Here is a 115586-nt window from a genome sequence, read left to right on the forward strand (position 1 = left end):
CGCGCGGAAACGCCGTTTACTTTCCCGCTGGAGCGGTACCTGTTTATCTACTTGCACTTTGACGTGCTTTTGAACTGCTAGGTTGGCAGGAGCAAGGACCAAGCAATGGGAGCTCACCCCGTCGCGGGGATTCGAACTGCCGACCTTCTGATCAGCAAGTCCTGGGCTCTGTGGTTTAACCCACAGCGCCACCCGTGTCCCTGGAGTGTATGGTAAGTCATCCCTATTTTCATTGGAGAAGGGTTGGAGAGTATGTGTTTAGAGTTCGATGCCTTCTAATAAAACCAACAGAAGATGATGCCATGGGGCCTGCATGATGTTCAGAATTCAGAGCTGGAAAAGAGGAGACTGAGGAGATATGGTAGCCATCTTCAAATATCTCAAGGGCTGTCACATGGAAGATGGAGCAAGCTTGTTTTCTCCTGTTCTGGAGGGCAGGACTTGAACCAATGCCTTCAGGAGACAAGAAAGGAGATTCAGGCTAAACACCAGGAAGAACTTCCTGACAATTAGAGCTGTTCGACACTGAAACCGTCGCCCTCGGGAGGTTGTGGGCTCTCCTTCCTTGGAGGTTTTTAAACAGAGGTTGGATGACCATCTGTAATGGATACTTTAGCTGAGATTACTGCATTGCAGGGGGTTGGACTAGATGACCCCTGGGATGCCTCCCAACTCTACAATTCTATGAATCTGTTATTATATATGTGAATATAAACCATAGATCATAAAGACACCAGAGTCTCTGTTGTTTCTCATTCCAAAAGGAAACACAAATCCTGAATAAGTGCCTGGAACCCCTGGAATCTTGCACCGCTTGGAGACTGGGGTAGTATGCAACAGTATTGGGGAGGGTCAGAGACAGTGATCAGTTGAAAGGAAGCTTGCTTAAATAAAGTTCCTTGTTTTAGAATACTCCTCCTTGATCCTTAATGATAATGAACACCACTTGAAACATCTACAGTGGCTAATATCCTCCCCTGCCATACCTGACCCCCTGTTTCAATTCTTCGCTCTCCTCACACACAGTGTGGAAATAAGATATAAATGATTCCTTGCAGTTAAGTGGCTGTATGTAGGTTAGGCTGCAGAGAAAAATTTGACTGGGCAATGGTGGCACAGGTGGCATGTTATGCATGTTAAGTAAGCCCTTCTCCCCCACCCAGTGCCAGATTTACATATAAGCTAAACAAGCTATAGCTTAGGGCCCCACTCTCTTGGGGGCCCCAAAAAAATTAAAGGAAAAAAACCCTGGATATACATTTCCAAAATATAAGATAAAAAACAAATAAAATGAAACCTACATACAGAAACAGTGTTTTGTGTTGTCTAGGCTCCTGTGATGTAAGTAATGGACCCCGTCTGCTCCCTAAAATATCACTGGTTTCAGTTCAACAATTACTTTGATAAAATACCTATTATGTTATGTGCAAATGGCTTTAGATACCTATTAGGTCCAGAAATTACCATATCACATATATTCAACACAAAAAACAGCAACAATTTGTTGATGACAAAGGACAGCTGGACATATAAAGGGCCCCATTACCTTCAGTAGCTTAGGGCCTCATCAAACCTAAATCCGGCCCTGCCCTCCCCCATTGTGTACTTGAGCAAAGTTTGCAAACTTGAAACCTGATGCAGGGCAAATGATAGAGAGGCCGTTGGATGAGGCCTGGAAGTGATGCTTTCTCATCTCTTTGCCTCCAGCTAGTGAAGGCTTTGTGAAGAGTTGTTGTTTGTTCTGACATTTAGAATAGATTAAAAACCGTTACAGGCTCTTCTGGAAAATTTTAGAAGGTGAAGTTATTGATTTGGAAAAACCCGACATCAGTTTTGTATATGAGCAGGATGAAATTCTGTCATGAGCACCAAAACTCAGGTCTGGGTCGCTCCAGCACTAGACACCAAGCAGCTCATGAAGAAGGCCTTGAAAATACAATTGGCACCATGCACAGAACAAAATGTTTTGCATGTCACTCTAAATGCTTGAAAATGAAATTTGCAGGGGCAAGCAAAAATATTAAACTTACATATAGCTGGTATGGCACGTATGTGGCAGAGAACTGGCATGAACAGAACTTTCAAGTGACTATCACAAACCTGGTAGCCCTTTAAATCATCTCTTGGCATCTCCTTGTAGGGGAATGTTATTTGGTGCTTCAATTATTTTCCATAACAAGTTCTAGTAACGCTAGCAAAGTGACAATAACACCACAGGAAGCCTGGCATGTGGGCTTGTTTCTCTGTAATGCAAGAACAAGGAAAGCATATTATATGCACTCATAAGCTATTCCATAAATTTTGGAATGCTTCTTCATATCTTTACACCTTTTCACATATTATTTTTTCAACGCCAAAGACATTTTAAGTGTGCTCCTGAAATGGAACAAATTTGTTTGCAAAACCTGACATGCAAATATACTCGTGATGACTTCATCATCTAGGTTTGTCTTGTGTAATATGTGAAGCACTCTATGTAATGCTGCAATTTCACCAACTCTAGCTTGGATGTCCAGTTTGTGCACTCTCGGGGGTTGACCAAACCAGTTGAGTCCCTGGATTCCTTTAACGGAATACCCTTCACATAGGGATGGCGAGAGCATTCCTCCACCACTGTCACATGAACCAGTGGCTATCTGCAACATTACAAGTTGTGACGATTTGCTACGCGGCAGGTGAAAACCCAAATGGCAACAGCCAATCAGCCAAGTGGGGAAATTTCCTGCTGTGCCCCAGTCCTAACGACAGATGACACACGACGGCATAGCAAGGTTAGTCGCAAAATGCCCCAAATTTAGGGAGAGGTGGGCGGGTGTTCCGATGCACACACCAAAAGAGGAAGCTCTGGGTCATGAGCATGGGTCTATATAGGTCCCTTGATCTGTTTGGACTGCGCCCCATTGGCCAGATTGAACCCAACATCGAGGGACCTACCAATCAGGTGTTGTGGCTGACCAATCTTACCCACCCACAACACAGAGGATCGGTCTCCAGGTCTCATCGCAACACGTGCCCTCTTTTAGGGAGGACACAATTTGTTGTGCCCTTCTCCATGTTTTCACACATCAACACAAATCTTGTGGGGGGTTTTTTTTGGTTGTTTTTTTTTCAAACCTACCAGTCTTAATTTTGTGTGCTACTGGTTCCAAATGGAGGCAAAAGTATTCTCAAGCACATTCTCCAGCTCAGATGTTGACTATTTTGCAATCTATAATAATTTGAGTGTGTTTTTTTACTGTGCTAACCCTATGGCTAATTATAGAAACTGCTGATTTGGGTTTTTTTAAGCAGGGGTTAAAAGAACTGCATTTCACAACTTGAAATGTACTGCCTCAAAACTTATCAGTAATACTTAAAAATATGCAGGCATTATTTGTGTTATACTCAGAACCTTTCCTTGGGTTAGTTAAAATGATTGATGCTGGAGACTGGACTGCTTTTTTTTGCATTTCCAAAGTGAGAGCCCCCTTACCTGAGAGTAAGCCCTGTTCAAATGAATTTTGGAGTAGACATGCATATGATCGTGCTCTAAATTTACTTCTCCGGCACAGCATGCTCCAATGTAGCAATAATTTGTGATCCCTTATGAACATTGGTCTTCACATTTATTATACCATTCATTGGAAGAGAACAATAAATCTTTATTGTAAGGAGAACCTGCACTGACAAAAAGCTGCTCAGAAATGGTTTAAATAAATAAATACTTCACAGTTCTTCTTCAGGGAACTTTTTTAATGTTTGATGTTTTATTGTTTTTAATATTCTGTTGGGAGCTGCCCAGAGTGGCTGGGGCAACCCAGTCAGATGGATGGCATATTATTATTATTGTTTATTATTATTACTGAAGTATCACACATCCACCCCATGGACTCTGGAATTTACCAGCAACTTTTGTCGAAAGTAGACTGTGAGCATAAAGCCACTTTCCTACTGTGTGCCCATTTGGCCTACACACAAGTAATGTCTGCACATTCCTAATAACAACAACAGAGCTAGGAGTGTCAGAGTAACAAGGGAAGGCTGTGTGGTTGTATCAAAGTTAAATCTCCCCCAGAGAGGTTCCTGCTGAGGCAAAGAGAGATGCCTGCCGTAGGGGCGTCTGTTGTTTTGGACAATGTCAACTTATGGGGAAGGATATTAAAGCAACAGGGTTGCTGTGTGCAGTCCACCAACTTTCTCCACATATCAGCAGAAGTGAAATGAAATTGCTTCAGCTGCTGGCTATGGAGAGCATGGTATCTCACGGCCTCTAATCAGGGGAGATATGAAATTTCTTATCTGTTAAGTAAAATGGTGCCGCGCTTCAATCCATCCAATTATTTTTTCCAATAAGGGTAAGTGAAAGTGCGGTCTGGGAGGGGTAGCTGACAGAGCAGGGCCGGGCAAACTTATTAGAGTCGGGAACAAGCTGGCAATGGAAGGAGGCGCGGCACCTGCCTTCGCGCCAAACGCATAACCTATTAGCTAGATAACTCGCCTTGAGCACTTAATTCTTTGGAACGAGCCAGAGAGCCCATTTCAAATCAAAGCTCGCCCGGCTAACTAGTCACAAAAGAGGCTGGGCTTTAGCACCACCAGGGACTTGAATAAACGCGGATGAGAGAAAAGGGCTGTTAAGGTCACGAGAGACCTCTTCAGGATGGCTCGAGCCTTGCCCGAACCAGAGGACCTCATCAAAATAATACAGAGATGATAAACGAAGGTGCTGCCAGAAAGATTTTTAAGGACATCACATATGATGGAGATGTCTTAAGATTTGCTGAGGATATATTCCCAAGTTTTCAACCTTGGTTCTCATCAGCCTGTCTGCTTACAGGGCAAAAGCAGAGAATGGAAATCACTCGTAAGTTATGAATTCCAGGCCTATATTTCTAGATGTTTGTGAACTCCTGTGCTGTGAACCTCTGCTGCAAGAGGAGGGCAAGAGCAAAGAGAAAGGAAGGCATGTGGTTAAAACAAATGGGTTAAATGGAGGCCAGAGGAATGCCCCAATTCTACAGTTCTATTATTTTAACGCCTTTTTCGAGAACTTCTATGAAATCCACTAGAGTTCCCGATTTATATATCTCCAAATCCACAACATTTTCAATACTTACCGGTAATTCTCATTGCTTGTAAATTGGTTCCCATGTATTTATTTATTTAGCAGGATGTATATACCGCTGTCAGGGGCTCAGGAGCAGAAGCACAGGGAAGAGGGGAGATGGAGAGCGAAGGGGAAGAATCTGAGGGCAGCGTAGGAGAAGATGACAGTGGCCCGAGAGATTCCATGAGCCTCTCCAGCGAATCGGAAGATTCACAGAAGGGGGCGCCGGTGGCCAGGGCAAGGGGGGTCCCAAGGGGGACACTCCAGAAGCAAGGGACCAGCGGGGACTCCCAGAGCAGCAGTTGGAGATCAGGACCAGCTTCCCCACCTGAGCATAGTGGGGGGGAAGAGTCCCAGGTATCGGGGGTAGCGTCTCCCCCAGCAGGGAGAGAAGAGGAGTCAGGGCTGACCACGCCTCCATCGGAGAGTCAGGCAACAGAGGGGAGGTCAGGTCCGGCTAGCATCCCAGAAGAGGGAAGCAGTGACAGAAGCAGTGCAACGGTCAGGAGGAAGGTCACTGGGTTGGCGCGAGAGCCAAGTTCAAAAGTACAGGCGCGCGGGGCAGCAGAGAACGAGGATTGGGAGCCGGGTCCTAAAGCCCGCCGGAGACAGGGGGAGGAGTCAGGGGACTCAGCGTCAGAAGAGTCCAGAAAGGGGAATGCCCCAGCGGACAGGAGGACCCAGAGGAGAAGAGAGCAGAGGAAGAGGTGGAGCAGGGCGAGAATCTTAAACTGGTGTCAGGGGGGAGGAGATTCAGACGGAACTTCGGCGGTCTAAGGTTTAAGACGTAGAGCTGCGCGCTACGGCTTTGGAATGGAAACTGAACTTCAATAAAGACTTTTGTATATAACGACGACCTGGCGTTGGTCCTCTGTGAGCTGGGACCTTGGGCAGCTCTGACAACCGCTTAAACAAAATACTGTATCTCTAAGCGGATTACAGAAAATAGTATAGAATATTGGTTCTCTTTCATGATGAACAAGTCTTTCTCTTTTGCTTCCCTTATTCACTTAAGATTTTGAGTAAAGTATGCCTGGCTTTTGCAATCAGCTTTTCGAAAGGAGGATATCTCTGGAATGGCTCTCCCTGCAATTCACTGGCTTACCATAAATAAGCGTTCCAAGAAATGATACCCAATGATGAATCCAAAACAGGAGTTGCATGTCTTTCAGTCGTCTTATTTGGGGTTTCTCCAGCTTTGACTTTCAGTGGCATCAACCATCTCTCCTCTTTTCAGCCCCACTTCAAGCAAGGCTAAAGATAGAATTGGGGACAGGGCTATTAGCCACTGGAGACTTAAGAACTCATTAGTGTTTCAAGCAGGCAAATCAGCCTCACTTCCTTTTTGCCTTATATTACATTTCTAATCCTCTTAACGCAGCACCCTTGCTCTGTGTCAGAAGGATGCTAACCTCTAGTGAGATGTAACCCTCCTGGCTGAGAAGATAGCAAGAGTCCTCCTCACCTTCCCTGCCCTTTCATGTGCTTGGCTATTTGTGTCACTCTGGCAACCCAGTGAGTGATGTGGGAAAGGATGTCATCATAAGCTTCTCTGTGCTGCTGAAATTGCTTTGCTTGCTGTAGGATTCTTCTGTGCTACACCCACAGGCCTCGTACCTGACTTCCCCAACATACTTCCACTTAATAAATCACCCCCTCCCCATCTTTCAGTAAGGACTTGGAACAACTGAAAGAGGCAAGTTATATTGCCAGCACTTCACAACGATGGTTTTATTTTTATTGCAAAGTGAACCTGGCCTGTTTTTAGCTATCTGACGCCAAAGGACTAGAGGCAGGGCTTGGGCAGATCTCTGAAGATTCATCAAATCTCTGGTGGAGAATGTCAGAACAAGGTATCATATACCTTTTGCTCTATCCTCCAGCGCTTTTCACCAAGCCCTCAAGCCAAGGATCTCCTCCAACCATACCAGTTCCAGAAATAATTCCTTGATTTCTAATAATGCAATTAAATTTGTGAAGCAACGACAAACCTTTCAGTCCAGTCCTGGATCTGCATTGGCAGTGGCTGCTGCTGTGTAAACAGCAACTCGTGCAACTGCAGTGCCAAGGCACACAGAGCAAATGCATTATGTGGAGTCTATTCTTCACGCTACTAGGGAACAACAGCGTATGGATGCTGCTACTATATCCTGCTTCTGGGCAATGAACAGCCCGTAGCATATGATGTAAGATGGAGAGTTGGCCTTATCCCACTTTGCTGTGCTGGAGCTGTGTGGTGGCTCATGGAAAGGTTGCTGATGCTGATGTTGCTGCCCCAACATATCATCATCAGAAGAGGATGAGTTGTCCATTTCCATTTGTGCTCGGACCCATACACCTAGTGATTCGCTGGATCAAGTGATCCCTACAAATTTCATTAATCTAATATGCTATATGAGGGATTTTAGGGTGATGCTGGTGAGCCAAATGGCAGTGACTGGCTGAGTTATCTTAACTGGGGACATAGAAGGTTTCCGACTGCCAATGGCTTGAGATACTTAGACCCTGGAGAACAGTGTGGCCATCAAAAGGATGGAAAGCAAAAGGTCATGAGACAGCATGCAAAGGAGACAGCCTCGTGCGGTTGCTCAAATTGTGGTGGGTTGCCAAATTAATAATAAGGACTTAGCAGGAATCTCCAAGTGAATTTGTCCCTCTAGTTGCAATAACGAGAGTCAACAATCCACTAGCACTCTCTATTGGATAGTGGAGGAAGTGAGAGGCTAAGAAATCTCATTTGACTATAAGCCAATGAGCAGTGGGTCCCTCTCCGACCTCAGGTGCTCATTCTGATGTTGCAAACAAGTAATGGACAAACTTAACAGATTCACACACCCCCGCGCAAAAGTAAATCCAGATTAAATGGGGTGGGGGTAGGGATATGGGCTGGCATTTTGATGCCAATGTGAAAAATCTGCATGCATGAGGAACACCCATCTAACAAAACACCCCTTTCTGGAAGCAGCCCTCAAGATGGAGAGTTGAGGCATTCCACAAAACAGAAACATTTTACTGTGGAACATTATCACCCAGGTTGATTTTCGGTAAAATAGACTTGTAACAGTCAACAGGGCCTTCCCTTCTCCCTCACCCCCCCCCCCCCGCCCATATTCCCAGGGTCACAAGAATAGGAGAATAATAAAGTTCCCTTAAGAAATATTTTCTTCAGTTTTTTAGGCTAAAAAAAAAGCATCTTTTTAGGACTTGCTCCCTCTGTCTTACATAAGAACTCAGGGTTGCACCCCCCAAAACATGAATGGGAAACCTTTTTCTGGTTGCATTCACAGAGTGGGGGGTTGTGTGTTGACAATGAAAGATCCCTGGGAAGGTGGATTGATGGTTAAACCACTCCAAGAATCATAGCTCTGTGAGGGGAATAGGAGCCTCCTGACAGCTGTTGGCACCCTCAAACCACGATTCCCAGAATTATCTAGGTGAAGTGGTGACTGTTTAAAATGGTGCCATAGTGCGTTAAATATATGGTGTGAATGTGATCCTAGTTTGCTGATTTAAAGCTATACAATCAATTGGCACCCCAGGCAAATGAAAATTTTCACATTTAGTTGGAACCTTAATTCTATATATCTGAAGGAGCGGCTCCCCACCCATTGTTCAGCCTGCACACTGAGGTCCAGCTCTGAGGGCCTTCTGGTGGTTCCCTCACTGTGAGAAGAGAAATTACAGGGAACAAGGCAGAGGGCCTTCTCGGTAGTGGCGCCCGCTCTGCGGAACGCCCTCCCATCAGATGTCAAGGAGATGAATAGCTGTATGACATTCCAAAGGTAACTGAAAGCAGCCCTGTACAGTGGTACCTCGGGTTACATACGCTTCAGGTTACATACGCTACAGGTTACAGACTCTGCTAACCCAGAAATAGTACCTCGGGTTAAGAACTTTGCTTCAGGATGAGAACAGAAATCGTGCGGCGGCGGTGTGGCAGCAGCAGGAGGCCCCATTAGTTAAAGTGGTGCTTCAGGTTAAGAACAGTTTCAGGTTAAGAACGGACCTCCGGAACAAATTAAGTACATAACCAGAGGTACCACTGTATAGGGAAGTTTTTAATGTTTGATATTTTACTGTGTTTTTATATTCTGTTGGAAGTGGACCAGAGTGGCTGGGGCAACCCAGTCAGATGAGCAGCAAACTTTCCTCCTCCTCCTCCTCCTCCTCCTCTTCTTCGAACCACAGTATATAAATTCAATAAATAAATAAATAATATTCCAAACACCCCCCCCCCTTTCATGCTTATGTTGTCATCTAGCACATAATTGAAATTACCCATTTTCCTCTGGACTAATATTATTACTGAATATACCACCTGTGTCTCCCCTCTGTAAATACATGGCTCCCATTCACTCCCATGGGGAAAAACAGGAAAACCACAGCACCCTGGCAGTGTTTGCAAAACCTTACACACACACACACACACACACACACACACACACACACACTGCCCCACACTCATGATACTTGATGCCATGCACAGGGGATGCCATAGGTCTGTGTCGGCTGCCATTTACCCTAAAATCACTAGTTTTGGTCAATGTTAAACAAAGAGAGAATGGGCTGGTTATTGATGCCTCTCCACAAACTTCCAGGGTATCATTTAAACATGAATTCAGAGCTGTGCAGTGATTCTGCAGCAATTGCCCAACCAATATATTACTCACAGCTGCTAATGGAGTTTGGATTTGACTTTAGGTAACTTCGTTAGAAAGATTGTTTTATTTTTCTCCTAAGGGAGCTGGTGTTTGTTTCAGTCACAGAAGGTTATCCTCCAAGACTACTGACAGAATGATATGGGCTTCAACCATCAAATCACTTAATCCAAAGTAGTTCCAATGAAACCACTGGCTCCGTTTCAGAGGATTTGGTTCAAGGACTGCAGTCTCATGGAGTCGGAGCATTTTTCCTTTCTGACAAGCACTGCTGACAATTGCTCAGAGGGAACGTTCGATTGAGCAAAAATCTAATTTTGGGTTGCTGAAGCCCAGTTCCTGTGATGAGACTTTGACTATCTCGTAGAAAGGGTCATATGTCATTTCCTGCCCCTTTCATATTTTGGCAGGGAGGGGCAACTTCTACTAAATATGAGAGCTAAGGACTAAAAATGTTAGTGAAATGTCTCTTTGGTCTATTTACCAGCATTTGTAGAGTTAATTAGCCTCCCTTTTAAATACCTTTTTTAAAAATAATTTTTAAAATGGCTTTGTTTATCTCATGCCTGCACAGGTGGCTGTGTAATGATTCAGAATTGGAGGGGGGGGGATGAACCTATTTGTATCTGTTCACAAAACATATTTAGAGGGTTCTGACTATGCAGACGGACATGGATAACATGACAGCATGTGACTTTTAAAAAATGGCAAAGGAATGAACTGCGAAAAGACTGTGCAGATGTATTTTTGATATAGGGACGAGCAACCGTGTTGGCTTCCTGTTCGCACAGTGGTCACCAAAATGCTTGTGGCGAAACCTACCTACAAGGAGGACCAGTGCACAACAGCACTCTCCCTTCCTCTGGTTTTCCAGCAACTGGTATTCAGAGACATTACTGCCTCAAGCTATGGAGGCAGAACATAACCATCATGACTAGTAGCCATAGATAACCTTACCCTCCCCACCTCCTTTGTTGTGTATATCCCTCATGATATTTCTTTATATGGTCGCCCATCTGTTGCAGGGTTTTTGCATTTTCCTAGCATGAAACTGCAGCAATGTGTTCTGTACCCGAGAAAAATGTGTGGTTCGTAGAAATCTATCCATTTCTTCTTTACCAACAAGAGCCAGAGAAAGGAAAAGCATAGTTAAAAGCAGGAAGGGGGAAACTGTGGCCTTATACATTTTGTGGGACTTCAATTCCTATCACCCTTGACCATTGTCAAGGCTAGCTAGGGATGATGGGAGTCCAACAATATCTGGAGAACCACATATTGTCCATACCTGCTTTAAAATAAGAAAAGACAATCCAAAGAAGTCTATTTAAATCAGTTGCTGTGCTGGCTACAAAATAAAGACCTGGCAAAGGTACACACTGCGCGTTCTTAATGAGTATCAAGAGGGAAAGCAGTGAGAAAATCCATATTACATTCACCCTCTTGTGAAACCTTAAACATCTCTGGCAACTGGTCCTGCTGGCTGGGGCAGATGGAACTATTTGTCCAAAACATCTGGAAGGTACCAGGCTAGGGAAGCTCTGCCGTTCCTCTATGCATGGACTTTCCTAAAAAAGTATATCTTACAGACCATTGGCAAAGGGACAAGACTCAGTTGAAAAACAAACAGGTTAAAATGACAATGGAAAATGGCAGGTTCCTGTTTTCTCCACAGCATTCCTTGACAAACAAAGAGTTTCTGTTCTTCAGATCTTTGCTATGCTTGACTCTCTGAAGTGCAACGCTTCTCGTCTTGCTGCTGCTGCAGTTTCCAGGCAAGCAAGAGTTGGGAGGCATGTTTACGGCGGCTTTGTCAGTTTGACAGTAGTGTTTTTGTGATGGCCTGTCAGCTCCAGATAACGGTAGCATCCTCACGCTTTGGAGCACAAGCCCCAGCATAACAAATCCCAAGCTGTTGTCTAAGGTTGACTGGTGAAGGGAGATGAAATCAGACCCTTGCTGCGGTGGTTTTACAGGTGAACCACGACAGGCAGCCTGGAGAAAGTTGGTGGCTTGTCAGAAGCCACTTTATATGGGACTCTCCTGCCCCCCATAAAGCATGCCACACAAGGTGGGTTGCCTCAAGTTGCCTCACTGATGCGCCAGCTCTGCCAGGGCAGAAAGCTAGCTTAGGGGCTGCAGGGCAGACCACATGGCACACCTTTCTAGCCACTTTTCACCCCTCAAAATTTGTCACCTGAGGCAGCTGCCTCACTTTGCCTCATGATAGGGCTTGCTCTGTCCGACACATTTCACTTCGTTTCCCAATCACTTTCCTAACAGCAAAAAGTCCACAACAGCTCTGTTCTGCTAGGGCAACAGACCACTTTAATAATAATATTATGTGTTGTTGTTGTTGTTGTTGTTGTTGTTGTTGTTGTTGTTGTTGTTTTACCTGCCCAAGGTCCAAGGGCATGTTACAACAATTTTAAATACCTTTAAGAACATTTTTAAAACTTACAATAAAAAAAAACCAAGCTCAAAAAATAGGATGGGTTCTGAAAATATACTTCTCTGTATCCACTTTAATTTAATTGTACCAACCTGACTAGCTGGTATGTGCTTGAATTCCTCCTGCAAAACACTGAGAGTCTGCAGGTGACCTGTCATTCTAGTCATGGTCCTAGGAAAGACTGATAACTTATAAAGGTAGAAAACTTCATGGGAAGAAACAGACCTGCCTTCTTTAGCAGCCAAGTTGGAAAAGAAAGAGCCTTATCTATTTTCACTGTGTTGGGGACTTTTCAGGGATTCTGAGTGTCTGCCGTGGGAAGAACAATGACTCTAAATAGAAATAAATGGGCATACATACAGTGCACAATCTTATTTGAATTAAAACTGGAACTTGGCAAGCAGGAACATTCTCCCCTGCTAGCCATTAGAATAATTTGCAGAGGAACACTGCAACTATGATTAGTGTTGCCAGTCCTCTCAGGGAAAGCCTCCAGTTATTGCCCATTTACATATATTAATTAATTTAAAAGATTTAATTTAATTTGTATGCAAATTTTAAATTGTCCAATGCCTAATGCTGGGGTTATGAAAAAAGTGGCCGGAAGGCAAACAAAACACACACAGGCACCTCAAATCAATCATGTTGGTTTTAAATTGTCAATGTGGCAATTCCAAGATAGGAAGAAATCATTACGTGGCCGTGTGTGTGTGTGTGTGTGTGTTTAGTGAGGGCATGCGGGTATTCAGTCCACAACTGGAGCCTGCAGATGAAGCACCTACCCAGGAGCAGGCTGGGAAGCACCTGCAGTTCTAATCAGGGATTGGCTGCAAGCTTAGGTCTCTGCAGGCAGGTAGACCAGTCAGGAGTGGAACAGAATAGAGGTCCAGTGCTACTATCTCAGACAGGGCACTGCAGAAGCCTGAGATAAAGGCTGCTTCTGTACAGGGCATTTGTTCACTTGCTTTTTACAAGGCATCTCCATGACATTGTGAACATACTCCCCACTCCTGTGTTTTCTTGCTTGGCTTTCGGAATGTTGCTTTTTTTTCTTTTTTCTTTTTTGGTAATGAAATATGTGTTTTTTTAAAAATCAATGGGCAGCAGTGCAGATGACCCACCCTACAGCTCAGCATCCCCAAAACATTCTGGACTATAACTTCCATCCATTTCAGCTTGTTGGCTGAGGCTGATGGAGCTTCTAGTCAAAACAGCTGGAGGGCACCAGGTTGGGGATGGCAGGCCTAGCTGTTCACTAGATTGCTCTAGTCTAGCCTTTTCCTTCAATAAGTTCCACCTCTCCTCTCTAGCAATCAGCTCTATCACTTTAAGTCTTTAACCCAGGGGTGAGCAAACTTTTTCAGCAGGGGGCCGGTCCACTGTCCCTCAGTGGGGGGCCGGACTATATTTGGGGGGGGGAGGAATGAATGAAGTCCTAGGCCCCACAAATAACCCAGAGATGAATTTTAAATAAAAGGACACATTCTACTCATGTAAAAACATGTGGACTGTCCGTGAGCCTGATTTAGAAGGTGATTGGGCCAGATCCGGCCCCCGGGCCTTAGTTTGCCTACCCATGCTAACCCTTCCCTTTGCATTTGTTTCTTGTCATCCTTCCTGAAGTGAGGTGACGAAGAGTGGAGATCATGATCAGGAGTGCAGCAGGGTGGGGAGGGCAGGAGAGTATTTAACCTCTCCCCCCCCCCCCCGTGACTATTCTCTAAATAAAAAACACCCCTTTCCACCACATGTTGGAAAAAGGGAGAATGCCCACCTGACTTCAGGATATTATTCGGATTTCAGAAGTCTGGAAGCAGTTGTTTTTGTTAAGTACAATTGTTTAATTGACTCTGAAATGGATAGTGCCTGGATGCATATTGCTAACATTGGGGATTTTCCATGGCAGCATACTGAGAGGACTACTCTTCCCTGGGGGATGGAGTTGCAGGCGGGCATCCAGGGCCTCCCTGTGACCTGGCAGGGGGCGGAGTGATGCCGCCCGCATCATCAGAACTCCCAGCCACATCACACACCCTGGCTGACCAATCAGGTTAGCCAGGGGTGTGGCTGCTGCCGTTTAAATCGTGGGGCGGCTGGGGCGGCGGCCTCCTTTTTGCTTCCTTCGTCAGATCACCCAACCCACCCACCCTCTTTTTATGTGTTGCTTGACTTTGAGCTTGCTATGGACTAATATCGGCCGCCTTATTGCTGGGGCCAGGTAGGAATTTTTTCCACTTGGCAAATTGGCACCACCCATTTGGTTTTCGCCTACCTTGTAGCAATCGTCTTTGTAAGGTTAGGCACTGGGTAAGCCTTGTTATAAGGGACGCGGGTGGTGCTGTGGGTTAAACCACAGAGCCTAGGGCTTGACTATCAGAAGGTCGGTGGTTCGAATCCCTGCGACGGGGTGAGCTCCCGTTGCTCAGTTCCAGCTCCTGCCAACCTAGCAGTTCGAAAGCACGTCAGAGGTTATTGGGATGCAGGTGGCGCTGTGGGTTAAACCACAGAGCCTAGGGCTTGCCGATCAGAAGGTTGGCGGTTTGAATCCCCGCGACGGGGTGAGCTTCTGTTGCTCAGTTCCAGCCACTATGGCCTCTTGCTTGTGCTTCCTCATCCTCCTTACCTGAATTAACCAAAGCCATTTCTCCAAATATCTGCCATAAACTTCCTGCAGCTTGAGAGACAGAACAGGGAAATACCGCAATGTTTATTGCAGATGCAAGCTGATGTATGGCAGCAGTTCTTTCCCCCACTCCCCACTTTATTTATTAATTATAATTTTTAAAAATGCGAGCCCACCCATCACCGATACAGGTGTGTGGATGGTTACAAGGCTGGCATATAGCAGATGCTGGCTGATGTACGGCAGCTGTTGTTTCACTTTATTTATTTATTTATTTATTCAAATATTTATGGCTCATCCTTCATCTGTATGGATACCTGGACAAGTAGAAAATAAATCATAAAATACACAACGGTAAGGCAATAAAATACATCATTCAGAACAAATCAAGGCAGCTAAAAGCAGCAGAGCAGCCCAGCAGGGAAAGATGCCTCCTGTCTCCCCAGGTTGTAGTTTTCGTACAGCTGAGCAGATGCATCTTGTGTCCACTGCTGCCCAGAGTCATTGTTCTTCCTGCCGTAGTCATTTGGGCATTCAGACTGTACAGTGAACGTGAATGGGTAGAAATGGATGCATCTTCAGTTGAAAGTCTAGCATGGAGGTGAGTAGGGCTCTGCGTCAAACAAATGAGAAAGAATCCTTAAAAACATTCCGCTCAAAAAGCCTACTTAGAGGAGCAAAGTAAAGGTAAAGGTACCCCTGCCCGTACGGGCCAGTCTTGACAGACTCTGGGGTTGTGCGCCCATCTCACTTAAGAGGCCAGGGGCCAGCGCTGTCCGGAGACACTTCCGGGTCACGTGGCCAGCGTGACATCGCTGCTCTGGCCAGAGCCAGAGCCAGAGCCAGAGCCACACACGGAAACGCCGTTTACCTTCTCGCTGGTAAGCGGTCCCTATTTATCTACTTGCACCCGGAGGTGCTTTCGAACTGCTAGGTTGGCAGGCGCTGGGACTGAGCAGCGGGAGCGCACCCCGCCGCAGGGATTCGAACCGCCGACCTTTCGATCGGCAAGTCCTAGGCGCTGAGGCTTTAACCCACAGCGCCACCTGCGTCCCCACTTAGAGGAGTACTGGTACTGTAATTCCTACCATGACCACCACGTGCATCCACTTGAACATTCAAGGCACACTGAAATTCTTGCACATGGCTGCGTGGGAATCTGATAAAGCCATTCCGTGGTGAGGGAGGTGGTGAGGAGGGCTCACGATACCTGCCCTCCTTAGCTAGCGCTTAGACTTGAAAGGGCAGGGATTGGAAGAATCTGTTGCCCTCATCTTTCCTCAAGCTTTCAACAATTTGTGCATCCAGAGAGTTCTGCGCTGATATTCACCGGCTGGTGCTTGGCTGGCTTAACAAGCTGCCCGTTACAGGCTTGACAGAAACTACACCCCCCTGTCGGAGCTACGCATTATGGGTTCCTGAAAGTGTCTCCATCCTCATGACAATGGAGCTGTGCTTTCTGTCACCTTGCTCTCCCTCTCAGCTAGCTCTGACTTTGGCTCTATTTCTGAGGTGGCATTGTGCCACCAGCAGGCATCAGTCTGTGTCCAGTATCCTGGTGGGTTGTGAGGGCAGCCTTCTCCCTGACCATTGTATCAGATTGGTATGCAGACATAGGACTCTCAACAAGGGGTTTTTTCACTCTGGAAAAATGAGCCCGCCTATCATCCTTTGGTCTCTATTTTGTGACCCACATAAGGTAAAGATGTCCACGCCAATTTCTCTTTTTCAGACAGGATGCAAACTTTGCCTCTTTTACATGTCCCATGGCTACTGAGTAGACCCTGCAGCCTTGCCCCCTCCCCCCGGCTATTAATTGTATTGCATTTGATTATTGATTTAAAATTGTTTTTATAGTTTCATTGAATTTAGAGATTAGGAGGTTAGGAGAAGCTGAGTCCATTTTTTTACACAATTAAGAAATAAATATAGTGGGGGGGGTCTATCTGGGGAAACGTCATAGAAAAAGATAGCAGTCCTTGATTTATTCGAGTGTTGTATGTTGGTAATAGTAGCATCCTATCAAAAATCCCCAAACTAGGAATTGTTTTATGGGAAATGTGCATCTCAAAGTTAATACTTTCCATTGGGCATTGTCCAAAATGAGCAATCTCCGAGAAGCCTCATCAGTGTGAGAAGACACTGTGAAAATAAATCTAATTGCTGGGCCATCTCCTGTATATTTTGTAGTATGAGAGATTTTCTGGAGGGATGTGAAGAAGGAAAAGGCAGTCACCTTATGAACCAAGTAAATGAGTTTTTTGCTACTCCCACGAATACGCTGGCTGGAAGAGGTGGTACATGATGTTCATCTGTCATGTTTCACCAGAGCCGCTAGTAAGTGACAACAAGCCTCAGTTTGTCTCTCTTGGGCTTAAAACTTTTATGAAGATGAATGGTGTGCGTCACATCAAATCAGCACCATCACAGCTAGCAACAGCTTAGGTGAAAGATTTGTTCAAACAACAAAACAAGCCCTGCTTTTCTCAGAGGAAAGAGCATCTGTTCATAAACACTTGGCTAATTTCTCATTATCTTATTGAAACAGCTCACACCATTGCAAGAGGGGTCCCCAGCACGGCTAAAGCTCCCACTGACAGTTGGGGACCTGCTTTGATTTGCAGGGATCACTGAGTGTGAGCTACATTTGTCCAGGTATATCAACAGGGGAAACAAATGAAAAATAGCAAATTCCAATAGCTGCAGGCAGTATTGCTTGCAATTGGACTATGGAGGCAAAGTGGGCTCCTGCCCAAAAAATGCATAATTTTGCTTCTCCCTCTGGAAACATCAAAAAGCATTGCATACTGGAGATATGTTGATGAACCTTCATCAAGTATACAGGCCCCTCATTAAATGAATGATCTGTTAGCTCTCAGCTTGTTTGGACAGGAGCTTTGCACACTCTGTAAGATGTAAGAGACACAGGTTACACATATAACAGTGTGAGATGGGACTTCATGTGTGGAATATCACTCAGAATGAATAAAAAGCTCCTGCAAGGAGAGATTTAGCATATCAAAGACAAATGTAGTTGCCAGCCAGCCAGCCAGCAAAAAAACCACCCTATGAAGGGCATAGCTGCAATCTTTTTCTAATGTAACTTGGGGACATTGGAGAGATGAGAGGGTGAGGCAAGCAAAGATTGCTGATTCTTTCCATTCCTGTACTGTGGCAGTGGAGAACTTGTTAGACTCCAACTCCCATCAGCCTCAGCCAGCATGACCATTGGCCGGGAATGATGGGAGTTGGAGTTCAACAACCTCTGGAGAGCCACAGGTTGCCCATCTCTGCTCTACATCCTGGCTTGGGTGAGCTTGCCCACAGAGCAAGTAACTCAGCTGAGTTGATGTTCAGGGAAACAAGGGATAAGTCAGAGTACCATAGCACAAAATGTGCCTATGTCAGAATAAATGCTGCCCAAACAAAATATGCATTTCAGGCCAAAGGCAATGGGTGAAAAACACAACATGAGAACCATTATTATCATCCTTACTAACCTTCATGATCAATTATAAAAGGAGATCAGAGCCTGATGGTCATTGAACAAAATAACCAATCTTCCCCATCAGCATTTTCATTTCTGTAGTAATGCAAATCCTCTCAGTGCATACATGGCTCATTTGAAGTTGGTTGCTTTTAAAATAGAGAATGGACAAAATGTGAAATAAATTTGGTTTGCGGAGGAGAAGGAGAGGCTTTTTGCTATTTCTTCATGAATATCTTTTTATGGTAATTGTCAATGAAATGAACAGTTCATAAAGAAAAGAAAAAAGAGCAAACTGAACAAGAGAGATAGGAGTAAATAAAAAATATAGATGTAGATTAGTGGAGAGAGAATAAATAAGAGGGCAAGAGGGAATAGTGACCTACTTAGGGAAAAAAATTAAAGGGGGGGAAACAGGGTGGAAGATGGAGATGTGTGGCATGCTGAGAAGGAAAGGAGATAATGGGGAGGAGAGAGGCATTCTAAATGAGGTGAACAGGCAGATGCTCACTGAGACGGCTCAGGATTATTGATGGATTATTGATCCAGGGCATGTAGCAAAACTGAACCTACCAAAACATTACTTTTCTCAAGAATAGCTGCCATTTCAGTGCAATGGTATGATCAGAGAGTAGAGGAGAGCTGGGCACATCTCTGAATACCATGGAATTATGAATAATTGCAGGTCAAAGGATGACATTGTGCGCATAGCTCACATCCAACATTAGCCTGGCATTCAGTTTTAACATATATGGTGATGCTCCATGGATGAAAATCTTAGTAGAAGATCTTTTGATAAAATGCTTAGTAGAAGATCTTTTGATAAAATGCTAGAACAAAGACTTTAATCAGCAAACTGAAACAAAAACAGCTGAAGCCTAAATAGTATATATTCAGTGCAAAATTGTTTATCATTTACTAGATCTCTATATTAAAGGGCACAGGTGTTTAGACAGAATTCCATGCAGGGGAGAAGACCAAAATGACAGTCCTTGAATTAAAGTGCAGTAAAAATTGCAGTGCAGGAATCTTTTCGATTCACATTTATAGGACGGAGCAGTGCTGTATGGGCTTTATCATGTGGGGTTGTATAGTGTTTATTCTGGTCCTTTTAATTTTACCACTTTATCCTAGCATGGTTACATTTCCTTGTTGCTCAGGCAGCCTCACTGGGAGGCTTTGAACCTCCCATTGTTTCTAAAAATGACACTTTGCAAGATTCACCTGAAGATCTTTCCATTTCCTTTTCACTTTTTTATCCTCTGAGTCATTTTCTGTTTCCAGCAAATCTGTTGCATTTTTATCCCAATTGATAGCGTCAGTGATGCACACAGTCGGTTTCATAGGCAGCTGGCTGGTGGTTGCTGAGAGATCAAGCTGAGCCTGGAAGCAGGTAACAGCAAATCTTTGGGGGGTATTTCAGAGTTGTGGTATCTTACTGGGATAGGAGATGCTGGACAACAGGTGTCAGCCTCTTCAATTGAGCACTAGCATTCAAGGGGAGCTGTCCATGGTACTGATTGAGTTGATGTTAGGTCTTTGCTCACAGGGCTGATGGAGGGAGACAAACAGAAACACCACCAAACAATGCAGCTCCATTGTTCAGGCATCTACAGGGCTCGAGAGGCAAATGACACTGGTGGACAAAGATAATAAAGGGGGCCAGAAATGGGAGGGATGTGGGTGGTCTCATGCTCCAGAACTGAGACAGGACTGATAGGCCAGCATCCTTACTGTTTACCCCAGACTTAAGAGATGAATCAGGAAGCCAGAGAAAGTCAAGACTTGCCCTGACCTCACTCTTTTTGTTCCCATCTTACCTTGAGATGAGCAGGTTCCTTGCCTGGCCATCTCCACAGCAGATGTTGACAAGGAGCTACTGTTGAGTTTGTTGCCACAGGGCTAGACTGCTGTTGGTATGTGGCAGAGAAGGGGCAGGCTGGGCAAATCAGAACCGGGGTTAGGAGTCTCAGGCTCAGCTGAGCTGTTCTTTGTCTTCCCCAGCTGCAAGCATGGTGAAGATGAGGGTGAGAGTTGTGTTTTGTGTCCTATCTGTGTTTATGAGAGTGTACAAGAGGATGTCTGAATGCATAAGGAATCTACTGCTATCTGCTGTAAAAGGAGCTCAGTAACACTGCAGCTTCTGCCATGCATTCACTGTTACATTCACTAGTCTCAGCCTTATATCTGTAAAATGAGCAAATATTTTCTACATGCTTCATTCATTGACCATATGTTGTAAGACTTGACTTGTAGTGTGTGGCTTGGCTCATTTCCTTTCTATTTGCACTGCCTGTAGGCCATTTTCCACTTTCTGATTGTGGCACAATTGCTGTCATGTTGTGATCTAGGGTTGTCTAATATGATAATGGATGTTATTCTGTCCAATATATAAAGAGTACTCGGGCAAGGAATGTTAGACATACTGGGTAGAATTCAATGTATCACTAAGAGTGCAGGGAACAAGGTCTGCTTGTAGAACTAGACTTTTCCACCCTCGTGTACCCCCTAAACTTGTTCTGGGGTTTCCCGCAGCCCTCCAAAGCAAATTTAGGAGGTGCAGGAGGAAAGAGGGGGGGGCGGTCCCATTGCATAAGCAGACTTTGTTCCATGCATGCAACAACTTTGATGGAGTTGGGGGAGGAGTTAGTAGCCAGCAGCAGCTTGTGGGAGCTATTGACCAGGAGCCCTTGACTAAGTCTTGTAAACAGGGGTGTTTGCAAGGGCATTTAGCAGGGGAGTTTGAAGGAGAGGCCCAGGTTGCTCTCTCATAGTGTACATAGGAGCAAGAGACAGGGACCACTGACCAAACCCAAATAGACTAATGGTTCCTCATCTTCCTGGAAAAAGTGACAACTGGGGTGCCACAGGGTTCTAGCCTGAGCCCTTTGTTGTTCAACATCTTTATAAATGGGTATGTTTAGCTTGAGAAGAGATATGATAGCCATCTTTAAATATCCCTAGGGCTGTCAAGAGCAAGCGTGTTTTCCCCTGCTCCGGAAGGGAGGACCCAAACCAAGGGTTTCAAGTTACAAGAAAGGAAATTCCAGTTAAACATCAGGAATAACTTTCTGACAGTAAGAGCTGTTTGACAGTTGAATAGACTCCCTTGGAAGGTGGTGGACTCTCCTTCTCTAGAGGTTTTAAAGCAGAGTTTGGGTGGCCAGCTGTCATGGATGCTTGAGCTGAGACTCCTGCATTGCAGGGGTTGGACTAGATGACCCTTGGGGTCCCTTCCAACTCTATTATGCTGTGAAGCCTATTACTCTTAATAAACAAAGAGGATTCTTGGACTTTGAAATGGCTTTGCAACTCAGCCCTTGTAAGAAGTGTTTCGTGTCCCTGAATTGCCAATAAGGAAGAAGAAGATGTGGCTCTGTACTATTTTAGATTAAACTGATTCAGAGCAATCAAAGTAGGATCCAGAAGTAGTAGACTAGTAGCTCATCCCTTATAATGGCCTTTTGCCATCCTTGTAGCATCATGTCCTGGCATTAGCATGAGGTCAGGATGGGTGTTTTGTAACTTGAGCTGATTTTACACCTACAAGGCAATCTTGCTATCCTATACAGTAAACGCCATGTTACAATGACAGTGTAGAGTAGCCTGAAGGGAACATGAGCATCAGAGGGCTGCAAAGGGTGATTTTATACATCTTCCTGCAGCGCAACTCAAATTAAACCACACTCCCAATGGCAGCTGTTGGTTCCCCTGAACGCCTTAATAGCAGACTCACTTCAGTGTACACATCTGACCCACTGCCGACCTGTGCAGGAGGAAGTTCAACGTGGTAATGAGTATGTTGCACTTTCACGAATCTCCATTGCTACGGGTCAGTGGTGCTTAGTCAAGGAGATGAAGTACCACACTCAGGGGAGCTGTGTGTTACAAAACAGTGGCATATAAACATAAAAAGTCTAGCAAAGAAACTTCAGAGCTGTCAAACTCTACATGCGGCATCCATCACAGTGAACATCAGGATTTCTGAAAGATCCTGGAGAATCAGGGGTTTGGCGTATGCTTGCTGCTACTTGAGAAACGTCAAGCAAATGGGTGACTTAGAGGGATTGCAGTGAAGTTTCTATTGCCAGGTGAACGCTAGTGGGGAATATTCATGTTGGTTTTGAGGCGCAGAGGCACGGATCAGGGACCAGAGCACCAGGAAGCCATCGCAGCCACCTTTCAAGCACCTCAAAACTATTCTATCCTTTTAGGGAAAGCACAATCCTGAACAAAAATAAATGCATCTTGTATTCAGCAAGTAATAACAAAAGAAGACCACACTGGATCAGACAAAAAGCTCATCTAGTTCAGCATTCTGCTATCACTGTGGCCAATCAGTTATACTTTTTTCTCCAGGTATCAGTTGCTCAAGCATCTTTCTTTTACACACTTTATTATCTTTCCCACAGGCTGTCAGTGCACGGTTAGAGAGACATTTGTCCAGCAACACCAGTGATTGGGTATGTGCTGAAATGCCACACTTTGTGATGAGACTAACATTGCCTGTTGCTTCTTTCTGGGTAGCAGAGTGTTCTTTCTAAGCTAAGCATTCATTCCTTACTCACACCATTCCTCACTCGCTATTTATTCCTATTAAACCAGTGGCATTAAACACTGGTGGAGTGTAATAATAATAATAATAATAATAATAATAATAATAATAATAATATTTTTTATTTATATCCCGCCCTCCCCAGCCGAAGCCGGGCTCAGGGTGGCTAACAACACTAAAACAGTACAACATTATAAAACATTATAAAAATTAATTAAAATCAAAATTGATGGCAACCATAAACTAAAGTTTTGTAAAGATTGCCAAAGGAGGGAGTCAGGCTGCGCCCTGACCAAAGGCCAGGTGGAACAGCTCTGTCTTGCAGGCCCTGCGGAAAGATATCAAGTCCTGCAGGGCCCTTGTCTCTTGTGACAGAGCGTTCCACCAGGTTGGAGCCGCAGCCGAGAAAGCCCTGGCTCTAGTTGAGGCCAGCCTAACCTCTCTGTGGCCTGGGACCTTCAAGGTGTTTTTATTTGAAGACCGTAAGTTCCTCTGTGGGGCATACCAGGAGAGGCGGTCCCGTAGGTACGAGGGCCCTAGGCCGTATAGGGCTTTGAAGGTTAAAACCAGCACCTTAAGCCTGATCCTGTACTCCACCGGGAGCCAGTGCAGCTGGTATAGCACCGGATGAATGTGATCTCTAAGCGAAGACCCCGTAAGGAGTCTCGCTGTGGCATTCTGCACCCGCTGGAGTTTCTGGGTCAGTCTCAAGGGCAGCCCCACGTAGAGCGAGTTACAATAATCCAGTCTGGAGGTGACCGTCGCGTGGATCACAGTGGCTAGGTCAGGGCGAGAGAGGTAAGGAGCCAACTGCTTAGCTTGGCGGAGATGAAAAAATGCCGCCTTTGTTATAGCTGCAATCTGCGCCTCCATGGAGAGGGAGGTATTGAAGATTACACCCAAACTCTTAACGAACGGTGCTGGCACTAATTGCACCCCCGCAAGAGATGGGAGTTTAATAAAACTAAGGATAAAGAGTTTAATAAAACTAAGGATAAAGGCAGTTTATAAAGAAAAGATACAGAGTTTATACTTAGAAGTTTAACTGGGGGATTAAAGTCATCTTATAAGGGAAGAACAAACAGAAATACTTGACACAGAAAGAACATACATGACTACATAGATCATAAACACACACCTAACATTAAGAAGTGTAACAATCGTCATCTTTACTAATAGCTATTGATAGCCTCATCCACCATTGCAGTTGCCATTAAAGAACCTTTTATTGAGGGTGAAAGAGGAGAGCGCAAAATATGGTCTGAAGCTCAACATCAAAAAAACTAAAATCATGGCCACTGGTCCCATCACCTCCTGGCAAATAGAAGGGGAAGAAATGGAGGCAGTGAGAGATTTTACTTTCTTGGGCTCCTTGATCACTGCAGATGGTGACAGCAGTCACAAAATTAAAAGACGTCTGCTTCTTGGGAGAAAGGCGGTGGCAAACCTAGACAGCATCTTAAAAAGCAGAGACATCATCCTGCCAACAAAGGCCCGTATAGTAAAAGCTATGGTTTTCCCAGTAGTGATGTATGGAAGTGAGAGCTGGACTATAAAGAAGGCTGATCACCGAAGAATTGATGCTTTTGAATTATGGTGCTGGAGGAGACTCTTGAGAGTCCCATGGACTGCAAGAAGATCAAACCTATCCATTCTGAAGGAAATCAGCCCTGAGTGCTCACTGGAAGGACAGATCCTGAAGCTGAGGCTCCAATACTTTGGCCACCTCATGAGAAGAAAAGACTCCCTGGAAAAGACCCTGATGTTGGGAAAGATGGAGGGCACAAGGAGAAGGGGACGACAGAGTACAAGATGGCTGGACAGTGTTCTCGAAGCTACCAACATGAGTTTGACCAAACTGCGGGAGGCAGTGGAAGACAGGAGTGCCTGGCGTGCTCTGGTCCATGGGGTTACGAAGAGTCGGACACGACTAAACGACTAAACAACAACAAGCCTCATCCACTGTTGCAGTGGCCAATCCCCCTTTAAAAAGCCTTCAAGCTGCCACATCTTGTGGGTCAGTTGTCCATTGTCAAGGAGTCCCGAGGGTTCAAAAGACCCGGCTCTCTGGTTTGCTGTTTCAGCATGGAAGAAACAGACCCAAAAGGAGTATATTTGGATTGCCAGGTAGAGATGATGCTGGAAATTTCAGAAACTATTGCTGCCTTGTGTGTAAGCTTTTGTTCTTCTTCAGAGAACCATTTCAGACATTATGTAATGCTCAGGGAGTGTTGGGCTTTGTGAATCCCCCCACTGGGTGCAAAGTGACAAGCAAATTTATAATTGATGCTGAAGAACAGGCAGCATGAGGGACTGGTGCTTGCTGCATCCTTCACACGGGCATGTGTTTTAGAGCATTTCTAATGCAGGAGACAAGAAAGGATCTTAAAGGGAGGATGAGGGTAGAGATAATATCAAAGGCAAGCAGATAGAGAGCCCTGCAAGACAACCCTGTGCATGTTTGCTCAGACGTAAGTCCGTCTGCCTTCCATGGGGCTTTTTCAATCGTGCATTTAGGTTTGCTGTGTAAAGAGAGGGCTGGAAACATGCCGCTGATATGAAGCAAGACCAAACAATTCAGGGCAAGAGTTATATGGCCAAAAACAACATTTGAAATTATGGCGGCAAACTACTTGTTAAAAGCGTTGAAACATTTCCAAATCAAGGGTTTACATTCGACATGGATCTTAAGAACAAAAGAAAAGTAATAATATTCTTATCTGGTTCCTTTCAACTTTCAAAGTGCTGGCTGTGGGGGAGAGGATAAAGGCAAGACAACAACAAATGTCATTACATTATTTTAAACTATAGACTAATTTATGGAATTCACTATGTAGAGCCAATTCAATTTCACTTTGGCCACATTACCCTGTGCTTGGAAGTGCACGGTATTTTCTCAGATCAATTTTCCATCTTTCACAGTTGGACAGTGCTTTGATAACTGTCTGCTTTCTTCCTCCTGCTGTAAAATTCCTATTTGAATAGCAAAATTTGATATCACCTTCCACAGCACAACAGGGAATTTGTAGCTACGTTGTCTGGGGACATATAACAGATGACACTGCTGTTTTTAAAAGTGTTGCTGGTCTTTGAAGGGAGAGGTAAAATGAATATTTATATATTAAAAATAACAATGAGGAGGAATAATCAGAAATTCTATGGTAGCAGCTGAATAGGCTCCACCTATGTCGTGGTGCGACAAGAATCTGGGTCAATTATCCCTCAGCTTCCTTAACTACAAAGCTAGTGAGAACTGACCAATTAAATATACTGAGTGTATTACATAGGATGTGACTCAGCTTACAGATCTAGATTTGCTGACCCTGACTTGTTCTAGTAGGTATATATGTACAGTATGTACAGACACCATAAGAACAAAAGAAAAGCCCTGCTAGATCACACCAAAGGTCAAACTAGTTGAGCAAAAATATTATGATTACTATTACTATTATTTCTTACCTACCCTTCACCATGAGGTCATAGAGCAGGCTACAATAATTTGAAAATACAATATTAAAGAGAGTGACCAGCCAGATGTTGCAGGGAAATGAGCACACAGATCCAGTTGCCAAGAGCTCATGGCTCAACTAGACACCCACTGACAGAAGTCTCCTGGACCTGCTCCTCTTTATCATTGCACCCTGTTTGTTCACCTGCTTTGTGATCTGGCTCAGGTGTGGGGGGCCAGCAAGCAAACAAGGTGGCAGTGAGAAGGAGGAACTGCCACTGCTTGCTTGCTCATTGGCCATGTCTCTGGTGGTAGCAGTGATGAGGCAGAGGAGCAGCGGCAGTGAGGGGGAGACTTTGAGAGTATCTTTCCCAAAGGCCCTGCAGCCCTCAAGTAGAGTATGAAGGCAACAACCCTCTCTGCTGCTGTTTACCAGCATATTGTTAGAGGCCCCCTGAACATGGAGACTCCACTTAGCCATCATGGATAATAGCTAATCTGGCCCACATAAGTTTTGGGTGGGGGAAACAGTCAAACCCTGACATGTGTGGCAAGTGCAGCTTTTAGAGAATACCACAGGGACTAGAAAATAAAAAGAAGGAGCTTGGGACCATGTTGGTCTCCTGTGACTCTCTGGAATCCCAAAAGCATAATTTGTAGAAAGCACCGTTTTAATCAATGTCATTCTTTCCCCCCAATCATGGATGTGCTTTTCTGGCATATTCTACAATTAGATACCCCCAGAGAGAAATGAACGTTTGGGTCATTTTCTTTTCACGGGGGTTTTGAGCTGCTTTCTATGTTATGGATTAGAGTCATTTGGACCATTTTGTTTCTAGGCGAGCGGGGGCACTTCTTCTTCCCACAAATCTTTCACACTTCCTTTGCACCTGCCGACAGGCAGCTAGGCCCCGGGGCCACAGGTCTCTCCTCTCTCAGAGTGTTGCCAGTGAACAGCAGGAAGCAGTTTGACAAGGGCAGCCGTAAAATTAGTGATGTGGTAAAGTTCACGGTTCTGCTCATAAATTTCATTTTCAAAGAGGCGAAGCGTGAGATGAGAGGCCATAAAACTGAAGAGCCCAAGCTAGTGTCTGATTTGAAGCTTCGCTTTTGTGCAGAACTTCAAGCCAGCTCTGTCCGCTGGCCAGTTGCCATGGGGACGTGGCAACAAAGGGGAATGGGGATGTTATAGTCCCCAGGTCGGCAGTGCAAGGGAGCAAGGTACTCCTGCCTGGGGAACTCTTAGCTCTGTCCATCACTGGCACGTACTTGAAGCCCAGGGTTTTGTTTTATTCATTCGTTCATTCACTTCAGTGATATAAAGAATTGGAATGTTCCCTTCTGAAGTGAGCGTTGCCTTGGGCTGTTAGTTAAAAACACAATCAATACACGCTAATAGTTCTAGCACCATCCGCTAGAGATGCCTTGTTGAGGCAATTTATAGGAGATGAACATTTTCTTGCTGAAGTGCTGGCCTCATTCCTTCCTCTCTTGTCTGAGGGCCCTCTAACAATTTTTGTTTTGTTTTATCTAGGGTTAGGTTTAGGGAGTGGGTTTTGTTTAGTTTAGTTTAATGGGTTTCGTTTAATGGGTTTAGGTTGTGTTTTGTATTGTTTATATATTGTATTGTATTGTCTTTTTTTTCTTTTTTTTCCCTCTTCTGTCTTCTTTCCTTTTAAAAGTAATAAATATTATTTTTTAAAAAAAAACAATGGGGGGGTGAGGGGCTGCCACACAAACAACGTGGCATACTAAACTGCCAATGTATTTATTGGCCACCTTAAAATAATAAAAATGTATCCACTGTCCATTTTAAAGTAAATTTTATCCAGCCATTCTTTCTAAGCTTGAAGATAGCAGTGATACATATGGTCATTGAGTCAACAGTGTGATGAAAGCTAATGCTATTCTGTGCTGCATCAACAGAAGTAGAGTGTCCAGATCAAGGGAAGTACGTAATAGTACCACCCGCCTCTGCCTTGGTCAGACCAAACCTGGAATACTGTGTCCAATTCTGGGTACCACAATTTAAGAAGGATGTTGACAGGCTGGGATGTGTGCAGAATAGGTCACCAAAATGATCAAGGGTCCGGAAACTAAGCCCTACGAGGAGCGCTTGAAGGAGCTGGATATATTTAGCCTAGAAAAAAGGAGACAGAGAGGAGATATGATAGCCATCGCTAAATATCTCAAGGGCTGTCACATGGAACAGGGAACAAGCTTGTTTTCTCCTGCTCCGGAGGGTAGGACACAAACCAGTGGCTTCAAGTTACAATAAAGGAAATTCCAACTAAACTCCAGGAAGAACTTTCTGACAGTAAGAGCTGTTCGACAGTGGAACGGACTCCCTCGGGAAGTGGTGGACTCTCCTTCCTTGGAGGTTTTTAAGCAGAGGTTGGATGGCCACCTGTCATGGATACTTTAGCTGAGATTCCTGTATTGCAGAGGTTTGCTTTAACTTGCTTTGAGTTCACCTTTGAGGGAAAAAGTGACATAATCATTATCATCTTTAATGTGTCCTCTTCCATGTTGCAGGAACTGTTATTTGAGTTGGTGGAAGGGGGTTGTTCAGGGGGCTCTGAATATCTGTGACTGAAAGGTTTTGTTCCTTAGCTATGCAGATCAGCAGCTGTGTTTCTCCTCTCATGACCACCATGGCATGCTGAAGAACAGATTGTCATATCCTTGTTTGCTTACTCAGTTAATACATGAGGTTATGGCAGCAGAACCGTGAATAAGTCTATGAGTATTTATCTATGAATGGGTTTGGTAGAGAATTGGTTTCAGAGACTGACAGATGCTATGTAGCAAAGTGTATTTTCTACTATCCCATTCTCAGTTGGTGAAAGCATATTCAAGCTTTTGATTTTGCAAGGAATTCTTAATTTGCTCAAAGACTTGCACAGGTAAAGGTAAAGGTACCCCTGCCCGTACGGGCCAGTCTTGACAGACTCTGGGGTTGTGCGCCCATCTCACTTAAGAGGCCAGGGGCCAGCGCTGTCCGGAGACACTTCCGGGTCACGTGGCCAGCGTGACATTGCTGCTCTGGCCAGAGCCAGAGCCGCACACGGAAACGCCGTTTACCTTCCCGCTGGTAAGCGGTCCCTATTTATCTACTTGCACCCGGGGGTGCTTTCGAACTGCTAGGTTGGCAGGCGCTGGGACCGAGCAGCGGGAGCGCACCCCGCCGCAGGGATTCGAACCGCCAACCTTTCGATCGGCAAGCCCTAGGCGCTGAGGCTTTAACCCACAGCGCCACCTGCGTCCCCACTTAGAGGAGTACTGGTACTGTAATTCCTACCATGACCACCACGTGCATCCACTTGAACATTCAAGGCACACTGAAATTCTTGCACATGGCTGCGTGGGAATCTGATAAAGCCATTCCGTAGTGAGGGAGGTGGTGAGGAGGGCTCACGATACCTGCCCTCCTTAGCTAGGGCTTAGACTTGAAAGGGCAGGGATTGGAAGAATCTGTTGCCCTCATCTTTCCTCAAGCTTTCAACAATTTGTGCATCCAGCGCCACCCACAGCGCCACCTGCGTCCCATAAGACTTGCACAGTCACTTATAAACAGAGGCTGGCTCAGTAAGAAGTGTGACTCTCTCCCTCTCCTTCTGGTTTTGACAGAGAAAGCCCTTTCTAAGTAACTCTGATTATCCTTTGAAACACTGAGGTAGAAGGTTTTACTTGCCAGCGTCAGTAATTTGCAGCATGATATGAGTCACTTCTGAAGAGTGACCTGTGCCATCTGCAAAGATTTTCAAAATCAATGTAGTGCATTGATATTTCTCTGAAAATTATACCAGCTTGAAAAATTGCAAATTACTACGCAGCTTCCACTTAAGTGTTTCTATTTACAGTGCTGTTTATTTGCTTACATTTTATGCTGTAAAAGTATGTGTGAAAAGAAACTGTGCTAATCACACATCATAAGTATTACCTGTGGGTGAAAGCTGTCGTAAATGCACCCCCTTTTTTTGTCCACCCCTCCTGTTTTGTGGGTGCCAATTATATTTGATCCCTTGTAGCTGCTATGCAAATTCGTTGGACGAGCAGCAACAGTATTATGACACATAACAATAAAAATATGAAAACGCTTATTTGATTGCAGGTTTAATGGCTATTCATAAAACCCATGTTTGTGCAAAAGAAGCTATGAGGGTAAGAGAACAAATTGGTGCCTTTTTGCCCTAGAATAACCCAGTGCTCCCATTCACGGAATCTACATATCAATTGAAAGTTTTTTCAGCAATTACTATGATTTCAGAGTGACTAATAAGATATCAAATTTAAGCTTTCAACACATAGGTTTAGAGAGAAAAATAGCAGTTTGGCCAATTTATTCACAAAAAGAGAATAACTCAGCAAAAGGGAGGAAAGGAAGACAACACAGTCTGCAATCTCTACATTTCATAGCTCCACCTTTCATTTAATCCCTCCCTTAGCTGCTAAAATGCTATGAAATATGTACGAGCATTATATTAGTGTTATTGTTGCTTTTATTGTTATGATTATTGTGCTTTAAAATTGTCAGCATGCACAGTGTAGGGACAGATGGTAATATGTGCTGTTATTGGGAAAGGGTTCAACAGAGAAGAGAATAGGCATTATTGTCAAAGTTTGGATCAGCTGATAGACTGTGCCTGGTATGAATGTTCTGTGAGTGTGGGAATGTGAGAGACAATGAAGGGGGAATGATCACTCTGAAGGAATCATTAGGGACCAAGCCCTGCCCTGTGGAACTCCCTGCCACTAGAGGTCCACCAAGAACCACCCCTGCCTTCTTTTATATGTCTTCTGAAAGCTGTCTTGTTTTCTTTTCCACCCCCTAATTATCTACTGATGCTTTATTGCTCTTTTTCATTATGTTTTTTATGGCTACTTCTATTGACCTTATTAAATTTTGCATGTTGTACACCACCGTGATATATCTAATGAAATAGCATTCTGATCATTAAATAAACAAAACATTTCATACAAACCCCTCCCCCCCCCCACCATCCATGCATTTACATGGGCTTCCAATAACACCCTCTTAATCTTGTGCCATGGGAGGAAGGAAATTGCAAGACAATGATGGCCACCACCATTATGAAGCCAACACTGTTTCAACAATTAAAAAATAATAGTGTCCTATCATATCGTATCATATCATACACACAGCTCACCTTACAGTATAACAGAATTGTAAAGTTGGAAGGGACCTCAAGGGTCAACTAGTCCAAATCCCTGCAATGTAGGAATCTCAACTAAAGCATCCATGACAGATGGCCATCCAACCTCTGCTTAAAAACCTCCAAGGTAGGAGAGCCCATAAGTTTCTGAGGGAGACTGTTCCACTGTTGAATAGCTCTTACTGCCAGAAAGTTCTTCCTGGTGTTTATTTGGAATCTCCTTTATTGTTACTTGAAGCCATTGTCCTACCCTCCAGAGCAGGAGAAAACAAGCTTGCTCCATCTTCCATGTGACAGCCCTTGAGATATTCGAAGATGGCTTCCATATCTCCTCTTGGTCCCCTCTTTCCCAGGCTAAACACACCCAGCTCCTTCAACCGTTCCTCATAAGGCTTTGCTTCTAGACCCTTGATCAGTGATGCTTTGACCTCTGTTGTCTTTATTGCATAGTATTTGCAGCTTACAGTAGCCTCCTGGGTCAGGGCAGCTGTGGCTGTTCAGATTTTGTGAAATCCAGGTCCCATCAACTGCAGCCAGCATGGCCAGTGATCAGGAATGGTAGAAGCTGAAGTCAGAAGCAACAGTTGGGGGTCACCTGTCCCCCCCCCCATATGGTGTATGCTTTCTGATGGGTTTCCAATGACCCTCTTTTTAGGTTGCCCAAATGCAAGGTCACCCTGTACTTTTTAGGCCTGTTTAATAACAGTCATTTTCTGAACATCCTTGTTTCTTCACTGCAGAACACAACCATTTATATCATTTGGCCGAGACAAAGAGAGAGAGAAGCCATTAATTCTGCCGGGCTGGGTACCTGCATTTCCTGTTTTATTTGCTCTCCAGCAGACAACATTCTGTTTTGCTGTTTCGTTGGCATTTGTAGGTGTTCTTTTTTTCCTCTCCAGATGATATAAATTATTTGGCTTCACCGGGAGCATTTGGAGGATTTCCAGCAAAACCTTTTATCCAGCACCATGAGAAACAAAACATTCAGGAGGAACAGAGATTAACCGACCAAAATGGGTTGTTTCCCCCCCCCCAACCCCAGCTGTCAGTGTGACCTGAAATGAAAATTGTAACAAAAAAATGTCAGCTCAGGTTGTGAACAGAACGTTTTATCTAGTTCTTACATTTAATATCCTGCCTTTGCTCCATGGAGCCCATGGCCACATAGGCAAGCTTCAAAGATGGCTTTGCATCCACCAAACCTTGCTTAGCTTTTGAAATATTGAAATCCCAGCTGCCTTCAGACCATGTCAAAGTACTTGCTCTTTTGTTTGTTTGCTAAAGTAATATAATAATAATAATTTATTATTTAAACCCTGCACATCTGGCTGGGCTTCCCCAGCCACTCTGGGAGGCTTTCAACAAAATATTAAAATACAGTAATGCATCAAACATTAAAAGCTTCCCTAAACAGGGCTGCCTTCTAAAAGTCTGGTAGTTGTTATTCTCTTCGACATCTGGTGGGAGGGCAATCCACAGGGCAGGTGCCACTACCGAGAAGGCCGTCTGTGAGAGTTTCTTCCCAGTGCGAATGCTAGCTTCAAAAAAGGAATTTTTTCCCTCCTGAGGACCAGGGCAGGAGAGGAAAGAGTCACATGTTCTCTCCATGCCTGCTCTGCTCCCATTAAAGATCAGCCTCAGTCATCCCCACTGAAACAAATTTCATTTAAAAAACAACCCTACAAAAACACACTTCCAGAGATAATGCAGGCAACTCCCCATTTATGCGGGAGTTACGTTCTACGGCACCACACGTTTAAGTGAACACACATATATTAGGAAAACCATTGAAAAAGCCTGGATACACCCTCTAAACCTCTTTTGAAGCCTTTGAAAATCCCTTTAAAAAACCAAAACTCCACCAAATTCTAACACAGCCACTCTCTCCAAACCTCCTTTGTCAATCTCCAACTCTCCACAGGCCTCAAAGGTTGGTGCAAAAGCTCCTGGGATCGCAAAGGCTCATGATTTAGATTTAGATTTAGATTTAGATAAATTTATTGTCATTGTCTGTATATACACAGTATACACAACAACGAAAATCAAACACCCAAGACCGGATTCACATACACATTTGCACGTATCTCCAACACTCTCATCCTATTCAGACATAATCTATTAAAACATACATAATCCAGAATATAACACAACCTATTAGAAGCATAGCATAACCTAAAACCTATCTCATTCCTTACTACTCACTGCTTGCTATTTCTTACAACTGGCCCTGAGATCATTGTTTAGTGCAATCAGAGCTCTTGGATAGAAACTATTCAGAAGGCGTGTAGTTCGTGTTTTCATTGTCCTATATCTTCTGCCCGAAGGCAACAGTTCAAAGAGGTTGTGAGCAGGATGGGTGGGATCTCTCAGGATATTGTGTGACTTCTTCAAGCTGCGAGACGTGAAGATTTCATCCAGGGTTGGTAGTTGGAGCCCAATAACATTCTGGGCAATTTTAATTATTCTCTGTAAGGCTTTTTTATCCATTCCAGAGCTGCTCCCATACCACGATAATATACTATAGGTTAAGACACTCTCAATGGTACTATGATAATAGGACAGAAGTAGGTGCTGAGATAGATTCAATCCTCAGAGCATTCTCAGGAAATACAACCTCCCCTGCACCTTCCTCACAACCATATTAATATTTGCAGTCCATGAGAGGTCCTCAGAGATGTAAGTGCCCAGGTATTTAAAACTACCAACCCTCTCCACCTCCTCGCCATTTATGTGCAATGGTAAAAATACACTTTTCTTTCGCCTAAAATCAATTATGAGTTCTTTGGTTTTTTTGGTGTTTAGCATAAGATTATTTTCTTTACACCATTGAATTAACCCCTGTACTTCTTTCCTATAAGCAGCCTCATCATTCTCACTAATGAGCCCCAACACTGTTGTATCATCCGCAAATTTGATGATGGGATTGCTAGATACTGTTTCTGTGCCATTTCGGGGCTTTTTAGTGCTGCTCCCCCCCCCCTTCATGTAGTTTCTGGGTTTGTGGTCGCACGTGCCTGGAATGCATGTAAATGGGGAGTTGCCTGTACTGCTAGATACCAACGTTCATATGTTAAGTGATGCTGGAAACTGTAACTCTGAGGGGTAAACAAAGAGTTCTTTGAGGGAAAGAATGTGCATTGATTGTGCTTTAAAAGGATAGTGTGTACAGAGTGCTAGGCACTGTTTTGTGTGCAAATGGTACCTCACATGCATTCACCTTTCACAATAAGATGTGAATGGCAGATTACAGTGGTGCTCAGAAGGTTTGAAAGGGATGCAGTGACTAGGTGTCCCCATGCTGTGGCTTGGCATTGCTCCTCAGCTCCTTCCACCTGGCCCTGTCCTATACTGGCGCCGATTCCCCTGTGCTGGAGTGCAGATTAAAATGGCAGGTACCTATTATGCTGTGTCTAAAAATCAGCCTTGGCTGGTTTTCAACAGCAAGTGCATTGGGGGGCTTAAGCAGCAATCTCTCCCGAGTGTCAAATGTTTATTGGCAGTCCGGCATGCAGCACTTGGGAAGTACCACAAAGCATGTTAAGATTATCACGTTTCACATGTGCTGGTGGTTCCACCTTGCTTTCTTTTTAAGGCACCCGCCTACAGAGTCCCTTTATATATTGTTGTGCTGTAGGAGTGAATTTGGAAGAGTGATCTGAGAGAAGAGTGAGGCGCGGCTTGACAAATAGGTTTGGAAAGGGAAGATCAGGCAGCTGCGCTTCCAAGTCTCGAATGCAGCCAGAGTTTGCCCAGTGAAGGGCTTTTAAGAATGACAGGGCCAGCTTAGTCAATTCAACATTTTCATAGGCAGCCGGAGTGGAGCTAATATGATCAGTGTGGCTCAAAACAGAGAGCCAAGCACACTGCTTGTTTCTGAGAGAGCTGAGAGCGCTAGAAAAACCTGCTGAGTTAAATTACAATAATCAAGCCAAGACTTGCGGCCACGTGGGTCTCTCTTGCTCTTACAAGGTCACTGCAAGATGCTGTAAATAAGGGCAAAGCCTATGCAAACTGCGCAACGGGGGAAAGCCAAACAGTCTCCTATCTTGTCCTCTGAATGCCCGAGACACAGAGGAAGGAAGAATGAAAAAGTATCCAGAGTGATGAAGGGAGCATCCCTCAACTCCTCCTCCTAGGAATTTAAAATTCACACTTCCAAACACCATGGGTGTTTGCCACTTGTAAATGGGTGTTTGTCAGTGCTATTTTTCTAGAAAAAGAGGTCACAAACTCCTCCCACATTTTCCTAGAATGGCAATGGCCCCCACCTGAGGGGTGCCAGAACTGAGTTCCGGTGAGCTCCGGCTGAAGAAGAAAAAAGCCTTGGTGTTTACTGTGATGGACACTTAAAGGCACTATGAAGTGTGAAGGGGAGTTGCATTTCTATTAAAAAATATGGCAGGCATCATGAAAGTGTGGCCAGTATCCTCTCCCCAGTGCATATAGCCCACGTGCTTATAGACAAATTTCCTTTTTCCCCACACTCCAGTGTTGAGTATGAGGCACACAATCCCACAATGATTTTTTTGGCGGGAGGAGCCAAGGAACATTTTCTTGCCATTTGCCTCACTTTTGTTGCATTTTTAAAAAATAAATATTTAAAATCCCCTCATACAAAATCTCAGGGCAGTGTACAAGATTCATTAAAAAAAAGATAAAATGCCATTTAGACAAAAATTATTTGCCTTGCAATGAATTGATTGCTTGGGGGGTGGGCGTGGAATTGTATTCTGAGGAAGCTTCCTCTGGAGTCAGTCCTCCCTCTGCTCCTGTTTCCTTAGAGAATATGGGCCTTGGGGCAATGTAGAAAAGTGCTTAGCTCCTCTCCTCCTTCCCTCAGAACTAACACTGGGTGGGTGGGTGGGTGAGGTGGGGGGTGATGGTGGTAGACTGGTCTCAAAAGACCACACAGTATAGGAATGGGGTGTTCAGCCTCCTTTCACATCTGAAGCAATCAAGGCTGAGGAAAAGGAAGAAATTACTCCACTCCTTCTGTTGGCCAAACAGGAATTGAGCTGTACTTGCTTCCCCCTCAGCCAACACAGTTCCTCCACCTGTGGGCTGCCTTCTCTCCTCAGTAGGATGAGGAAGGCATAGCTTCTTCTGAGTGGGTCACCATGTGGGTTTTCGCTGATGACAAAAGCTGTTTCTTCCAGCGGTTTGTTATTAGGCAAGGGAATCTTCATTATTCGATAGCTACTCGTTTCCTGCCTTCTCCTCTGTAGGCCCCTAGGATGTTCACAGATGGACATAACACTTCACAAACATCCCGAGTGAGGTGGTATGTGAAGCAGGTCAGAGAATCTGGGGCATTCCACCTGTCTGGAACCACCCGTCCCTTCACCAATGAATAAACTATTCACATATATTGAAACTGCACTATAACATGTGTTGTAAAGGTAAAGGGACCCCTGACTGTTAGAGCCAGTCGCGGACAACTCTGGGGTTACGGCGCTCATCTCGCTTTATTGGCTGAGGGAGCCGGCGTGCAGCTTCCGGGTCATGTGGCCAGCATGGCTAAACCGCTTCTGGCGAACCAGAGCAGCGCATGGAAATGCCGTTTACCTTCCTGCCGGAGCGGTACCTATTTATCTACTTGCACTTTGACGTGTTCACCCCGTTGTGGGGGTTCGAACCGCCGACCTTCCGATCGGCAAGCCCTAGGCTCAGTGGTTTAGACCACAGCGCCACCCGTGCCCCATAGCATGTGTTGAGTGAGTGCTAAACAAGAGCTGCAAAAGTTCTGTTTGATTGGATGATTTGCCTTCCTGGTCTGGAGCTCTTGTGAATAAATTGCCCGTGTCTGAATGGTGGGCTTCCCTTAGGAGACACTTGGTTGAGCAGCTTAAGTGGACACCCTACATAGTGCTTTGTGGCTGCCAAAATGTATCTCTGGATATGCCATTCCACCTATCAACTGAGTAAAAGGTGGTTTTATTACACAATTGCAATTCACCCAAGTTACAGCTGCTGTAATGCTGTTTTCCATGTAGCTACTGAAGCTACAGGTGCCTCGTCCTCTTTTGCATCTGGTTTTGGTGTGTCATTTCCTTAGGCCGCAGTTATTAGGTTCAATTTCATGCACACCTACGTCTATCTAACTTCCTGTCCAGCAGGGGGCAGTGGTGACATAAATATAATTGCTGGTACATTATATCAACTAGCCAAACACCTGGGGTTATTCCAATTTATACCAGTCACTAGGGACCAGCTGAAATGATTTATTGTGTTCTGTGGTCATCTTTCATCCTACACCCTCCAGCTTGAGCTTCCTAGCAGAGTGTGTCTGATAGCGGGCTCTTTTCAAACTTTTTTGCCAGTTTGTGGATTAATCTGAATAGTTAAGCTTGCATTTCCTAATTCCGGTTTATAGATAATGAAACTGCATTACTATTTTGCACTCTGTAGCTAGTAAGAAGGGCTTGCTGACCTAGATAATAAAATAAGTCCATTCCCTCTGCAACCCACATGTTTCTCAGGAACTGAGGAGATGGAGAAGGCAATAGCACGGCTTCCTTGATGGTGTTGTCACATTTTGGGATATTACAAAGTTTCTTACGGTTTATCGGTTCTCATCCATATTGTTACAATTTTGGTATGAGAGTCTACTAGTGAATAGTAGAAATTGATGAATGTCAGGATCTAGCTAATATCTGGAATATAGAAGGGAAGATTCCAGTCCAGTGGAAAGCACAAGCTAAGCTTCCTTTCCTCACCTGGGACAGAGGCACACAACACAACAAAAGGTCTGATGACCCACATCAGAGAGGAAGCCTTGGGCCTGGGCAGACAGAGATTGCCAAAGTGATGGGGAATGGGCAGGCTGTGCTCACAGGAAAAATGTGCCTTAAAAAACCCCAAAAATACCGTATTTTTTGCACCATAACACTCACTTTTTTCCTCCTAGAAAGTAAGGGGAAATGTCTGTGCGTGTTATGGAGGGAATGCCTACGGGTGGCATGCCTACGGATTTTCCTCCTCTAAAAACTATGTGCGTGTTATGGTCGGGTGCGTGTTATAGAGCGAAAAATACGGTAAGCTTTGGATAAGACCACTCCCCTTCACCGGGGGCGCTGCATTGCTGGCAGACATCCAGGACCTCCCAGTGACCCGGGAGTGGGCGGATGGATGCTGCCCACATCATTAGGGCTCCCAGCCGCATCACGCCCCCCCCCTTTTTATGTGTTGCTTGACTTTGGCCTTGCTATGGACTAATCTTGGTTGCCTTATTGTTGGGCCCAGGTAGGAATTTTTCCACTTGGCAAATTGGCACCACCCATTTGGTGTTTGCCTACCTTGTAGCAATCGTCACAACTTTGTAAGGTTAGGCATTGGGTAAGCCTTGTTATGGGAGGGGAGGTTATTGCCTCCTCCTGCCCCTCCACGCTAAGGGTACCCTGTTAAAGAGATCCAGGGGTGTGGTTGGCCCCATAGGTGACCCTTGGGGAACTCTTAATCAATGTATATCAAAGGACTCCCTCTATTGGTGGTTGACCCCTTGAGATTTCCTGCAAATGGGCAGGAGAGTCAGGATATAGTCTGGCTTCACCCAAATGCCTAAGCCAAACCGCTCACATCTGTAACCAATAAAGTTGTGGCCTAATTTATCCCATTAACCCAACATACTCATACCTGTGTGTTTATTTCTGAGGGGAACTGCTGGGTCCGGGGCCTCGCCAAGCAAGAGAGGGATGGGGAGGAGTTGTTTGGAGCAGACAACAAGGACAGAACCATCTTGGCAGGCTGGCTGAAGGGAAGCTGGCTGAAGAGAGCCTTGGACTCCAGTGCTGCACTGCTGTGGGGAACAAGCCTCTCTTGAGATCTGGACTCCCTCCATCTAAACTCAGGTGTGTATATATGAATAGATCATATTTCTTAAAGCTACAGCAGTCCCTTCTGCGTCTTGATTCTCAAAGGAACACAAACCTTGGGTGAGCGCCTGGAAAACACACACCCCACTCAGAATCTTGTCATTGCACAGCAGAGACTGGGGGTTGCCACGCCACCTTTGTAGCAATACGCAGAGTGGAAGAGACATTAAGCGGAATACTTCTTCCCTGGATTCCACAAGACATTGTTCTATGGTCAGGCCGCATTTGCAATAAGAGGCTTGTTTAGTGTTATTAATTAGCACTTTGTGGAGAGCAATTATGTCAGAAAGAAGACAAAAGTAGATTAATAAAATGCAGATAGTCATCTGAATGCTGTGTTAGAAGCTAATCAGGCATTTGGTCATAAAGGATTCATTTGAAAACAAAGGGGGGGTAGGCCTGGGAGATGGGAGCACACATCTCGTGCCTGCAGAGAAACTGAGTAGGAGTGAATGAAATTGTTTATGGAGAGGATGAGTAAATTGGACATGAGAGAGGATATACAAAGTGATAAATGGTGTGGTAAAGAGAAGGTAGACTCCCCAGTAATACAGAACAAGGGAACATTCAGTACATTTGCAAGACAATGCTTAAAACTGATGAAACAACCTTTCATGCATTGTTATGAACAAGGATCTTTGCATCAAGCCCAAGTTAATTTCTGTCGCTGGAGCCTTTTGTTCTGCTGTCCCTCCAGACTCGATGATATTGTTACTGAATTATGTGGAACCCGAGATGCTTTCGATCCTGCCATTACTGAATTGGATGCACAGTCCAATATATTTTCTGCTCTCTCAACAATTTTGACGTTCAGCATGCTGCAATAACTTGTATTGGAAATCCAGCAGGTACAGTACATGACTGTGAAAGCTCAGTCAGTGCGAGGTTGAGCAGAAGCGATGCACCCAAGAGCCCTTTTTGCACAGGACACATTCCCTACTGAGAGAACCCATTTGTGGTCCGCTCACGTGTGTCTGTTTTGTAGTGTGTATCCATCACATGTGGTACATGAAATACAGTTTCCAAAGTTTAAATGATATATGTGCAGCAGGGGTAGCAAAGGTGGTGCCCTACACATGTTGTGGACTCTCAGACCTTCCTAGCATGGCTACTGGTCAGGGATAATAGGAGCTGTAGTCCACAAAAACTGGGGGGGCACCTCCTTGGCCACCCCTGATGTACAGGAAACCAGACATGTCTGAAGCAGCCCTTAGTACAGTAAGCCCGCAATTTGTTGTTGTTGTTTAGTTGTTTAGTCGTGTCCGACTCTTCATGACCCCATGGACCAGAGCACACCAGGCACTCCTGTCTTCCACTGCCTCCCGCAGTTTGGTCAAACTCATGCTGGTAGCTTCGAGAACACTGTCCAACCATCTTGTCCTCTGTCATCCCCTTCTACTTGTGCCCTCCATCTTTCCCAACATCAGGGTCTTTTCCAGGGAGTCTTCTCTTCTCATGAGGTGACCAAAGTATTGGAGTCTCAGCTTCAGGATCTGTCCTTCCAGTGAGCACTCAGGGCTGATTTCCTTCAGAATGGATAGGTTTGATCTTCTTACAGTCCATGTGACTCTCAAGACTCTCCTCCAGCACCATAATTCAAAAGCATCAATTCTTCGGCGATCAGCCTTCTTTATGGTCCAGCTCTCACTTCCATACATCAACTTACGTTCATTTAAATTGTGTGCATTCAGCTTTACATGCATGGTTAAAAAATAAATAAAAAATGGAAAGGGGATGGAATTCTAGGGACATTAGCAATCTCACTCATCATTGAACCCAATGTATTTTGACTATATGTGATTTTGGCATTAGAGGTGGTGTAGCGATTTGTTGGCATCTGTCTGTCTCAAGATGGATGCAATGGAGTACACCTCTGGGGGTGAAGTCAAACCGCTGGAGAATCAGCGCCTGCTGTGGCTGCAGAAATTGGTAACTTTTAACTGGTTCCTCTCCAGGGTGACCACTATTATTATTATTATTATTATTATTATTATTACACCTCACCCAGGGTTCTGAAAATCCGGGACTGTCATGGAAACTAGGGACACTTGGTCTGCAACTGTATGTGCCCTCTTATTTGGCCCTAACATTGCATGTTAAAAATTAAAAGTACGGTATATATCTAACTGGGTTTTTCGTTTTGTTTTTTGTTTAAAAATATATTTTGAAGTTGAGCCAGCTAACAATAAAGCTAAAATTACAGCCACAAGAATAGATGGAAAATTCAAACAGTTTAATAGACTTCATGGTTGGCTTGCTGTGGCTGCCGAATATCTGGAGGGAAACCAATCCCCTGGCCGGCTCTCCTTAGCATAACCTCTTCACAACAACCTCGGCTTACCTCTCTGAAAGAAGCTGTTACCCAAGTGGTTCCAGATGCTGTGTAATTGGCACCTCTCCAGCTCTGAAACAGTTCAGAGTGTCACTGAGAAACCCGAACGACCAATTTGTTATATATCAATGTGATTCTTTTCTTTCTCCGTGTGTCCCAAAGCTAGTTTATTGTTACTGATTTGTCCCTGGGACATCTTGCCTCCTGAGGCTTTCAAGTACTGTACATTTCTTCTCTTAATCCAAGCCACTCCAGGTGTGTCTGTGAATGAAGTGTGCAAGGAGACAGCTGGCTTTAGATTTCGCACATTGGTGACAGCCTGGCTCCTTTAGCTATGTTTAGCTGGGGGGCTAGTTTGGAGAGGGAGTTCTTGCTCTTGGTTTTTTGCATCTTTATTTTCGATTTAGTTGAGATTTATGTGGAAATTGTTCAGTTTGGTTCTGTATTTTTTTAATGTTTTATTTATTGTTTATAGGTACTTTTGTTACATTGTGGTTATGTATTTTTTAATGTTGTAAGCCGCCTTGAGCATACAAATAAAATTTTGTCTGCATATGTATGTTTATTCTGTAGTTGCTACTTGCTGCTGGCTCTGGTTCTCAGTGACTTGTCACTTTTAGGAGGGAAATATTTGCTTAAGTATTGGCTTTGTTGTTTGTCCTGCACCTGGGTAATATTCCTTCCTGCCTTTCTGGTACCATTTGATAAAGTTTTATGGGCCTGCTGTTAGAGTGATTAAAATGGCTGAAATTACTTCACCATCCCAGATGTAGGGCAGATTGTTGTTGGGGTTATTTTTCCTAATTCATTGTTCCCAATGACATGCATCATGCCTGGCAAATATATTATCAACCCTAAGGAAAAATGTTTCTGTTTTGTTAGATGTTTGGCTTATAACAACTATGCTGGTCACCCACACCTGGAGTACTGTCTCCACTTATGGGTCTAGTGAAGGGTGGGCCTGATCTCTGGTTCTCCACCATGCCTTGGTGGACAAGTCAGGTCATCCTGTGAATCCACAATTGACAATAGATGTTCTGTCTGGAAGCAACAGACAGCAATCTAGTGATGAGTTACAGGGGTCAGCAAACTTTTTCAACAGGGGGCCAGTCCACTGTCCCTCAGACCTTGTGGGGGGCCAGACTATATTTTTTTTGGGGGGGGGATGAACAAATTCCTATGCCCCACAAATAATCCAGATGTGCATTTTAAATAAAAGGACACATTCTACTCATGTAAAAACACGCTGATTCCCATACTGTCCGTGGGCTGGATTTAGAAGGCGATTGGGCTGGATCTGGTCCCGGGGCCTTAGTTTGCCTACCCATGAGTTACACCAATATAGTTATCTCCCAACTTCCGAAAGGTATCACCCTTCTACCTGACTAGCATGACCAGACTTCTGATTAGCAGAATATTGTCAGCTGTCAGTCAACTCCCACCTAGTTGCCCAAACACCCTTCAAAGTGGACTGCTGCAAAATGGTCCTTTGTTCCTGTTAATCCCCCTAACTTGCACTGGATGCTTGAAGCTGGTGGTGACAACAAGAGTTTTGCAGTGCTAGTCTGGACCAGTGTAGAAATGGCTAGACCTAGATAATGTTTTGTTTCACTTTTGATCTGCATACATGCTAACTTTTATTCTTTTGGATAAACTGCTGAATTGGATTTCTGAGCTGTACTGGTTTCTGAACAGGTTTCTCAGGGGCTGCTTGTCCTGCCACACAGTTTCAACTGTTTGGGCTACACTACTAGTTGGGACGTGGGTGGCGCTGTGGGTTAAACCACAGAGCCTAGGACTTGCCGATCAGAAGTTCGGCAGTTCGAATCCCCGCGACAGGGTGAGCTCCCGTTGCCCAGTCCCAGCTCCTGCCCACCTAGCAGTTCGAAAGCACGTCAAAGTGCAAGTAGATAAATAGGTACCGCTCCAGCGGGAAGGTAAACGGCGTTTCTGTGCGCTGCTCTGGTTCGCCAGAAGCGGCGGCTTAGTCATGCTGGGCACATGACCCGGAAGCTGTATGCCGGCTCCCTTGGCCAATAATGCGAGATGAGCGCCGCAACCCCAGAGTCGGTCACAACTGGACCTAATGGTCAGGGGTCCCTTTACCTTTACTAGTTGCTTAGGGGTCTGGGAGAGCAGGAGGGGAGACGGGCCGAGAATTGGAATTTATCTGGCCTTTTCCCTGCTTCCAAAGAGACCACTGTACGGCAGTGGGAACCCCGTGCTTCTTACCCTAACTCACACATAACTGGGTGGTGACAGCAGAGAGAGAATAGGATCTCTGGTGCTACTAGGCTACCCTACAGGGTTGGCACCGGAGCAGGGGCTGCCCCACCTTTCCACTGGGTACCACATTTTAAGAAGGATGCTGACCAACTAGAGCCTTCCAGAGGAGGGTGACTAGGAGAGTGAGGGTTCTGGAACCAAATCAGAGAATTGTAGGGTGATGTGATGGACCAGCTGGATGCCAAGCAGTGGGGGGAAGCACCAGCTGGGGAACCCCAAAGGGAACCCCCGGGGGAAAGAAGGCTTAGAATCAGGGATTGGTGGTAGGATGATGAGTGGTCAGAGGGAGAAGACTGGGAGGAGGAAGAGGTGAAAGCTGAAGGGGCAACATGGTTTGGTGAGCAGGAAGAGGCTGGGGCAGAGAGCCATTCAGGCTCAGGGGAAGAAGAGGAGGCAGGAGAGGAGAGGAGCCACAAGACAGGTTGCTGAAGATTGGTCATGCTTGGGGAAAACACTGGAGAGGAGGAGACTTAGGCACCTATGGGAAGGCAGGGACCTTCAGTCCTCGCAACTGCTTCACTGAAGCAAGACCTACTGGAAAGGGCAGCTGGGAAGAGCACTAGGCCTGCACTGTTTTGGTTGCCTTGAATAAAGTGTTAACTTCACGGACACCATGTTTTTATTGCCAACCTATGCTTGACTCTGGCTCCTGACAGGTTGGAAGGGACCTCCAAGGGCTCTCTAGTCCAGCCCCCCGAGATGTAGGAATCACAGCTAAATCCTATGGCGACTAGTTGAAAGAGGTGGGTGTTTTCAGCCTGGAGAAGAGAAGATGGAGGAGAGAGATGATACTGGTCTTCAAGTATCTGAAAGGCTGTCATGTAGAAGATGCTGCTCCAGAGGGCAGAGCTAGAATTAATGAGTGGAAATTGCAAGGAAGCAGATTTGGACAGAAAATGAAGAGCCTGCTGGATTGGGCCCAAGGTGAATCTCATCCAGAACAGCACCTTCCCCACCTGCAATTCTCAGCAATGGGTATTAGAAGCATTTTGCCTCCAACAGTGGAGGTAAGAACATGGCAAGTTTTTATAAAGCCATCCTAGTTGGTGGCCATAATCGCTTTTTTACTTTATTTTGTCTGTCCTGAATGTTGATTCCGCTTCATTGGATGTCCACAAATTCCAGTGTTTTGAGAAAGTGGGGGAAACTTTTCTCTCTCCACTTATTTCACACCATGCATAAATGTATACATCTCTGTCAAGTCTCCTTTTACTTGCATTTTTTTTTTCTAAAATAAAAAGCCCCAAATGTTGGAACAGGGTTTGCGGAGTTGTGTTATGTGTGTGTGCTTTTTAAAAAAAAAAATCAGATTTTTTTTTGAAGAAGTTGTTTATTTAATCCAAATTAAATAGCTACATCCATAAAATTTCACAATGTATGTCTTGTTTTCCTTTTGCTTAAGAAATCCATCCCATCCCACTGCTCATCCTTTATCTCCGTTCTTTGCTGCAGGAAAAATAAAGAAGGAAGGAAATGAAAGAAGCAGCCTGGTGAACTGCCCTGCCCAAATCCTTAGACTGCAAAACGTTCTATAATAGGGGCTCTCTATAATCTCAGGGTGTTCTGTGCATTCTTTATTTTCCGTAGACCATTTTCTCATGGGCAGCAAAAGATAACATCTCTCTCTCTCTCTCTTGTCTGCTGGAGCCTTCTGAACCCCAGCATGCTCAACACAAGCTGGGATAATGGCCTGTCTGCTGTGCTGGCACTGAGGATCCCCACAGGCAAATCTGACACATATGCTGTGGAACTGCAGAATAATAGCCCCATTCTGAGAAGAGGGGATAAGGTGTATCAACCTGGCCTCCAGGCAACGCACTTTGATCTTTATTCATACCATACTGAATTACCTCTTGGCGATATGTCGGTTTAGCTGAGGTGCCTGGAGTTCTATGGTCAGGAATGCCAGGTTCCTTGCCCTACAGCCTTGGAAGCCAAAGCAGACAAGAGACATCTGTGGACTGCTGTCACCTCGGCCCAGTACAGTCGTACCTCAGAAGTCAAACGGAATCCATTCTGGAAGCCTGTTCAACTTCTGAAACGTTCGGAAACCAAGGCACGGCTTCCAATTGTGCAGGTGCACCAGAAACAATAGCGGAAGCTGTGCCGGACATTCAGCTTCCAAAAAAAGTTCGAAAACCAGAACACTCACTTCCAGTTTTCAATCATTATGGAGCTGGAATGTTCAACTCCCAAGGCGTTCGGGAGCCTAGGTATGACTGTATACCTGAAGGAGTGTCTCCACCCCCATTGCTCAGCCTGGACACTGAGGTCCAGCTCCGAGGGGCTGCTGGCAGTTCCCTCTCTGTGAGTAGTGAAGCTACAAGGAACCAGGCAGAGGGCCTTCTCGGTAGTGGCGCCTGCCCTGTGGAAAGCCTTCCCATCAGATGTCAAGGAAATAGACAACTATCTGACTTTTAGAAGACATCTGAAGGCAACCCTGTTTAGGGAAGTTTTTTATATTTGATGTTTTATCATGTTTTTAATAATCTGTTGGGATTATGATTATGATTATTACTATTATTATTATTAACCACCTGGTGGCTTTATTTAGTTCAAAGCAGTTATAGAAGGCTCTGATCTTGATTGGAACAGTGCCATGAAGCAGGAGGTGTTTAGCCCTTTCCCCATTTTTCTAGGCCTGTCTGCCCTAACCCCCAAGCTGCTATTAACCCCACTTGTGTCCGACTCTTCATGACCCCATGGACCAGAGCACGCCATGCACTCCTGTCTTCCACTGCCTCCCGCAGTTTGGTCAAAATCATGCTGGTAGCTTCGAGAACACTGCCCAACCATCTCATCCTCTGTTGCCCCCTTCTCCTTGTGCCCTCCATCTTTCCCAGCATCAGGGTCTTTTCCAGGGAGTCTTCTCTTCTCATGATGTGGCCAAAGTCTTGGAGCCTCAGCTTCAGGATCTGTCCTTCCAGTGAGCACTCAGGGCTGATTTCCTTCAGAATGGATAGGTTTGATCTTCTTGCAGTCCATGGGACTCTCAAGAGTCTCCTCCAGCACCATAATTCAAAAATTAACCCCACTAGAGAACCTATATCATGTCTGCATTCCCCCAGTCCCCAGTGGGGCTAACAGAAGCTCAGGAAATAATTTATGCTTGAAATACGTAGAAGGACTAAATATTACTACCACTCCTCCAACATCACTGGGCATCAAGAGCTGGGGTTCACCAAAAAATTAACACTTCAGTCATGGGTTGTCATACGCCCAGGTTTCCCAGCACATTTTTACCTATTTTTGGAAATTCCACCCCAATGGATGAATCCCAGATATGTCTGGGAAATCCCTGGTGTATGGCAGTCTTATCAAGAGCTCCATCTCCAGCAGATGCTTTGAAATAAATTGAAAAAGTGGACTACAACTCCCATCAGCCCAGCCAGCAAGGCCAGGGTTTTTTGTGGGAATTGCAAATCCAAAGCATCCAGAGATGGCCCAGGTTAGGGAAGCCTCCCATGAGAAGCCAGTCAAAGAGAGAACAAGTCAGCGTCCGAAGGAAGGCTCTCTTTGAACAGTCCCTCCGCTTCATAATATTTTTTTATCTCTATCTACATTGGTCATATTTCAAATTGGGACAGTTTGAATTTGTGAAGCAGGTGTGGGATACCTTCCCCACCCCAGATGTTGCTGAATTGCAGCTTCCACCATCCCTGGCCATCGTCCAAGCTTCCTGGGGCTGATGGGAGTTGCTGTTTAGCAACATCTTGAGAGCCAGAGATTCCCCACTCCTGTTGCAAAGTGTTGCTTCCATGAAACGCTGTGGGTCAGATATTACATTCAGAGCTTGGATGCAGCCAGATCTGACAATTCAACTTGCATCTCTTTGTTCCTTAGACAATTATGGTGAGTTGTCTCCTAGACATTCTATCATCCTGATGAGTTCCATTGCTTTAATATTTGATCAGGATGTTCTGCCACTGGTACAGTGTAATGAATGAACCTAATGTTCAAGTGGCAATGTAAAAGTCACCCTGATATTTGATGGGACCATTATCTTTGTGGTGTGTATCCCCACCCCCACACCAATTTGAGAAAAGCTAAGTGCTGTAACGCAGGGGTCACCAAACATTTGGGGCTAATGGGAACATTTGCTAAGTGGGAAAACTGCTGTGGGCATCACACCAGACTGTAGTCAAACATATGCTGCAACCTGTTCTGTTGGCTACAGTGGAATGTTTATTTCAAGCCTAATTTTAGTGGCATGAATCATAGAACCATAGAACTCTACAGTTGGACTGGACCCAATGGGTCATCTAGCCTAAACCCCTGCAATGCAGGAATCACAGCTGGGATGGAGGAGTGGGCAGGAGGCCTACTTGGCACAATATTGGTGACCCCTGCATAGATAGATAGATGATAGATAGATGATAGATGGTAGATGATAGATGATAGATGATAGATGATAGATAGATAGATAGATAGATAGATAGATAGATAGATGATAGATATAGAATACCCTCCAACATTGCTCCAATGAAAATAGAGCAATGGAATAGGATGTCCTATTCCATAATCATAATAATTTTTTTATTTATACTCCGCCCATCTGCTTGGGTTGCCCCCAGCCTCTCTGGGCAGCTTCCAACCTATATGAAAACATAATAAAACATGAAACTTTTTTTTAAAACTTCCCTATACAGGGCTGGCCTTCAGATGTCTTCTAAAAGTTGTATAGTTACTCCATACCCTCCCAACATTTTTCCAATGGAAATAGGGACGTCCTAAGGAAAAGCGGGACATTCCAGGATCAAATCAGAAACTGGGATGGCTTCTGTAAATCTGGAACTGTCCCTGGAAAATAGGGACACTTGGAGGGTCTGCTGGCCCAGAGAATAGATGATAGATGATAGATAGATTAGATAGATAGATAGATAGATAGATAGATAGATAGATAGATAGATGATAGAAACAGTGGTGCCTCGCAAGACGAAAAGAATCCGTTCCGCGAGTCTCTTCGTCTAGCGGTTTTTTCGTCTTGCGAAGCAAGACCATTGACGGCTTAGCGGATTAGCGCTATTAGCGGTTTAGCGGCTTTTAGCGGCTTTTATCGGCTTAGCGGATAAGCGGCTTAGCGGCTTAGAAAAGGGGGGGGAGGGGAAAAAAACCCCGCAGGAACTCGCAAGACATTTTCGTCTTGCGAAGCAAGCCCATAGGAAATTCGTTTTGCGAAGCACCTCCAAAGCGGAAAACTCTTTCGTCTAGCGAGTTTTCCGTCTTGCGAGGCATTCGTCTTGCGGGGCACCACTGTAGATAGATGATAGATAGATAGATGTGCTATTGTGTTCTTTCAAGCAAAGAGATGGTTGTCTCTCTAAGTTCTGGGTAGCTTGCTAGCTAAAGCTACAGAGTCTTATGGTGGGTAGAGTGGACCTAAGCCACCTAGGTACTTGTGAATAGATCCTGCCTTGCATCTTCAACGAAGCCCCCAAAGCTGGCAAGATGGGGTTTCCTAAGGCCAGAGGCCACACATCCTGTCTTTGCCTTCAGACATCTCCTCCATGCTGCTCCAGCTCTCTTCAAATAAGTGAGTGAGCTGAAGTGGGTAAATTCCCTGTGGTGACAGCACAGCTGCCACCTCATGTCTTATTCCTAATCCTGTTCCTTTCATTTCAGCTCAGGCTTTAGTGATGTTGTAAAGTTTCATTTCCAGAGACTTCTCTCCTGCCAAGAGCTGTTACATACTCCCAAAGCTCTGTCTCTCTCAGATGCTAAAGAGGCACCATGCCGTTCTTAAACCACCAGGGTTGGTGGGGGGGGGGTCTTTTCTCAAAGAAGTGACTGCCTTGCCCTGGTCTTCGGTGTTCTTAAAAATCCCCCACAAACTGGACGGCTGCAATCCATTGTGTGGCAAAATACACTTTCTCGTAAAATGGCATGTTTATTTTGTCCCACGTTTTATTATCCTAATCTTCTTCTATGGTGCTCAAAGAGGTAGGCTAGGAGCTTTCTCATTTTATTGTCACATCAAACCTGTGAGGAAGGTTAGTCTGAGAAATGATGGCTTCCTCAAGGCTGCGTGACAAACATAATGACTGAACAGGAGTTTGAGCTGTGGTTTCCAACTATCAAACCCAGAACTGGCACTCATAGGCCAAGAAGCGTTCAGAATCTTTAGCTGTCATGCGGAAGCTGGACACTCAGAAATAAATGGATGAGTAAGGCAGAAATTACAAAATAATGTAAGTGATAATGGGGTAAAGAGTCAGACTATGCACTGGTGGATCACTAATGGCCCATTATCTGATCAATTCTCGCCAATTTTGAAGATCTAAGAGTGTGACATTTCGCCTCTGATATACGCTTGCCTTCAGGTCTCCATCCACTTGTTCCCACTACAGTCGTACCTTGGTTCTCAAACATAATCCATTCCGGAAGTCTGTTTGACTTCCAAAACATTCAGAAACCAAAACACAGCTTCTGATTGGCTGCAGGAAGCTCCTTCAGCCAATCAGAAGCTGCAGAAGCCACACCGGACATTCGGCTTCCAAAAATTGTTTGGAAACCAGAACATTCACTTCCAGGTTTTGATCGTTTGGGAGCCAATTTGTTTGGGAGCCAAGGTGTTTGAGATCCAAGGTATGACTGTACTTTTATCCTACAATGAAAGTGAACAACTTTAATTAATTTGTATTGATGGGGAGCTTGTTGCTTATTTAATGATAAAAGTAAAATTAATTAAGTCTTCATGTGTCTACTTGTTTAAGGCTGTATATTAGTCCATTCTTAATGTATATCTTTCCTGAAAGGTTTGCTGGAGAAAATGAGTGAAAAGCCTGTAAGATCAAAACTGTTTTAGTAACTCTGGTTTAGCAAAGTATGCCTTAAGCTGCAAAGCACCTGCTCAAATCTCTCCCATAAATAATTTCAGCTGGCTCATGCCCATGAAAACCCTCAATAATTCCAATAGGGGTTTTTTTGTGCTTTACATCCAGAAGCTCAGCACACAGTGATTGTGCTTTATTTTCTTTTAAGGGACTAGTTAGCCTGGTTTCAAGAACACAATGGAGCAGAGTTATTAATTCTGATTATTTGTGGCTTTTAAACATTTAAATCCCTGAGCTCAGCTGCCGATCCACTTGTTACTTCTTGGCAGGAAGTCAAGCGCCTAGTTCAGAGTCATCTTTTTATTATTCTTCTTCTTCTGGCTGCCAATAATGCAGTGTTAACAAATTTGTCAGAGTGTATTTATCTGTTGCTATGTCTGTTGTTAGATGAAGAATGCAAAGCTGAGGACACGTTGGCAATGGTACTTTCCCTGTTAAATAGAATACTTGCCGCCTCCCACCACTGCAGGGAAACTGCAGAACATTAGCGCTGCCTTTTGCTCACGTCTCTCCTATCCATCGAAGGCTTCTTTTTCCCAAATGGAACCAACACGGGAGTGGCGGTGACATCCATAAAGCCTATCAAATCATAACGCGGTACATTCTACGGTATTTAAGATAATGAGACAGAGCTTTCTGTGCTCTTCTCAGAGATCTTTCTGCGTCAAAGTACAATCAGGGGAGCACTTACGCCATCCCATTTTATGAGTCACTTTCAGTCATTCTCATACTTTTGAAAATGAGCTCCAGGAAAGCAAAGGATTCTGTGTAGTGGTGCTTAGTGTGTGGACAACCCCTTGCACTCTGGGTTTTGCGCGTTTTGTTCCTTCCTCCTGCACACGTGGTTCAATTTTTGTTCGCAGTCCTTTGAGTTGCCTCGTCTTTCTAGAAGGATCCAAGGGAGGAGAAACTTGCACGGTGCTGCTGTTCTTTGAAAGCTCTAAACTTCGATGTTAGCCCATCATCACGTGTCGAAAAGTTGCTTCTGCTCTAGTACTTGGTACTCCAATTCAGGACACCTGCCCTGATCTCTTGCCTGAGCAGCATCCCAGGATGTGAACAGAAACCACAGTCCACACTGGGCAGGGATGAGGAACATCTACCTGTGGCCCATATACTGCCCTTCCTGGCTCCAGTCTGCGTGACCATCAGGGAATTTCCCTGGGCTAGATTCCACATCCAGGGCTAGATTAAGACCTTTAGAGGCCCTAAGCACTTAAAAAGATTTTCATGCCCCCATATATAACTAATTCAAAACATAAACAATAATAAACTGTTAAGTAACATTTTATTTTTCAAAATGAAACGAAACCTACCGTAAGATGGAAAATAATGTTCATGTTTGTATGCTTCCACTTTATTTATATTTAAAAATTTCTCCTCCTTTTTCTAATTTCAAAGTCGGTGATCAGATCCTCAGCACTAATCTTACATAGCACATCTGCTTCTATGCTTAGCAGAGATGAGGCATCCAGCCTGTCTTGTTGCACAGTTGTTCTGCTGGGATTTTTAATATGAGAAAATGAATGCCCAGCGGAGCAATTAGTGACCATTAATGTTAAAAATCTGATAATGGACAATTTCCATGGTGCCCTCCTTCCCTTGATGCCCGAAGCACATACTTATTTTGCTTAATGGTTAATGCAGCCCTGGCCACGTCCCTCGCTGACCTTGTTCTGCAACCTCTTTGACCACTTTTGTCTGGCTAGATTGTGTCTTTGATTTGTGACAATGCTTCTTGCTGGTCTGGATGGAAAGGTGGGTGGGAGGGCAGAAATCTTTGGCTTCGTGGCTGGAACATAGGCTACTGCATTGTTTCCCAACCTTTTCCTGACCCCCTTCTGACCTTGTTTCCTTCCTGTGCCCCCCCCATGGACACAGCCAAGGGGGGCAGCTGCCCCCCATAAGAAAAAAATCAATACAAATCAATACAAATCTGAGTTTCTACCCCCCCCAACAAATATCCTAACTACAAACACACACACACACCCCGCCCATCCTACCGGTGGAAAGGTATCTATTTAAATGTTTCGTTTGGAAATAGAACATGTTTTATTTATATTTTTATAATTTATACAAAATGCACTTACATAATAAAATATTGTTGAAGCAGAAAAACACAGAATCATAGAGCTGGAAGAAACCCCAGGGGTCATCTTTCCAGTGCAACCCCCTGCAGTGTAGGGAACTCAGCTAAAGCATCCATGACAGCTGGCCATCCAACCTCTGCTTAGAAACCTCCAAGGAAGGAGAGTCTGGAACCTTCAGAAAGAGATCCATCTTCCATGTATTATAAAAAGTTAACAACACTTATCTGACCCCAGTTATTTGACACAGGGCGGGAAATCTACAGATACAGTCCAAAAGGCACACTGGGAGTTCTGAATATATGGGAGAATTTTAAAAAGCAAGTGGTCCTCACTGAACTGGTGCAGAAAGAGCTTGTCAGCCGGAGTAGGCCTGGCTGCTTGGATAAAACACTACAGTGGTACCTCAGTTTTCGAACAGCTTATTTCACGAACAACTTGGAACCCGAATTTTAATTTTTATCATCTACAATTCTGTTTCATTTTATAGTAGAGTACATTGATTATTGCTTTCATTTTATGGATCAGTGGTCTCGTTGGATAGTAAAATTCATGTTAAATTGCTGTTTTAGGGATTGTTTTTAAAAGTCTGGAACAGATTAATCCATTTTGCATTACTTTCTATGGGAAAGCGTGCCTTGGTTTTGGAACGCTTTGGTTTTGGAACAGACTTCCGGAACGGATTAAGTTTGAGAACCAAGGTACCGCTGTAGAGCAGTAAGGCCCACTGAACTCAATGTGGCTTTCTTCTGAGTAGACACTTAGTTATTTACTAGATGCAAGTCAGCAGCACCAGATGACCCTGCTCGGCTAGGCACTGGGGTGGATTTCACCCCGCACCTTGCAGAGCCGGGCCGACGCTGCCAATGGGCCCTGCACCCCTCAGCAACATCCAAAGGCCCTGGTCCACTAGGTGCTGAGGTGGATTGCACCCTGCACCTTGCAGAGTCAGGCTCAGGTTTCCACCGGGCCCGGCACTGGCAGCAGCAACAAGCAGCTCCAGCTCGCCCAGCCCTACCCATTGCTACCCCACCACCGCACTTACCTGACCTGGGGGTTCTGGATCATGGACTCTATTGGTCAAAACAGGGGCCTCAGCGATTGCCCTCCCCGGCAGAAACAAACCAGGACTGCTAGAAGAAAACACATGTGGCAAAAAGCAGTGTTAGGCCCTGGTGGGGCACCCACTTACCCGCCCCCTTACCCGCTTGTGATTGGCCAAGCGGATAGCCAGCTGTCAGGGGTTCAGGAGCAGAAGCACAGGGAAGAGGGGAGATGGAGAGCGAAGGGGAAGAATCTGAGGGCAGCGTAGGAGAAGATGACAGTGGCCCGAGAGATTCCATGAGCCTCTCCAGCGAATCGGAAGATTCACAGAAGGGGGCGCCGGTGGCCAGGGCAAGGGGGGTCCCAAGGGGGACACCCCAGAAGCAAGGGGCCAGCGGGGACTCCCAGAGCAGCAGTTGGAAATCAGGATCAGCTTCCCCACCAGAGCATAGTGGGGGGGGGGAAGAGTCAAAGGTATCGGGAGCAGCGTCTCCCCCAGCAGGGAGAGGAGAGGAGTCAGGGCTGACCACGCCTCCATCGGAGAGTCAGACAACGGAGGGGAGGTCAGATCCGGCCAGTATCCCGGAAGAGGGAAGCAGTCACAGAAGTAGTGTAACGGTCAGGAGGAAGGTCACTGGGTTGGCGCGAGAGGCAAGTTCAAATGTACAGGAGCGTGGGACAGCAGAGAATGAGGATTGGGAACCGGGTCCTAAAGCCCGCCGGAGGCAGGGGGAGGAGCTAAGCGACTCAGCGTCAGAGGAGTCCAGAAAGGGGAATGCCCCAGCGGGCAGGAGGACCCAGAGGAGGAGAGAGCAGCGGAAAAGGTGGAGCAGGGCTAGGATCTTAAACTGGTGTCAGAGGGGAGGAGATTCAGACGGGACTTCGCCGATCTAGGGTTTAAGACGTAGGGCTGCGCGCTGCGGCTTTGAAATGGAAATTGAACTTCAATAAAGACTTTTGTACATTACGACAGCCTAGCGTTGGTCCTCTGTGAGCTGGGACCTAGAGGCAGCTCTGACACCAGCCAATCAGGGGTTTTTTTAAAAAAGATTTATTTTTCTTCACTTCTCACTTTCCTCTGTGCCCCCCCCCCCCCATTTACACAATTTTCATGGATTTGGAATATCCTGGGGCCCCCAGTTGGGAAACACTGGCCTACTGTTCAGCAGTAAGAGCCACACCTTTTGCTCCACCTGCTTGGGCTCTGCATCTGCCAGAAACGTTGCCAACAAGGGAACAGGACCCTTGGGTCGAAAAGGGGTTTCTCACTCTTCACAGAAGGAGATACGCAGTGCTCACTCAAGAAACGCCACATCCCACCTGGTTTTTCCCTAGGACTGTTTCCTTGCTTTTCTGGTTGTGTGCTAGGAGACCTGAGCCAGGAGCACAGAGGCCCATCCTGTGCAGATGTATCCATTCAAATTTCACTGTGACTGCTAGTAATTCCTGGAACAAAGGCTGGCAGCTCCGCTGCTCAGATATCTCTTTGGGAAAGCTAATCTCCCCCTTGTTGTGCCCTGAGCCCTTCTCTCTGGGTAATTGTAGTGCTTGCATTTTAATCCGCCAGATGTGTGTGGTCCGCATGAAGGAGACTGCAGCCACCTTTAATTGAGGAGAGCAGCTCTAGCGGTTTAGGACTGGGATGTCGCATGGCCCAGATGATTCCGTTCTGGCAGTGGCTCACCTTGGGCATCCATCCTTTCCCTCCACCCCCCTAGTCCCTTGGAATGCATTTCCAGCAGCTTATCGCTAATGTACTGCAAGGATGCTTTTAAGCGAATTAACAAGCTGTGTGTGAGGCGTAGCTTTTCAGGGTGGGAAATAATCTATTTTGTAGTGGCCTGCGTCTTTTGGGAGCGAGGTTTTGATGAGCTCAGTCAGTGCCAGTTTAGTTTTATGGGAACTCACTTTCAAAGCAAAGTGTCCTTTCAGCTTCTGTAGTAAGGGGTGGCGGTGACTTCTACCAACCCACCCAAGGCTTTGCCATTGAGGAATGACCTCTTGGGTTTTATAATAAGGCTTTGTCCATTGTTGGTCCTGCATGTTTACATTTAATTAGCCCAGGTGGCCTAAACCTTGCTGCAAGCTGTTTGATAGCCAGAAGAAACCAAAGACGTGAGAGCAAACACATCGCCAGGTCTGAAGCTGGATGCCAGCAGAACTTAGAGAATTAGCTCTTTCCAGTGATGCTTAGGAGGATCCTTATCTTATGAGTTCACCCAGCTGATAAGATTGCCATGCTATTACCTTGCATTTGGTAGCTGCCATTATAGTCCCCAAGGTCAGAAACTGCTCCTAGTGTTTATGTGACATTCTTGGGCATGGGTCTGCCAATTCTTTCCACAGTAGCCTGCTTTGGCCAGTGCTTTCTGGTTCTATAAGCACCCAAGCAAGGAGGTGAAGTGTTGCAGGCTCTAGGACTTGGGACCAGGAAGAACTTTATCAACTGAGACCGGAACTCAAACCTTGTACTATATAAACTGGATCACAGTCTGCACACTGAGGTCCAGCTCCAAGGGCCTTCTGGTGGTTCCAAACTGTGAGAAGTGAGGTTACAGGAAACCAAGCAGAGGGCCTTCTCGGTAGTGGCGCCCGCCCTGTGGAACGCCCTCGCATCAGATATCAAGGAAATAAACAACTATCTGACTTTTAGAAGACATCTGAAGGCAACCCAGTTTAGAGAAGCTTTTAATGTTTGATGTTTTATAGTGTTTTTAATATGCTGTTGGGAGCCTCCCAGAGTGGCTGGGGAAACCCAGGCAGAGCGACAGGGTATACCGTATTTTTTGCTCTATAAGACTCACTTTTTCCCTCCTAAAAAGTAAGGGGAAATGTGTGTGCGTCTTATGGAGCGAATGCAGGCTGCGCAGCTATCCCAGAAGCCAGAACAGCAAGAGGGATTGCTGCTTTCACTGCGCAGCGATCCCTCTTGCTGTTCTGGCTTCTGAGATTCAGAATATGTTTTTTCTTGTTTTCCTCCTCCAAAAACTAAGTGCGTCTTGTGGTCTGGTGCGTCTTATAGAGCGAAAAATACGGTAAATATGTTGTTGGCTCCGCACTGTGGGAATTGAAGTTTGTTAAGGGTTTGTTAAGGGTGCTGTGAAATGTAGCTCTTTGAGGGGTCTCCTAACAACACTCAGCACCCTTAAGAAGTGACAGCTCTCAGGATTCTTTGGGAGGAAATCTTGACTGTTGAAGCGGTATAAGAGGGTGTTAAATCTATGGTGTGGGTGTAATCCGCTGCTTGTCCACCAGGTTTCTCTTACGCACAGCAACCCAGGTCATGTGGGCGGGGAGGGGGGGTTGCAGTGATTTTTAGGAAGTCATTAGTTTGCACCAGGCGTCCTATTGGGAAGACCCAGTTTTCCGAGTGCATGTTCTGGAAGTTGGGCAATAGGGGCAGTACAGGATTCCTTTTGGTGTACTGACCTCCCCGCTGCACCAAGGATTCCCTGCCCGAGCTGCTTCAGGTCGTGGCGGATGTTCTCCTGGAGACACCTAGCTTGGTTGTCTTAGGGGATTTTAACATCCATGCCGACACAACCTTACAAGGGGCCGCTCGGGACTTCGTGGAAAGCATGGCCTCCATGGGGCTGTCCCTGAATAAGTCTGGCCCAACCCATAGCCGCGGACATGCCTTGGACCTGGTGTTTACCTCTATGGATGTTGGTGATCTGACACTAAGTAAAAGTGAAACGAAAGAAGTGCCATGGTCAGATCACTTCCTGGTGCAACTGGACTTCTCTGCGACCCATCCCCTCTGCAGGGAGGTGGGACCAATTCGGATGGTCCGCCCCCGCCACTTAATGGATCCAAATGGTTTCCAGAGAGTGGTAGGGGATGCTTTATCCCATGTTGATGGCCTTTCAGCTGATTCCCTGGTGGCCCGCTGGAATGTGGAGTTAACCAGGGCTATTGACTGTTTGGCTCCGAAGCGCCCTCTCCGATTGCATGGAGCCTGGACAGCCCCGTGGTTTTCCACGGATCTGAGGGCAATGAAACAATCGTTGAGATGGCTAGAGCGCCAGTGGCGGATAACTCATTCCGAATCTGACCGGACACAGGTTAGAGCTCAACGTCGAGCCTACCAAGTGGCGATAGCGACGGCGAAGAAGAATTTCTTCACTGCCTCTATTGCATCTGCAGAAAACAGTAGCAGGAGACATTTTCAGGTGGTTCACAATTTAACGGAACCACCTGCAACATTGGGGCCCAGTACGGGCCACATGTTCTCCTGCAATGATTTTGCAAAGTTTTTTGCAGATAAAATCACTCAGATTCGGGAAGAAGTAGACTCCACCGTGGGAGCAGGGCCGGGGTGGGAGAGTGCTAGAGACCTGTCTAGTCAAGTTGTGTGGGATCAATTCCAATCTGTTAGCTCCGAGGATGTGGACAGGCTGCTTGGACGAGTGAAGCCAACCACCTGTCTCCTGGATCCTTGCCCATCCTGGCTTATAAAAGCTAGCCAGGAAGGACTGGGCGATGGGCTTAGTGGGGTGGTGAATGCTTCCCTCCGTGAGGAAGCCTTCCCAGACCTGCTGAAAGAGGCGGTTATTAAACTGCTTCTTAAAAAACCATCTTTAGATGCGGCCACGATGGCCAACTATCGCCCAGTCTCAAATCTTCCATTCTTGGGCAAGGTGATTGAGCGAGTGGTTGCTGAACAACTCCAGGCACGCCTGGAAGAAGCAGACCATTTGGATCCCTTCCAGTTGGGATTCAGGCCTCATCATGGGACTGAAACTGCCTTGGTTGCACTGGTTGATGATCTCCGGCGGGCTAGGGACCAAGGTGAGAGCTGTTTCCTAGTTCTGCTGGATCTCTCAGCGGACCGTCTTGAGGGGCTGGGAGCTGGGGGCACTGTCCTACAGTGGTTCCGCTCCTTCCTCCTGGGCCGTGTTCAGAAAGTGGTGGGGGGGGATGAGTGTTCAGACCCTATAACATGAGTGTTCAGACCATATAACACCGGTCTTGAAAGACCTACATTGGCTCCCAGTACGTTTCCGAGCACAATTCAAAGTGTTGGTGCTGACCTTTAAAGCCCTAAATGGCCTCGGTCCAGTATACCTGAAGGAGCGTCTCCTCCCCCATCGTTCTGCCCGGACGCTGAGGTCCAGTGCCGAGGGCCTTCTGGCAGTTCCCTCATTGCGAGAAGCAAAGCTACAGGGAACCAGGCAGAGGGCCTTCTCGGTAGTGGCGCCCGCCCTGTGGAACGCCCTCCCACGAGATGTCAAAGTGATAAACAACTACCTGACATTCAGAAGACATCTTAAGGCAGCCCTGTTCAGGGAAGTTTTTAACGTGTGATATTTTAGTGTATTTTTGGTTTCTATGGAAGCCGCCCAGAGTGGCTGGGGAGGCCCAGCCAGATGGGCGGGGTATAAATAAATTATTATTGTTATTGTTATTGTTATTGTTATTGTTATTGTTATTGTTATTGTTATTGTTGTTGTTGTTGTTATTGTTGTTGTTATTGTTGTTGTTGTTGTTGTTGTTATTGTTATTGTTATTGTTATTGTTATTGTTATTGTTATTGTTATTGTTATTGTTATTGTTATTGTTATTGTTATTGTTATAGTGGTGGGCTGGTATCTCAGATGTGGGCGTTTATGGCCTCCCTGTGGGACAAGAGAGAGAGAGAGAGAGAGAGAGAGAGAGAGAGAGAGAGAGAGAGAAAGCATTCCTTTATTGGTAACTGTCAGGGGATAGCGGTGGAGGCAGCAGGAGTGGCTCAGTTAGCAGCACACATGGATGCAAGCTGCTGGTGTCAAGCAAAGGCTGCCAGCCACTTAATGACTGTATGCTTTCACAGGTTCCACTGTTTCACCCCCTTCAGGGATGGCATCAGCACCCAGAACTCTTGAACAGCTGCCAGGACCCACTGGTGCAGGGCTGACCTCAAAACCTTGTCAGATCTCCCTCTCACCTCTTTTCCCAGCCTTAAGTTTACTTGGTAGCAACAGCTGGGTTTGGGAAACTTCTTACCATGCACTTTGGGAACAGTAGACTAACAAGCAAGCCTCCAGATTCAGCCACTACTGTCAAGTAAACTCGTGGCCAGGGTTCCCAGAAGCCTGGTGCCAGCCCTATAAACTAAATAGAGACATGCAGTATTAGTGCCTGTGATTGGCAGGGAATATGAGGCCTCTGGATTGGCTCAGCCAGGTATAAATAAATTGCAAGATCCTGGCCGCCTACATTTTGCCTGGCCAACAAAGTAGAATTTCCTGCCCTCAACATGCAAGAACAAGACCTGTGTGAAATCTTGCGAGTGCAGGAAATTCTCTTTGTCTTACCCACAGCGCAAGCCAGTCGCTCCGATATCTCGTTCCTATGAAATTATCTCATTTCCAGTGTTAGAAAAAGACAGCTGCCTCCGAGAGCCGGAGTTGAAAAGATTCTGCCCCTTTGTCTCTTTCTCTTTCTCCATTGTACCTAGCACAATGCAGCTGATCTCCCAGTGGTATCTACGTGGCTGAAATAAAACAGTTCCTCATTCATCCAAAACCTTAATGCAGAAAAATGATTATGGATAAGAACAGTTTGTCACCTGTGGACAAGCGTATCTCCCAACATTGCCACTTTCTTCCTCTCCCTATTTCTCTGACTGCTCAGCCCTTGCCCAGAAAGAAACTTTTCTGAATGCAAAAGACAATAGGTGGAGCAGAGGTCTTGGGTTTGGGAGCAACTGAAGCCACCCACAACCCCTTAAATAGGAACATAGGAAGGTGCCTTTTTCTGACACAAAATGTCAAAAGGGCCATTTGGAATGGAGAAGCGGTTGCCAGAGTCATGGCTTCAGACTTCTTTTCTTTCCCCCACCGTCCTCACCCTGCTTCTCTGTTAGAAATCAGCACCTCCTACATCTTACACTAGCATTTGCATGTGATGTGTTAGTTATCCTGTTAGGCATAAATCTAAAACCTGTAGTGTGTAAATCAGCCCTATAGTGTGGGAGGTGTTGTACCCTAGGATGATTTGGGAGTGCTGGAGAGAAAAAAGATAGGTGGGGGGCATAAGTAGGACTGTGGAAAAGCAGAGCCATAACTAGGGGAAGGTGAAAGAGGAGAGTGCAAAATATGGTCTGAAGTTCAACATCAAAAAAACGAAGATCATGGCTACTGGTCCCATCACCTCCTGGCAAATAGAAGGGGAAGAAATGGAGTCAGTGAGAGATTTTACTTTCTTGGGCTCCATGATCACTGCAGATGGTGACAGCAGCCACGAAATTAAAAGACGCCTGCTTCTTGGGAGAAGGGCAATGACAGGCCTAGACAGCATCTTGAGAAGTAGAGACATCACCTTGCCAACAAAGGTCCGTATAGTTAAAGCTATGGTTTTCCCAGTAGTGATGTATGGAAGTGAGAGCTGGACCATAAAGAAGGCTGATCGCCGAAGAATTGATGCTTTTGAATTATGGTGCTGGAGGAGACTCTTGAGAGTCCCATGGACTGCAAGAAGATCAAAGCTCTCCATTCTGAAGGAAATCAGCCCTGAGTGCTCACTGGAAGGACAGATTGTGAAGCTGAGGCTCCAGTACTTTGGCCACCTCATGAGAAGAGAAGACTCCCTGGAGAAGACCCTGATGTTGGGAAAGATGGAGGGCACAAGGAGAAGGGGGCGACAGAGGACGAGATGGTTGGATAGTGTTTTCGAGGTTACCAGCATGAGTCTGACCAAGCTGCGGGGGGCAGTGGAGGACAGGAGTGCCTGGCGTTCTCTGGTCCATGGGGTCACGAAGAGTCGGACACGACTAAACGACTAAACAACAACAACAACTAGGGGAGGGTCTAGCCAGGGTTTCTGCCCTGGGTGAAGCCTCCATAATAATAATAATAATAATAATAATAATAATAATAATAATAATTTAATATTTATACTCCACCCATCTGGCTGGGTTTCCCCAGCCACTCTGGGTGGCTCCCAACAGAATATGAATAATAATTTTAAAAAAGCAATAAAACATCAAACATTAAAAACTTCTCTAAACAGGCTGCCTTCAGATGTCTTCTAAAAGTCAGATATTGTTTATTTCCTTGACATCTGATGGGAGGGCGTTCCACAGGGCGGGTGCCACTACTGAGAAGGCCCTCTGCCTGGTTCCCTGTAGCCTCACTTCTTGCAGGGAGGGAACTGCCAGAAGGCCCTCGGAGCTGGACCTCAGTGTCTGGGCAGCCACTGAGGCTCGCAACCTTCCATCAAATCTGGGCTTCAGCCAGCAAGAAAGATGAAAAGGTGAACTGGCAGCCACAAGCTCCATCCTTTCCCTTTCCCCATGAAACTAAAGAAGGCTCATTTGCAATTTGATGCAGAGAGAGGGAGAGTTGGAAAATCTGGAGAGGCTGCTTGGCTCTCCCCAGTGAAGCAGAAGATAGGATCCCCTGTGTATTTGCTACTGTGAGAAAGAAATTCTGGAGGGAGGGAGGGGAGGGAAGCTGAGGAATAGAATCAGTTGGACTAAATGATCCTTAGGGTCCCTTCCAACTATACAATTCTATGATTCTATGATCCCTTCAGAACTTTGAATGTACAACTAAGGTTGAGTCATTTTACAGACTATGCATGATCCACAGACAGGAAAGTAAGGGGTGTATGAGCATTTTTTCCTGCTAGAGGCAGTTCCCTGGCAAGCTCTGGTCAGCCTGGCTGCATTAGGATTGTAATGGAAGGGTACCGTACTTTCTACTTTGGATTGGCAAAAAGCATTTCTTCACCTTAAAAGGTAAAGGGACCCCTGACCATTTGGTCCAGTCGTGCCCGACTCTGGGGTTGCGGCGCTCATCTCGCTTTATTGGCCGAGGGAGCCGGCGTACAGCTTCCAGGTCATGTGGCCAGCATGACTAAGCCGCTTCTGGCAAACCAGAGCAGCCCATGGAAACGCCGTTTACCTTCCCGCCAGAGCGGTACCTATTTATCTACTTGCACTTTGACGTGCTTTCGAACTGCTAGGTTGGCAGGAGCTGGGACCGAGCAACGGGAGCTCACTCCGTCGCGGGGATTCGAACCGCCAACCTTCTGATCGGCAAGTCCTAGGCTCTGTGGTTTAACCCACAGCACCACCTGCGTCCCATTTGTTGAAGCTTATGCTGGAGTAAATTTACACATCAAAACTCCTTGAAAGAGTTTGCGCAGAACCAAGAAGAGGGGTGGATGGCAAAAAACCCTCCGAGGCTTTGTTAGACATGATACCAGAGCATTGCTACACAGGGGCAGGTTCTTCTATTATATGTTAGATATACCCAGCCTTTCAACCAAGACTGGCCTGCAAAGTGGCTTAGACTTAAAATCCATGTGAAGGTGCAATTTAGGGGTGGGTGTGTTTTAGAGGGGAGCAGTCTCTTCTAGCTCCTGGCGGCTGCTGGCACAGTATAGATGCCAGTCTTTTCATCCAGATGGAAGGGGCAGAAGGAGCTGCAGATGGACTCGGGGGCTGGCTGATGATAAAGAGGCTAACCCCCACACATGCAGCCCCTCTTGCTGATCTGCACAGTCTTTTGCCCCCTTGGCAATTGATGTTCTGGTCCAGGTTCCAGGCTAATCTCTCCAGCGAGAGGAAGCAGAAAGAGCTGCAGATGGACCCAGGGGCTGCTTGATGGCAAAGCTGATGTACCAGAAGGGGCAAGTGTTGCTTGCCTTGAGAAATATCATACACTGTCAGGTTAGGGCCTCTCCAGATGGTAGCAGAGCCCAGGGCTGATGTAGCGCTAGACCATAAGTATTACAAGAAAGAGGTACCAGCTTCTAGCTCCAGATTTTTTCTGCAGCATTTGCTGTTTGGGACTCTGCCATCCAACCCAGCTGACCATGCTCATTGCCAGTCTGCTCTTTGGACAGACAACAGTCAGCACCAGGATCAGGCACAGTCTCCCTGGATGGCTTCCAGGTATTATGAATGGAATGATGGATGAAGAGGACCAGCAAGGTGGGCAGGCAGGCATTTTTCTCCCTCTCTTGCAATTGTAGGAAAAAGAGTCACCCAACACAGTTGATTGGTTAGAGGCAGACAGGATGAAGCGCTTATTCGCACAATAAGCATAATTTAACCTATGAGACGGATTCTCAGAAGTTGTGGTAATGCTGAAGGCAACTTTAGGAAAGGGTTGCATTAAATTTATGGAGGATAGAGTCTTATAGAGGCTATGAGAGCTAGGACTGTGATTGTTGTTGTTGTTGTTGTTTAGTCGTTTAGTCGTGTCCGACTCTTCGTGACCCCATGGACCAGAGAACGCCAGGCACTCCTGTCCTCCACTGCCCCCCGCAGCTTGGTCAGACTCATGCTGGTAACCTCGAAAACACTATCCAACCATCTCGTCCTCTGTCGCCCCCTTCTCCTTGTGCCCTCCATCTTTCCCAACATCAGGGTCTTCTCCAGGGAGTCTTCTCTTCTCATGAGGTGGCCAAAGTACTGGAGCCTCAGCTTCACAATCTGTCCTTCCAGTGAGTACTCAGGGCTGATTTCCTTCAGAATGGAGAGGTTTGATCTTCTTGCAGTCCATGGGACTCTCAAGAGTCTCCTCCAGCACCATAATTCAAAAGCATCAATTCTTCGGCGATAGGAACATACAAAGTTGCCTTATAGTTATGGTGCAAGGTGATGCCAACCTTTTGGGGGTCTGTGGGCATGTTTGCACACTGGAGGAACTGTTGTGGGCACCACACACACACACACACACACACACACACCACAGCCAAGCACACACCACAGCCTGTTATATTGACTGCAGCAAAATGCTTCTTCCAAGCCTAATTTCAGGTCTTTGGGGAGACACTGTGGGCCCCAGGGGCAGCCTTTGCAACTACCTGTGTACCTGTTGGCGCCACATTGGCAGGCCCCTGATATTCCTTGGTCCATGCTGGTCATTTTTTCCTGGTGGTGACACCACAGCATCTCAGGTCCAGTGGTCTAGAGACGTCAAAGAAGCGTTTCAGTAGGCAAATTAAGGCCCGGGGGCCGGATCCGGCCCAATCACCTACTCAATCCAGCCCACGGACGGTCCGGGAATCAGCGTGTTTTTACAAGAGTAGAATGTGCCCTTTTATTTAAAATGCATCACTGGGTTATTTGTGGGGCCTGCCTGGTGTTTTTACATGAGTAGAATGTGTGCTTTTATTTAAAAGGCATATCTGGGTTATTTGTGGGGCATAGGAATTTGTTATTCCCCCAATATATATATATATATATATATATATATATATATATATATATAGTCTGGTCCCCCACAAGGTCTGAGGGACCCACGGCTGAAAAAGGTTGCTGATCTCTGGTAAAGCATTGTAAATTTAAACAGGGAAAACCGGTAGAGGAAAACTGGACTCCACGTCGCCATCTGGTGGCACAATGTTATGTCACACATACAATGCATATACCGTAAATCGCTTTTTCTTTATCAGTCTAGCTCAGTCCCTATTCATCACCTACCACCTGATCCTTTAAGTGGGAGATGTCAGAGTATGACCGTGATATCTTAATCATGGAGACCATATGCTGCATATCACTAAACTAATCTCTGCCCAAAAGGGGAATTTCCACATTCTGTGGCAACACCTGGTGAGCAGATGCTGAAAGCGAATCAATTAGGGTCTCTATGGCCACCATGCCCTGCTTTTGCTCCTGGCATCTGGCAAGCAGAGTTTCACTGCCTCTGAACACCGAGGTTCCACTTAGCTGACATAGCTAATTGTTACTGATGGTTCCATCCTCTGTGCATATGACTTAACCCATTCTGAAAGTTATTGGTGCCCATTTTTCTGTCCATATATCATCACAACTTCTGCAAACTTCCCAGAGATATCTGGCTATCAGAGGCAGAATACGAGAATCATCTTTGCTTGATCCAGCAAGACTGTCGTCATGTTACTCTGTTTCAAGTGCACAAAATCAAGTGCTCCTCTGTATGGAAGTCCCCCTATGGACCTGATGCCCCCAGATGTTCTTTGACTACAACTCCCATCAGCCCCCGCTAGCTGGGGCTGATGGGACCTGTAGTCCAACGACATCTGGAGGGCAGCCGGTTGGCAAAGGCTGCCCTGTGGTGTCTTTTCTTTTTCCTCAGTGTGGGATGAGGGAGCATGTCACTTGCTCAACACCACAGGGATTTAAACATTTCTACTCAGACTGGACAAAAACCAGACTGGTGGGGAGAGTGGAAGCGGAAGCATCTCTTAATTTTTACTGGCAGAGAGATTCCACAGAGTGGGTAAATTAGCCATCAACCACTCCCTTATCTGGGATGCGGGTGGCGCTGTGGTCTAAACCACAGAGCCTCTTTGGCTTGCCGATCAGAAGGTTGGGGGTTCAAATCCCCACAACGGGGTGAGCTCCCGTTGCTCGGTCCCTGCTCCTGCCCACCTAGCAGTTCGAAAGCACATCAAAGAGCAAGTAGATAAATAGGTACCACTCCGGCGGGAAGGTAAACGGCATTTCTGTGTGCTGCTCTGGTTCACCAGAAGCAGCTTAGTCATGCTGGCCACATGACCCAGAAGCTGTATGCCGGCTCCCTTGGCCAATAAAGCTAGATGAGTGCCGCAACCCCAGAGTCGGCCACGATTGGACCTAATGGTCAGGGGTCTCTTTACCTTTTTACTCCCTTATCTACCAGACTAATACATCATCACAGTAAAGTGTAATCTGGTGAATGCTCAGCAGATTTTCAGCAACTACAGAGGGATCCAGTTGGCTTTTCACAAAATCCCAAGTCTCTTACCCACCTTGGGGTGCAGAACATGGGAAGAAAGGTCTTAAAAGTGGTCTGTAGTTTGTGTATCAGTCCATTGGGCACACAGACTGAGTGACAAGCGCATTCTTCATATCCTTGCTTGATCATTAGCACTGCAAATCGATTGGAGATTATGGCAGAACCCAAATTTATGTATGTTTACTCAGAAGTAAGCCCCACTCTGCTCAGTGGGCCCTACTCCCCAGTAACTGCTCATAGGTTTGCAGCTTACAGGGCAATCACATGCATGTCCATTCAGAAATAAGTTCCACTGAGTTCAGTAAGATTTATTCCCTGTCGGTTGCATTTAAGATTGTAGCCTGAAATTAACAGTTTAATTTACTGTTTGCGTAATTTGGGAACCTTTGGAAGAGTATTGAAGATAACACAATTTTAAAAAGGAAAACCATCCCTCAGTCTTAGCCGCACAAATTCAAATTTGCCTAGCCCTCCCCGCTCCCAAAGCCCCGACCGGTCTCAGACCAGGCGAGAACATCTGGGGCTGAACCTGGGCAGTTAAGTTAGTCAGCCCCTTACTTGGCAGCCCCAAGTAAGAACAGCTTATAATAAATAGAGTTTTAATTATTATTTTTTAAATCCATCTATTACTATAGATCGATTAGAGATGCTGTCCTATTTAACTCCCCCCAGTACGCATAGGTATAAACTAAATGGTTCCGAAAATATACAGATGAGGCATTGGGGCTGCGATCCTCTGCTCAGTTACCTCGGAGAAACCGTCCCATGGAAGACAGCGAGTCTTATGCCTGAGAGTAAACAAGGGACTGGGCTGTTCACATATCTCCCAGTCATCAGATTGGAAATTAGAAATGAAGGGCTCAAATCTGGAACAAAACAAAACAATCTTATTGCTGGAATCAAGCTGGTGATTCTCTCACATTCCGTGCAGCCCTGTCTGAGCTTATGACATATTGTTGACCAGGAAAAAGCCACGGCAGTGAGGGTGGGCGGGCTGCGGAGTGGGGGGGGGCTTGGAGAAATGGGAGGGGAGAAGATGTTTAGGGGGGAGATACCAAGTGTCTGGCTTGGGGCAGAGGGAGAGACGGAGAGAGGCAGCCGGAGCCCCCGTTTGGCGGCGCAGTTCCCCCCCTGGGAGGGTGGAGGGGAGGCGGGAGGAGAGGATGCTCCGCTCGGCGGGGGTCTCCGGCTCGCAAGCGGAGGGAAGCTTTGCTGCAGCTGAAGGCTTGTGCGGAGCAGCGCCGCTCTCGGCCGCGCAAGGGCGCATCTCCAGCTCTGGCTCCGCCTGCGCCGCGGCGCTGCTTCCCGGACGCTGACCCTCCGCCTACTTGAAGCTCTCCCCACCGAAGGCAGGGGCCCCGAGGCGAGGATCGGCCGCGCCCGGGGGAGGGACAAGGATGCCTGCGTTCGGCTCCCTCCAACTCGGCGGCTGAAGCAGCTTCCTCGGCTCAGGTAAGGCTCCCGAGAGCACCTTTTCCCCACCGGGGGCGCGTGCCGTCGAGGCGCACGGCGAGGACCTCCCGAGTGCCGCCGCCTTCCTCTCCAAAGCATTGGGCCAAACGAAAATAGAGAGCAATAGCGGGGGTCCCGGAGTGGGGAGCAGCCTATCATATGTGGGTGGGCTGGGGGGGGGAATCTGAGGGCGAATGGGCGACTCTTTGAATGAAGTTTGGGGAATATGTGGCTCCTCCAGGCACGCCCCGTGGACAGCGCCCTCGTGTGCGCATCTACTCAGAAGCGAGTCGCCTTTGAACTTGCTCCCAAGTAAGCGGCTGTCGGAGGAACCCGCTGGGAAGGCAGGCTTCTCAAGCGCCCCGATGCCCTGGGGAGGGGCGCAGGGACAATCTCTGCGTGTTGGGTTTGCTAGACCAGTTGAGTGGACGACTCCTGGTCCTCGACAGACAGCCCCAGCTGGGCAGGGTCTCCCTGCCTCCGAAATGCCTTTCCCCGGACGGTTGGGCTGTACTTTCCGGAGAGGGAGCCACCTGCTGTGGTCGCTTCCTCCTCCGGCTCCGGCGGCAGCCTGAACTTCGCGCTGCCAGGGCGCCACAGGAGCGCGGGGGGAGAGACTCGAAGGAGAGCCAGGCAGTGGCAAAACATGAACCCCCGCTCTTAAGCATGTTTCCACGCGTGGAAGTTCCGCAGCGTCTAATGGGAGTCGATGCGCCCCGGGTTACACAATGAAACCCCTTTGCCTTCACAATACTTCTTTCTGCGTAAGCGTGTTTAGGACTGAGCATCCCTCTAAGAGCCAGCCAACGGTTCCCGGTGAGCCGAGGAGGGGGAAGATGTGGCTGCTCATCTTGGGCACTTTGAATTTCTTGAGGGAAAGCGCCTAACCCCCACCCCCCACCCCAAGGAGAAGGCAGGAGGGAAGAACAACAATGCCTCCCTCCTCACTCAGGAGGGCTGGGAAGGGGTCCTTTGAGGCTTAGGGAATAAAAAGGATTTTGCGAGGGGGGAGCAGGGAGGTTATCCCATTTTATCTGCACAAGCCCCACCGAGGTAAGTCAGGCAGCGGGACGACTAGCCCAAGATAATCCACTGTATTTTGCTGCCACGCAAGGATCTGAACCTATGTGGTCCAAGGCAAACTCTTGGTGCCATTCGTCTCTGAAGACATTTGCTTGTACTTGGCAGGAGACGATGCCTGACACAGAAGTTAAGTTGGATGCAGTATGCAGTCATCACCCAGGCGTGATTGTCCTCTAATCAGAGTTTACAAGCTACCTAGAAGTGTTTTCTTGGACTGCTACCTCTTCTTTAGACAGCAGCCAAGAGAAGAGGTAAAGCAGGATGGGAGAAAAAGCTGGCTGAGAACTGAGAAAGCTTTACTGTCACAAGTTTGGAGTGAATCCCAGTTTGCTGCAATTCCAGCCTGGGCTGCCTGGGTCTGCTTGGGCACAGCAGGTCCCACAAGGGATGCTCGGATAGAGCCACTCTCCTTGTCTCACCTGCTTTCATCCTTTTTAGGCTCCATCAGAATTTGGGACACATTCTGTGTGGCAGCGATGCTTAAAGAGTGTGTGCCATCTGTCATTCTAGTCTATGGCACTCCTGTGCCCAAGGTTTTAAATGGCTTTTTGCTCAAATTGGCCTGTAATGTGGAATGTAATATTAACTAATATTGGCTGGGAAGTATATTCGTTTTTTTAAAATGGCTCTTTTCTGCTTTCTGGCTGCCATGAGCTACATCCACTCATGCGCACATGCAGTGCGAGGGAGGCTCAAAGGCACTTTGAGATGTGAAAACTCCAGTCCTGTGTTACGGATGTCTCTCTCCTGCACTTTCACTGCCATTCGGCCCACAGCCAGACCTCTAATATGTTCCCTGCCCCATGAAGCCATGAATCTGAAGGTGTGGCTTACCTGTTCTGAGACTCAGGGTCACTTGGCGGCTGGTGGAGACATCATCTTTTTGTGCCAGTGGTAGTCAATGTGCTGCTTTTCAGGTGTTTTTATAACTAGCTCAGTTGGTAGAGAAGGAGACTCTTAATCTCAGAAGGGACCCTTGTGGTCCCTTCCAATTCCATAAATCTATGATTCTACAACTCCCATCATCCCTGACCATTTGACATTCCCTCTGGGGCTCATAAGAGTTAAAAGTCCAGCAACATCTAGCGCAGATCATGTTGGTTACTCCTCCTCTAGGCAAATTAGTTACTCCAGGGCAGTTGCTGCCTCTTTCTGTCTTGTCCGAAACCTGGGGTCCACAATATAGCATCCCTGCCAATGGCCTCTGCCACTTGTGTGTGTGTGTGTGTGTGTGTGTATGTGTGTGTGTGTTTAAATGAGGATTTGAGGGGTTGTTGTCAGTGGCGTAGCGTGGGGGTGCAGGGGGGGCCGGCCGCACCGGGCGCAACATCTGGGGTTAGGGCAAATCCACGGGTTAGGGGGCGCAAATCCACGGGTTAGGGGGCGCAAATTACTTGCCTTGCCCCGGGTGCTGACAACCCACGCTACACCACTGGTTGTTGTTGCTTAGGGGGTGCTGCCTGCTTTTTGAGGGGTGTTGCCTGCTCTTTATCTCTGTTGGTTCATGTGTGAGAATGTAGACCTCCTGTCTACTCCCTGTGGGGAGGTCTGAGCATCACCAGTTTTTCTTCTGTGAAATGGATATTTTGTGGAGGGCCATGACAGTTTCTTAGATTTCCAAATGTGCCCCCACTGGTCCAAAAAGATCAGGGACCCCTGCCCTAAACATAAGCTACAGTTGCCCTGAGGGTAGACTCCTACTTATCTCTGCTTAACAACCTCTCATAACTGTTTAGGGCTGGACAGGTAGCTACTCTGAGGTAAATTAGCACCTTGCCTTTTTGGGTGTAGGAAACTAAGGTCTCATTCTCTGCCTGACAACATTTTGGTGTCATGCTGACATAAGCTCATGAAGGACACATAGAAGCATAGGAATTGTAGAACTAGCAAAGACTTTTGAGGTAATCTCACCCAGAATCTCACTCAGTGCCAGAATTTACAGCATCGCTGACAGAAGCCTGTCCAGCTTCTGCTTAAATACCTCTGATTCTTGCAATATATTCCCCAACAACAACATTGCCTTGTTAGATGAGGGTGGGATCTTTCGTTGCAGTTAAAGTACTTCCCAACTGCGCCTCCTTTCATCCCTCAACCTAGTCCTGACTTCTCATGCTGGCTACCTTATTGTCACACACCGATTCATTAATTAATTGCAGGACTAAAGCGTGGAGTTTAAATCATTTTTTTGTTAGAACTGCCTTCCTGTGAAAGGTGGTTGTTTAAAGTCAGCCACACAAATCTCTTTTATTCTAGGCGATATGTCTAAAATGGCTTTTCAAACAATGCGTGGTTTTCGTTCATAGGAACCTTTCCACACTCCTTTTCTCCCTCCCTTTTCTTTTGGCATGAAATGTTCTTAAAAATAGCTTCTCGATTCAGTGATACTTTAATGGGTTGGTTAGAAGCATGGAAATTAATTGACTTTTAAAACCTGGAATGAATTGGCTGTTCTGGCTTTGCTGAAGAGTCAAAAATGCCATTGCCTCTCAATTTTGTAGCACACATAAACAATCACAGCTCGGGAATTCCATAATCCTGCTGGGAATGCTGAAAGGGGGGAGTGTGGACACAAGCAACCATCTTCTGCAGACCCACCTAACTCAGGATAGTGGCATGAGGTGCGTTTGGGGAGATTGCACCAATGGCATAGAAGCAGGCAGGTGGTGATGTAAGCACATCACAAATTTCCAAGAACCAGAAAAAACAACTTTGCTGCTGGTTGATGGAGAAATTAACACTTTGCTCATCCTTCCTTAACTCTCTGTCTCCCATCCCCCCCTTTGAATTCAAATCACACACCCCCCAAGGCATCCCCCCCCCCCCCGCAAAGATCCAAATGACATTTGCAGAGGACAAAGACATGATTGGTCCCCTGTTGTGGGGTGCAGATAAAGAGGTGAGGGGATAGAGAAAGTTTTTTTTTTAGAAGGATCATGGGGGTTGTTGCCTGCATTTGCATGCAATCATTAGTTCCCACAGCTGTATCTTCCTTCCTTCCTGCACTAACCTCTTCCCAAAATTACATCACTCTGAAAACCGTCATCTAATTTTCTCCTCCCGTCTGTTTCAGCCTTCCTTGCTCCTTCCTTCTGCAGTGTCTTTTGAGCATTTGGGAAATTATTTCCCAAGAGAGATGTATTACAAGCACTTTTACAAGACAAATCTCTGAGTGTCAGTTTTGCTTTATTCCCCAGCCTTTTTTTTTTTTTTTTTAAGATCAAGGCAGCTGCCTCTGAAGGTTTTAGATGTGAGAGACATAAAAGTTCTGTTGGGTCAGTGCTAAGGGCAGAGCTCTCCATGAGTACTGGACAACTCCAGTCAAGCCGACCCTCACACGTCAAAGAAGCCTACATTATGTGCTGTAAAAAAGGTCTACACTTTTATATATATTTATTAAGTATTTTCTCCTCTTAAGACCCACAATTTCAACCACTCAGGTGCAAAGCACAAGAAGATAAAGGGAAAGAAACACTTTGAGAATGTCCAGAATAAATGTGGGGGAAGTGGAAAGAGCTGTACAGAGCACAAAAACTCTGGCCATTACAAGCCACATTCAGCCATCCTTTGATCCAATAACCTTTGGCATTATGCTTCCAACCTCTTCGGTTAGTAATCCTAATAACTTGTTTAAAAATATGAAAGCTGAGGACACCAAATCCTAAGGAACTGACTGTATTTCCCACGTGGACATCCGAAATGCAGAGGTGGCGAATATACGCCCAAGCCTTTCTGTAGTTCCAGAAGAGTGTAAGCTATTCCCTTCCTTGTTTGCACTGCAGCTGAGGAATGTGAATGAGTCACAAAAGCGAATATTTTGTGAGGTTTCTTTTCCTGTGGGATTCCATATAGCACCTGTGTTGCATGCAGGAGATCCTCAATTCAATCCCTGATGCCCCCAATTAAAAGAACCAGGTAACAGGTGAGCGGAAAGACCTCTGTCAATCAGAAGGGACAAATGCTGGGCTCAGTCGGTGAAAAGCAGCTTTTTGCGTTCCCAGAGGTTATGCTCCTCTACAAAGACACATTTGCATTTTTCTAACTTGATGACACAAGCATGAAGCTGCGGCTTGCATGGGTGAGACTGAATTAGTCATCGCAGGGCCAGCATCATAGCATTGCTCATATATACTTTAGGTTCAATGCTGTTAATTGAGTCAGTTCACACATTCAGCTGTGAATCATTACAGCAAATTAAGAGGTGTACATATAAGTGTGAACTACCCCCCACTCGGTGTAACAGCTTTCTGTTATCTCTACATTACAGGGGCTTGGGAAATCTGCTATTTGGGGAGAGGTCATTTTTTTGCTGCCACTTCTAGTGAAGTCCCATACAGAGGACACCTTGTTCTCTGTTCTCCTCATCATTCCTCAGGTTCTAGGTAAAGGTAAAGGTACCCCTGCCCGTACGGGCCAGTCTTGACAGACTCTGGGGTTGTGCGCCCATCTCACTTAAGAGGCCAGGGGCCAGCGCTGTCCGGAGACACTTCCGGGTCACGTGGCCAGCGTGACATCGCTGCTCTGGCCAGAGCCAGAGCCAGAGCCAGAGCCGCACACGGAAACGCCCTTTACCTTCCCGCTGGTAAGCGGTCCCTATTTATCTACTTGCACCCGGAGGTGCTTTCGAACTGCTAGGTTGGCAGGCGCTGGGACCAAGCAGCGGGAGCGCACCCCGCCGCAGGGATTCGAACCGCCGACCTTTCAATCAGCAAGCCCTAGGCGCTGAGGCTTTAACCCACAGCGCCACCTGCGTCCCCTTCCTCAGGTTCTATCATACCACAAATGCAACATCTGAGCCTGGTTTTCTGTCTCTCTTTGTTTTGCTTTTGATCTGAGGCACAATGAAAAGTTTAATCAATCAGCCCCTCTGGACATGCATAATGTGTGGAGTTTTATTAATGCGCTATTATTTTAATTATATTTTACTTCATTTTGAAAAGCAGGATGCTGTAATGACATGCAGCATACAATCCATCAAAACAGGCTTTTTTATAATAATAAAGTATCCCTACATTATCATATTTACCTATTTACTTACTTACTTCATTTATATTCTCCCTTTCCTCTAAAGTGTTCGAAATAGCATTCATAGTCCTGCCCTCCTCCATCTTATCTTCTCAAGGGCCCTGTGGGGCAGGGCAGGCTGGGAATTAAGGACTGGCTCAAGGTCACCCAATAAGATTTGAATCCTGGTCTCCCTGGTCCTAGTCCAAGAATCTAACCACTAGACCATACTGGCTATCTAGTGTCCCACAAGACTCATATCAGTTATGAGAATAAGCCAAAAATAAATATATTTTCTCATATTTCCTGAATTATTTTTTCTTAAAAACAACTCTTTCTTGAACTGATTAATCACCCCACCCCAATGATTTATTCTAGATTAGTCAACGTATTGCTGGATTTCCACATAACTGGAATAATCCCTTTCATAACTAGTTCCTATACCAAAAAGGTGGTTGCTAAGTGTAACCAAGTACAGTGGTACCTTGGGTTAAGTACTTAATTCATTCCGGAGGTCTGTTCTTAACCTGAAACTGTTCTTAACCTGAAGCACCACTTTAGCTAATAGGGCCTCCTGCTGCCGCCGCACCGCCAGAGCACAATTTCTGTTCTCATCCTGAAGCAAGTTCTTAACCTGAAGCACTATTTCTGGGTTAGTGGAGTCTGTAACCTGAAGCGTATGTAACCTGAAGCGTATGTAACCCGAGGTACCACTGTATATCCCATTTTACAGAGAGGGGGAAGGGCCAAAGCTCAGTCACAGAACAGCTGCTTTGAGTGCAGAAGGCCCCAAGTTCAAGAGAGACCCCTGTCTGAAACTGGAGAGTCGCTGAGCATCATTTTGAAAGTACTGAACTCAATGGACCAACAGTCTGTCTTTGTGTACGAGGCAGCTTCCCATGTTCCTTTGTTGCCTTCACAACTCTCAACATAGCCTTCTTGCAAAATGACTAGGGAAATGAATGACCTGGGGCTAGATCTCTCTCTGTTCCATGAGGTTCCCTTCTCTTGTACATCACTGACGTTCTCAAGCATGTTTATCCCCCCACCACCATTAATCGGTATTCCAGTTGGAATGGAACTCTATATCATTTTTAATGTCATCTACCTTGGCCTTAGTAGGTTCGGGAAAAGATGGATGCATGTAAATTTCTCTATCCTCACTGAGGTTTGCAGCTTCTTCTGATTTAGTATCATCTCTGAATCTCATTATAGTCTTCTGGTCCAATCTCCAGACTTCTAATGAAGAAGCTACATCAGACCACCCTCCATACCTCCCACACCTCCATTCCTTGCTGTTTATCTGAATACCCCTTGCTTATTTACAGTCTCTGTCAGCTTTCCAGTGTTTGTCTCTGCGCCAGGACCATAACTGTGCCTAAATAAATGTGTTTCTCAAGTAAGATTGCATGAGGCGGCACAGTTTCAAATCTCCGAATCTTTTTATTTTATTTTTTATCACTTAATGTTTTTCTAACACCTAAAGACTTGCTGGGCACTTAACAGAAATCAGCAGAAAACTCTCACTGCAAGAGCTTCCATCTTCCATCACAGGAGCAACAAAACAAAGAAGAAAACAAGCAGGAAAGTAATGGGGTGGGGAGGTGAGCGAAAGGAAGGACAGAGATGCTGTTCTTCGGTGAGGCCTGCTCACAGCACAATGGTTCCCTTTAAAAAATCCATATCTGCCATCTCCTGCATCCCCTCCTTGTGCCTGCCTCTGTATGGCAAAACTACCTTCACCTCCTTGTCACTAGGCCTTCCACAGCACACCTCACGCACTTGTGAATAGGGGTTGGCACATCTCAGAATTAGAAAGGACATTTGAGACCTCTCTTGTGCTGGAGCCATTTGCTAGCAGCTGCCTTTTCCTGGAACTAGAGATGAATGGAAAGAGAGAGGGGGGTGGGGGTGGGGTTCACGTCTCCTCTCCAGCTACTGCTGTCCCTAACTCAAGGCACAACATTTATTTGTAGGGGTGCTGCTGAATTCTGCTGAGGATTTGGTGATGTGAAAGTGGTTCCAGCTGCAACAGAACTGAACTGGGACCAGAATGAAGCCTTATTTACTGAAATCTACCAAATTCCACACAGGACATGGGTGGCGCTGTGGTCTAAACCACTGAGCCTAGGGCTTGCCAATCAGAAGGTTGGCAGTTCGAATCCCCGCAACAAGGTGAGCTCCCGTTGCTCAGTCCCAGCTCCTAGCAGTTCGAAAGCACGTAAAAGTGCAAGTAGATAAATAGGTACCACTCCGGTGGGAAGGTAAACGGCATTTCCGTGTGCTGCTCTGGTTTCGCCGGAAGTGGCTTGGTCATGCTGGCCTCATGACTCGAAAAAACTATCTGTGGACAAACACTGGCTGCCTCGGCCAGTAAAGCGAGATGAACACCGCAACCCCAGAGTCATTCACGACTGGACTTGACTGTCAGGGGTCCTTTACCTTTACAGTGCTGCCTCGCAAGACAAAAAGAATCCGTTCCGTGAGTCTCTTCATCTAGCGGTTTTTTCGTCTTGCAAAGCAAGCCCATTAGCGGATTAGCGCTATTAGCGGCTTAGCGGCTTAGCGGATAAGCGGATAAGCGGCTTAGCGGCTTACAAAAAGGGGGGGAAGGGGGGGAAGGGGGGAAGTCGGAAAAACTCGCAAGACATTTTCGTCTTGCGAAGCAAGCCCATAGGGAAATTCGTCTTGCGAAGCACCTCCAAAACGGAAAACCCTTTCGTCTAGCGGGTTTTTCGTCTTGTGAGGCATTCGTCTTGCGGGGCACCACTGTACTAAATTCCACTACATGTCTATAAGGGATTTCCCTGGTTACAGGTGATGTCACACATGGGCAGAAAGCCTTTTCTTGGCCAAGGTGGCTTTCCAATGTCTGCTCAAGTCTTTAGAACTACCTACAATCTTAGGATACTTGAGAACCATCCCGGCCACAGCAGAACAGAATTGAACATGGCTTCTCCCAATTCCAATCTACCCTGTCTTTCTAAAATGCCTTAGATGCATACTCTTCCAGTATTATTTAATGTTAAATTTATATCCCAACTTTCCTCTATGGACCTTTCAGGTTAGGCTGAAAGATGGTGACTGGCCCAAGGTCATGCAGTGAACTTCATGACTGAATGGGGGATTTGAATTCTGGACTCCAAGGTGCTAGCCTGACATTCTAACCATTGTGCAGCACTGTCATAGATAAAAGGGGCAGATTTCTACACCCCTGTGATTCATACCAAGATTACTATCTGAAGCCCACACCTCCCCATTTCCGATTTCTCTCTGTTGTTCGCATGCACTCTGTGATAGCTGTTTTAAAAAATAAGAAAACGTTTCTTCTTCTTGTAAAGGTGTGTTAGAAAAATAACTCTGCTCCATAAGCTATTATCAGTATTATGAAATGATCCTCAACAGAATGTGAACTGCATAGTGTTATCGTCTTTACATGTGTATCCACATGCATATGCATTCGAGACAAGTTGCATCCTCTGCCACTACCCCACTCAGAGATTTAAATTCAAGAGAGCCGGAGGGGAGAGGTGAACCATGAAGAATGACAAGTAGGGACAATGTTACAAAAGTCAAATATAGGGACAGGGATTTGCCAGCAGAGAGAACAGAAAACAGGACAGGTTCCTAGTAAATGGGGACAGTCAGGTATATATGAGGAGAGGAGACTGAACATATTTTTGCTGAAAGGCTTAGAAAACTGAGTCAGGGAGAAGTTGTAGCTTCCAAGATCATAGGAATGAAGAAAACTGCCTTACGCTATTAGACCAACAGAATGCAAGAACATGAGATGAGCCTGCTGGATCAGGCCGATGGCCCATCTTGTCCAGCTTCCTGTTCTCACAGTGGCCAACCAGATGCCTGTGAGAAACCCGCAAGCAGGATTTGTGCACAATATCTTTGCTGGACCCGGGGGTTGTTAGTTTATTCAGCTCCGGCCCATCTGGAGCTGATATGGCTCGTCTTGTCCTGAGCCCAGCAGAGTGTAATCTCGTAGTCCGCAATGAAAGGATGAGGCCGGTTTGGCTACATTGCTATTTTATTTCGCTATACCGAGAAGACACAAATGTACATCTTGCCTCTGTGAGAGCAGAGAGCAACTCTCCACAAAGAAACGACAGAACAAAGAAACAGGAAACCAGTGTACGTCACATCCAGTCTCCCTTTCCTGTGGGAACCCAACAGTAACTGAACTGTGGAATGCAAACATAGTCTTGTGACATGCAGCTGCTGCTCAGTGAGGGAAGCAGAAACCAACAGGGGTAACCCGAGTAACGCAGTCCCGGTTATACACCGCAAAAGTAAGAATTTCGTAGGACGCCAGCCATTAATCTAAGTTGAGTATTCTACAAAACTTTCAGCAAATGAAAGGCCCCACCCCCGACTTTGAATAGAAGAATTCTTTTTATCCTCCAGCCTTTTGTATCTTTGCGACATATTTCAGAGATTCAAAAAGATAAAATGAAAATGTGCAGCTTTTAAAATACAAAGTATGCTTGTAAAAGTGACAGCAGAGTACTACTAAATATAGACTGTAGTTGGTATGTTCTTTTAATGTACAGTATTATTATCATTACTTAGGAGCAAAGTATTATGGGTACTGTAAGACAATTATAGCAATAGTCCTTGTCATATTGGGAAAGGAAGACAGAACAATGGGTAGAGCAAAAGTAGAGAATGGAATTTAGAGGTGGCAGGAGAAAAAATTGCCATATTATATATTAGGGGAAAGCTCTCTGAATGGATGCAATTTATGCATTTTAGAAACACATATATATCAGCAATTTATATTGTTCTGTCCATTTTTGTTAACATATGAAGAAGTTAAGGAGGCATAAGAAGACAGCAAGGATAAGTTACTGCATATTTACTTGCTTTTGTCAAACATAAGGTTCTTTTGCCCCTCAGTTTAACAACGTTAACTAACAAGGAAAATCGATTAATAACAATAATTGCTAACAATAAAAGCCTTATGAGTGAAACAGTAGTGATAGCAACAGCAGGCAACATATCTATTTAAGGAGTGTATTTTATGATTAGGGGTAGGACCAGCATTTGTGAGCGTAGCAGTAGATAGAATTTGCCAATTCTGTTGGGATTTGTTTTTATGGGGGGGGGTATTTCCCAATACCCATGTTATCTCCATGTGTTGTCACTTCTGTTTCAACTACCAGGGAATGGCCCATATGGTGCACAGCATTACATTTAAGAAAACCCTCCAGGATGGCTATGGTAATGTTCCTAAATACCAGTTGCTGGAAACTGCAGGAAGGGAGATTGCTCTTGTGCTTGGGCCCTGTTTGCAGGTGTCCCACAGGTATGTGAGAACAGGATACTGGACTATAGATGGGCCATTGGCCTGATCCAGCAGGCTTTTCTTATGTTCATAGTTTCCTAAAAATGTAAGTAATCGGACCTGAGTACATAACGGTCAGGTTAATTACAATGGAATCTAAGCGTACCTCACTTTCTCTGCATCTTGCCCAAATCTGGTCCTCCCTTAAAGAGGGCACATATTGCAGTGAGACCTGGAAAACCCACACCCTGTGTTGTGGGTGAGTATGATTGGTCAGCCACAACACCCGATTGGTAGGTCCCTCGAAGCTGGGTACAATCTGGCCAATGGGACTCAGTCCAAACGGTTCCAGGGACCTATTTATGCCCATACACGTGACCCAGAGCTTCCTCTTTCGGCACATGCATTTGGAACACCCACCCACATCTCCCTACTTTTAGGGCTTTGCGCTTGACCTTGCTATGCCGTAGTGTGTCATCTGTCGTTGGGACAGGGGCACAACAGGAATTTTCCCCACTTGGCTGATTGGCTGTTGCCATTTGGGTTTCTGCAAATCGTCACAACTTGTAAGGTTGCAGATAGGCTCTGGTTCAGGTGATAGGGATGGGAGAACGCTCTCACCATCGCTATGTGAAGGATATTCCATTAAAAGAATCCAGGGACTTGATGGTTTGGTGAACCCCTGAGAGGGGGTTGTGCCTGTGCCTGAGTTCAGGGGGACATTTGGGTGACGGAGATAACCTGTTCCTGGCTTTCCGCTTATCCAGGTGTTCACCCTTGACTGACCTATGCTGGAACCCTGGGTCAGCGCTACCTGCATGGCAGGGAGCCAGTCGAACCAGAGCCTATGGAACCAGTCACTTTCTGTAATCAATAAAGTTGTGGCCTAGATTTTGCCAAAAACCAAACCAAAATTTGAGTCAAGTGTGAATTTATTTAGGGGGGAGGTTTCTGGGTCTGAATACGCAAATACCTTGTGCAGTCGCAAGGTTTCACCCTAAACTGTCTCCCACCACCCTACCTCAAGTTTTCAAATGTACCCACAATTAACAATATTTGCATCCAAGCCACTGCTAATCAAGGCTGCAGTCTTAAACACACTAGGGAGTCGTCTCCATTATCACAGTGGGACGGAATTCTGATGACAACGGCATTATGCTGTAAGGATATTGCACAGCACTGGCTCCACGAGCATAATATATTTCATTGTGAAATTTGAATTTGTGAAAGGTCTTCAGAGGTCACCGGCAGCCTAGCCTGGAAGCTTTTAGAGCAGCCTTCACCAGCTTAATGTCAGCAGAGTGGCTGGAATAAAACAGATGAGGAGTCCAGGGAGGAAAAGAAACTCATAATACTTCACTGAGCAAAACTGAACAAAAACAGTATATGACATGAGGAGAAATGAAAGGTGTTTCTCTTTTTTTGGTCATGCATGCTGAGGAGGAAAGCTCCATCAGAACTACTTTCCCCCCTTTCATCTGCCAAATTTCAACCATATTCTTTGTTGTTGTTGTTTAGTCGTTTAGTCGTGTCCGACTCTTCGTGACCCCATGGACCAGAGCACGTCAGGCACTCCTGTCTTCCACTGCCTCCCGCAGTTTGGTCAAACTCATGCTGGCAGCTTTGAGAACACTGTCCAACCATCTCGTCCTCTGTCGTCCCCTTCTCCTTGTGCCCTCCATCTTTCCCAACATCAGGGTCTTTTCCAGGGAGTCTTCTCTTCTCATGAGGTGGCCAAAGTATTGGAGCCTCAGCTTCACGATCTGTCCTTCTAGTGACCAATATTCAACCATATTCTTTACTGACCACCAACTCCCAAATGACTAGAATTTCCAGTCAGAGGCTGCTGTCATCCAGACCAAGAACATAATTAACCCTTAATTATCCCTGCTCTTGTATGTCTCACGCTTGGTGCTATCCCGGTGTTTGGGATTATAACACCCATCAGTGTCAGCCGCCAGCCACATTGGCAAAGGACACTTGGAGGAGGACACTAGGTTAGCAAAGCCTGCTTTAGAGTGTGAATGTGTGAGAGAGAAAGAAGGAGGGATCCTGTTACATGACTTGATCTGGACTTTAGATGTTCAAGGAGCTTCTTGAAGGCTTGGCTGTTTGCCCAGTCTTCTTCCCATTTGACCAGCAGCTAGTCAGTGTGTTCAGGTTAAATCGCTGCCTGACATTCAACTGCCACTACATTCAGGAACTGCACCTTTGCATCCTGACAAAAACGCCATTGTACTTAGCGAGGGAACCCAGCCATTCACAGCAAGCACTGCTCTCTCATGTAGACAATGGACAACCAGCTCTGGCACTATATGGCTGGGCTTAGGGGAATCAGAAGTGCTGGAACAGAATTCCTGATCCCTGAAATGGGAGCTATTTCAATGTGTCCTGTTTGTTTTTGTTTTTGTTTTTTGTTTGAATGGTGTAATAGGAAAAAAAAAGGAAAGAGGCAGAGCTATGAAGATCCCTGATCTTCTTTTAAATGTACTTTAATGTGGCTCTTTAAAAAAAAACACCTTATCTTGTTATAAATGTACTACAGGCAGTTAAATGTAGTGGGAGCATTCAGTGGGACTAGCTGCAATCAGGACAATGGGCAAAGAGGAAGGTCTTGGCAGCCTGTGTATGCCTAGAGCTCTCCGAGAGGCCAAATGTGTGTCATAGACTGCAGAGATAAGCGGCTGCAGAGATGCTGGTGGAGGTTTGGAAACAATCACCATTAATGCATGCAATCAGCATACAGTTCCCAAACACAAGCTGTTCAGCATTCACTGGGAGCAGCTGGCCTATCTTGTCCCATCTTTAGCAACAAGAACTCCATGAGGAGGATGGAGATCTTGGCAGAGGAGTATGACTTTGTTTCAATTCAGGTCAAAGTGAGCTGACAGGTTCTTGTGTACCTCTCAGGAAAAAGCCTGAGTGTTTCCTTAGTGGGGGTCCACATATCAGAGACCTGATCAACACAGGCAGTAAAGAAACAGGAATGCCGTTCTGGATTAATACCATTTTGGTCCTATTGGCTTCATTTTCAGGAAACTTTAGAGGAAGGCGCTGGAAGCTGTTCCATACAGCAGCTGAGGAGAGGGAAGCAGTGCCTGCTTTCTCTCTTCCTTCAGGAGAGCATGTCTTTGTCTGTGCTGTGACCCGACAACCCTAAACACAAGGGCTCAGGATGGTTTCTGAGAGAGATGTGGAAATAATAGGACTGCGAGCCAGGAAGCTGAAAGGTCAAGCTGGCATGGAGGAGAGTTGGATTTCACAGATTGGTTTATTTGGCTAGGAGTCTCTAGCTACTACCGGTACTTGATGAATGCAGTTATTACTGTCATCTGAGGTTCTCGAACTTCCGTAAGAAAATTTCATGCGATACGAGCCACTGATAACACTGTTTCTCATCTACTAGCAAGGCAGCCAGGTCAATTCAGTTTCTCCCCCACCCCACCCTGCCCCCGCCCCCCAATCTTCAAGAATAAACACATTTTCTCTCAGCTTAATTTTGGTTTTGGTTTATGTCTCCAAGTAACTCTTACATCCTTGTCATACTGTAAAGGTAAAGGCAACCCTGACCATTAGGTCCAGTCGTAGCTGACTCTGGGGTTGCGGCGCTCATCTCACTTTACTGGCTGAGGGAGCCAGCGTACAGCTTCCGGGTCATGTGGCCAGCATTACTAAGCTGCTTCTGGCGAACCAAAGCAGCGCACGGAAACGCCGTTTGCCTTCCCGTCGGAGCGGTACCTATTTATCTACTTGCACTTTGACGAGCTTTCGAACTGCTAGGTTGGCAGGAGCAGGAACCAAGCAACGGAAGCTCACCCCGTCGCGGGGATTTCAACTGCCAACCTTCTGACCAGAAAGTCCTAGGATCTGTGGTTTAACCCACAGTGCCACCCGTGTCCCTTGTCATACTGAGGGGGTCACAAATCAAGCCCGTGGCATGTATCCATTTGCTTGCCTGTCTTTAATGTAAAGTCTGCATATGTTCCATTGTTTGTGCCTATCAGGCTATTGTAGTCTTTTGTTCCAAAAGCCATATTGAAATTGTTTTCATCTTTTCTAATTCACCCTGGAGACTTTTTATCAGACCCATCTGGGTTAATGAATGGGGCTAATTATTATACTTCCCAGTTTGCTAAAATTGCTAACCTCAGCCTCCAACTCAGTTATTCCATACTTCAAAGAAAAACTTTCTTGATAAGACCTGCTTCATGCAGACACCATGTTTGTGTCAACTTCTGCCAGGCTTCGGGGACAGCATTGTTCTTTAAGAATGATCTAGATCATTCTTAATATAGGAATCCAATCATTAGTTTACCATTTAAGTAGCTGGAATAGTAATTAACAAGAGTGCTATTTTGGGTTTCTTTTCATGTGCCTGAAATGGTGTTGTAATTTACTGAATAAATCATTATTTTAATTTAAAAAATATCCGCAGATCTCAGGGTGCCATTCACAGCATAAAAATACAAAAAAAAATTGTCCAGTAGCACCTTAGAGGCCAACTAAGTTTGTTATTGGTATGAGCTTTCGTTTGCATGCACAATTCTTCAGATACACTGAAACAGAAGTCACCAGACCCTTATATATAGTGAGAGGGTGGGGAGGGGTATTACTCAAAAGGGTGGTGGGAAGGGTGGTTGGCTGATAGGTGTGGTAAACCTGTTGGGCTGCTAACGACTGCAATTGGTCTTACAGGAAAAAGCAAGGGGTGAGATGGCTAAAAATAGCTTTATCACGTATAATGAGATAAGAATCCAAAGTCTCTATTCAGACCAGGTCTCTCCATGGTTTTAAGTTTGGTAAAGGTAAAGGGACCCCTGACCATTTGGTCCAGTCGTGGCCGGCTCTGGGGTTGTGGTGCTCATCTCACTTTATTGGCCGAGGGAACCAGCGTACAGCTTCTGGGTCATGTGGCCAGCATGACTAAGCCGCTTCTGGCGAACCAGAGCAGTGCACAGAAACGCCGTTTACCTTCTCGCCGGAGTGGTATCTATTTATTTACTTGCACTTTGACATGCTTTCGAACTGCTAGGTTGGCAGGAGCAGGGACTGAGCAATGGGAGCTCACCCCGTCGCGGGGATTCGAACTGCCGACCTTCTGATCGGCAAGTTCTAGGCTCTGTGGTTTAACCCACAGCGCCCCCCGCGTCCCTACTTAAGTTTGGTAATAAGTTGCAATTCAGCAACTTCTCTTTCCAGTCTGTTTCTAAAATTCTTTTGTAATAAGACAGCTACTTTGTATAGAATGCCTGGGAGATTGAAGTGTTCTCCTACTGGTTTCTCTGTCTTATGATTTATGATTCAGTGTATCTGAAGAAGTGTGCATGCACACGAAAGCTCATACCAATAACAAACTTAGTTGGTCTCTAAGGTGCTACTGGAAGGAAATTTTTAATTTTGTTTTGACTACAGCAGACCAACACGGCTACCTACCTGTAACTATTATTTTAATTGTTCATTTTTCAATCAATGGGTATACTTCTTTAAAAAAAGAAAGAAAGGAAAAATATGCACAATGGACACAGTAGGTACCGGTATATAAAAGAAAAAATAGGATATATATACACACACATATATGGCCGAGGAAAACAAACAGGGGAAAAGCTACTTCCAGATGAAGTACTTTGCGGGGACTATATTGAGATCAGGACAATTATTATAATGCATCATAAAAATTACCAAATACCCACATAACCCTCAGGTTCTGCAGATCCCCGCATCTTCCTTTTTTCACATGTCACTGTCTACCTTGTAGCAGGGGTGCCATCTTGAATAAAATGTTGTGGGGACCAGGTAAACCCCACCCCGCACAATCAATCACAGAACACAGTGCACACACACTGTTTGGATAGGAATGCTCATCAACTTTGCGGGGGCCCTCCCCCTCGAATATTTTGTTGTGGGGGCCGAAGCCCCCATGGCCCCTGGGAGTTGGCTCCTATGCATTGTAGTAATTCAGAATTATAGACAAATGAGCATTTTGCAAATGGTTAGACCCTATGACAGATTAGAACAAGTGATGGAAAAACATTTTGTGTGTGTGTGTGTGTGTGTGTGTGTGTGTGTGTGTGTGTGCCGGTAGTGATGTAAAAAGGCATCATTTTCTGTGCCACCTCATATTTGTTGCTCTCAGCACTGTTTCCGTTCCACTGCAGCTGATCTTCTTCAAAAACTGATACTATTCCCCTCAGCGTCCGCCGTTGTGAAATTACATAGCTTAAGCAATTTACATAATTACATAAACTACGTTTTCATTACGTCATTCCACCCCATTCATTTCACTACAAAGGAAACACAGTGCAAATTGGGTGGGTGGGCCATAATTATGTATCATTTGCAGGCTGAAAGCAACAACTGATCATGGGAGCGAATTGCCATTGGCAATTTCCACTCCTTGTTCCATTAGAATTCTATAAGATCCATATATCTGGGTCTGCATCAGTTAAGTGTTGGCTGTATGTAGATGCCCAAGAATCTCTCCTCTTTTGGGAGAAAGGAGACTGGCGGAGTGGTGGTAACTTTGGAGAGTGGATCTCTTGTTTGTGACTGTTAAAAGTCATCCCAGAACAGTTTTGAGAGCAGTGTGCATGGAGGGTTGCACACAGCAGTCTTTGGACTGTAACACAGTGAGCCTTCCTAAATAAAACATAATTTGACTCCTGCAATTCTACCTTTGAATCCTTTTCCAATCAGCTACATTTGGAAAGCAGGTGGGAGATGTGTACGAGGCCACAGCACATTCCAGAGCCCCCACATTATTAGGATTGTCCAACCTGAATCTGTATCTCTTTGTCATGCTCTGAAAGGCTTTGGGACTGCTCGTAATGAAATGCCCTGCCTAATTATAGACTTACTGTGCCATACAACAATGGGACTATTCATTGAGAAACTGCATTGTTAATAAGCAAGGCAGTTACTGAGAGAACACTTATGGAGACAGTTTTCCGTAATCTACAGTCAATATTTGGTTGAGTGGAGGAGATTTGGATTCTAAACCTCCCACACAAAACTGTCCCTATTCAGTGTTACTTAGGGAATCAGTCTAAATATAGACCAACAGAGACATCTAGTGACCAAACAGAAACTGAGTTGATTATCTCTCTTCTGTGGTGCAGTGCATTGTGGCCAAATACTTCCCTGAATTAAGTGATTTTTCTATTTTTATGGAGAATACTCCATAACCCACTTTCTTTATGGTTGGAGGATCATGAAGTCCTCCTCACTCTGAGCTGATTGGGCTCATGGGTCCTTGACATTCATTGTGCAAAGAAACGGGTGGAAATGAAAATAATATCAATATGCCTCAATTTTTAAAATTGCCAAACACAAGAGTTGATTGAAGAACTGAGGGACAGGGGAGTGAAAAGAAGATTCTGACCTGTTCTCAGCTTTTGGCTCTTTAACAGCAACTCTTAAGTTATGAGGCATGAAGATGGAGAGGTTCTTCTCCAACTTCCCCACATGGTACATGAGCTCTTCTATTGTTTTCAGATCAGCATTTACTATTTACCTGACTCCGACCAGACTAAAGGCTCATTTAGTCCAGGAGCCTGGACTAAATGGCCAACCAGATGCCCATGGCAGACCCAAAAGCAGAGCCTGAGTGCAACTACAACTGCACTCTTCCCAGTGGCGTAGCATGGGTTATCAGCACCCGGGGCAAGGCAAGTAATTTGCGCCCCCTAACCCATGGATTTGCGCCCCCTAACCCGTGGATTTGCGCCCCCTAACCCGTGGATTTCCCTAACCCCCAGATGTTGCGCCCGGTGCGGCCGGCCCCCCCTGCACCCCCCACGCTACGCCACTGACTCTTCCCATCTGCAATTCTCAGCTACTCATATTCTGAACCATGCCACCTCTATGAGTTGGAGGCAGAGCACAGCCATCATGGCTAGTAGCCATATTAACCTCCATGAATTTCAGTAACCAGCCACAACCAAACTTCCCTCAGGGTGGCCAGATGCAAATGATCCTGCCCCTTTGGTAGTTGTGACCATTGGCTATGCTGGTTGGGGCTGATGGGAGTTGGAGCCCAACAACATCCAAAAGTCCACAGGTTCCCCATTTCTGCCAGAGAATTTTTCAGGTAGGAGCAACAACCCCCCCAAACCCCCCCCCCCACAACTTCAGTTAGCTGCTTTCTAACTAGCTCTGAGAAAGAACCCAGCAAGGTTACAATGCAGAGGATTTTAAAAAAAGAAATTATCTGGGAATATTTATGGCGGTGTAAGAAAAGCTTTTGGCTGTTCTCCATCAATATGCCAACACTTGCCGGCAGCTTTATGATCCGCCCTCACCAAGGGTTCCACACCTAATTTTGGTTTTTCACCATTAGCGGAGATGTCTTGGCAGTCAGCACTTTGCCTCTGCCAAGAAACATTTTTATCAGCGAGAATAAAGATTTGATTTCCATCTGGAAATTGGCCAATTTGACTAGCGAACCTCTAAACATCAGCACATGGCATCCCAATTCTCAAAGCAATTTAGCCTCTGTCAGATACAGAAGCCCATCACTGGGGCAGCTGACTCTATTGCTATTAGGAGAAAAGAACAAATGGCATATTCACTCCTTCCTAGCTCTATTGAACTAGTCGCTTCAGACAGGTGAATTAGCTCCCCTCCATCATAGACTGTCTGAACTCTCCTCTTCAGTATACTTCCTAGATCCCACACTGGAACAAAAGCCCAGCAAATGCTGGTAATAATTCCATTGCCTCTTCCAGGTCTGAAATCCCCACATTAAAGTGGTGCCTCTGTAGTTTCAGAGCCTTTTCCTCACCTGGCAGTAGTGAAATACAGTCGTACCTTGGATCTCAAACGCCTTGGCTCCCGAACAAATCGGCTCCCGAACGATCAAAACCTGGAAGTGAGTGCCCCGCTTTTCAAATGATTTTCGGAAGCCGAACGTCCAGTGTGGCTTCTGCAGCTTCTGATTGGCTGCAGGAGCTTCCTGCAGCCAATCAAAAGCTGTGCTTTGGTTTCTGAATGTTTTGGAACTTGAACGGACTTACGGAACAGATTCCATTAGACTTCCAAGGTATGACTGTAGTGAAAAGTTTTGAGGTACAGAAGTTCATTGTGACAGCCCCCATAGTCATGCCCCAAGGAGAATCCAATTTCTTAGGATCAGTTGATAGTCATAAAATACTGAGCTGCCAAAGGGTGGTAATTTGGTTAGCCTATTGGACTTTGGCTGAAGAGACTTGAGTACACATTCCATCAGCTATCAATTTTATTGGTTGAACTTGGTCCAGCCTACTGTTGACCCTAGCGTATCTATCAAAGAGATTGTGTGCCAGACCACACCTGCCTTCTAACCCTCAAATTTGCAGCTAGGACTGGGTGATATCTGGTTTTCAACATTGTGATATATCACCAGCTAAACATCGTGATATATCACAACGTCTGTAATAAGGATGGAGCTATGTAGAGGCATTGGCTGGCTTCACAGTTTTCCCCCCAAATTGTGATTTTTGCATAGCACACACACATCATGATTCACAATATATTGCCAGATCAAAAATTATGAAACCAATATCATGATATGGACTTCAAACTGGTTTTGGACAATATATTGCCCAGCCTTATTTGCAGCATTAGCAAGTATCACTCCAGCCAATGACATCATTGTTCTTGCTGTCAAAAAGTACTGGAGCTGCATTTGTCTCACATTCCTGCTCCAATCTGCCCCACTGCTGGCAACATAAAGTCATGAGGAGAACGTTTGCCCAGTGCTGGCTGGTGCACCAAGCTAAGGCCATTCTCAGCTTAGATAGCCTCAGTAGCCCATGCTCTGGTGATGTCCCAGATTATTGCAATTTGCTCTGTGTGGGAAAGATGCTGAAGATGTTCCAAATGTCATAGCTGGTGTAGAATGCAGCAGCTCCTCTGTTAGAGAGTGCTGCAAAGAAGACTCATGACCCTCAAGATTTTGAGTTGAGAGCCAGTGTGGTTTACCGGTTAGAGTGTCAGACTAGGACCTGGGGGACCACGTTTCTAATCCTCACTTTAGGACCAAGGACTTGTTTAGTAGCTGAAACGAACCCCTCTGATCTTTTTGCTACTGCGTTTGCCACAAAGCCCACAAGAAGTCCACAGAGAACAGTTTCACTTGTTGAATGTTGAAGAGTAGCTAGCTCATTTTGCATGTTGCCCAGAAGGTCATACAGAAAAAGGAGTCCACACCAACATGCTGTTCTAACATCTGGCGTATACAGGGCATAACTGGAGCATAGAAGGGAAAACGGAATGTTTACCTGACAGGGCAATTATCCTGTGATTGATTCTTAGGGAAACTACTTAGTCTGCCATTAGCTTCGACTATTATGTCCAGCTGTGAGTGAGCCAAGTGTCAAACTGGAATCCAAGAGGCTTCGCTGAGACAAGCATTTACAGATTCAACCACTTGTAACTTCATTGCTTTGATATGAGGATCAGCATACCATCCTGCGTTTGGGTGGACAGAGTGGCACTATGTAAGGGACATTGTTAGTCATGTTGTGACTCCAGGGACAGCTGAAAGCGGATGACTTCAGACTCACATAGAGATGATGGACACCGGCATCTAGTCCAGTTTATTTATTTCACTTCAAGTGCCATCATTGTTCAGTTCAATCCATCTTTAATGTCACTGTCTCCCGTGTGTGTGTGTGTGTGTGTGCGCGCGCGCGCGCTTAGCTTTTCCTGTGCTATGAACCATTACTAGCTGCTAGTATTGCACAGTCTAACAGAGTATGGATGAGAATACCAATACCACCCGTCAGCATATGGCAATGGATTTTAAATGAGAACAGATCATGGTTGTTTTTAGCAAATTTTATCTGTTTCAGATTGAATTGAGTTTGATTTCTTATGTCTTGAAAGCCTGATGCTGGGCAATAAGCCCCCAGTTTGAACAAAATACACTTTAACATGAGAAATGTCCAATCCGCTTTGCAGATCTGTGGGTGATGTGCTGGGCTTTAGCTGTGTGCGTTGCCTTCCCTAGAGAATCCCTCCTCTTTATTATAAATTACATCTCAGTCGTGCCAGAAGCGCTGCAGCTGTTACCCAAACAGGAGGTCATAGTGTCTGTCTCCGAAACTTTGTTCTTTGCACTCACGCACCGACTGTGTTCCCATGTCACAATAAGCCGGGCTTAATGGTTTTCCATGACTCTGCACATCGATCCTGCTTTGCTCTTCCCCGCTGGGAAAGGAAGCAACACACTATGATCCTTGGCTTAGCTCTACATTCTGCCCAAGGATCATGGCTTATCTCTCTGCAAATAACCCATGCAGGGCCAGCCCAAGACATTTGGCTGCCTGAAGGGCAAGTGTGCCCCCTACTATTCCACAGACACAAGTCCACTGGGTTGGCAGCTGCATCTTTGTTCAGCACTGGGGATGGGACAGCGTCCTCCAGTGCGCCGTCCTGCACAGAACAAGCCCATATAGCTCTGTCTTCTATCACCTTGCCTCCCTTCCCTGTCCCCCAGCACCTGCTGCCTGAGGCAGCAGCTTCATTCTGACTGTGCTGGGCCCAGGGGTAACCCGAGTAACACGGTCCAGGTCCGATCCCAAATCCAAGGGTTCCGCGAGGAGTCAGTCCGACAGGGCCAAGGAAGGACACGAGGCAGGAAACCAGGCAAGGTCAGGCACAGGCTCACAGGCAGGTTCTGGCAAACAGCAACGTTGCTCCCGCAACCTGGGACGGGGTCCAGCCGCCTTTTATCTCTGTCGGGGTAACAGCCGGTCCTGATCCCCCGGTGACTCACCTCCTGTCTCGCCCAAAGGCGAGCACTCCTCCTGCGAGTACTCAGGTCTCTCCTTCTCTCAGACCTGAGTCTCTGCAACTCGGGAGATGTTGGTGGGTTACTAGATCCAGAGGCCGCCTCAGCCTCTCCTGACCCAACTGGTAGTGCAGCAGCTGTAAGTGATTGCCCAGCTGAAGGCAACGAGGTAATCCCTGCATCCGGAGCCAGGGCAGGCTCAGGCCCCTGACTCAGCCCAGCTGGTGCTTGTTGCAGGGGAACCTGTGCAGACTGGGGCTTTCTAGAATCGGGCCCCAGACTAGGTTCAGCTGCTGCCTGAGGCAAAGGATCCGGTGCGGACTGAGACTCCTCTGGCTCCAAGTCCAACCCAGAGTCCCAGGCCATCACACCAACTAATGGCAGCACCAGCCCTGAAACTATGATTGGTAAGCCAGGAACAAATACTGGCTTCCAATTATGGTTGGTTTGGAGTGAAACAAGCCACTACGTATGCCAGGACTTGCTGTGTTTCAGTATAGTGCTTTTTGGACCTCTTGAGCTCTGTAGTTTGAATACTGCAGAGCTTCAGAGTGCAGTTTCAATTTCCACTCTTGTTTTGTAGCAAAAAAGGATAGAGGTGTTTAAGAGCCCTGCTTTGTCCTGATATGCTTTCCTGTCCCCACAACACAACACAAGCCATGGTCTTTAATGTGAATGTAATGCCAAGCCAAGGATCATAGTTTGATGTTTCTATTTGCTAGCAGGGAGGGGTGAATTGGAAGCAATCATGGTAAACCATTGTGGCATCCTTTGTCAGAGGATCCATAAGCGTTTGCAAATTTAAGAAACAGACTAAACTGAGCTTTCTCAGTCCCTATCCTCTTATTTCCTATGCCCATCTCTCTGTGTGTGTGTGCTGCGATGGAGAATTGATGTGTGAGTTTGGAAAACTCGCTGGCATTATTGCATGTAACACCCTTGAGGATTAAATTAAAATGCAGCTGATTAAATTAAAAATTAAAATTAAAATACAGCAACTGATGGGGCATCACAACTAGCTCCTCCTCCAGGTGCAGTTCCAGCTACAAACAAGAAATGAGGCCGTGTTGCTGTAGCTCCACTCAAATGGCTATGTTTTATACACTCCCAGTAGTCAGTGAAGGAAATGACCTAGAAGATCTCCACCCCACCTCCTGCCAATGTAAAATTCTGCTTTTCATGGATTCGCGCTTTGTCCACTCTTAACTTTGTCAGTGGAAAATGGAAGAGGTTTTTGTCATGGTGTCACAAGCCTGTACAGCTCAACATCAAAGAACCTCCCATTCATCCTAGAAGTCTTCACCTTTCCAGTCAAATAGAAGGGTCAGACCAATGATCCATCTAAGCATTAGCTCCCCAAGGACTTGAGCAAAGGTCTTTCCAAACCCTCTTTCTGTAGAGTTTTCACTGAAGATCAGCAAAGCATGTGCTCTACCACTGGCTCTGCAAGCTGTTCTGTCATCCCTTATAGCTACCTTAAAGGTAAAGGTAAAGGACCCCTGACAGTTCAGTCACAGACGACTCTGGAGTTGTGGCACTCATCTTGCTTTACAGGCCGAGGGAGCCAGCGTTTGTCTGCAGACAGTTTTTCCGGGTCATGTGGCCAGCATGACTAAGCAGCTTCTGGCACAACAGAACACCGAAACCAGAGCAGCACACGGAAATGCCGTTTACCTTCCCACCGGAGCAGTACCTATTTATCTACTTGCACTTTTTGGCGTGCTTTCAAATTGCTAGGCTGTCAGGAGCTGGGACTGAGCAACGTGAGCTCACCCCATCGCGGGGATTCGAACCGCTGACCTTCTGATCGGCAAGCCCAAGAGGCTCAGTGGTTTAGACCACATTGCCACCCAAGCAAATAAAAATGTGAGCAAAATGCCCCAGCCCCATTTTTGCCGTGAGTGAGAGGAAACTGACAACTCCCTCAAGCTTCTGCTACCCCTGCAATTTGGAATCAGATTACTCTGCCTGTTCACACAGCCAGTCAGTCCCTTCTCCAGCTCATGTCAGGTGGGTGGGTTTGCTTTGTGTTACTTATTCCTTATTTTACTCCATGGTTGGGCAGTTCTAGGATTTCACAAGAGCGCAGCAGTGCAAATACTGCCATTGAAAAGACTGTCATTGGGTGTAACGCATGCCAGGCTACTCTCCACTGAAGGCACCACCCCTCCCCACCCCTGGGGTCTTACGTTTCTGGTTGCTGTACTACCCTTGCCCTTCATAGCCGCTTAAATCCGGCTGGGAGGGCATGACTGGGAGGGTTCTGGGTGCAGTGAACAGGTGTCTGCATGAGGGGGTGGTGCCAGCCATCTTGATGGAGGCAATAGTGTGGCCATTATTGAAAAAAACTACCCTGGACCTGATGGCATTTTACAACTACCACCCTTTTGGGTGCCACATGGCTGTGGCAATGCAGCTACATGCATTCCTGGGGAAAGCTGATTCTTCAGAATACATTCATCCAAAGCCACCACTCTGGAGGGACCCATAGAAACACAGGTGATTAGCCTCATAGCAGGCTAGCAGAATAATCTGTGAGCTGATAGCTTTTGTACTCTTATTTAAAAGTCTGGCCTGTTAGTGGTGAGAGAAAAGGACTCTGCACAAGCTTCACAGCACTGCCATATTTATTACTTTCAGAAGTAAACACTGGTGAGGCTTTTAGTACCAGATACAGGTACCAGATTAAAAATCAGCTGAGGGCATAGTCGGACTATGCCAAAATGGCGAAAATGACCAGGAAGATTAGAGATCAAGAAGATAATAAATTTAATAAAGAATGGGGGAAATTAATTAGTTACTTAAAAGAACACTAAAAACATTGGGAGGATTCTAAAAAACACTTGCAATGTAGCTAGAACTATGGTGTGAATTAAGTATTAAGAAAATATGGAGAACATTATAACGATGGAAACCATGGAAGGGTGGAGAGAAGTCCGGGGATTCAGAGAATCCTATGTGTATGTGATTTAGTTGTGATGATATTTGTTAAAAGTAAAAATGAATAAAAAATATTTCCAAAAATAAATAAATCAGTTGAGGGCAGGAGCAAACCTCCAACAGTTAGTTACTTGGAGGAAGGATAATCATTGCTTGTGTTGAAGTGAGGTTGTGGCAGTTCAGAAATGCCTCGGTACAATCTCATGTAGGCTTTTGGCTCCGATGATTCCTTCCCCCCAATGCTTTACGCTCCCCATTCCTGAGTTTGTTTAATCAAAATCGTCTGGTAATATTTTAATTTTCTTCAGCCACCGGGATAATTCCAGTGCGACTCTGTGTAATATACTTTCATCTGAACCGTGTTCATTAATTTGTGTTTTATCCGTCTTCTTTTTTTAAAAGACCATTAACAAAGTTCTCTAGTAAAAGCAGACAGACTGTTGAAACCTGCTGTGCTTAGCAGAACCCTTTCGCCAGCTCTGCGTGCTGCTCTTTATCAGTCCTTCAGGCAGGCTTCAGTTCACTCACGAATTTCCCCATCCATCTCAATTTAAGATAACGCTGGCAGAAAATTGTCATAAAACTAGCTCTCGAGGACTTTGCGAAAATATAAAAATTTGTTTGAACAAGAGGCATTCCTCACAAATCTCTTATATTCATTGCTGGATTCATATCCCCCAGATAAGTGATTTCACTGAACATTGCTTCACCAAAATATAATTTACATTTACATAAAATTAATTGTCCTCATCTCTATCCTTCCCTTCTTTCTCAAACGTGGTACGATGGCATGGCAGTGTGCTATCCCTGCAAATATCACAGTATAATATCAGTCAGTTAATAGACTATTCCAAGTTCATATGTGTATAAATATGCAGAGGCATTATCAGATGCAGTCCTGCTCTAGCTGAGGATAACAGCAACACGTTCATTGATTTTAATGAAGTAGGATATAAAGCTCTTGTGTATATATTAGGCTTGTACAATATTTTCATTGGGTTTCCCCTAACGTTTCTGTATAAAAATTGACAGGAGCTAACAGGTAGAATTGTTAGATGGATTGGTAGTTTAATATTCTGGAAAAGTGTTGGTTGCATCAAAGGTATTTCATGTCATTTCCCGCCCAAAAAAGTTCTGCTTTCAAACTTTCAGCCAATAAAGTAATATGAACTAGAAATTCTATCACGTACCGCCAAGTTAATGAGTAAGACACAGGGGGACTTGTATCAGATACAGGGGGGGAAATGAAGTAAAACATCAGTCAAGGGCAGGAGCATTGGTGAGATATGGGGGGGGGGCATAAAAAAAAAAAATCAGCTGAGGGCAGGAGGAAACCTCCAACAGTTAGTTACATGGAGGAAGGATGATCAACACTTTGCTTGTGTTGAAGTGAGGTCAGTGGCAGTGCAGAAATGCCTCTATACAGTCTTTGCACTGCTATATCAGCTGGAATCAACTGATAGAAGGGACTCGTAGGATTCCATAGCAATAAGGCTGCAAGGTGTGTTGCAGAACCAGCTGCAGTCTGCCTGAGATGCTTTGGGAGTGGCCCAGCCCATGTGTCTCCTTGATAGCCAGTTTTGCCTCCTGACCACAAACCCAGACACAGAAACATGGAATTGTAGTGTTGGAAGGGACCCTGAGAGTCATCTAGTCCAACCCCCTGGCAAAGCAGGAATCCTGCCCATTGCTGTTCGCAGAGCCGTCTTTCCCATTGGGTTTAGTGGTGCATTGTGCCAGGGTGCCGGCCTCTCAGGAGCGCCCCAGCGAGTGGGGGAGCCGCGCGGCTTTGCCGGCGGCCTCCCCTTTCCCAGCACACCCGCCAGCTGTGCCCCGCCAACCATAAGGCTGGCGGGCTTGCAGCTTCCCTCACAAGCCTCTGCCGGGATCGCTCTCCTCCTGAGGAGGCTTGGGAGGGGCGCAATTTCACTCCCAACCCTCTACGGGGATCGCTCTCCTGCAGTGGCATGGGAGAGAGTTGTGCCCCCCCCCATAGCTGGCAGTGCACAGCTACGGCCATCCCAACACTATCCGTGGTAATTTGGGGACACTGGGCAGATATTTGCACCCCGGTACCACATCTGCTAAAGATGGCCCTGGCTGTTCACACTGACCCACTGCACCCCCTGAGGATTGCATGATGTTACATGATGGTATGTGATACAGTGGTTTGAGTGACGCAGTAGAGCACAGGCCCAAAGTGGGAGTAAATAAGGGGGGGGCAATTGGTTTTCTGTAACACATCTGCACTGTTAGTAAGTGGTCTCAATTCCTGGCATCCCTTGATGGAGCCAGGAGAGAACCCTGTCTGCAGTCCTGGACAGGTGCTGCCAATCAGTGTGGACAATACTGAGCTACATGGACCCAATGGTCTTACTCAGTATGGCAGCTCCCTGTGTTCCTAGGCACTAGATATAAAAATATAACTGCATAGACAAGATCCCATAAGAGTGATAGTACTTCCATAGCAAGCAGCCTTTCAGTTTTCTTTTTTATTCCCATTATTTCCACTCTCACCTTGCGAGCTTCAGAACTCTTGCTGGAGTTTTGTGTGATGGTTTTTAGCATGCAAAATATATTACATTTACTGGCATCACTCACAAATGAAAGGGCTGTAATTCACAGCATGTCCCGCTTGTTTATAATGCAAGGAGGGTTTCTGCAGGGGATGCCAACCTCAGGTCTATGCCAGGGCCATCTGTTATTCACTGTAGTTCTCCAGGAAGTTATGACCCAGCATGAAGTAAATACACTGCGCATTTACATCAGATTCTCCTTCCCTTTCTCAAGCTGCCAAGGAGAAAGGGCAGCGCTCAACACATGCTAACCGTCATGATGGCTTTGACCTTCTCATCTTATCACATAGTTCATAGTCTGATCTTACTACCTGCCACAATGATTCTTGACAAGAAGACTCAAATAAAGACAGTTTCAAGCCATATTTTGGCAGGCTGTGGAGAGATGTACATGAATTCGTGGACAGTAGCACAGCCAAATGCTTTCATTTACCATCAAAAACAGGTCATGTCCACAGCAAGCTCCTGTTTCTCATCGCTGAGCTCTTCTGATTTTCTGATTGCCCAATTATCCAAGTGCTATATAGCACACAGTCCAGATCTTTAGTACTTTGATGGTTTCAGTACAGTACATTGCAGCATTTTCACAGCCAACTTTTCAGATTTTCACATAGATATAGGTTGTTAAGACCTTTAGGTCTCCCAGTATTAAGCACTCACAACTGTGTTCTCCCACCCCCTCTACCCCTCCCAGAATGGATGGACTACAACCTTAAGTAAGTTTAAATGCTTTACTTACAGTAATCAGAGGTCTCGCTCATGCATCATTCAGTGCTACAGCAGAAACAACACAGGTAAGGCATTCTTGATTGCAAAATACAGAAGTTGGCCTCAAGCACATAGTCTGAAACTGGAGCCCCAGCCTCAGACATCTTCTCAGTTAGATGGTTCACAGAGGAGAGAGGGGAAGGAAGGAAGGAAGGAAGGAAGGAAGGAAGGAAGGAGAAATAAACCTTACTCCCTCCTTCCCTGAGGGTGAGTGGTTGTGACCTAGCTGTGCCTTCTCTAGAAATTTACAGCTCTGTGGTCCTTAATTCCTTCATTTCCTAATGAATGGGTTAGATATGCATTGCTAGGCTTGACTGCAAAAACTTCAGCACACATCTGAAAGAGATCTCCATCAACTTTCCCTCAAAGTACTATAGGTTCTCTGAGTCAAGGTGCATGCTGGAATTTATCTTATGTAAGTTCAATCCCAGTATTTCCATCAACACAGACATGCCCCAGTGCTAGTTAACATAACATAGTTATTGCTCTTGAACCACTTACTCCAGGGATGGGAAGCCTGTTGCCATCCAGATGTTATTGGTATACAGCGCCCATTATCCCTGACCACTGGAGATGTTGGCTGGGACTAATGGGACTCCAACAACAGCTGGAGGACCACAGGCTCCCCATACCTGACTTAATGAGTTTCTGTATTTTATGTGCCCCCTAATTCTGCCTCCTTTTTCTTTCATTTGTTCTTCAGGGTTGTTTGTTCTCTGTCTTAGAAGCACCTCGCACTGAGCTTTCAGCAAAATGGAAAGTGTGAGTGAACTCCAGAATCCGCTGTTGGCCAAGAACAATGGACACCTTCATGGCAGTTACAGTTACCACCAGGATTATCCTGGCCACCGTTGCCAGGGTAAACTGTACTCCTATATCTTCCAAAATTCTGGCAATGCGAGGACTCACCAACTGCTGGATGCCAGTTCTCTTCAGCTGGCTGTTGAAGCATTGTACGGCCCAAATTTCATCCTGGTGAAGGATGAGACCAGTGTCAAGGTCAAGGACAACAAAGGTGAGAGTTGTGAGACAGCCTTCATGGGAAACAAAGAGCATTCTGCTGAGGCCTCTGATGTACAAGAAACCCAAGGGAGGTCCCTGATGGAAAATGACATCAAAATCCAGACAGTGTCCTATGAAGTGGAAGAGGAGGAATTGCAAGAATATGAGGTAAATTTTGGAAGCTGTGAGCCTATCTTGGGACTTATTTCTGAGTAACCATGCTTAGGACAGAGAAGTAAATATAGAAAATATAATATTTGTGATTATGTACAGTGGTACCTCAGGTTAAGTACTTAATTCGTTCCAGAGGTCCATACTTAACCTGAAACTTTCTTAACCTGAAGCATCACTTTAGCTAATGGGGCCTCCTGCTGCTGCCACACCGCCGGAGCACGATTTCTGTTCTCATCCTGAAGCAAAGTTCTTAACCTGAAGCACTATTTCTGGGTTAGTTGAGTCTGTAACCTGAAGCGTATGTAACCTGAAGCGTATGTAACCCGAGGTACCATTGTACATGATAGTAGGAAGAACTGAGGTAAATGTTGCATGGGAACTTCTCTCTCCTGAGAGACAGCTTCCCTTATTTCTGAGGAATTAAGCCTGAGGGTTTAATACAGGGGTGAGCAACTGTGGTCTTAGGCCTCAGCCTAAGTTTAGGCGTCCCTCAGCCTGATTTCAAAAACCCTCTGCAAGCGATCAGTTCAGACCTTCTGGCAAGTGGAGAAAGGGGGGAACCACGCCTTCTTTTGGTTCTGGGCCCACACATCACTGACTTCAGCTGCACCCAGAGTTGCCATGCAGCCCCTGACAGATTAGCCCAAAGAAAATGCCCCTCTCAAAAGAAAAAGAGTTTTCCACCATAATATAATATATTAAGAATAATACGACTAGAAATAATTATAGAGAGGTGTGTAGTTAGAATGAATTATTTTAATAAGCTTGTTTTAGGCTCACATCCAGAATTTCTAATCCATTTTAGCTCACAATTTATCAATTTTAGTCCTAATGCAAGCGAGGGACATTGCTAAAGATGAAAAACGGCCCTGTTTCACTGGCACTCAAGAAAAATAATTTTCCATGGAAATCCCAAATCCCCAGCTAGTGAGCTGAGAATTTAGCTTGAAAGAAAAACGATAATCTATTTCCATGCAGTGATTTCTGTTAGGATTTTGCCCCACGTCCGAGTGGCTGGAGAAGATGTGGTTTATTATATAAACTCTGCAAAGCCTTCCCTCCGCCCTTCTTCTCCTCTGTGAAACTGTTAAGAAGGAGGAGAGAATATGTGAAAGTAGAGCTGAAAAGAAGAAGGTCAAATGAGAGACTGGGGAGTGAGGGAAGACTGTAAAATACTTAACGAGAGGAAGAGTAGGAGGGCGAAAAACGCTACTTAAATGCCATGGTGGCGATAGATGTCCTAGAAATATTATATCAAGACGACGTTGGCAGAAGCAGCTTTCGGTCAGGGAAGAGAGAAATCAGTAGGACGCCTATTGCTTCGCATCAAGGGTTGGAGCTGACAGCAGTGAGTGGGGGCTTCTAACACGGTTTCTGTTATTATTATCATCACTTCCAGCATCATCACTGTTATTATTATATTGCAGCTTTCTGGGTTACTATTTCACACTGAGTTATTTAATAACGAAAGTGTCCTTAAGCACACTTAACTTGAAAGCAACTTCCATTAAAATGAATGGAACTTTCTTCCAAGTGAATAAGCTTGGGATTGAGCTATAAAGCAACGGCAGCCGGCAGTATAGTACAAATCAAACAGTTGCAATTCTTTATCATCTGGTCCCAAGGTGGCACTTGGGAACGGCTTTCTTTATCGGAAGAGATGCCTCTTGTTGAGGCATCGCCTCCGACATTATCAGGAAGTAGCTCCAGAAGGGATAGGACACAAAAAAACCAGATGTTTATTCCATTTTACTATAAGTATATGCCAGTATCTCCATTGATTTAAATTGACAAGTCTTGGTGTTTCCGTTTTTCAGAAATAGTCTAAAAGGTATTCAAGACTTGTCTCCCATTCTTAATACTAGCGATCTCCCTGGTAGTATCAATAGTAACTGTATCCTTTCTATGGCAATTTTACAGCCATGAATCCAACCATCCTTTAATCTCAGAACTTCTCTATGTCAACTTGTCAGTCTAAATCTGGGGCCCTCAACCTGGTGCCGGTGGACACAGTTGCACCCTCAGACACACACCCCTTAGCACCCATCAAGGCACCTTGCCACTCTCATTTTTTACTGTTTCTTTTAAATGGGGTGTTGGGATGGTGGTTGGGGGTTTGCCTGTTTTTTTCTAAGGGATGTAACTTTCCTTCTTTGGGTGCTGTTCTTCTAACTTGTTTTATCAGTGCAAGGATTTCCACTTGTACAATGGAACTGCTCCCCACCCCATGCATATGCCTTGTATGGTACCCTTCCCAAATCTGCTCCAGAGGTTTTGGAAGAAACCCAGAACAGATTGAGGGTCTGCACAGGAGAGGAGAAGTGGGGAATTCAGTTGCACTTGTGGAAATCCTTGCTCTTATGGTACGAGTTAGTTGGATACTGTTCCGTAGGGGCGGGGTGAGTTGGGGAGGATAAACGTTTTGGAATGGGGTATTTTGTGGCATCTACAATAGTTTCTTAAACCTCCAATTTTGCCTCTGGGCCCAAAAAGGTTGAGGACCCCATGCCTACATATTCCATTATTCTTTTGATTCATAGCTGGGTAGTTAAAGTACCAGAAATTTCCATATGCAGGATTGACACAGCCAGACTTAATTGTCAATCTTAGTAATTCTCATAGTCATTCAGGGAATGTGACAGATTCAAATTCTCAATAGTCTTACCCTGGAAAAGCACGTTAGAATTAAGGGTCTCTTCTGAAACAAGTGATTTAAGGACATCTTTGTTGAGCTGGCATAATGAGGATACCAGCTTCCTCTAGGGTTCCTATTTAACCATCCATCTTATTTATCCAGCTCAATTATGTTTGTATGGATTATTTGTTTAGATTTCCAAGTGCATTCGTCAGTTGCACATTTTTTTGATGTTGTGTTTTAGGATAAGCATGTTGTAAGACAAGATACATATAGACATATAGCAGAATGCCAGTAATGCATAGATTGCTGAAAACCACAAGTTTCTTACTCCGAATAGTCTCACCGAAGTCCTACTGAGGTCTATGAAATACCTGCCAGACCACTCCAGATTAAATGGTTTGTGGACTGAAGCCAAGAAGATTATTCTCAATCAGCATACTAAGCAGTACATCTGCTGCCTAATAGACATCAAGTATTTTCAGTCTGAAGACGGGGAAGTATGGTGATGATTGAGGTGGTGCCCTGTATATCATCTCTGTTGGACATCCAGTTCCCAAAAGATCATTCATATTAGCCACTGTTCCTTGGCAGATAAACATCCTAGCTCATAGAGGCTGACGCTGTATCGCTTGAATGTGTGATGGACTCGTCCCGCCGACACTCCCATCACAGCGCTTCCTGCCCCATGAAGTTCATCTGCCTGCTGCTGTATATCAGGAGAGAAAGTGTTGTCACAGCAGCAACATCAAACATGTGTAGTGTAAATTGGTTACATGTTCTGCTGCTGCTGCTGCATACTCTGTGGGTCAGGCTTACAGTGTGCCATTGCCTTGATTTGCTTTCCAGAGTGACTCCTCCAGTGACAGCGAGAGTGAAGATCATTTTCTGATGCTTCCCCCACGAGACCACCTGGGCTTGGCAATTTTTTCAATGCTCTGTTGTTTCTGGCCTCTGGGAATTGCTGCTTTCTACTTTTCTCAAGGGGTAAGAATTTGCGTGTGCTGATGTTTCCTGCTATGTACTGTGTTCTTCTTGTCTTAGGGAACTATTTTATAAAAGGCCTGTCAGGGCTGGATTCACTACTGTGCCAAGTATATTGCAGTCCCACCCAACTAGGACCCCTGCTAACATGAAATTATCTGGGAAGTTGGTGGAGTGTGTGTGTGTGTGTGTGTGTGTGTGTGTGTGTGTCTAGCTACCTAATGCCAACCCAAAACATGTCGGTGCTTGATGGAAAAAATGCAAATGTCACTCCATATTTTACTAAAAATTTCCACCACAGGGAAATTTTTGCCACCATTCATCGCTCACCTCCCCCTTTAATGCTACCCCCAAATTTGTCCTCATTCTATCAAATGATAGGGCTGTTCTTGTATCAGGCTTAAAACAGTGCTTGGATCCCCATCACATGGCAAAGGAGCAGCGTCCATGTTGTCATGAAGGATACCCAGCATCAGAAGCCGACAGGATTTGCTCTCTGCATTGCAGCGCATTTCAAGTGCGACTTATGGGAGTGCATGGGTGCGTGGCTTTATGTGTGAAAGTCACGTGGAACTCAACTGATAGCTCCTAATAGAATCAACTGTTCTTTAAAGCAACGCTGAAACCTCACAAGGTAACTGTAAGCACTGCTATTCCCAACCTGTAAGAAAAAGAAGCTGAACTATCCAGAAGGAAAGATGGATCGGACTGTTGTACAGTGGTACCTCATGTTACGGATGGGATCCATTCCGAAGGCCTGTCCGTAACATGAAATGCCCACAACTCGAAGTGCTGTGTCTGCGCAGGTGCGCGGCGCAATTTGGTGCGCATGCGTGAAGTGTGATTTAGCGTTTCTGCGCATGTGCGAGCAGCAAAACCCGGAAGTAACCCATTCCAGTACTTCCGGGTTGTCACGGGACGTAACGCGAAAGTACGCAACACGAGGTATGACTGTACATTGAATAGCTGTGCAAAAAAGAGTTTTTGGCAAGTACAGCCTTTCCACTTTTATTCACAGGCTAAATTTTCTATACTGTGAACATTTAAAAAAAAATCATGGCAGTAAGCAGCATAAAATCAATCATGAAACTACATTTGTAAAACAAGGCCACTGTGAGAACAAGATACTGGACTAGATGAGGCGCTGGGCTAATCTAGCAGGCTCTTATGTGCTTAAAAGACATCACAAATATCTAGATAACATTAATACATCAATGAAGCTGGATCACCTCTAAAGAAAAGGTGAACAGAAGAGTTTGAAATGAGTGCCTTAATGTCAATACTGTAGATGCTTACCTGATGCTCCCTGGAAGCACATTCCAAAGGGTAGGTGCCACCACACTAAAGGCCCTGTTTTTAGTGAGGAGAAAATTTGAAGAGCATACAGCATACAGCACTAGTAAAGAATGTCTCCCCCAAGGATTAAATTGGCCAGGCAAGATAACGGTATTCCCAGAAATAACCCATTGCTCAGGGCTTTATATACCCATAGCAAAACCTTAAAGTTACCCTAGTAATGTATTAGTAGATAGTGAAGATCTTCCAGCACAGGTGTTACAAAGAACACCCACTTCAGCAGCCTTGCTGCACTATGGCATAATCACAAACATATCTCTGCTCATCATCCCTCTTCTAACTGTTAAAGGTTACAGGAGCCCACTCTCCTTTTGCTTCTGACTGCTCTCCTTGTAAATGAAACACATGTTTCTGCATTTTATGTAGTTAAAGAATATATGGCTTGCCGTCTGACAAATTGTCAGAGTAACTGAAATAAAGTGTATTCCAGCAAACTACAGTCTACTCAGAAGGTAAACCTGAACTTCAATCACGTATCCGAATGGACAGAGGGATGGAGAACATTACATGCAGGAAGGGAGCAGGGCAGACAGAGAACTCCACATACAGCCAAGCACATTTTACAGCCACCATCTCAGGAGAATTTATTTTCACTGTTCCCGGCACACACACAAAATGCTATTCCTTAAGCATTATTTTGGCCGTATATCAATCCCCCCTGCTACATCACTCCAGCCACAGAATGACAAAGCTCTGTGACAGATGGCCAAGAGTCTTCAACATGGTCAGTGAAAACATGTCAGCAGCAATGGTGCTCTGGCGGGGGCACAGCTCTGGGCCTTTTTTCAGAGCAGGAGCAATGACATCATCTCCCAGAGTGCCAGGGTAATTGATCGACTTTCCTTGCTCTAAGAAGAGAATGAGGTGATGACGAGCCTTACAAGTTTTACATTTGTCTTTGACAACTTAGCAGTAAGGAAGTCAGAGAATAATCATGCAGAGGCTCTAAAATTCTTTCGTTTTCTTTGATGGTGTTCCTATTTCATACCAATGGTTTAAGTGGTATAATTTCAAGATTTTCTAATTAAAAGCTAAATGTTGCACTTCAACTGTCTCAATGCGTTTTACAAGTTATTAAAGCTCATTGTGCTTTACAAGCTGAATCTCTATGGTCAGAAATAAGCACCAGTGAGTTCATTGGAGCTTATTTCTAAGTAACTATGCATGGAATTGCAGTCATGCTACAGAGAATAGTAAGATGGGTTATCTTGTCTTAAGTCTAGCTAGGAACCTGCAGAAGCACACACCCTTGTGAGTATGGGGCAGTGGTGAGGAACCTGTGGCCCTCCAGAAGTTGTTGGACTCCAACTCGCATCAGCCCCAGCTAACATGGCCAGTGAACAGGGATGATGGGAGCTGCAGTTGAATAACATATGGAGGGCCACAAGCTTCCTATCCCTGCTGTAAGGGCAGTCATAATGAGCTGCTGTTCTTCAAAATTTACCGCTACACCATATTTCAAATACAACCTCACCAGTGATTTACACCGTGATATCAAATTTTCCCTGTATTTAGTCAAGAAAAGGATAGAAACCTGCCAAACACATCCAAAAAATAGCTTGTAAATCGCATTATGATTATCCAATATTCAAAGTCTTTCTTCCTCTCTCCTTTCAAGTCTCAAAGCTGACAATGTAGCCATCCTGGCAGTGGCGTAGCGTGGGTTGTCAGCACCCGGGGCAAGGCAAGTAATTTGCACCCCCTAACCCGTGGATTTGCGCCCCCTAACCCATGGATTTGCCCTAACCCCAGAAGTTGCGCCCGGTGCGGCCGGGCCCCCCTGCACCCCCCACGCTACGCCACTGCATCCTGGCTATACTCACTACAATAGATGGGCAGGATATACAACTGCTTAAATAAACAAAAATATTGTCCCCAAACTTTGTATTCAAGAATTGAATGGCAATTCTGTTATTCTTTGTCACCCTACGTCATCACCCAATTCTTCCCTGCTCTGACAATGCTTCTGAGCTTGGTCTCATTCACAAATTTCACCAGTAGCCACCAGTTCTTCTCCTCAGGATCCATAATGAATAGGGAATGTGTCTTCCAATAGTGACTGCAGAGGAAGTTCACTTGTCAGGAAGCTGCCCTATACCAATTCAGACCATTGGTGTATTTAGCTCAGTATCACCTTTACTGAGGGACGCGGGTGGCACTGTGGTCTAAACCACAGGGCCTCTTGGGCTTGCCGATCGGAAGGTTGGCGGTTCAAAGCCCTGCAACGGGGTGAGCTCCCGTTGCTCTGTCCCAGCTCCTGCCAACCTAGCAGTTCAAAAGCACGCCAGTGAAAGTAGATAAATAGGTACCACTGTGGTGGGAAGGTAAATGGCGTTTCCGTGTCACGGTGTTCTGTTGCGCCAGAAACGGTTTAGTCATGCTGGCCACATGACCCAGAAAGCTGTCTGTGGACAAACACCCACTTCCTCGGCCTGAAAGCGAGATGAGCGCCACAACCCCATAATCACCTTTGACTTAACCGTCCAGGGGTCCCTACATTTACTAACAGTGGCTCACCAGAATTTCCTTTCCCCCAGCCCTTCTTGGAGATGCCAGGGACCGACTTTCTGCATGCAAAGCAAATGTCATGGGCCTTCCCCACCCCTCTAGATTGAACGCTTGCCCTTCACATTCAGCACAACTCTTTGTCTGATTCCCCTTTCTCACCCATCCTTTCCAGTTTAAGTAGTAAAATTCCTTTGCTTGGCTGAGATCCAAATCAATTATATCAACTACATTTTCCTAGTACTGTAAATCATCTCTGTAGAGAGCGCTAAGAAACCTGTGGCCCTCGTAAGATGTTGCTAGGCTCCCATTATCCCTGAACATTGGCTATGCTACCTGGGGTTCTTAGAAGTTGGAGTCCACAGGTATCCCTGTCTCTACTGTAGAGGAAGTACTTTAGAAGATTGTCCATTACATGATTACACCAGTGGTTCTCTACTGACCTCTGTTGCGCTACATTGTAATCAAACTCACCCAACAGAAGTCAGATTCAGAATGAGCAAGATGTGAATAAAATATTATTTGTGTGTTTCAATAAAGACTCATTTACAGCTCACTTTTATTTTACTTATAGGATTTCTTCCACCATCTTACCACATCTAGCTTCAAGGCAGCTTACAATACAAAATTAAAACTTTTTAATTATTTTTTTAAAAAAATCAATAAAAACAATAAAAACAGCAGGAGAAAATAACACAGCTAAAAAGCTGGGGGGGGGGGGAATGAATTAAAATAGGGCGCCTATTGCAGTGGCTTCTAGATCTTATTGGACTCCAGCTTACAACAGCCTCAGCCAGTATGGCGAAAGATGACAGCAGTAGCTCAACATCTTCTGGAGGTCACTGTGGCAAAGTTATGGCTTGCCCTAACCTGTTCCCTTACGATACTCAAGTTCTCTAGACCTCCCTCACATCCCAAGTCCAGTGCAGAAGCTGAGGACAGATTGTGGTCTGGTAGGATAGAAAGACCACTGTGGCAGGAACTGACACTATTGCAACCCCATCTCCCAACTTTTAACCTTCTTAGCTACTGTAGTCTCTCTGATTAGCTGCTGGGAGCCATCTGTCAATCACAACCCACTTGGGTCAAGATCCCTTTAAAGTAGCATATTGCTAACATTTCTTTGTCCCTTATCCTACAACCAGCTCCGGAAGCTACCAACTTGAATGATAACCATAGGAGTAAGTTTTGCTATGTTCGCTTGCTTACAGTAGGATCATCTAGGCCAGTACTGTACATACTCTCTGTTTCCCCACTTTCCCTCCTTTTTAAATACTCCTCCATAATAAACTGCTTAATTGGATTTCTGAGCTACACTGTATTCTGGAAACACTATCTTTCCCCCTATGTTACTGAAACTGGACTATGCCACTGATCTAAAGTTCCTGGGGGTGCAGGAGGGATGATGGGCTAAAATTGCCAGGTAGGAGACAGATTTCTGCTGGCAGTCCCCTTACTCCCAAGACAGCTACCAAAAGGTAGTAGGTATTTTGCACCCCTTGCCCCAGATGGCAAATAAGTGGCTGGGAAAGAAAGATGTAGGATGGGTCACCCTTTGCTAGTAAGTGGTTGGGTCTGGCCATCCTTCACAGGCACCACATTGGTTATTATCTCTGAATCAAAACATCAAAATCATGAAAAGCAAAAAAGTGCCACAAATCTTAAAAGCCATTTAAGGCATGAGAGAAAAGGGATTTTTGTCTGTCTCCTAAAACAGAGAGGTCAAAGAAGACATCAGTTTCATCATGTGTTTAGAGAAGGGATTCCAAAATTTGGTGGAACCAACCCCAAAACAAAAGCCAATTAAGAAAGCCTGACAACACTAGCAAAGAGAGGAAGAATTCTTAATAGTAACACTGTTAATTATAGGAAAAGAAGAAGAATAACAAATAATTGCTCTCAACTCAAGACAATAACGAATTTCGTAGTAAGCGAGCAAGCAGAAGTATTAGAATTGTTGGGGAGAAATGTTTTGAAGAGGGATGAATCCATGCTTGCCAGCAGCACAAAAGCATTAAGCTTTAGGGAATTACGTGGTCCTTTTGAAAGCTTTTATGCAGCTCGGAAATTAAGCAGTAAGATAACAGGTAGGATTAAACGCAAACAGGACCACAGCAAGGCACACTTTGAAGGCACGGCATTATCTGGTTGTAGGAGCTTGTGAATTAGCCCCTTGTGAGTCAAGGAGGGGCATGCTTCTATAGAACTGCGATGTTGGGGTCGTGAGCACAACCTCCCCCAGGAGGAAACCATCATACATACTGGAAGGTGCTGAGGGCTGTGGTGGACTGGAGCTCCAAAGCAAGGAAGGCAATCTATGGCAAATAATGCAGCAGCCTGTCCAGTGTTCTGCACCAAGAGCTAAAGAGCTGCTACTCTTGTTGCCATAGCAACTGGAGCAACAGAAAGTAAGATTGACAGGTGGGAGCAGCAAGGCAAGTAGCACCATAGCGACAGAGATGTATCATGTGGCCCCCTCCGAACTTGGAAGGCACAAGGGGATGTAGAGAGATATGGGGATTGCCTGAAAGTATTCAAACCTTGGAATCTTTAAAGGCAAACGTGCGAAGGCTAAAGCAGATTCCTCAATGATGCTTGGGGTGCCTAGGGGACTGGAGGGCAAAGAGGAGGAACACAGTGTAGGCAACCCTCTCCCCATGAAAACTGTGGGAAGCAGAGGCAGGTCCTCAGACTCAAAGGCTCTTGACACCTGAGCTATGCAAAATAGAAGCTGAAGGGCACATTTACAAAACTAAAAACAACAACAACCACCCTCTTCCACTCTTGGTTCAGCATTTTAGCTCAGCAGAAGATTCCTGGTAAAGTAGCTATAGAGCTGGCATGGGGAAGCCCCCTATTGACGTTGTCCCCTGTAGGCACAGTATAGGTTTGGTTAACACAAATTTGGTTCTGGAGAATCCTGTGTGGACATGGCCTCAGAGATACTAAATTGTGAAGAAAAGGAAAAACCTATAACAAGCAATGAGCTAACGAAGTGTTCTTTGTTCTCACTGATTAGCTCAGTGAATTTGGGTCAGCTTATCTCCAAGGAAATATCCAGAAGAAGCAACATAATACAGTCACTAAAGGGATGGACAAACATAAACACATTGGATCAGACTAAAATAGAACATTATGCATCTTTTTCCCCCCAGCGGTGACTAACCAGATGTCTCTGAAAGTTCACATGCATGCATTGACCACCCAATAATGAATGTTCCCTGGGTGGTTTACATGTAATAATTAAAACCACCAGCCATGACTCTCATTGAACAAATTGTTGTAATATAATATGTATTTTACATTACATTACATGGTAGGAGGATGAATGGCAGCTAACGGGTTGAGGTTGAATCCTGACAAGACAGAAGTACAGGTGGGTGCTGGGGACTCCCTGAATGGGGCAACTGTGCCCCTGAAGGAGCATGTGCACAGCCTGAGAGTCATTTTGGACTCACAGCTGTCCATGGAGGCGCAGGTCAATTCTGTGTCCAGGGCAGCTGTCTACCAGCTCCATCTGGTACGCAGGCTGAGACCCTACCTGCCTGCAAACTGTATTGCCAGAGTAGTACACGCTCTAGTTATCTCCCACTTGGGCTACTGCAATGCGCTCTATGTGGGGCTACCTTTGAAGGTGATTCAGAAACTGCAATTAATCCAGAATGCAGCAGCTAGACTGGTGACTGGGAGTGGCCACTGAGACTATATAACACCGATCCTGAGAAATCTGCATTGTTTCCCAGTACGTTTCTGAGCACAATTCAAAGTGTTGGTGCTGACCTTTAAAGCCCTAAACGGCCTCGGCCCAGTATACCTGAAGGAGCATCTCCACCCCCCATCGTTCAGCCCAGACACTGAGGTCCAGCGCCAAGGGCCTTCTGGCGGTTCCCTCCCTGTGAGAAGCGAAGTTACAGGGAACCAGGCAGAGGGCCTTTTTGGTAGTGGCACCTGGCCTGTGGAACGCCCTCCCATCAGATGTCAAAGAAATAGACAACTATTTGACGTTTAGAAGACATCTGAAGGCAGCCCTGTTTAGGGAAGTTTTTAACGACTGATGTTTTAATGTATTTTTAACCTTCTGTTGGAAGCCGTCCAGAGTGGCTGGGGAAACCCAGTCAGATGGGCAGGGTATAAATAACAAGTTGTTGTTGTTGTTGTTATACATTAACACACAGTTTTGAGGAAGACAAAAGCATTCTCTTTTCACTGAAAAACAGCTGATATTATTAGGCTTTGAGGCTATTGTACATTGATACAAATAATGTATTTATTGTTTGTTTCCAGACGAGTAAGGCTATCTCCAAGGGGGACTTTCACCTGGCAAGTTCTGCTTCCCGGCGTGCACTATTCCTTGCTGCACTCTCTATCACCATTGGCACAGGAGTGTATGTTGGAGTGATTGTAGCACTGATTGCTTACCTATCTAAAGGTGGCCACGTATAGTAAAGAATCTCTGCATCAGATGGATAATTCTCTCGGATTACACACTTTCCTATGAAACATAGGACACTATGCTTACAAGGATTTCTACGGAGCACTCCCTAAACAGAGATCTGTGCTCATACAGACTGTGTGGTCTCCTTCCTTTTTCTGATAAAACATATACTGTGACCTACTTTGTATCACGGACTGACAAGCTAAAAGCAGGGGGAGAGTTCAGACTGAAAATCCTGGATTTTGAGACTGTCGGGAACAAAAAAAGGGAATAGGACAGTTTTTCAAATGTTGTCTGCAGGGTGTTTTCAAACCACTGTCCATGTGTGCTAGACCTGGTGTTTGTGAAGTCCAGTCACCTGTCGGATCTAAGCCCCTGCCTACTCAGGGCGCACAGTGAAGACGAAGGCTGGGGAAGATTAAAGTCTTTCTTTTGGGAGATAGGACTGAATGCTACACGGTGACAGCAAACAGCATTGTCAAGATATTTGCATTATTATGCCGATGACAAGACTTGCAACATCAAATGCTAATAATTCACCCTTGGGTAGCTGGTAGCAGCTACGTGCCATAAAAGTTCTCTTTCAGAGGCTTTGTTCATATAACTTGCCCCTCTGCCTACAGCTCCTGTATGAGGCTTTCCCTGCTGCCACAATAGAATAAGATGGCCTTGGAGAATCACGCCCAGCCATCTCTTTCAACCTGAGATACACACCTGCTTTAAATAAGACAATTATTACAGTTACTATAACCAAGCTCATTAAAGGGGCTTGAGAAAGTCCTCATGGGCCTTCCAGATTTTAATTATATTTTGACATGTGCATTACACTGTCACTCAGGATAGCTTAACATAACCATTTTGACATGGAAAAGTCACCCCAATGTGGTGTGGTTTGATCACTTTTGATCACATCCAGAATGTCCCAGACCTTAGCCTGTGGAGGCAAATGGAATTGAATGGATAAGACGTTGTAGTGATCAGGTAGTTCTGTGTAAAAATGGTTCTACAGCTACAATTATTCTCTCTACATGCAATGGGAGCTTTCTTGTGCCTGTTTCTGTGCAAACACTTATACATCTGAGGCTGTAATCCTATATTCACTTAGTTGGGAATAAGCCTTACTGAACTCAGTGAGACTTGCTACTGAGTAGGTACATATAGGGTTGGTTCATAAGTGGGAACGCTTGAATTTTAGCCAGTTTAGTTGTGCTGTGCCCAAAGTTATCCACCTATTTATTTATTTGTTTATTAAAAGCCAGACAGCACCCGCAGAGTATCGAACTGCCGTTAAGCAATTGGTGATTCTGCAAAGATAGATTTGAAGAAACCCCTAGGCTAAGCTGGCCCTTATCCATCTATTTATGTATTTATTTTAAATTTGTATACTGTTCACAACATAAAATTATAATATAAAAAACACAAAATACATAGTAAAAATAAGGGCAGTGTAGACACTGAAGTCATTTGAACTAGAACAAGTCAAATCCATGGGACTGCCTTGCAGGGGCTCTGTTCGTACCTGGCAGGAAGAACACAGAAGGTGCTTATAGTTAAATGTTTGTAATCTCTTTCCTGTGGGGTGCTTTGGCACTCTGTTCTGGTTCAATGTATGCATGTATTTGTTAAGTGGGGTCATTGGTTTGAAAATTACATCGAGTGTTCTATCTTCTTGTCTCTATGCCAGGCTTAGGTCTCGATTCTGAATCTGTGCTTGGGCATTAAGTGTGAATTGAATGTGGGGAATGTCATGAATATGTTCCAAAGCTTAGCTGCAGTAGAGCTGACCAGCAGTACTCCAGTATCTGCACTTTCAGCCAATATATTTCTGGGCACAATTTGTGGTGCTGGTATAAAGCCTCTTCCCATCTAAACCTATGAGGCCTATATACATCATGGGGATGTTAGGCTGAATGTGTCATTCTTACCTGCAACAGGCTGACTGACTCTCTCTGAGTTCATCTTCTCTGGTTGTGACATTTCCTCTTAGTAAAAGCCCATCTATGTCTGAACCTTTCACCTTTTGCAAATAGTGTAAGCCATTGCTATTCACACAAACATTTGATAGCTAGGGATGTCCATAGGGACTTCTTCTTTTTAAGTAACTGTAGGTTTTCTCCTTTTTATTATTTATGTTTCAATTATTGACATTTTTAATGTGCTTGGAAGCTGCCCTGAGCATCCATTTGAGACGGGTGCCATAAAAACTATGAGACATACCTAGGTCAAAAAAGCCAAATCCTTCAGCCAAACTTAGTAAGAAACGAAACTGTATTTTACACTGATAAGAGAGAAGCTGCAGAGAAAAACAAGAGATGCAGACACTTAATGCTTCTGGGTAAAGTAACTAAGGAAAAATTAAGGTGGGAAAACCTCTGCAATGCCATTCCCCAGCCTGTGTTGTTGCATACTGGCACGAAGCAAACTCCCAGTTATGACCACTTCAAGAAAGCACAAGTGTTTTGATTTCACTTCCATGCCTGTTGTATGACGCAAAACCAAGAAGTCTGCCTTTCCTGAGGCAAGGATTTAATTTAACTCTGTTCATAGCCGGAGGGAGAAAACACTGTTTGTTAATGATCAAAGTGTAGGGGGGAAAGGTACTGAAGGGTTTTTAGTTTTGAAAGAAAATGACAAGCAACAAAACCTCATGCCCACTAGAGGAAGCTCCTTCCAGGGCTGTGCTTGACAGCGCCTGTATGCCGTTCTCAATTAATGGGTATTTGTTTCTGTGTTTTTGTTCGCTAATAGGATGGCCATTAAGAAAACTGTGGATTATCTTGTGAATGAAATGTGAGGAAGGTTAGTCTGCGCTTCCAGTGTGTCTCCAAGGCATCACAAGGAAGTGAGCAGAAGTTAATGAAGAAGCCTTATGCTGGCAGGGCTGCAAGTGCTGCCATAAGATTTAGCAATTCCAAGAAGGAGGGAGAGTGGGCAGAGGAGACTTTTGAGCTGGAAGAATTGAGAGTGGGCTGTGCTATTGACAAGTGAGGAAGAAAAGCAGAAGACATAGCAGAGGTGAAAGGAAGGAAAAAGTAGTATATGCCAACTCTTGGGTAGTTGGAGATGACCCCCTTGGTCATCTCCAGGCTCTAGTCCAAACAGAGCTGGAGAACCTTTTCCAGCCTGAGGGCTACATCTCTTCTGCGCAAACCTCTGGGAGCTACATGGCAGTCATGGACAAGGCCAGAGGCAAAGTGGGCAGAGCAATGGATGTGGATTTTACCTTTTGTATAGTAGGCTAGTTTCTTCAGACTTTGCAGGCTTCCCTCTCTATTCTCCAGGCAAACAAGAGGTATTATCAGAGTTCCAGTACACAATTCAATCAGGCAAAAAAAAAAAGCCATTCTAGTAGGGCTGGCAAGGGGTATAGCCGGGAGGGTGTTTACCTACTTAACATGAGCGTAGCCAGGGGGGCAGCTGCCTCCCTAAATCAAGTAAATCAATACAATATTCTTAACAAACTGAGAATCTGCCCCCCCCCAACAAAAATCTTGGCTACGCCCATGCCACCTACATAGTTTTTCCACAGTTCAAACCATGCTCAAGGTGGCTTACAACATGAAAAAAATATGTAACTACAAAAGTAGTCGTAAACAATAAATAAAACATTAAAAATACAAAACCAAACTGAACATAAATCACAACAGCATATGAAATAAAGATACGCCAAACCAACAAGCAACAAACCCCTCAAACAAAAAAACCCAGCCCAAGTTTGTGTTCAGAAACCTCAGTTTTTGTAGCTGGAGTCAGTCAGGGCCCTGCCCTCCCAGGCCAGGTGAAGAAAACCTGCAAGGAAGGGAGCAGGTCTTACAAGACTCAAGCCTGTTCCCCAAGGCCAGATAGAGGGTCCCGGAGGACCACATATGGCCCCAAGATTCCCCATCCCTGCTGAGCCAAGTGTCCATGGACTCCCTAGTGTCAGACTTAAAATACTATGTGAATCAAGCAGCAAGAGAAACATTGACTGGTGGTATGTATTTAACAATTTTCCAGGTGCTTTCTAATATGAATAATTTAACCACCCTTTCCCTGAAAAGCTAGGCTGGATCTAGACACATCAAAGAAGCGTTTCGGTTTTAAGCGTTGTAAATTTAAACAGGTAAAACTGGTAGAGAAAAACGGGACTCCTTGCCACCATCTGGTGGCACAATGTTATATCGCGCATACGACGCATATAAATCACTTTTTCTTTAGCAGTCTAGCTGAGTCCCAAGAGTCTCTGCCTTCACCTCCTCCTCCTCAAGCTTTCTACCGGAGTGCTCAGTACTTCCCAGCCCAGCGTCCCATATCTGTGTCTAGAGGTACAGACTTGGATTTGTCTTGGATTTATCTGTGCACGCTGTAGCTATTCTGTCAGAGGCTCAGCATGTTGTGTATAGTTCAGGTGTACATTTTATTCTAAAGTAGCATGTTAATGTCTGAGATTTCTGCTGTACTTGAGCCATAATGGAGAGAGAAGCACACACGAAAAGACACCTGTTCAGAAGAAGAAACCTCTGAAGGGGCCCATTATGTTTTATATAACGAAATAATATAATAAAAAGGAAATGAAGGACGTGTTTATTGATAGTATCAACTTCTGATGTGGGAAAGAACATGGGAATGGGATGCATTTGCTAACTGGTGCAAGACTCTTGGACATAGCAAAACCAGACGTCCAGGGAGAATGCGTGAAGGGAGATTGCAGAAGCAGATCTTGCCCCTGACCTCCATAGAGTCACCGAAGAGCCTCCATGCCTACAGTGGGTAAAAGCGAAGGCTCCCCCTGCATGATTGCATACCCCCAACATATTCTCACCCAAATCCAGGCAACCCCACCCCACCCCATGTCGCCCACAACTGGACCACCTTATATTCTCTGTCTTTCTCTCCTCCACTGCCACGGTGGCAGCTAGGCCTCAGCCTTCTTGCGGCCCCTGTGGCCTCACCGTGGCCACCAGAAGCGGTGCTGCCTCTCTGGAAATGTGCTGCA

The 115586-nt window shown here is 45.5% G+C and overlaps 1 protein-coding gene and 1 long non-coding RNA gene across 4 annotated transcripts; one reads left to right on the forward strand and one right to left on the reverse strand.

The window, feature by feature from the left end:
* Nucleotides 1–229: 229 nt before the first annotated feature.
* Nucleotides 230–3205, reverse strand: LOC307210008. 2 transcript variants are annotated; one of them, XR_013835823.1, is made up of 3 exons: nt 3119–3205; nt 2101–2243; nt 230–453 (listed from the first exon to the last, which is right to left on the reverse strand). It is a non-coding gene; the product is annotated as an uncharacterized lncRNA (long non-coding RNA). The 2 variants fall into 2 exon arrangements; XR_013835824.1 differs by having other exon boundaries at nt 2031–2243.
* A 16450-nt stretch (nt 3206–19655) lies between these two features.
* On the forward strand, nt 19656–115169 carry SYNDIG1L (synapse differentiation inducing 1 like). 2 transcript variants are annotated; one of them, XM_079972825.1, is made up of 4 exons: nt 19656–19696; nt 98224–98690; nt 102181–102318; nt 110461–115169. In XM_079972825.1, the coding sequence occupies exons 2-4, from the start codon at nt 98274–98276 to the stop codon at nt 110617–110619; spliced, it is 714 nt and encodes a 237-aa protein (XP_079828951.1). In that variant the 5' UTR covers nt 19656–19696; nt 98224–98273; the 3' UTR covers nt 110620–115169. The 2 variants fall into 2 exon arrangements, with proteins under 2 accessions (XP_079828951.1, XP_079828950.1); XM_079972824.1 differs by lacking the exon at nt 19656–19696 and adding an exon at nt 67677–68086.
* The last annotated feature ends 417 nt before the right edge of the window (nt 115170–115586 follow it).

Source organism: Podarcis cretensis, assembly GCF_951804945.1.
Source record: "Podarcis cretensis genome assembly, chromosome: 1".
Classification (NCBI taxonomy): domain Eukaryota; kingdom Metazoa; phylum Chordata; class Lepidosauria; order Squamata; family Lacertidae; genus Podarcis; species Podarcis cretensis.

Coding starts and splice junctions, on each gene's coding strand:
- SYNDIG1L (XM_079972825.1), top strand. CDS start 98,274: ATGGAAAGTGTGAGTGAACTCCAGAATCCGCTGTTGGCCAAGAACAAT. Junction 98,691..102,180: donor AGGAATTGCAAGAATATGAG/GTAAATTTTGGA, acceptor TTTGCTTTCCAG/AGTGACTCCTCCAGTGACAG. Junction 102,319..110,460: donor CTTTCTACTTTTCTCAAGGG/GTAAGAATTTGC, acceptor GTTTGTTTCCAG/ACGAGTAAGGCTATCTCCAA.